The 126,959-nt window shown below is 42.3% G+C and overlaps 3 protein-coding genes across 10 annotated transcripts; 1 reads left to right on the top strand and 2 right to left on the bottom strand.

The window, feature by feature from the left end:
- Positions 1-3,285: 3,285 nt before the first annotated feature.
- Positions 3,286-20,564, bottom strand: LOC133124335 (ras-related protein Rap-2a). Its single transcript, XM_061235457.1, has 2 exons — positions 19,477-20,564; positions 3,286-5,559 (listed from the first exon to the last, which is right to left on the bottom strand). The coding sequence occupies exons 1-2, from the start codon at positions 19,788-19,790 to the stop codon at positions 5,322-5,324; spliced, it is 552 nt and encodes a 183-aa protein (XP_061091441.1). The 5' UTR covers positions 19,791-20,564; the 3' UTR covers positions 3,286-5,321.
- A 1,008-nt stretch (positions 20,565-21,572) lies between these two features.
- On the bottom strand, positions 21,573-87,983 carry mbnl2 (muscleblind-like splicing regulator 2). 8 transcript variants are annotated; one of them, XM_061235451.1, is made up of 10 exons: positions 87,791-87,983; positions 77,445-78,291; positions 46,774-46,938; positions 45,055-45,255; positions 42,353-42,607; positions 37,571-37,624; positions 36,909-37,059; positions 34,185-34,220; positions 33,132-33,184; positions 21,573-25,968 (listed from the first exon to the last, which is right to left on the bottom strand). In XM_061235451.1, exons 2-10 carry the CDS (start codon positions 77,616-77,618, stop codon positions 25,954-25,956), a joined length of 1,104 nt encoding a protein of 367 aa, XP_061091435.1. In that variant the 5' UTR covers positions 77,619-78,291; positions 87,791-87,983; the 3' UTR covers positions 21,573-25,953. The 8 variants fall into 8 exon arrangements, with proteins under 8 accessions (XP_061091435.1, XP_061091432.1, XP_061091436.1 ...); XM_061235448.1 differs by having other exon boundaries at positions 33,132-33,226; XM_061235452.1 differs by lacking the exon at positions 37,571-37,624 and having other exon boundaries at positions 33,132-33,226.
- Positions 87,984-113,737: 25,754 nt separating this feature from the next.
- On the top strand, positions 113,738-114,754 carry LOC133123445 (2-oxoglutarate receptor 1). The gene has a single exon (XM_061233910.1). It carries the CDS (start codon positions 113,738-113,740, stop codon positions 114,752-114,754), a length of 1,017 nt encoding a protein of 338 aa, XP_061089894.1.
- The last annotated feature ends 12,205 nt before the right edge of the window (positions 114,755-126,959 follow it).

Genomic DNA, 126,959 nt, shown 5'->3' on the forward strand with positions numbered 1-126,959 from the left:
TGTGGTATACAGGATATGTCCTGAGGTGAAGCAGGAATGAAGACCTGCGAAGGAACATCGGAGGACAATGACATGTCAAGGTAATGTACTGGAAGAGCCACAGAAACATCTAACTTCAAACCTGGTTCAATTTCAGGCATTATTCTTAGGATCATCCCAACTGTGACTGACAATTTTACAATATATTTGACAAATCACATACACATGACTAATTAATCAGCATGAACAAGAAATGTATCATCATTTAAATACACTCAGTGGTCACTTTATTAGGTAGACCTGTACACAAGCATGCAAATATTTAGTCAGCCAACCATGTGGCAGCAAATAAATGCATAAAAGCATGGTCAAGAGAGAGATGTTTTTCAGACCAAATGTCAGAATGGGGAAGAAATGTGTGAACCATGGAATGATTGTTAGTGCCAGAAAGGGTGTCTCAGATCCCTGGGTTTAAGTATCTTAGAAAATGCTGATCTCCTGGGATTTTCATGCACAACAGTCTCTACAATTTGTAGAGAATCCTGCTAAAAACTATAACCATCCAGTGAGCAGCAGTACTGCAGGCAAAAATGTTCTGTTAATGAGTGAGGTCAGAGGAGAAGTGCCAAACTGGTTGAAGCTGACAAAAAAGTGACAATAGCACACAAAAAAACAAGCTTTACAACAGTGGTATGCAGAAGAGCATATCTGAACACTCTTGAAGTGGATGGGCTAACTTGTCAAACCTCTGAGTGGATAGGCTACAGCAGTAGAAGACTTAAAAAGTATTTTTAAAAAGTCTAATAAATACCTAATAAAGTCCTCACTGAGTGAATATACTGTTTGTCATCATACACTTTTTTCTGTTCCTGTCCTGTTTTCAATATTTGTACAGTTCGGGCTCCAGGAACTAAGGGTCCTGCTCTAGAGGTTATGCTCAGCAACATCATTGTCATGTAAAGTACATGTTAGCATGCTAACACAGATACATTCAGGGATCTTATGTAAACTACTCAATGCTATCCACATGTCACAGGAACCATGTCCAACAGTCTCGCCTTCACTATTGTGCTATTGTCTGGGAGGCTATTTCCTCCTTATCACACCCATACTGCCACACCATTGCCAAAGACATCATCAATCTAAAGACACAATGCTGCCAATCCTGGCAGGAGTAACCAATATTTGCATTGAGCTTACTCAAAAAATGATTTAATCTCTGCAGGTAAGAAATATTGATAAGCCTTTCTTGTGGTGTTGATATAATAGTGACTGCAGGTCTTTGGTTGCATTCCTCGGGTGAAATGAGCTGGGAAATGAGGTTCCACACTTAGGAGGGGCAGGAAACCACAGAGGAAGACCAATGGGCTTGTACATGGGACACATTAAGGAACAAATAAATCAGGAGCTGGACTCAGCGGGAGGAATGGCTGGACAGCTGTGCTCATATGAACGCAGGTGCGCAGAGCCAGCACATAACCAGACAATTCAAAGACATGAATAGAAAAGAAAGGATGATGCATCACTGTGGGATCCCCAGGACAGGGTTATGAATCATCTTGTGCAGTTAAGGCGATTAGAAATATACTCAGTGCACCGTGACTCCAGAACCTCTGGTGAAAAAAGTCTCATTGGAGTCTTTTTTTCATAATTACCGCAGGCTTTTTGGGATAATTGCAGATACATGATGAAGGCCAGTGTGATACTAAATGAAATCCTCCCAGACTGCTGACTAATAAATGTTTAAGTCAAATGGCCATTCTTATAATGATTAAACCAACAAATATGTACATAGTTGCAAAAGTACATTGTATACACAGATTACTATGGCACCATTTAGTGCAAAACCTCCATCCTTCCAGTTGCAGTGTGTGAATAGATCATTCCCCCCACCCCTCCTGCAAGAACGTTTTGACTGGTTGACTGTAGAATGTTCATGCACCATGGCTATACCACTTACATAGAGAACAGCAGGGGTAAGTAGGGCTGTACTGAGCCTATCTGGTGTATTGATACCTATGACATACGCAAAAACTGCAAACCCCACCTTCTGGTCCTCTTGGTTGGCTCAGTTGCACCTAGCATTGAGCACAGGAAAGTACTTGAATCCAAAACAATTACATATTTGACCCAGGTCTGTAATAGTGATGTTAAAGCTACTGGGCCCTGCTCTTGTCAGCAGCAACTACTATAATTGACAGCTCAGGAGCTCCTATCAATTGGTATATTTTAACTCTTGTAAATACACAATATTAAATACATCTATGATTTGAAAAATTCCATGATAAAAGATGAAGAACCTGTGACGCACACCCACTTGATGATGTCAGGGCCAACTGTGACTTGATATAAAGCCGGGAGATATAGTACTCCAGAGAGTGGTAGGGTCTAGTCAACCGGGTGTTCTCTGCCTCTTCAACCACTTGATGACTCCTTATGCTGAATGGGAGCCAGGGGCCAGCCCTGCAGTAACTGAATAAGATATGCAGTTGCCTGCCCTGCTGAAAAAAAAACAGCTCAAACTAGGTTTTGAAACAGCTTAATGGTTGGCCAGTTCAGACCAGCTCCCAGCTTGGCCTGATTTGACTAGCTCAAGCTATGTTTTGAAGGAGCTGGTAGCTGGTTGACCAGCTACTGTACCAGCGCAGACAAGCTACCAGCACTAACTTGTTGACCAGCTCATACCCAGCTAGCCCAGAATTATGACCAACTTGGCCATGCCGTATGATCTGCTCATACCCAGCTAGACCAGTTTATGACCAACTCAATTTTCAAGCTGGTCAAGCCGGCATAGCTGGATTTTACAGAAGTGTGATGCAATAACTGCAATTTAGTCAGTTGAACAGGAGAATGAAAAGAAGTAGTGAGTAGGTGCATGCGTTTCAGAAAACATCCTAATCTGGGTCAACGTGAACGTGAGAGCAAACGTAAGTACAGCAATAATATACTGCACTTATTTTTATAATTTGACCAATCATTCTGGTTTCCAGAACAGAGCGACGCCCTTTCAGTTTGTGAAGTCAGTGATTAACATCTCATTATTGCTGCACCCATTGTTAGTTGAGGAAGACATTATTCTCCCGTCACCTGCCTCCAATTAACAAAAAGTTGCAATCGAAGAGTTTGACTAACTTGTCATGGTTTAATTGTGATAGGTTGTTCCAAGCTGGAGAATAAAGGGCAAATAACAGGACACAATACTGAAAATAATTGGGTAACAAATCCACAGTAATCGTTTTCCTGCGTTTCCTGGATTAAAATCTTTACACCCGCTTTTCTTCCTAGGAAAAGAAAACCAAGACTATATTTCACTCTTTCATTTTTATTATTGTTATTGTTATCATCATCATCATGTCACTGCTATTCAACCTTGACAGAGCAGGGAGGTGCCATTCATTTTCCACCCCTCTTGATGTCAAACATTTTGAAGTCATAGAAAGTGCAGCATTATTTATCTAAAGGAGAATGTTGCTGAACTGCACGCTGAATTTGGGCTACACCCTGGGAACTGAGTCCGGATGTGGATGAGTTATGTATTTGGTCCCAACTCAAAAAAAAATTGCTTTGTAATCTTCCCCTGAAGTTCGGTTTCTTCAAGAACAGAACAGTGTTTATGAAGCAAAGCAAGTAATAAAAAATAAAATAAATCACAATTAATGAAAAGCAGACACTCACAAGCTGCCCGTAGTTGAAGCTGTTAAAACTCTCCTTGGGGACCAAAGGGCGATTCCTCTCAACACTTCATCAGAAACCACTGTGGGTTTACTGTGCTGCTCAGTATTCAAAATGGCTCAGGTAAAAATAAAACACACTGCATTTGAAATGTTTAGTCCTTTCCCCAGAAAAAGTGGGGTAAAAAGAATACCTTGAAGCAATCATGTCACTTCACAAGATATTTCTTACTGTCCTGGTGTCATACTATAACCATTTCACCATTCACGTGTGTGTGGGAATGGGGTATGTCTTTGATGATCAATGAAAATGGCAACTGGATAGGTCTATTCACATCGCAATACAGACAATACAGTTTACAAAGTGTCCAGTTCCTGAAGTCTAACCCAGGATGAACCGTGTTCTGCTCACAAACCTTGACCGCTTAAAAACCACTGCAAACAATGATCCTTTGTTATTTGCTAGCCACGCACACAGCTGACAATCCCACTTGCTGAATCAGAGTATTTTGAAGCGCTTAAGCCTTCCATACAGAATATTTACACAGGTCTGCAGCTAGGTTACCATTTATTATGGTTTGTTTCACTACCAGATCTACCAGTACAATCAGACAATTGTGAATAGAAAGAGAAGTGAGGCCTAATGAAATTTTTGGCGATGAGAGTGGACAGTGCACTAAGCAGCCCTGACTCTCTTGTGCCTGGATACCAAATGATTGCAGACAAAATGGCTGCTGGGAATTCAGAAAATCCTACAGAAATGGCAGCACACAAAAACCTACTCATATTGGAATACTGAATCCTTGTTCTATTGGAAACAAAACTGTCTTTCACAATTTGGTTGTCAGACAAACCTAAAATAGTGGAAATCATGGGTTACATGGGGAAAAATAAAATAAAGTGTCGGTTTCACACACTGATTACATGGGATCTCCACAGAGGGTAGGTCACAGCACACCGTGATGAGAGGTTCAGTCAAGATGTCTCTTCTCACCCCCTTTGGGGTGTTGGTTCTGCTGCATCTTTAGTTGTTTTGGTGAAGAAAAAGAGAAAAGAATCCCCTTGGCTTCTCCTTCCCAGCTCAGGAGAAACCTGGTACACAAACAATGACTCATCAATGTTTAAAACAAGTGGATGAGGGGATAATCTCTTATGCTCAGGGCAGTGGCATACATATCTACTGCTCTGTCAGGGGACCTTCAGAAGAAACACTCTCACACTGGCCGTCACAACCAAAGAACTGGGTCAGGTGAACATAAAAGGGAAAATGTAAAAACAACTGAAGGAACACAACCAAATCAAACCTCAAGAACAAAACAAGAACCTGCTCCCTGACATCTTGAAGCAATCACAATGTATTTCTTTGCACCCCCAGTGAACTTGCCCAAGAGCTGGAAACGGGGAAACGTAAGGCGTGTGGACAGAAAAATCCAGTTCGGCAAGAACTTCTGCCATTATCTATCAGGACCCCTCTCTTGGGAGTTTAATCACATGATTATCAATATTAAAGCACTGCTTAGGACAAGTTACATGTATCAAATGGTAAATGGCGTCACGGATTCCACCCTCGTGTTTATTTTTGTGTTAGTTTGTTTCTTTGCTTGGTGTCTGAACGTGTTTGTGACCCTCGTGTGCGGTTTCCTGCTCCTCAGCCCCTCCCCGGCTTTGGGGCTATTGTATATTGCAGGAGGAGCAGCAGGGGTCATCCTTGTCTGGCTGGGCGGCGTAGTCCATCTGTCGCACGATCTCGGCGAACAGTTCGTCCACCATGGTTTTGCTCTTGGCCGACGTCTCCATGAAGGGGCAGCCCCACTCCTCGGCCAGAGCCTGCCCCTCCCCTGATGACACCTCCCGCTCGCTCTCCAAGTCCACTTTATTCCCCACCAGGATCACGGGCACCTTCTCGTACCTGAGAACACACACAAACACACATACACCCATTAGGAAAGACAACCGTGGCTGTATCCTTTAAATCAGAACCAGTGTTCTTGCAGCCGGATGGCAGTGGAAAAGACAAGTTGTGTTGATGGGATGAGGTAAGAAACCAATAGAAAGATGACAAAGGGCTAAGTTCTGGCTATGTTTAAACCACTTCCCTAGATTCAATATCAAACCTGGATGCAGCTTTAACATAATAAATCTGACCAGGCCATGGCTGAACTTTCTCCTGAGAGTTCACAGCAGTGGAGATACATCAGGTCTGCCTGAATAAAGGATCACTATCAATTGATTGCACAAGCACAAACACACTGTGTCTATTAAGGCTGAACTTTTTACTTCAACAGAATTGGTTCTGCGGTTTTCCCTTCGTCTGGGCACACACTAAAGATGAAAGTTCCCATATGGAATCACTGAGCAGGCCGATATGAAGACGGTTAATCATGCTCTGTGTGTTCTGCCTTTCAACCGACCTCTGCTTCTTATTAGAGCCAGTTACGGAAACCAGCCGTTTTACCTGTAGCCCTATCTGTCCATTCAACAGCCTCAACTGAACTCTTTCCATTACTTGCAGCTGACAAAAATGCATGACCAGATGCCTCTAGGCTGTTCTGGATCGCACCAACGAAAATCCAAAAAGACAGTCACGGAACCAGCAGAATGAATAATTAAAGGCAGCATATGGGATGCAGAAACTTTCCGTTCTGGAAGCTCGACTCACGATACGGTCACCGGCTGCTATCCTATAGTCGCCACCGTTGCTGATGACTCAAGCACTCATGGGGAGACACTGAGAATGAGGTGGGCTGTGATGCACAGAGGCCCTCCAGGAGACGACTGCAGCAGCAGCAGCGTGACTATGCTACGTGCTGTAGAGCCCTCTGCCGTGACTGTACGCTGCTGCTGAGCCAAAATGACAACTCCACCCAGCACTTTCAGCAAATTGCCCTGTGTCTTGTGAAACAGTTAATCCACCACCACTTTGGGCTTAAAAAAATTACCTTGTCACAGCTGGTCAGATGAAAAGGCTACCATGTTTATCACATAGATACTGGAATCAACATGAGACAATATGGACTCCTACATGTTTGACACCTTCATAGAATCATATTATGTATTTTTGTGCATTTACAAAGCTTGGGGCTCTGAATGTAATACAGGCAGTAGCTACCGCGCATTCATTATTTTACAATATACTCGTTGTCCACATATTGATCGGGCAGGATTCCTGAAAAATTAGACGCTTTGGCAATATTTTAGTCAATAACCCCATTAGTTTCTGGCCCGGTTTTACACCCAGCTGAGTCATCAGAGAAAAGATATGTCTGTACAAAAATGCCAAAATGGAGGAAATTAGAAAGGATCAGTTCTGCATTAGCCTTATTGAGGTCGCAGTTACTCACCTCTGACATGCGGACTTCAATGCGTACACCTCAGGGCATCTCAGTAAATTAAAAACAGGACCCAGAGCTCTCAGAGAAGCTGCTGATACCAATATAATGCGGCCACACTCACCTAATCAACTAATAACCCTATTTACCCAAATGCGGGATTTCACAGGAGAAAACAATGCACTTGTTTTTGTTTTCACGGATTACAATGGAAGATCTCCCTGCGAGGTGGAAAAATGCTCGACGGTGTCATAGGCCATGATCTGAACACAAATAACCATGATCTGAATGCAAATAACCACACATTACAACCACGCAATGGAATGCAGAAGAGTATCTCTGAACACAATGAACAATGCGTCAAACCTCTTAAGTGGATAAGTTACAGCAGGTTACTTTTACCTGCCTAATAAAGTTCTCATAGTGTATTTGTACCATTAATATATTGAGACCTAGAACAAAAATACAGTTTTAAGTCAGTGAGGCAAAACATGAAGCCTATATGCTGTAATCCAAGGTGTCAGAAGCAAAGGTCACTGGAAGATTTGACTGTTTATTATTTTGGCAGAAAAGCTCAGCTCCAGCGAAATAAGAAATGAAGCACATCCAGAATGAAGCACAACCTCTGGTCTCAGAGTGGAGTTTAAGCATTGAGGAGAACCACAGGGATTATAAAACGGCACACTCCTGACACTTGGAAGAGAACAGCAGTAGACGTCCGCTTTGCTTAGAAAGATCCTCAGACTGAGCTTTGCTCTTCCCCTGAATCACCTTCTATATGTGTAACCACGTTCTTAATTTAATCCCATTTTCACTTTTATACTTGAAACTGTGTCAGTGTGGATTATTGTGTCTGCGGAAGACTGTTTCAATAGGGGGTTTATCATAATACCTCAGAATTTGTGCTGAAAAAGGAGTTGGCATAAAACTTGTTTCGGGATTCAGCAAATATTGGCAGTTTTTAGAAGAATTTGGGTTTTGGCAAATCCATAAGAGTCTATAAAATGAATCAAATTTTTTAATTCAGCCTGCTGCTGATATGAAGTCTACATTTTTGAAAAGCTAGTATGAGCAGCACCAGTAAAAATATTTTTTGCCTGCCGCCAGTGATTGTACCACAATAGGTAACACAAAACTGTGCCATTATTTTGTAGTGCAATTGGTGATTGGACCAAAGTGACATTTGTATTACAAGGCGGTCCTGCCTCAGAAAGCAGGGCGACAAAAACAAAGCACAAAATCGTTCTATTCCTAAGCAACAGCATCCAAAAAAAATTCTGGCCGTTTGACTAGCCTGCTGATGTTTGCAATAGTATTTACCATTATTCTATTGAAATTATGATGAAAATGGCACAGAACTCTTACAAACAAACTGTAATGAAGTGAACTGATCACAAAATGTTACTGTACTTTACGGCTACAAATCAGCAGGATTTATGTGCAACTCATGCAATAACTAATGCAGCTAATATGTGAATGTCTCTTTTACAGAAGACCCCCAATTGAGACAACTGCTAACTGTTAGTTAGGCACAATTTCTTGAACCAAGGCCAATTTTGTTTTTTCCACTGACAAATCATTGCCTGATAAGTAAGTTGGCAAGTAGGCAGCATCAGCAATTACATCACATGAAATGGTAACATGCATGGTACCATGTCAATGAATTCATTATTATTATCGCCAATGTGTGCCTAGATTTGAATGAGCTTTAATATTTGGACTTGGGATTTAGTCAGTGGCAAAATTTAAATGCATCATAAATGCAAATTTCCCCACAGTACAAACTGTGAATGAGAAAATGAGTTCTGACAAGAAATCGTCTCTGACAACTGGGTTCGCTTCAGATCAAAATGATTATGCTTTTAAAAATCTATCAAAACTGGCATTACAAAATTGAAAACATTAACAATAACATCTTGGACCATGATGTAGACTAGAAGTATTAAAATAATAAATAATTACCATGAATGTGTCCTAGGGAGCTGGCTTTCAAGTGTGAAGTATTGAACATGAGTTTGCAGCATGTAGGACTCTGTCTGAAGACCTTCACATGAACACACGCACACTCCAGACACACAGCAGTCGGCTTTCAAAGAAGCGCTTCAGCCGTAATGCTATGGGCTCACATTTCCCTGCCCTATTCCCATGGCTGTCAATTTGAACACCAACTGCCTCTGTACACTTACGGCTCCTCCATTTCTTGCCTTACATAACTAGACTTTGCCTAGAAATCTGACACGGGCAATTCCACAAAGTCACAGAGACTTCCCCCACATGTGGAATTCAATGGATTAAACCCAAACATTAACACCCTGACAATACAGCAAGCCCGTTCCTTTAAACTGCTTTGTGGCAATGGTACCAAAAAAAGTTGACAATTAGAGAGTCCTATATCTGGTAAAATATAATTACAGTAGAGATCTGAACAGCTATCGGTGTGTGGCATGCCCAGTCACAGTGCATTTTGGGAAATAATAACAACCCCCACCCGAGTGGCTCTATTCTTGTCCCCCCTCTCTGTTGGGGGGTGTGACCACACCGTGTGTTTACATGCTGCTACACCACTCCAGGAGCCAGACGAGAGGCCGCATCTCTAGCTCACTTGTCCATGTCAAGTCCAGGAGTCAGGGGAGAGGTAATGTGTATACGTGTGGGGCACCTGTTTATAGTGTGGTGTGTGCTAGTGTGTGTGTGCATGAGCGTATGACGTGTTTCCATGCCAGCTTGACAGAGATCTGTTCTGCATGTGTACTCGGGGTGTAACTATACATCAATTCAGATCTGTTCAAAGGGCAATGATCTGATACAACTGATAAAAAAACCATAATGAATCATAACATAATACCTTTAATGTCCATAATCTTATGGCAGTTTGCTCTCTGACATCAAAGCACCACAGTAGTGGGGGCATAATTACACATCTTGGCAATGTATTTGTTTCTTATAATGTGACCATACCAATGTTATGCTATTAAAGTTTTTGGGTAGCAAGTGGCTCATTTAAGACTCATCTTGTAAAGTTTGATTGGAATTTCTTATTTCAAGCCCAAGATACAGAGTTATGATGGTTGCATTACGGCAGAGTTCCGTTGACCGGAATCCGGAGGATTCATCGGCATCATTCCAGGGCGGTATGTGGGTCTAATGAAAGTGGTAAGTGGGAGCCATAATTGGGTTGTCACTCACTTGCTATCTGGGTAGACACTGAAACATGTCTACCTGTTGGCTCCACAGCCACAAGATCGCCGTGGTCCCTGCACCCAGCGTTACAGTGCTGACTGAGGCACTTTCCGTCAGGAGAGTTCCTCCTTGCTGCAGCAGACGCTGAGCGGGCCTGTTTTTTGGGACCTGTGGGATTTATGAAGTGCGAAAGCGTAAGGGGGAGGGACGCGCCACGCCAGGGACTTGCCACCCGGTGCCAACAAAGGAGCGGGTCTAAATATAGGCATAATAACAGGGGGAAACCTGCAATTCCACAGGGGCGTGTGTGTAAGTGTGTATGTGAGAGAGAGGATGGCTGTGCGGTAAGCTCCCGGGCGGTTATCGGGGCCAAAGGTGTGGCCTTCAGACATTGGGAAGGCATGACTGAAACAGCCGAAAGTCTGAAGGTGGCGGTGAAGAAACGAGAAGCATTGGCATGCTCTAATGCTTCCAGCATTACAGCGGCCATTGAAATGCTGCATATACAGCTATGTGTTGGTGCTACATGTCCTCCCAAAGGTGCACACCCACACACACGGTCTTTGGAGCACACTCCCTGCAATACCGAGCACTACTCTCCCAAACACATCTGCGTGTGAGGTATGACTCAGCCCCCGATACAGAGGAAGCATGGAGAGTAATAGAGGCCACACTGCTGTCCTTTTAGTCTGAACTTCATCAAGCACCAGGGCAGCCACAGGATAAGAAAGATATGGAAGCCCCCCAATGCAGTGTGTTCCTGTTGTTTAAGGAGTGGTCTCTCACCAAAAAGCACAGCCGCGCTCTCTTAGCCCTAGGGGAGATTACAGGGTACACTTGCTTGTCATGCCCTCTTTAATAAAGAACATCTGTTCCAGGGCTCAGTGGATTATGGTAAACAGCACAAAAGAATGTTCATTCAAAACAGATTCCGTGCTGTTCAGCAGATCTGTGACAGTAAACTTTCAAAGATGTTGTTTAGATGTTCCTTAAAATAGTCCAGTTTGTGGTCAGAGTCTGAGGCTTCTGTGTGAACTTGCAATGCAGTATACTGGATCTCAGAGGTCCGTACCTCCACCGGCTGGCTACAGCGAGGGAGGGGTGAGGTCACCGGGGTTGGATGTGTTGGGGGCCGGGGGGCGGACACGCTCCAGACGGAGTTTGGGATGAATCGGACCTCCGGAGAGAGAGGGGCTCCCTCAGACCCTTGGACCCGTCCTTCCGAAAAGACCTCCTCCACCAGCGCTCTGCCAAACGAGCTAGGAAGTGCAGGTCCCAGGGCTATTACAAAGACTGGATGATAAAACCAGACAGCAGCGGCTGAGAATCTGCTCTCCTCTTCCTCTTAAACAGCACCCTCCGCTTCTTTCATGCGGACCCAAGGTGGCGGGAGGAAACGGTCCCCTTCTTCCTGTTTCCTGTCAACATCCCTGATCCAATTCTCAGCTTGGGGGAGGGGAGGGAGGAGTCATACTGCAAATATGGCACCTCCATTCTAATGTAGGTCACTGTCTGCAGGGACACACACGTCCTCTCAAAACAGTAGAAAGATTTCTCAGTAAAACATACAAGTACATCTAACACTAATAAAATGCACTCACATTTCACATCAAGGTTCAGTCTTGAGGACTGAAGTGGAGGAGGCCCGCTTTACTCGTTTCTGTAAAAAGATAACTAGCTAATGTTGTGACATTGATTTACATTCGCATGAAAACATTTATGTGACATTCAGATAACATGACTTCTAAGAGATGACTCACCGCTTTTCAACAATGTTAGAATCAACCTTTCGCTGAACCAGAAAACACGCTCAGTCCCCCCGTCCTGGGCTTCACGCAAAAGTGATGTTATGTTGGGCTTTTGAAAAGCAAGGGAGAGAGGTCCTTATTGATGAGATCTGAATATCTTGTGAATTAGGGTATGCTTTGGAAGGGCTGGCACAGATTACAGCGAGTTTGGGGAGAGGGGGACGCAGAAAGAGCAGCTAAGATTAGAAGCATGTTCTAATTTGCGGGGGTGGTGGGGGGGACGTTTAAAAATAGCATCTGTCGGGCAGGGCACAGCACGTCAGCCGATCTTAGGCGCTCCCTGGGTGATGTCTCTGTCCTCTCTCACACGTCCCGTTACATCCGGGAACAGAGACCCCTCTGTGGGTGGGAGAGCACACAGACACACGGAGGCCAGGAAACAACTCCACACACCTCAGTGCTTGTGTCACTTAGTCACCGTGTGTCACCTATGGGGCAGCCTGTAGCCTAGTGGCTAAGGTGCTTCATTGGGACCTGTAAAGTTGGTAGTTCAAGCCTCGGTGTAGCCACAATAAGACAAATGCATCTGTTGGGCCCTAGAGGAAGGCCATTAACCCAACATTTCTCCAGGGGGATTACATCAACTGACTGAAATGCAATATGGTGCTCTCTCTTTTGCATTCAGCCTTTGGTTGTTTTTAGGGGATGCCATTGCATGGCAGAGAGTACATAACAGCCCAAGTGCGGACTTCTGCTCCACAGTGCTGACATTTGTAGATAAACAGGTCTTCCCTACCATTTCACTGATGGCCCAAAGGCTGGAGCCTCTCTCTCTGGTTCCACCACACCACACTCTTCTCTGAACCCATCAATACTGGGGCATCCACAGGGTCAAGCTTCATAAAGAGCTAACATTTCTTTCTGGTATGCAATGTTTGGCTGAAATACCCCCTGGGAACTATGGATGAGGAAATTTAATGATTGCAAAGGTCCCCAATCCTTGTCATCCAGAGCGACAGGGGGGTGCTTTTTGGGGATCTGACTTACTGTGAGATTTTACACAGAGAAGAAACAACAGCAGCCCCTGTAGATCTCCGGGATGAAGGTATTGTTTACAACAATAAAATGCATTAATTTCTAGTCGTTACTAATCCAGGTACGTCTACAGGTATTCATTTATGATAAGCAGGCATTTTGGTTCTACTGCATGATCAGCATTGGGTGAAAGAACATTGTAATTATACAAATGTTCTCTCTTACATTCCATATACCTTTCTTCTCCCTTTCAAATCACCTTTAACACCATCGCATAACCAAACACATTCTCAGGGAACGTTAACCCCTACTGTAAACTGCCATGCAATCATAACAACTACTCTGTAATTATGGCTCTGCACACACTTTCCACTTTGAGTTATTTTTAGTGCACATTTCAGTTATCAGCATTGCTACGCTGTTACCCCCCAAAGAATCTGAAGTTGTTAACTTTCTGTAACACTGAAGGATGGCTTGGCAAAACAAACTCTTGAGATACAAAGAAAAGCTGACTTTGCAGGGTCAATTTCTGAGGAAATAAATGTGAAACAAACAATGAAGGGAAACACACTTAATGTAACCTGCTATTTTCTCAGACAGTGAAAAGGCCACATTCAAGAGATATTAGATAACTGAAATGGAACCCTGAGAGCCAAAAAGGAACAAGAATGGTATTCTTTCAATTAATTAAAAATTCCCAATTGGTTGAGCTTCACAGCGGTCAGTCAAATCTTTAGCATTTGACATTTGAGTATTCCTAAAGGGAAGGCCAAAGAACCGCAGACAAGGTCAACCACTTTATTCATCCATTGCCTGATTGTGGGGACAGTTAGGAAAAAAAAAAAAGAAAAAAGAAATCTCACCCCCCCCCCCACAACCTGCTCGACATCCTGGGACTTGCCCACACTATCTGCCTATATACCAACAGCGTTCTGATCAAGAACACCAGTGAATAAAGGACTAGACTCAGCAGACCTTTACGGCTTATAATTTTCCTATTGCAGAGCACATTCTCAATTCTGAATGTTGACCCAATTCTGAAAGCAAGTTTAGGCTTAATGGCAAAGCTCTTGGCAGTGCACCGACATCCTAAGAACAGTTGCCTGTGACTCTGGCCTTGGAGAGCTGAAAGGTCTACAGGTTTTTGTTGTTACTTAATTGCCCAGTTACTGTAAACCAGTCACAAACAGATAACTCACCTCACCTGCTTTATTGTATCTAAACTGGTTGCTGATTTTCAAGTGAAAACAAATCAGCAGACTGCATGGCTCTCCATGACCAGGGCTACAGACCTGAGATAGAGGAACTACAGAATGCAGTCTCAGCACTTCCATATAAAATACAACTGCAATTTAAGAATTACCCGGATGTACTTTAAAAAAAAAACCTGGATTCACCGACAAGTAGCTGTTAAACATACTGTCTGTGCTCAATGAAGCGCAGTACAGTGAAAATGGGGATGAAACACGGTGTTCAATTCCTTGGGAACAGTGGCAGATTTGCTTCCACTCCGCGTTAATGAGAAAAGCCCACCAGCAGCTGTGTGCAGTCTTAGGCGAGGTGAGCAGGGGTTGGCGAGATGAGGCCAGGCCGCGGGTTTCACCTGGTGTTGCCCGTGGTAACATGAGCTTAGTGCCCCGGTGGCATGAGGCCTGCCCCTGTGCTGCAAGGCCAGCCCTGGAGCCAAACATCTGGACAACACCTGGAGTAGAAGAGGGGCTCGGCCAATCAGACGGCTCCGCTGCCGCTCGGAGCTCATACCTTTCTCCTTATTCACTTCTCATGGGGCGGCAGGACTTCATCCCTGCGGTTTACAACTCAAACCGTCCTCACATGCTACATCAATTACTTTCCCCTCCTTCAGAAACCGCAGCAAATGAAAACCTTGCGCTGACCTGAAAAGACATTTTCCAGACTGCTTTTCAAAGAAGACTTCATAACCGTTATGTCAAAGTTAAGAGAAGACGACAAATTAAGCCGTTTGGAAATGTCCGGTCTGTACACTTGATTCACCCGTGAAAAAGACAGAAATGGATCGAGAACATGTTCAGTTGTGTAAATAGCGATGTGCAGTCACACAAGTTTGCATTCCTGTTTGTAAAATGTGGCTATAACACGCAGAGCCATGTTTTCTTTCCAGTCTGTAGTTATTTTCGAGGGATGTTCAGTTTTTTCAGTTAAGTGGATGGGTCAGTCCAACTGGGACCATGACTGCACTGGAAGGTGACCAAGTTTTGCTGGGGAATGCAAGCACCAGTGGCCATGAGAAAAGAGAAAATGCTGCTCTCTCAGCCTATCTCACATAATGCCCAAGGTTTCCTTTGCCTGCTAAACATGCCCCATCCCCCAGATTTCCTTTCTACTTCATCCCACGAGCAGGAACCAAGGGAATGGACTGGGTAAAAAGATCTATTCTGCTGGTATGCTCAGCCTTTCATAGCCTGAGTGAGCAAAACACACCCAGGTAACATACCGCCTATCCAAGTCAGATATGTCCCTACAGTATGTGAACAATATAATAGATATAGAACAGTTCAAGCCATTCAGAATTCCCACTGGAAGGAAACAAAGCAAGCTTTCTTTACAGAACTCACAGACTTCAAAGTAAATAATTCAAACACTGGCAATTTTTTCCCTGAAATTCAAAACTGCATTGGGAAGAACGGGCTTGCATCCAGCCCTTCTGATTTTTTTGACTGGGGTGTTCAGCACAGTGGGGAACAGGTTCTCTGAACAGCTGTGCGGGAATTAAGAACTCTCTCTTGAGTGAATGTGCAGAATGGGATAGTGTGGAACTCGATTCTGAAAAATGTTGCTAACCACGATAATAAAAGATTCAAGAATATCTTTGCAAAGCCAAAGATGTTGAAGCCACTTTTTAATTGGCCCCTTAATACGTCTATGTTGGATTTTTTGTGCTTCCTTGTGACTTTTAAAACATTCATGTGAACTTTTCAGTACTGTCCAGGTACAACTCTTTTTGAAGGTTAGAAGAGGCATAGAAGACCAGAACAGTTTGAACAGCAATTAGAGGACACCAGACTCGAGGCGAACATTGCGGCTTGAATCCCAGGTGGCGCAAGGCCCTGCTATACGAGGTATGCATGGGTAACAAGGCAAATTAACAGAGTTGCTTGGGGGGAAAAGGCTTAATGAAAATTGCAACCGCTATACGCAACAACGAAGCGTGGCCTCCAACACAGAGTGGGCTCCAAAACGTAGAGACACTAAAGAGTGGTCTTCATCAGATCAGTTGCGTCTCCGACCGCTGAGCTGATCAGACACGCGTAGCAGGGGAAGCAGCCTGAAGCCTGATCACGCCCTAGAGCTATTACTGTCGCCGATGTGATATGCGGGAAAAAAAGCCCACTTTGGGAAACAACAGGGAGACATATTTATTGCTTCCCTTATTACGTTTGTTATCCCAGAACGTTTCTCTGAAAGGACCTGACATTCTGCTGTCCAGCGGGTCTGCGGTGCTCGCTGACGGTTGCAGGAGTAACGCCGATGTGCCGGTGTCGAGCCGCATGCTTTAGTTCATTATACACTTTAGTGTCTATTTATTCAATCATTTAGGCATCCAAACAGACGGCAAGAAAATCACATTATGCAACGTTGGTAGGCTTTTCTTAGGGTAGGCTACTGTAGTATGTGAGAACAATCCACTTCTATAGCATAGGCCTACTGCTTTGGATGAAAAACATGAGATCGGATGACCAAAATTCCAGTGTGGCTTTGTGAACTCGAATGAGATCCTTATGTGCCTTCAGCTTCAAATGGAAAGTAACTCTATTGGGTTTTACAGTGAGAGCACATTTGAGCAACCAGCAGAAAGCAGCGTCTTTGTAGCGGTGGAAACAAAGCCATGTCATGGTATGCAAATGTGAATACATTTGAATGTATTATTTTTCATGCACTACTTGCATTGTCCCTAGAAGGCCACCCTAGTAAGGACTAAACACTATCGGCATAGGATTCCTTTGGTTGACATGGTGGAATTAGCACAACACATTAACAGAGTGGTACTTCCATTCTAGGGTGACCATTTAGGTCACAACCCACTACACGTCTTTCCTTTTCCTGCTAACATTTGACCCCAGCACTGTCACTACCGCTTCCCTGCCATAGGGACAACAACATATCAATGTTCTCACCACCTTTAAATCTCTGAACCCAATTTCTGTGTTCTAGTGTACCTGGCAACTTACAACTTACAAGGCCATCTTACAACTGGAAAACCTTAAATATCCTGGAAGTTAATGGGCATATTGAAAAGCTATGAATAAGCACAGAATTCTGGACCAAGCCAACATTTTCTAATTGGTTTGGCATCGATATCTCGAAAACTGTGGGAGGCGTAGGCAGTCAAGAAACTGCTGGAATAATAATAATAAACTTGAATTTCGAGTAACAGTAGTGTACTGCTTCGCAATCATACTAATACACTTGAATTTCGAATAACAGTAGTTATTCTGTTGCTTCGCAATCACACTAATAATCACGTTAGATTTGCCCATTTTCTCTACAAAACAGGGTCTGATGTGGGTGGTGCTACAGGGCTTGACCTGAAGATTTCCATGCTGTCAATCACAAAAGGGCCTGCTTTGCTAGTGTGTGCTAAATCTGCTGTCTAGAACTGTGAGCAATCCTTCACCCCTGTGGCAGGACTAAAGCACTCCTTAGACGCAATAATTGTACTGTCTGAGCATACTTTCCCTTAGTCATCTCTATTAGAATTTCTCTTGAGTTTGGGTGGTGGCATTACTCCACATTATAAATAATGTGAACAGTAGATCCTTTCTCACACTGTCATAGTAATTATGATAAACATTGTGCTAATGACAATAACTACAGTGTTAGTGTACAGGATAGCAGTGTCCAATATGTTTATGGAGAATAAATTCACTTTAATAGTGGGGTGTAAGAGGCCAATGGGTGACAGATGCCGGCCTGTCAAAAATACATCATACCCTTGTCCCCTCTCTCAATTACAGCCATTATATTGAATAAAGAAATTCCATTTTGAAAATGCCACATTAAATTATATCATAACAGGAAGCCTATTTAAGACACTGGAAAATCAATCAAGTACTGTGCTATGCTTCAGAAAACGGGCAATGTAAGCATTTTCAGGAAAATCAGATGGTCTCTTAGCAAAAAGCGTGCTTATTTCACGCTGAATTTACCTGTTTGAGTAACCTTCAATGCAGCTTCAAGCTCTATGGCCCATTCCCTTGTGTAAACGGCTTTCTGTAAATTGTGCCTAGAGCTGGTGAATATTGGTGTCATTTAATTCTGTGCAGCTTGCAACTAAAAATATAAGGACCCAGCTCTACAGGAATGATAGTTTATGGGAAGGTTTTCATGTCACAACTGCAATGCAACTTAAATATTGAATGACAGCAGTTTGGGGGTGTTAAACACTCAGTCCCACACTACGTGAGGGGTAGAAATCTGCAAGAGTTGCATGAATCTATGACTAATAAAGTTGATACAAATGTAATATAAATAATATAACATAAAGCCCCCCCCCCCCCCCCCCCCAGTGTTTTTTTGGGGAAATGCAATGTGTTTTTACATAATGCCATTGATATTAATCTCCAATGCAAAATCACGTTCAGCACTGCAACTTCATCAAAATGTAATCAAGACTTCAACAGTTTCAAATCCCAAATGTTTAAGGAAAGTGGTATTAATTTCTGCTTACCAATATACACTAATAAAATAGGGTATGCCACAGTAGCTTTAAATGGGCAGTACCAGCACCAAGCCACCAGCCTCCACCTCCATGTGAGGGCTGGAAATATGGACACATTTATACAAGAACCCCAATATAAGCCAGCTCACATCCTGAAAGCTCTTGATGCCTACTTAGTGGCTGTTGTCTCAATATCAGAAGCTTGGGGGCTTCGAACAGCATTTTAAATATAAGAAATTAAACAAAACAATTATTTTTAAAAAGTAGGTATGTGATTTATTAAATTAATGACGAGTGAGAACTCATAATTACCAGTAGGCCTAATACATGTGTATACATAACTATTTCCATATTAAGCCCAAGTCATTTCATCTTGCAGGTTACTCTACATTCCAAGGCACAGTAATTGACTACAGGGATCCACATCATAAAGTACCATCAAGTACAGCAACATGGCATATGGGTTGTCTAGACATAGCCTAACCTTTCAAATTATTTACACGGCTGACAGATACAACTGGAAATGACGGCATGTTTACTGGATACATTAAACTGGTGACCAGTCTTTGGTGACATAATAATGACTACTTGCATGGCATTTTGTGAGTTTAAAAACTTGCACTACGTTTCTGTTGTGATACAGTACATTTTAATTGTCACAGGGTTAGGCTACTAATTGAGCCACTGAAGAGGTGACCATAACGAAACGTTGATCATGGTAGCCCAAATGGCATGTCCAGTGTGCAAAACACGTTTACAAAAACACATTACAACAATGAATCATTAAATATGAAAATATACAACTTTGCCTTGGCGTTGAATTGTCATTAGCCTACCTTTTCACTCTAATGATCTGATCCCTCATAGGCTTGATATCCTGGAAGCTCTGCTGGTTGACAAGGCTGTAGACCAATATGAACCCCTGGCCGTTTTTGATGTAGAGGTCCCTCATGGAAGCAAACTGCTCGGTGCCAGCCGTGTCGAGGATCTCCAGTACCGAAGGCGAAGAATCAACCTCAATTTCTTTGCGATAAAAATCCTCGATTGTCGGGTCGTATTTCTCTATAAAGGTCCCTGTCACAAATTGCACTGTGAGTGCGGACTTTCCAACCCCACCGCTCCCGAGAACCACGACTTTATATTCGCGCATTTCTAGCTATCTAAATTAATTCCGCGAATGCAAGTGAATTGCGAATACCACCAACTAGACTTACGTCGACATTGGAGGGAAATAAATAACCCTCGACTTAACACCGCAAATTAGCAATGGTGTTCCATCTCTGAATGGGCACAAATATCCTCAACTAACAAGCTATCCCTTTAGCTATAGGAAATAGCTAAACAGCCAGAACACAAAGAGTCGCCGCCTGAAAATTGGCTTCATTGCAGAAATTCCTCCAGGCAGAAGAGACACTGATGAGTGGTATTTGCTAGTCAGACGATTGCAATGTCCAAATCTGCACCAATGCAAAACAAAAAGGTTTGTAATGAACAACTTGTGCTTTCTCATTTGCTTCGCTCACCATTCTAGCTCGCTAGCCTCAGCATGATAAAAACAAAACTTGCTCCTGTGAAAACCGTCCTGAGGAAAAAAAACAGGACACACCGAAATTATTTTTTTCTTTAAAAAGATTGGCTTTACCTTAGCCGAACAAGACTGGTCAAATAAAACGTGTCTTTAAAGTTAATAAAAACAAGTCCATTCTGCGTTTCTTTTCCATCCTCTCTCCGTGGCTTACTCTCTCACCAATACATTCACGTCCGCCATACTCTCGGGTGGAGACCCACGGCCGCGTAACCAACCAGGCTCCTTTCGGCTTCCGTACCAAGAACGATGGGTCTTTCCCCACATGACGGATGTGCACAGAGCCCAATGACCGGCTCCATTCACCACAAACCTCGCCCACGGTTCTGTTCCTCTCACAGAAAGACGGCCAGGCAAAACTCATTGGGTTGTATTTCCGTCATTCTGTTTATTCCCGGGATTCGATGGCTGCGGTAGTGACATCTGCGGAGCATACAGCCAATGGCAGCTGAAGCTTGGAGATGTGTTTCCAAGTGGAGAAAAAATGCGCCGGATGCTGTTGCTATGGCAACACGAACAGCTGCGCGAGTGCTACCTGAAATAATGGAGCAGCCAGGATGCCCTGTGCTGAAAACTGAAATAAATGGCGCGAAAACAAAATTATGAGAATATGGCTGTATTTTTCTTGCCTTACATTACACTACACCAGTGGCGTACCGCCATATTAGTGTTTTATCACAATATCCTATTTATGCTGGATTAACAGATGCCCCGAGAACACAGCATTAGCTGTATACGGGCAGAATGCAAGATAGCGTGTTAAATATAGACTACTGTGGCGTCCTGACATAACCCTTCGAGTTATTTGTATGCGTTAATCTCTTCAGTGGAAGTGTGCTCTTTTGGGCTACATTTTGTCTTCTGTAATGTAAAATGCACGGGGGCTTTCCATGAACTTCCACTCGCATTACATTTTACACGTTTCACGGTGATTACCGTTTGGAACAGGGAATTCGGATGGCATGGTAATTCGTATGTATACAGATGAAAAATAACTATTATAAACAATGTACTTTAAACAATGATACTACTGATACTTAAAAATGTGACATGCACTATAACCTGTTTACAATGTTATAATATGTAGCTATTAACATAAAATACACTATGGATTTGATTAGACTCTTTGATTTTCAGATACGCACACCCACACAAATAAAATATACAAGTGGTCTACTTTGTCACATGAATTCTTGAAGCAAACACCATTTAAAAGGCTACCAGCCTCCAGCAGTAGAAATATACATTCTGACGTCGTTTTCTGCTGACATTTGCTGACGTGGATGCCTGTTCTTAACGAAAGCATTGTACAATACAATTACATTAATGAAAACCAATAAAAGCCAGTTCAGAATCCTTGTATTTATTATTTTATTTGTTTTGTCTCAATAGGTTTTACACCGTTTTGCAGGAACAAAAACAATTGACTATATAACATAAAATAGCACATAATATATGCACAAATAAAACATTTAAAAATGGTTACATAAAAACAAATAAAATCCAGTAAGGGCTTATTTATTTAATATTAATTTATTAATATTATTTTTTCGCAACGTAGATGATCAACTGAAATACAGAATTAAGTGGCACAGCAGCTGCAGCCTAATGTTGGAATTATTGTGTATGGCATATAGGCTACAGTTTCATTCAGCTTTTATTGGGAAAGACAAGGAAACTAGACTGTTCCTGTCACCACTCCACCACTTTGGCCTCAATGCAAATGTCTGGAGTGAAACCATAAACGATTCTGTGTATAAATAACTGCAATTGGAAAGTCATTTCAGAAGACCAGGAACAACCCTATATTTTAGGAAGATAAAATCAAAAAGACAGTACACTAAAGGTAAGGCAAAGTTTACAGATAAGCTGGGTCTGTCCAGTTAAGCAACAGCCCAGAAAGTGCTTACATTTACCATCAAATCAATGTCAAAACCTTTTGACTGTGCATTAAACTTAAGTCCTGTAGCTGGGTGCACTACATCACAGCAAAGGACACATTGGATTTTGTCTTTCATGTGCAGACTTTTTTTTTGTACTCCTAGAAACATTCATTATATCTTAAAATCTTTTTTAATAAGCAAGCATCCTGTTTGTTTAAAAAAACAATACAAAATAAAACATGCAAGATGCTCATTGAAGATTAATATGTTAATGGTAACAAGTAGTGGATAATAACAATGAAATGTTGATGTTAACTTTGCCATACCCTACACAATATGCATTACTTAGAAATAGAACAATTATATAAGTACTGGAACAAAGTGCAATCCTAAATTCTGCTGATAAACCATCAAGCACTACTTTAACAAATAGTTTCCACTGGTTGTTAGGAAGCCAGGGTGTTCCTTGACTAACTATGAGGAGAAGAGCCGACCATTTTAACTGCTTGGCTGTCATTAAATTTTTTTTTTTTTTTTTGGTGGAATGGAGTATTATATTTCTGGTAATATATTAAATGCGATTTGGAGCTCTTCCTTTTATTTCTTAAATGAAAAAGAAATATACATTGTGATACAGAGGTGATTACATGTTACTGAAAATATTACTGTATATAATCTCGACATAAAATAGGAAATGTTCCAATATCTGTTTTACAATCTAGTGTGGTACAGTGTTCTAGGAAAAAAATGAACTTAACAATTACATCATTTACAAAAATACAGAACTTTAGTCATTGCAACTTTAGGTTGCCACAGCAACAACTTAATATTGTTATGAAATACTACCATACTACAGTGAAAAGTACATGTCTTTTTAAATTTTTCTTTTCTTTTTTTTTTTTTTGGTAAAATGTTACCTATACAATAAACATTTTTACATTATACAAGCAATTCTAAAGCCTTACTCATTCTGCAATGCATTGTCCTGTGTTAGTGACAGTTGACAAGACGGAAAGATCTGAAAGAGCTTGCCATTGGTGCAGTAAGCTCTCAGACCCCGCCTCTCATTTCAGACTGGCTCCTCATTGGCTGATCTGACAGGACTGGCCTTTTTGAAGAGCCTCCAGCAGAACAAAGAGCAGCTTAATAAATTACATTCATTTTAAAATAGAATAGGTTACAACATCATTCTATTACTAATATTTAACGGAAAAAATAAAATAAAATCAAGACAATAAAATATATGTAATCACTTTCCACATCAAAAATTACATTAAAACTGTAACTTTTGTGAAGAAAACAAAATCATATTGAATGAAAAAAAAAGAATACAAATTGTAAGACCAGTGCCTTGTTCATGCTGACATAAAGGAGTCTCATTGTGGATTGTCTGTGTTAATCAAGCATCATGACAATATATCATGATTCTGATTACATTTTTAACACATGCGCAAAAAAAGGGAAATTAAAGTCTGCATGTAATTATTAGTCTTAAACTGCACTGAAATGCACTCTCAAAGAATTACAAAACATGTTAGGTAATAATATGGTGGCTGACATACACAATGTGGTTACATGTGTGACCATGTCATATCATAAAAACAGCAGACTGTTATTTTGATACTCGATAATGAAATATTATAATGGTCATTGTACAAAACAAGTTTGATTGGTTTCGAATACATTGCAATGACAATGAATTTCAACACGAAGACAATAGACAAACGTGTTACAAACGCATCACAACACATTTCCTGTATTCTCACTCGTCATCACGTTTCCAATGTAAACTACTTCAGAACCCATGGTAAAAACGAACATTACAGTATGAAAGAATCAAACATTCTGCCCAAGTGGTATTGATTAGTTTCTGCTGAAAATTGAGTTGTGTGGCTTTGTTGGTAGTATTTCAGAAGATCAAAGAGTGTCCCTTAACAACTTGAACTGACTAAGCCATTTACTGTATGCTTTGCAGTTTTCCCCCCCAACTCGATGGAGAGCCGTTAGGAAAGTTGGTATAAGCGGATTGGTGTCTCACTGACATGGAGTCATCTTCACGAGATGCTTGTAATGTAAAACGTTTTAGGCACTTCTACAGTTTCAAATAAAACAGGATTATCGAAGAAGAGCGTGGCCGCGACTGGCGGTCACCCATAGCTTTCCTTTACAAATGCGACTGGTCGTATCTGGCCAGGATGGTCTAATGCACCTTTGATGAGCCCGAGCTCTCCGTAAAGTCGTTCCGTGTCGTGTCGTCCCCCTTGAGCTTTGCTCCCGACTGCGACCGCGCCCCAGACAGCCCTGGGACCCCGCTCGCTCCCCGCTCACTCGTGTTAAAGTCTGCCTGCAGACGGATGTGGCTTTGTGTGTGTGATTAGCCTGGCGGCCCCCTTCGTAAGCCCTTGGCACAACACTGGGGGCAGCGTTGCTACTCCCTGATGGCCGGTTTTCCAAATAAAACCCCCCCCTCCACCCCCCGCCCTCATGAAAACAACAAAGAGAAAGAGGGAAAAAACAAAACAAAGATTTTTCAGGTGGTGTTTCTGGAGTCGGAATTAGTCAGCGCTGGAGTCGAAATTAGTCAATCAGCTGGGGTCTAGTTCGAGATTCCTGCGTCCAAGCGCTGGATTTGGCTGTCACGCCGTCTAGAAAACGTGCTTGCATTTTGTTGCGACCGATTCTACTTGGCGGGATAGAGCGTGTGTGGAACATGGGCGTCACCAGGTTATGAAAGAGTGTGCGGGTGTGTATCCGTGTTGGGTGTGTATGTGTTTGTGTTGGGTGTGTGTGTGTGTGTGTGTTGGGAGTGTGTATGTGTGCATGTGTCTGTGTGTGTTGGGTGTGTATGTGTGTGTTGGCTGTATGTGTGTGTGTGTGTTGGATGTGCATGCATGTATTGGGTGTATGTGTGTGTTGGCTGTGTGTGTGTGTATGTGTGTGTGTATGCGTGTTGGCTGTATGTGTGTGTGTGTGAGAGAGTGTATGTGTGTGCGCGTGCATGCATTGGGTGTATGTGTGTATGTGTGTGTGTGTGTGAGAGAGTGTATGTGTGTGTTGGCTGTGTGTGTGTGTGTGTGTGAGAGAGTGTATGTGTGTGCGCGTGCATGCATTGGGTGTATGTGTGTGTGTGTATGTGTGTGTGTGTGTGAGAGAGTGTATGTGTGTGTTGGCTGTGTGTGTGTGTGTGTTCGGTGGGGACAGGAGCGGAAGCAGCGAGCCCCACAGTAAAGTCGACACCGTCAGAAACCCCAGCCTACCTGCTGTGACATTCATTCTTTTTAAGGAATACAAAACCAGCAGACAAAACAAAAACAAAAACAGGCACTCCCTCTGGCCTGGCTTAAAGAGCCTCATGCAGCACCTGTACTTCTGGGACAAAACCACCAGGGGCTTTCCTGTGACGCACTGCCCGTTTAAAACAATCCAGCACTTTACATTAAGCACTTTTTCCTTTTCTGACAGTGCAAATTTGGTGTTTTCCAAGGGTGAATTTTTTTGTGCAGTTTTAAAAACAAATATGGAAAGAGAAGAACCCACATTACTTAGAGCATATCTCAAAAACGATCATTAAAATGAAATCTCCAAGTTTTGTCAACATAGTGTATGTACATACTTTTTTTTTTTGATTGTGTCATTTACATGTCATTATTTTCCTAGCAATACATATACATCATTTGTATATTTTACACCAGCACTCAATGTTATAGTTAATGAGTCATCCTTAATTCTTATAGTTTTTTAGCATGCAGGTTGCTGTAGGTCTATGGAGGAAAGGTAGTATTTACAGAAGGGTGCTTTTGGGCTCCTTAGTGCAGCATCTTGACACGCTGTTCCTTTCCTGTGTGTTACTTCAGGATGATCTGTGTCGGAAAGCACACACCGGGAGAGAGACATTAGCCAGTGTCACACTTGGCGGCAGACCTGAAAGCCACTGGGGCCAATGCCGTACAAACTGACATTCTGTAACATGAGACTCGGGCTTCCAGTGCTTCTGGGCCTAGCCCTCAATTAAAAACAAGAAACCTAAGGCATAGAACACTTTGACAGAACTGTGACTTCTGAGAAAACAAAGGTAAAATGCATGAGAAACAAAAAAAAAAAAAAGATTGAAAAAAATAAAACCAGTGGTTATAACGGCTGAAAGTACTTTGGGGCCTATTCTGTCAAATAAAAATAAATCTAAAATTATTTTTAACATTTTGACATGAAACAATTGTTAAAAAGGCTTGTGGATAAAGGAAAGGGAAGGTATTCTGCCTCCTCCCTTCCCTCTAATGGAGAGCACGCAGTACTAATAAAAAGGCACACAATGTTGACACAGTAAGCTCTTGGATCCTGTCTACAAGGGAAGTAGACAGCGAGCAGCCTTGTGTGTCTGGCTGTTCTCACTCGTTAAGTTTCAATCCAAATGTGACTTAGGTCCCCATTACGTCATCATATATTGAAAAAATCGGTTTCCTTCACCCTTTATCTAATCTGCACTTTATCAATACACCAACTTTTCCACCTTGGCTAAGCGTAAACACGTTTTTGAATTTCAGGTGTTTCAACTCTGGTTTACTTATGCGCAAATTAAAAATGTGCAGAAAAACAGCTGGATGGTAACCCTACTACAGTAGTTGCACATTCTCTGCTGGCAGTGGGCATGGCTTTAGAAAGAGCGAGGGGCAGAACTGAGTTGGGACAGAGTGGTAGCAGTCACAGCGGTAAAGGACAGGGGGTTACTGGGCTTATACAGTGCCAGCTGTGATGGAGGGCATGGGCTGAGCGCGGGTTAATCTCAGTGGTGAAGTTAATAAAGCGGGTGTAGCCATGCTGCAGAGAGCCGCGGATAGCGGAGGGTTGGCGGTCGGGGAAAAGTCATGTTCTCGGAGAGCGAGAAAAGCACGGTGCTTCTCGGAGGAGCCCCGTCACAGCAGGATGATGGCTGTCGTAAGATTACACAAATTTGTGGGTTAAATTAAGCAGAGACGGCTCTCAGGAGAACTGAACCACCTGTAAGGCATTGGACAGGAAAAAGGAAAGTGATGGGAGTTTGGACAAGATGGTCAGAGGCACTGGAGAATCGGCGCGTGTTATTTTGAAACCAGAAGCCGTGACTGCCTTTCGGAGCTTGCGAGGGGATGTAATTAACTAAGATGCATAAATCAAATACTCAGTGCAGAGGAAACCCTTGCGTGATAAGCAGAGCTGATGATCGGAGGTGGTGTGATCATAATCTGCTCCCACGGTCACTTCTCACCATCATTCCTAAGCTGCAATAAACCCTGATCAAGCTATTCCATAGGCTTCAGACCCTTGTTTGGAGACCAGTGGTCAATAACACCTTAAAAGGGAGTGGGACCGACTTTCTTCCCGAGTCATTGTCCTCTGATCCTCCTTTAGGTCAGGTTCAATGTGAAGATGGAAGGAAGCAGGCACAGAATTGGGCAGGGGACCCACAATGTTACTGAAATGTTCTGTCAATAACATTGCAAAAACATTACAGCAACATTGTGAGAAGATTTTGTGTTGGCGGAGTCCTCACTGAATCAAGCGACCCTTAATGTGATGGAAAATGGATGGTCATCTATGGAGCAGTGGGCTCACAGCAGAACCAGTTCAAATCTTTTCTCAGGATTCATGCCAATTCATAATAGTAAGCACCTTCATAGAGCATACACGACGAGTGGGAGCAAATATTAGAATGTCTTAATGGTTAGTTAGTCCGCTGACAGAAACTGAATAATACAGTTTGATGATCAAAATCCGACAGCTTACCTAGGGTCACTTCTCCATGAATTGTTCAGCTACATGGCTTGCAAGCCGGGATATCAACCCTTTAACATGACACATGAACTTTCACTTTATAGACAATAGCACCACTGTGTATACATGCACTGTTAGCAATGCAGAACGTGATACGTCCTGTAGAATATGATACTTCCAGCCAACAGGGGGAGCTCTAGAGATATAACAGCAGCCCTGTGAGCTGTCAACTTCCCCAGAGGCTGGTTATAGTCCTGAAAAAGTGCAGTTGTGGATTTGAACACTTCCGTACTAGCCAAGCGTACTAGTCTAGAAGTACAGGTGTCCTGAGCTTTTGTGTTCAAATCCTCAACTACATTGTTCCAGGACTATAACCAGCGCTGTGTCCACTGTAAGGTTCCGCAATGTGGTTTGTTTGTTAGTGAAAAGCTCTATATTTCTGACAACTACATCTCACTCATGTTGGTAATAGAGTTACAATTACAATTACAATTGCTTATAATAACCCAAGGAGCAACCCACAGGCTTCCCAGAAATTCCTTCTAATTTATTTATTTTAGATGACCTAGAGTTAAAATGGAATAAAAGGTCAAACTCGCATACGAGAAGCACATTTCAAATGAGAATCTGAGCTCAAAGCCGTACTGGATTAACCTGAACGCCTTACAAAGCACACTCTGTAAAGGTCAAACATGAGAGGATTAAGGTGGGAAAGATGTGTTAACATCATTTTCTTTTCCCACTGGGGAAGAACTGTATATTCCACTTCGTTCAGCTATACAGTTTAACCAAGAATCCACAATATAATCGCAATCTTCTTCCTGGAGATACTGTAGGTAGAGTGGCAGGGCTTTATTGCGCCTACATAGTCATTTTAAATTTTCAAGTTGGAAATTAAATGTGGAAACAGCTTAATGTTCAGTTCTGCTGCAGGCATCCTCAAATGTGCTGCAGGTGGGGGAAAACTGCACAATACTGTGCAAAAGTCTTAGCAGCCTAGTTTTCTTTTGATATAAAACTGGTCTTAGATGTTTTGTTTTCTGCATTTGAGTCAAAACAAAATAAAATGAGACAAAATAACTCATTTCTTTCCCCAAAATATGAAATGTTGGAGACATTTTTGTATTTCGTTAAATAAAGTAACATATTAAGTTATAGACCACTTTTCAGATAAAAACTTGATCGAGGCCATCTGGAATTACCTGGAGTCAGAAGCAAGGGAGACAGCCAAACTCTGCAGATGAACTGTGGCAAGTTCTCCAATATGCTTGGAACTATCTACCAGCTGATTTTCTTCAGCTCCAGGACAGTGGTCCTTTAGGTAAAGGGTGGTCACAACAAACTTTGATTAATCTTTTCACCGTTTACTGCTCTTTATAGTACTGATATTTATAAACCGTTCATTTCATTATTTTTGAAAGCAACTTCGTTTTACATAATGTTTTTACATGTGCCCAAGACTTTTGCACAGTACTGTATGTACAGCCAGAGGTTGTGACACTGTCAGTCTGTTTGACTGACTGGCTGCTGTCCCACCCTCTCTGGTCCACCCAGGCATGCCAGCGCAGAAATGTAATAGGCTGTAGGCAGTCATGTGACTTGGTACATTTCACAGTAACACAGAACAGACACCCTGACCTCACGCTCTGTATTCCTCAATCACTGACACTCCCTCTGTGCACATGTACACGGCCCTAGCCGATTCACTAATTGGCATGTAATCTGACACTCACAGGCCTCTGAAGCTGTGAGCCTTCCTATGAAGAAATATAATACAGTGATTCATGCTTTTTAAGAAGCAACTTCTTAACGGCTTTCAACTTCAATTTGCTTTTAGCAGAATGTATAGACAGCTATTTGGGTGCGTGAGCCACTCCTGTTGCTAAACAGATCGTCCTTCAATAGGTTCTGATGGGCAGGTAAGTGGTGCTGTGTATAATAAACATGGAAAAGCCGATATTTCAGCAAATGTTCAGAATCCAAACCGCTATTTATTTTCCACAATGCGAATGGGAGATGGCAAGTGGAGCAGCTGACATCTGCAGTGCTGTAATTTGTGCAATAGTGAAAAAGAAAGATAGAAACAAGACCAATGCATTTAACCCTTTAATGTGTAAGATCACAAATGATGTGATTAGAATGTTCTAAACTGTTACATCAGCATTGGAATGTTGTTAACTATACATTCCAATGCTGATGTAAGAATCAACAGAGTTCTAGAACATGGCCATAGAATTTTGGGTTCTTAACCATTACATCAGCTTTAGAATGTTAACTGAACATTCTAATGCAGCAATCAATGGAGTCCTAGAACACATAGAATTTAGCAAAAAAAATAATCCAAAGAATTGAAGCAGGCGCCTGCAACCAAGGCCCTAAGGGGTATTGCTGATACTCATAAATATAAATTAAAGCAGCAAACAATACAATAAACACCTTGCTGGCTTACTCAGGTCAAAAATGTTTGTTGATTTTCAGGTCAGAACTAACACCAGCAGGAGCGGGACTGCAGAGCCCTGCTAAGAGCACATCCATCACACGTGCGGCAGCAGGCCTCGGGCTCTCTTCACTGCGGAGAACGAGGCTCCAGGGTTCAGCACGGTGACGGACGAGGCCCCTGCGTCACACAGCAATCCCGCGCAGCCTCACGCCGCCGCTGGCTGCTCAAACAGACCGCGACAGAGAATCGATCCACCTATCGATTGGCCGCGTGAGCTCAGCCCGCATCGAACTCATATCGCCGGGAATAAAATTAATCCCCTGCGGGCGTTAAAAACAAACAAAAAACGGTTATGAAAATCTTCTCGGTCGTAAACGCCAGCACGCTGCTTCACCTGGGAGAGACGGGGTGGTGGTGGAAACCGGACTTTTCAAATGTAGAGTGTGGAGAAGGATGGGTGTGTGCCTGTGCTATGCCTGTGTGACCGAACGAGAACAGCACAGGCCTTCAGCTTCTCTCACTGTACGCTGGAATTAAGTGTATGTTACACTGTTTAACACCACCGGCTTCCAGCAGGGGGTCCACATGCCTGTGTAATCACCAGGGTCCTGTGACAGGAGAGGCAGGCCAACGGGTCTGTCCATCGCATATTAATTCCTGTTCACCGCTCACAGCAGGGCTTTAATGCTGTGGTTTCAGATGTAGATACTGGGCCAGCCATTTCAGAGAGGTGGACAAATTATAACAACCAACAAGATGGCCCCCATTTGTTTAAGGTAGTGTTTAGGTCAAAGGGGAAAATACTCTTCCCATAAATCTGGGTATTATTTGACATGTTGAGTATACCTGAAAATAAACATGTAAACTTAAGTGATGTCACTGCAGCTTGGCTCTCAAAAGGCCATACATTACAGCATCGTACATCTTAAAATTGAGCAAAACTCACCACAGCTGCACTGACATTTCAGCCTAAATAACCTTGAAGTAATCTTCTTTCACAAACGTATGAGATGTGGCTGAATCGACTGGCTTTCCCCATGTGAGCAACAGGGGGCAGTCACGGCCTGCTCGCCCGCTTCTGCACGAACGTGAGGAACACGACCTGCAGTCTGCGCTGCCCTGGTGCTTACGCACACCTATGTCACAGCACTGATTCTACGGAACTGAAAATGCAGGAAAGCACTCTGGAGCTGGTAAGGGAACCCTGAGAATCTAGCTCCAAATGAGCGCGCTCCGGTGTGTATGTTCAGCATCCGAGAGACTGTTTCCCCGTAAGAACAACAAACGCTACAAATTAGCCTATGCTATACGTTAACGTTATCACACGTGGCAGTGGATTATTTCTTTATGTTTATCGATCCCTATTCAAATAAACATTAAATAGATTATGGGACTATGTGCCGGTGCCTGAAGTGTCGGTGTTTCCGGAATCTTCTCGTGAGCGGCGGAGCTGGGCTGTAATACTGCCTGCTCAGCAGGCTGCAGGACTGGTGCCCGGGGGACGTGCTCACAGCACACTGAAGCACAGATCACCGTCTGACTTCAGCCCTTTCCCTATATACCGTGCAGTATCACCGATATCCAACAGGACACGGTCATAAAGTTCCCATTCCCCTCCACGTGTCAAGCATAACTGGTAGGCTGTTCTTCTGGCAGTAAGGGGATACACAGGGAGAGTCAAGGGACTGATTGTCGCTCGCCAGTGTCAGCTATAGGTATGAAAAGCACTACGGAATGCAAAATGATGGATTGATGCTTCCCTGGATTCTGTGGCTAATAACAATGTACAATGATCTGTGGGGTGATAAAACTACCAAGATATAGGCCTTCCAATATAGAGAAATGCATATTGCCATCTTGACACTGCAACTTTTCAAAGATGAGTGCAGTGTATGAATGAAAAAGAATACACCATAATATAATATCAAAGGTATACATTTGACCATATTCTAACACATAAAACTGAATTAATCTTCAGTTGCAGTTGGGTCTTCATAAGCGCGATAGCTGGCTGGATAAATCGGCCTATACCAGCCATAGGCTGAAATGAGATAAGCGTTACAGATTCATAGTTCTGATCACACATCTGTTCTAGAGCTAAAAACTGATCCGAATGATAACAAACGATGCCAGCGATTATTAAGGGTTAGCCGCTGCATGCTTCACGGTCTACGGAAAGCGCTATTTCACAGTGGGTACGTCACGCTCCTCCCAGATGTGCTGATCTACCATGGCTAATGATAGCCTTTGTTCATTTTAGCCTCGCTCAAACAGGAAGCTCCACGCCTTTCTTCAAGATCACATGCCAAATTTAGCTCTCCTGAAGGAAGTGACCTTCCTGCCCCTCACGGCATTGATAGCTGTGCTCGCCAGGTCTGTACTGAAGGCTCCTGAGGAAAAGGGCATTCTGAACATATTTCCCATTGTCACAGGACAGGAATGCCATAGCTCTTGTGCTTGTTTCTTGCGGTTTCAAACTGAATACATATTTTCTTAATGCAGATGGGAAAAAAGACATTTGACATAAAAAAAATTAAAACATGCAAAACAAATGAGGAAATAATGCAACACAACACAACTACTATTTGCGAATGTGAGAACTCTAAATAAGTGCTTTTTCAACATCCAATAAGAAGGACATAGACGTAGAATTTAAACGAATACAGATCATTACAATGAGCATAGATCCTTTTAGAACAAAAATGATGACGCCCGGTAAAAGCTTTTAACAACACTTGATATTAACAATAAGGGTAGGAATAAAAAATTTTGATTTTGGCAAGTACATATTTAGAGCTCAGGGATTGATGAAAGAAAGCTTTAAAAGGAGCAAACCTGATTGGCTGGTGCTGTTGCTGCGTAGGGGACACTTGTGGCAGGAGTTGTTGCTGCAGAGACAGTAGCAGGCGTAGCACTGTACATCATGGGTACTTTTTCAGGAAGGGAACCATGGAAGCAATGAACAGGTAGGTGGAGCATTATGGTAACCATGGCGACAGGTTGTTGTTGTTTTTTTTGTTTTTTTTTGCATGGTGAAGATTATAGAGCGGCAAGCCATCGTTAGGTCGTACCAGCAGATGGCATGCGATCACAATGCAAAGCAAGGGAAGCGTGGGAGAAACATAACAAAGAGGAAGACAGCAGATTACAATCACAATTAAGGAAATTTACCCGCGCAATCAGTGATTCCCAGAGATGTCTGGTGTCTGTGCACCGCCTTAAATGCTGTAGGCATAATATTCTAACCTGAATGCAATATAATGAAACAAACTGAAATACATTAAGACCAAGCAATCCGCTTAAAGTTTAAAAGTGTTACTGGCCAATTGACATTGTGATTAAAGTTAATGAATTATGCTTAAAGGATTATTTGTATTTGTACTCTATTTGATTCCATTGGCTTGCAGTTATATGACAAACTACACCTCTGGGAAACTGATCAAATTTCCTAGTCCACAGTGCAAAACAAAAGGCAAAATTACCCATTATTAAGCAATTCATCTGCTGGGAATTGTAGCCTGGGGTTAAAAAAGCTTCTGCTACAGTATGCTTCTGTCTTTAGAGGGATAGCCATTGACAAAAAAATAAATACAAAAAGTATAAGTTTGAGAAGAATTAGAATGGCAATGAAAATAATAATACACACTTTGGAATCACCAGGAACAATTAAAACAAGAAACCAAGATGAAACAAGCTGAACTCGGTCATCACAGAAAAGTACACGTTCTCTTACAGGCCAGTTAAAATTCACCGGAGCCTTCGCAGCCTGAAGGGCCGTGGCAGTCGCTAAGAAAGCGGTGTTATCTTGGTGTCTTTTAAATCGACTGTAAGAGCACTACTGTCACAACGTCCCGGTTTAAGTGATATCAGAATATGAAGGGAACCTACCAATGCTGGTAGCAGGAGTCATGCACAAGACTGACCCTGTGTGATCATGCAGTGGAGTGAAGGCAGAGGTTAAAAAGGGAGAGAAGGGGGGTTAGCTGGAGATAGATTTCAGCATGCCTCACAGATTTCACCACATAATCATTATTGCACACTGGTAACATTTGTAGCCTTTATTGCGTTGTGTCTAAGCGGCCATCTTTCTTTTCTTTTCAGAAGGCTCGGCAGCGGTCAGGGACGGAATCCAATTCTCCAGCTAATTAACGGCGTGCTCAGTCCCACAAACTACAAATGTCCCGCATTCAACACAGAGCTAGTGTACAGGAAAGCAGACGCACTCTCAACCCCAGATTTAGGAAACGTGCAGTGTGGATAGGCATGCCCATGGTCCGACAGCAACAGAGGGGCTGGATTAGAGGCGGTTATACTGCAGTGAGCCAGAGCTGCTAACGGAGTTAAATGCAGGGGGGAGGGGGGCTGTTAAAGAAAATGACATCACTGGGGGGGGGGGCATGTGACCGCCATTTTGTGAGGAAGTGCTTAATTGCGAGAGCAATGTAGCATGTTGATATGTGTACAAAAAGGTAGGGAGGGGCGGTGTAATGCACGCGGGAGCGGCTGGAGGGTAATTAACGCTCACAAACAGAAACAACCGAGAGGGGAGGAGCAACATGCTACTCCGAGGGTGTGCATTTAACACAGAGGAGAAGTTAGACATTCATTCAACAGCATACATTTCTGATAACACTTAACACAGAGGATAACTTTAATAAGACTCAGCATATGTGTAAAAGCACTGAACAAAAAAATACAAAGTACACTAATCCCTATAATATAACAATATAACTTAAGCCATGTAGGTCATAGTTTTATTATACTATGCATGTCAGTTCTATCTAAAAATATCTGGTAGCAATAACACATTTGAAAGCATAATTGAAGATTAAAGGTCAAAACATTTCTAAACAGTTCTAAAAAATATATCATTGTGCAACAACCATAGGACAAGCGACATCATAAGAAAAATGAAAATGGGTGACAAAGTGAGTGATTGAAAGGTGCCTCAGTCAATATTGTTCTACATGTTGTGTGAATCTGCATGTTTGACTACCATATTGTGCACATACTGCCTTTAAACAAAAAAATGGATGATTCCTGACCCTGCGGCAACACTAGCATTCTATCACCTCCAATATTTCTGACCTGAAATTTGTCCAACTCCTTGTTTGCCTTTTACAAAGCTTCACAACATTTATCGTGGTAGTCACAGTGAGTGGGTTTTTTATATATATACATATATATATATTTTTTTAACTTTTTTTTTTTTTTTTTAAAGCACCTTGAGAGGAAGATTTGACAGCAATGTTAATTGACTTTCGAAATCTTGGAAAGATTAATGAATTAAAGCAGAATCGACAGCTAATGCCCTTCCAATGAGCAGACAAATTTAAAGAAAACCTTTGGAATTGGGACAATTCTTAATTTATCAGAATATGAATAAATAAATCCAAGCAATATATATATATTTGTTTTTTTACCTTTACTTTTTCTATTATTTACCGCAAAGGGCTTATCTAGTCCTGAAGTTCCTGGGTGGCGGCATAAGTTCGCAAAGCATCTAGGGAGCGTGACATCACATGGTTGCTCATCGTTGCTGCATTACAGGTGTCAATTTATAGTCATGAGTGAGACAGATACTGTACGTAAAAATCTACCAAAGTACATAGTAAAACATTCATATTCATATTCATATTCTACCTTACCCGTCTGAGTGAATATTCTTCAAGCGAAGAAATGGAAAACGAGCCGGGTACTGCTTCAGAAAGCAAATTAAACACGACTCATGACGTGATTTGTACAGGGAATGCAGATTGGTGCCAAGTACACTTTCTCTTTCAAACACAATTGGAGGTTAGTAAAGCTGGTATTCGATACAAATTTCTTGACTTCCGAACTTCTGTTAGGATCGCAAACAAGAAGCACAATGGCATCAATCTGCATTCCCTGTACGAGTCACTTCATTTTAACGTTTAACTCGCTTTCAGGACGACCCGACACACTGTGGTAGATTTTTACGTACAGTATCTGTCTCACTTGTGACTGCAAATCGACAAGCAACAGCGAGCAACCATGGGACGTCACACTCCCTCGATGCTTTGCGAAGACTGGACCACTACTTTCACGGTAAATAAAATGAAATGAAACCTAAATCAAAAAAAAAATGTATTGCTTGAATATATTTATTCATAGTAATGAAAAGTAAATGAAATAAGAATTATCTGAATGCCTTTAAATGAAAGACAACGTTCATAAATGAAACAAGAATGACTTGTAATAATACTTGCTGACAATAGGAATCATTATTTCACTGCACCGGGGACAAGATGTACATGGATGGGTAAATAATAACAAAATGTACATGGAAAATAAGGCACGTATTTTCGACCTGGTAAGACTTCACGTATAAAAACTGCAAACTGTTCCTAACATTACATAACAGGGCAAAGCCCTCACATTAGCATTCTTTGCCAATTATAAACTAACCCCGGGGCTTTCTTTCAGGCAGCAGAACCAGAGAGACTGGCAGTTTTTGACCCGGAGATGCCAACTCGCAGGAAATGTCAACAAACTGAACCGTGCGTTAGCAACAAACGCTAATGTGTGAGAGTGCGGAGGGGCAGGAGGGCTGGCGTGACTGACGGGGGGGGGGGGGGGCTGGGAACGTACCTGCGGGAAAGAACGCAGGCTGCTGCAGCTGTGCGTTGGCCAGAGCCTGCTGGTAGTGCAAAACACTGGGGTTGAAGAGTGTGCTGGCCCCGTTGCTCTTTTCAAGTGCTGGTCTCTTTGGTAGCGGCTGCAGGACGCCGTGGGGGAAAGCCTGCGGGAAAGGGAGGGGGCGTTAACACCGCACAGCAACACGAGCACAAACATCACACTAAATACTCAAACACATACGCCTTCCGGCTATACATTATCTATTAACATTTTGCAATGTTATATCATCAATTCGTTTCATCAAATGGACAATTAAAAAATTGAACAGAACATGTATTTGCCAAGATTTCATAAATTAAATATTCAAGTATACACAGATTAAGCTACTACAACCAGTATGACATTAAATTTAGATAATTGGTATTGTAACGTATGGGTCTACAGATATGATGTTAATATAATTTGTACTTTTACATTTAATAAAGAATCACAAATAATTCTATTTGAAACATTTTTCTTGGATTAGAAAATGTATAACTGATGGCAAATGATTTGATACACAAATACTTGATGGGTTATACTGGCTCCAAAATAAAACAACAAATTAAATTCTGTGAGTTGCTACGGTACATTAAAAAGCTACATGCAAAGCAAAAGGTGAAAGGTCAAAGTACCAGATCTACAGTTGCCTCGAGGGGTCGCTTCATTGCTTTGGCAGTCGACTGAGTCTTTAAATAGCAGGCAGCGAGCACATGATGGCAGTGGGCCAATGGGATTCAAGCGTATTAACATACAGGTAACAGCAAGCAGAGGTGCATCATGGGGACAGCATTGCATTGTGGATAGGTGAGAAGGAAAAAAAACAAAATAATCTGAATGCAGTATACCACATACAAAACAATAGGCATGCACATAAACAAAAGGTACTGTTTCAAAGGAATATCGCTAAGTTCTGAATTAGTACGAAAGCAAAAAGCATCTATTATATCTTAGTTAAAAGCATAAGAAATACAAAGACTTATAATATACAATAAACAGTGTACTGGGATTGCATATATTAGTTACATATGATTTTACACCGTTCTACAATACAAGACATACTAAAAATCAAAAAGGCTTCTTTAAATTATTAGTAGGTTACCAGAAATAAAGAATTACGAAATATCAATACCAATACCACTACATACACTGTATACACATATGAACAAGAGCACAGTTAAACTAACTTAGACTCAACAGTTAGGACCTGTAGCGCTGAAATCATGTAAAAACATAAAACCATGAAATAGCTATTGTCCGGTAAAGTGAGACCCCATGACCAACTCAATGGCGAGCAAGTACATTTCCACTGAAAGACGCTAGGAACCCCCTAGCCAAGGCATCAAAAGTATTTGCCTGTTTTTTGGTGAAATGATCGACTAATGCCATGTAAGCACTGCCACAGTTTAGCTGAGCTGTGCAGGATAAGAGCTCATGCTAAACACCATTTCTTCAACACTTGGGGTTATTCATTCGGTTAAAATGATTGTGACATCATCACAATGTCACGTGACAGTGCTTAAAAGCTGACATGTCTGTTTCTTGTCAAATGCTTTTAGTCATTTCTTCTCTAATTGTACCGCAGTAGGCCAATGCACTTGGCAGATGTCATGCCATTGCCAACCTCCATCAAGGCTTAATGGAAAACAGAACAAATTCCAACCATGTTATTTGTTTTTTCTTTCCCAATAAAGCCGTGACATTTCTAGTTCAATCATTACACTTTCAGAGAACAAAGTGGAGTCATGTTTTTAACGCCTACTGAATGCTAAGGGGTGAAAAAAAAGTCCTTCAATCCGCTTTAAAACCATGCCGCGAACAAGAAGCGACATCTTTCACAAGAAACGACTTGGCTGCCATAACCGTATGTGTCATGGGGTGCTCACACTGATCTGGTGCAATTTGATTTAAATGCTATGCATTTTTGAGTATCGTCAGTGGGTTTCAAAAACAGCCAAATCAAAATCGGTACTTAACAATGAGGACAGAATGTGGAGCTCTGTTTATTAGGAAAAAAAAAGTTACATTGCTTTTCCTTATCTTATTCAAGTTAATTCAATCCTTGGCAAGCGAGGCCTTCCAAAAACAAATGCACTTCATAGCATGTACGTGATAATGCATGCATTTTATTCCTCTGAAAAATTGATAGTTGTTTTATGAGTTATCACGGATTGTTATTGTCAATGGAACATCTAAAGAGAATAAATAAAAGTGAGCTGTACTCAATCTACAGAGTATGAATTTTTAAGAATAACTATTGCAACAATTGCTGGTAGGCACTCTTTATCTATTTTTTATTTTACATTCAAAAGAAAAACAAAGAACCTACATCTGAAGGAAAACTGGAAAAAAGAAACAAAAAATGAAAAATGCCAAAAAAAAAATAAGCGTCTCTCTCAATCTGCCCATCTGACCACGCTCCGTTTGAATGCTGTTAATAATCCCTGCCTCTCCATCTCAGTTCATGTGTGATCCTCCTGCTGCAAAATGGCTGCCATGCAGTGGGTGCTACACATTGCTGGTGTTTTTGGACTTCCCCCCCTTCACTGAATATTACCGGATACTTAAGAGACCCTGAAAAGTAATTGGTCTACTGTATATACATGCTAACCATCCTTATCATAAATGCCATTATAATTATTTATTAAAAAAAAGCATCAAATGGGAAAGTTTACATGAATCTAAATTAATGCACACAGAGGTAAGGGTTTTCTTGGGAAGGGGGGGGGAGATTGGGGCTTCACTTAAAATGGGAGAGGCAAAGACAGCAGACAACAGGTTGCAGTGGAAAAAAAACAATGATGACAAAAGCAGCAAAAACAATAACAGCACAGCGAATGAAATCTTACTGACACCTCACAGAATGCAAATTTCCGAACAGTGCCGAGAGCGAGGAGCAGGACCAAAACAACCATTTCTTTGTTCCTCTTTTCTTTTGTACGAATAGCTACTTGCCAAACTGTTTTTGGACGGCAGGTCTGAATGTGGGCTTGAAACGAGATGACGAATGCGAGAAGGTTTTTTGAGTACGTTTTGATTGATTCCGTGGAAGGCTTCCTTTAGGCTCCGAAACAAAAAGCTTTGCATGATTCAACAGGGCGAATGAGCCAAATATCGATCACAGGACCGTGTATAAACCGCCTTTCCACACAGAAAACATTACATATTTGCCTGGAGGGACATATAGCACTGGCTAAGGAAACTGAAAGTTTTATGAGCTGCCTCTAAAAGTTTGGTGGATAAGTAATTATGGTCAATGTAACAAATGATATAAATGTGCATTCTGTTTTAAATGGGTTTAAGGGTGATAACGCAACTGACGATTTGTTATTGCCAGGCTTTGCTTGCAAAACAGTGGGAGGACATTGCACCCACGGGAACGGCTTAATGACACATTGTCCTGGTTTAACTAGTGCAGAGGTCGAACCGGTTCACCGCAGGTCTAAGAAGCAGAGTACAATTACTGTTCAACAAAAATGAAATTATGACCGGTCTCTGAGTCGAGAGGAAGCGCGGTTTCCTTCAACAGCCCCCGTTGCCAGGACACCGTGGGTTAGGAGCAAGCAGCGAGGAAGCAAGCGGGCGAGGGCTTTGCCTCAGGATGAATGGATGGTGATATGGGAACGTGCGCAGGAAGCCATGCGGGCTCTAGAAAAGCCGTGTGAGTGCAAAGCGTGGGCCGTGGAAAAGGCGATCGCAGCAGATGACCGTGTAAAACAGACACAGTTTCAGGGACGCTGCACGGTGCTTGCAGGCGACTGTCTGCGAATGAACGAGCTGGAAATGAGCTGCACCACTGCCCTGCACCAATCGTCTTTCTGATTCAATCGCCAATGATTCCGTGAGCAAACACTCTCCTTGTTTGCCCAGAGAAGTGATTAGAATTGAAAGTGGATACAGCCCGGCACTTAACCAAACAATAGATGGAATAATAACAAAATTGGAAATGCACTGATCTGGACTGTTAGTTTTTCTTTTCTTTTTTTCTGTTAACACAGAAAACCTATTTTTCATCTTCAAAAGAGAGCACTTAAATGAGAATTTACTTAAATTTCCACAACTTGAGTATAATTTCATTTGAAGACATTTCAAACTACAGTGCGTTCCATCAAATATTCTATGTAACCTTGAACAGTGTGCTTTAGAATGCATTTTCATGATTCATTTATAATAAAACAGTGCTCCACATTTCATGTCGTAATTAACAAGTAATTGGTTGTAATTGAATGTAATTTGGAATAAAACAATCAAATTGGCTGGTATGCATCCTACTACTAGATATTACCTGAACATTTGAATTCCTCTGAATTTAAATGCAGTCACAAATGTAATTCGTAATGAAAACATTTAATCTGATTATGCTTTCTAAAATGTGTACACAAACTGATATAAATGTGCTTGTGTGTTACCCACCAAAACCAAATGATTGTGCAGTTGGGTTTTCCCCAGCATGTAGAGCTCAGTAGTGCTCACAAGCCAGAAATTCTAACCCATCCACTGTAGTATAAGAGTGCTCTTCCACAGGCTGTATAACAGCTCTATACCAGTGTGTTCAGGTCTACAGTGTGAGGTGAGTTGGTTTGAGAGGGTGCAGTGATAGTGTTCAGGTCTATAGTGTGAGGTGAGTTGGTTAGAGAGGGTGCAGTGATAGTGTTCAGGTCTACAGTGTGAGGTGAGTTGGTTAGAGAGGGTGCAGTGATAGTGTTCAGGTCTATAGTGTGAGGTGAGTTGGTTAGAGAGGGTGCAGTGATAGTGTTCAGGTCTATAGTGTGAGGTGAGTTGGTTAGAGAGGGTGCAGTGATAGTGTTCAGGTCTATAGTGTGAGGTGAGTTGGTTAGAGAGGGTGCAGTGATAGTGTTCAGGTCTATAGTGTGAGGTGAGTTGGTTAGAGAGGGTGCAGTGATAGTGTTCAGGTCTATAGTGTGAGGTGAGTTGGTTAGAGAGGGTGCAGTGATAGTGTTCAGGTCTATAGTGTGAGGTGAGTTGGTTAGAGAGGGTGCAGTGATAGTGTTCAGGTCTATAGTGTGAGGTGAGTTGGTTAGAGAGGGTGTAGAGTGAGTGTACAGGTCTCCAGAGTGTGTGATGAGGGGGTTAGAGGGTGTAGAGTAACTGTGTACAGGTCTCCAGAGGGTGTGATGAGGGGGTTGGGGGGTGTAGAGTAACTGTGTACAGGTCTATTGTGTGTGATGAGGGGGTTGGAGGGTGTAGAGTAACTGTGTACAGGTCTCCAGAGGGTGTGATGAGGGGGTTGGGGGGTGTAGAGTAACGGTGTACAGGTCTATTGTGTGTGATGAGGGGGTTGGAGGGTGTAGAGTAACTGTGTACAGGTCTCCAGAGTGTGTGATGAGGGGGTTAGAGGATGCACAGTTCATTTCTCTGGTAGAAAAGGTAGTGGAGGCAGTGTGGGCGGGGCTTACCATGGCTGCGGCGGCCGCCTGTGCAGCCACGGCCGTCTGATTGGCCTGGTGCTGCGCGGCTTTGATTTTGGCCTGCAGGTGTGCAGGGGGGTGGAAGTACTTGCACTTCTCGCGGGAGCAGCGGCTCTTGATGTAGTCCATGCAGACGGTGACCGTGTTGTCGCTCGTGTCTATCATGGGGCTGTCGCTGGGGTGCGCGAATCGGCAGTCCGTCTCTCCCCGAGCGCAGTTTCCCCGCTGGAACTCCCGACACACCTGTGCGCACATGCACATGCACACACACACACACACACACACACACACACACACACACACATACACACATACATACACACGCACGCGCACAGACATAGGCAAGCGCATGCACCCACAGACACAGACCCATGCACCCGCAGACAAACACCCGTACACACATGAACATACACACATGCACCGGCAAACGCACACAGACACACACGGAGACAACCCGCGAGACACACACGCGCAAGCGCATGTGAACGCAGACAGAAACACACACAGACCCACATGTGTAAACACACACACAAACATACATATGCAAGAACAAGCAACCCGTACACACATGCACACACAGACACCACAAATATTACCACAGAGGAAAAAAAAAAAAAAGAACAAAGCATGCCAGTTGTAATGAAACAGTCTCACATTATCAAAAGAATGTTTTATTTGCACAGGTCTTTGAACTTCACCTCTGTATTACTGTACATAGTAAATATCTGAAGTGCATTCAACAGCAACACATGAAACAAAACTAAAACCCTCAGTAAAAAGGAAACACAAACCATCCAATTTCTTTCAACTCAGCAGTTTAATAATCTCATCTCAGTTTCATCAACTCATCTTCGCAGCTCAGATCATCTTCAGACGCTACACTGAGGTTTTATAGTGAGGTCCTTAGTTAATCAGCTTCTATGGATACTGAAGAAACCAAAGCTTATGAGAACAGAAAAACCAAGCAGTTCTGTCATCAAAGTGCAATGAAATAAGCTTAGTCAACGATTTTAGGAAGCATTCCGGACTGTTCCGAGGATGACAGGAAATGGCCATTTGGCCAGCGACACTGGCTGAGATGCTGAGGCAGCGAGAACCACAGAACTGGTGTGGGAAGAACACACTCAGAACTGGAGCGGTCACGCTGTGTCCAGTGTGGGATGAACACATTCGTCAAGCCGAGACCCGTCCCCTGTCATTGCCAAGCGTCACTGCGGACGAGCAACGAGATGAGGCCTCATCTTTGTAGCTATTTCAAACATCTCACGGCTGTCGTCATAATCGTAATGACCTCGCCGGTCAATTATGCTGTGGTTCACGTGACAAACATACGTCGATGCTATCAACAACTTCCAACACGCATCAGTTAGGCCATGAAAAGCACTCATGCTGACTGCAGTGATGTTCGGTTTCTATGTGGATGGCATGCATACGTGAGAGAGTCCGCGTCGAATGTGTGAACCGCCTGTAGCTCTTAACTCTGGTTCTGGAGCACGATGTAGACAAAGGGCTTTTGTTTCATGTGGCTTTTTAAATAGCTTCACAGTTTTGTGTCAAATGGTAGCCTAATTGCACAGTGCGCAAATAATGGCCTTGTATCTTCCAGTTATCAAATAAATTTTAGGAAAGAGACCAAGCAAGAGAGTAGCAAGAGCATAAACCTGCCAGATTAGCAGAAACACAAATGAGCATGTGAAAATACAAGCTCAACCAAAATGAAACGAAGAGCTCAGCTGGAACAAGAACCAATGTACACAACAGACACTTTGAGCTTTTGTGTGAAAGTGAAAACTTTGGTTAATGGCCCAGGAATTTAACAGCCAGGCGCTTGGTGGAGGCTGGCATCCAGTGCCATTTCTCACTTACGGAGGTAGGCAACACCTCTTTCTCAATCTAGGCCACTGAAGCCACCAAGCATATGGATTTACACAGATGTGCAAGAAAGCAATTCAAATTTGAGGTTATGATAAAAGCCTAGGAGAAGTGAAATGCATTTATTAAAGTACATGAGATAAACCTTTATTTAGCTACAAATACCACTAGAATCACCATGAACCTGCACTGAATCCACAGATCTCCCTGTTCAGGCTGTGGAATATGTATAACCTCTCTCCATCTTCACAAACTCAATGGGGTCCAACTCAAAGTGCCCCACTGAGGTTCTACTGTCCCTGGCAGTGCTAAGGGCTAAACGTTAGCAGCACTTGCTCTACGCTACCATTACCAAGGGGCACATGTACTACTGTTTTTTAGTTTTTTACAAAAAATTAGGAGCACATTAATGCAGCCCAATAAGTAGATATGCATGTAAATAAGTTTTACAGTTCAGGAGAAAATCCTCTTAGAATGGAAGCACTGTCCAGGCCTATCTCAGTGGGACATTGGAAAAACCTCTTCCCTGTTAGGAGGGTGACCTTGTGCATTACATTAGTTCTTTAGCCAGCACATTGTCATCGAGACTAACCAGGGACCAATCCCCCCAGGAGCAATGTTGGGTTAAAAACCTTGTTCAGGGGCCCCCAACAGCTAGAACGATGAAACTGTCGCGACCTTCCCTTCGCCCCAGTCAAGCACCTTAGCCACTAGGGCTGCCCTGTGTAGTGTGTCTTTGCTACCCAGCTACTACTGTGACAGGTGAACTGGGCGGCGTCTGAGTGAAGGTGCGGTTAAGGCGGAGAGGGACCGGTCACCTCCAGCTTATCGGTTCGCAGTAGCTTCTGTGTGGAGGAGGAGCCCTGCACTGTGACAGGGGGGCTCCCGGGAACGATGACCGGGGTGCTGGGGAGCATCTCTGTGGGAACCAGCCCCATTCCGTGGGTCATAGGGGTGAGATAAGGAGCGTAGCTAATTCCATGGTTCGTCCCCAGGCCTTGGGACACAGGAAACGTGGGCTGCGGACAGAACACGAGAAACAGCAGATCAAATCAGTTTACAGAACCTCTCAGTCAACAGCACCTGCAGAACAAGCGTGTTAGTATGAGGTGATCCTGTACACAGTAGCAAGACAAATTATGTTATGCTATTTGTATGGCATTTTTGCATGAAATCTTATGTGGCAGTTCTTGCTGTAAGATGGCTACCTTTAACTAGTAGTAGCAGGAAAATACCAGGTTAGCTACTATGTTGGAACAGCTACAAGACCCACTATGTTGTCATCATGTACTGTTGGCTGATTCACCTTTTGAACTGGGAAAACCCTGGCAATATAATTTTCCATATGAAAAGGGCATATATTGGACCTGTTGCCTTTGTGAAGCAATGAGACAACTGTGAGAAGTAAAATCCCAAACGGCCAATGCCTGAATGGGCATAAAAGCCATGTTGCAAAAGGTCATGAAACCAACTATTTTCATGGCATAAGTGGCACAAGAAAGGGTTCATCTTTGCTCCTGCTTGTTTCAGTTAAAATGTTCCCTTCCTCTACTGTATATGATCTGATCCGATAAATCAGAGCGTATAGCAGTATGAGGTGATTTATAGGATTCATACAGATGAATATGTTCAAAGCCTTGTTTGAAGTCCCTGCAAATAATGTTAAAATGGCTAATTCAGGAACTGAGTGTCTTAGTCCAGTCAATAAACATGCAGCCTCACTTCCCTGCTAATTCCCCTGGACTGTTAGCACTTTGTTCCGGAAAATTCCTGGGGAATAATTTATATATAACCACAAAGGATTAATCTGTTTTAATGTAAACAACTGAAATCGTCACTCTCAGAAGAGAACATTCAAGACCTCAAAATATTTTTTTCAAGACTTTCTACTTTGCTTTCCACGTCCAGACCACTAGGCCTGCGCAAAGCGCCCTGTGTATGATTAGGCCAGGGAGGAGAAGATAAATGGTCATGTATCGGACTGCACTGTGTGCCGTTACTGCATTCCTTTACAATGTGAAGCTGAACAGCTGCCTTTCTGAACCCAGCCCCAGCTGCTGACACAGAGCCCTGTGATGCTGAAGCCAGACAGATCCTGCCTTCACTAGCCCTCTCCTCCCAGAAGACGGGAGAAGGGCAGTGGTCGGTCCGACTGTGGGGCTTTGACTGTTCCTCATGCCGGAGTCAGCGCTTCTTTTGCAGTTCAATAATAAAACAGAGGAGCTTGTTAATATTCATGAGCGTGCGCGGGGCGGCTGACAGCCCACTCATCTCCCATACTGCACTGCTCCGTCTCTCTCAGGCCATGCTGACCTGTGGGCCGCTCGGTCTCCCAGCTTCAATCCCAGCCAATCCCGGGGCGTCCAGAGACGCTCACATTCCCAGCCCAGGCTCAGCCACACCAGGAAAAACAAACAGGTTTTTCTCCCCACCCCTTTTTCTTCTAACCCTTTCGATAATTAGTGTCTACAGATCGGGAGAGGTGGTCAGCAGAAACCCGTGGGGGTGAGCCTGGTTTTTGGAGAGAGGGTACTCACCATGGGCTGCATGGTCGTGCCCGGGATCATGAACTGCATCTGCTGGGCCAGCATGGCGGCGGCCGTCTTCTGCTGGATGAGATTGTTGCGCCCGTTTATCTCCAGCTGGGTTTTTAAGTGTGCTGGCGGGTGAAGGTATTTGCAGTTTTCTCTTGTACACCGACCCTGGAGTGAGAGAGAGAGAGGGGGGGGGGGGGGGGGAAGCAGACGGTGAGGGTTAGGTTTTGACACGGACAAATACAGCGTACGGTCGGGCTGCCAGACCCTAGGGTGGTGGCCAGGGAAGGTCGACGCCGTGGGCCGGAGCACTGAGAGGTGTGCAGGAGAAATGTAAAATAGCGAAAGGACCTCGGGTAGCTCTGGCGGCGGGAGAGAAAAGGGCCTGCGCGGTCGCCGGCGGTTACAGGGCCTGCACGGTCGCCGGCGGTTACAGGGCCTGGTGGCGCGACCCGACGCCCTCCAAACGTCCGCTCCAGACGGCTCGCGCTACGTGGCGCTCAGATTCCAGGCTGCTGGGTTTAAAGCCACTAATCCGACACGGATCTGGCTTTCGCCACGGATCGGCGGCGCAGACGGGAAGGAGAGGCGGAGAGCGTCTGTGCGTGCGAGGTGGCGGGGCTGTCTGCCTGCCTGAAGGATTCCAGCGTGTCACACCTCGCCAGCTAAAGGAGACCAGCACCAGCGCTGTAATCAAATTACACCCATTATTCTACAGTCGCAGGCCTGTGCAAATCTCCCACCAGCTAAAGACTGCACACGCTCTCCAAAGCAAATACAACCGCTTCACATTCAGAAATGGCCTTTGCATGATCACTCACATTTATCTGGTCACATCTGATATTATAGCACACACTGCACAATTACCCTTATTGCAAGTTAAGGCTATTAAAGACAGGCTAAGACAGAAGTTAGAGCAGTACTAGCTTCTGCGTATACAGTTCTTTAGGGGGAATTTTTGAAGGGCGGGTCATTTTGACTGATGTTTTGACATGAAATGAGGAGGGGGACGTCATATGAAGCTAGTGTGTGAAAAGGATATTGAGGGGAATGGAAAATAGACAGGCATTTGATCAACATATACATCCACTAGTACACAATGATGAAAAAGTCCCGTTTTTCCAGAAGTAGATGGGAAAAAACTTTGGTATTAAAATTATTATTTCTTCTCTTGGAATACTTACATTAAGTGCTGATCGTATGGTTATGAAGAACTGACTTCACTGAGGAGAAAGTGAATTTTCATTTCAGCTTGTTTTTAATTTCACCATGCTGTAACCCTGTTTAGAGTAGAGGCGTTGAATCCTTTCAATAAAGTTGAAGCTCCATCTTGTAGTTCGGCTTGCAATTATTTCGCTTGGGAAGCATAACATTGTGCAAGACATGCACTGTGTTCCTTTTTTTCTGTTTTATTAAGAGAGATGGTGGCTGCCCTGATTTCCTATTACCAGCCCCCATCCAGACAGTCCTGACAACTTCATAAAAGAGTTTTGGAATTGCACTTTATTTTCTTCCGTTCCTATTCGGTAATATTACAAAATGACATGATTGATATTGCACTCTCTTATGTTCCGCTTATTTTGTCACTTTCTTTTACAGAATAATATCTGACATTTTACAATGGCATATCAGCTGCTATTTCCACACTGCAGCCACAGGCCACGCACGGCCGTCAGAGACAGCCAACACGGGTCACACTGCCACCCCCGCTGAGTGAGTCCCTCCCTCCTTTGGGCGACGCAAACCTGACAGTGGCAGAGTGGGTTTGCACGGGCACAGGGCAGATTGGACCCAAGATGGTGGTGCGCGCTCCACAAGCGCAGTGTGCCACCCAGCAGCCCGGGGCACCTTTCATTTTGAATGAAACCTGTGGTTCCCGACGACCACTGGCTGGCACATCTAGCCAACTGTTGACACCTCTCAGAACTGTTGAGTGGATGTGTCAGCACCCTGTCCCCTGCGGCCGCGGAATCCAGGTAGACCGTGACCGCAAACGGTGCGCTCGCTCATCCGTTCTTCTGAAACACCTGCCGGAGCAACATGCGCACACACACGGTTTCTTTGAACAGCTTACGATCTTTCCCGTAATTCATTTTTTAAAGAGCTGACTCGCTTGTTTTTCTATCACGGGTGTGCTCGTCTTGAATGGGTTCTCCTGCCAATGCTCGCCTGAAGACTCTAGAGAGCGAGACCAGTGACGCTGGGGGTTTTGCCAGAACAATCAAAAAAGTGCATTACTGCGATGTGAAAATGTGCATCCATTAATCCATTGGGCACGGCTCACCACGGCTCCCGCAAGAATGGTAAATGGTAAAAGTTTGGCATTTACATGGCACCTTTATCCAAAGCGCTGTACAATTGGTGCTTCTCATTCACCCATTCATACACACACCAACGGCGATTGGGTGCCATGCAAGGCACCAACCAGCCTGTCAAGAGCATTTAGGGGTTAGGTGTCAGGGACACTTCGACACAGCCCAGGGTGGGATTGAACCGGCAACCCTCCGACTGCAAGACGACTGCTCTAACTGCCTGAGCCAATGTCGCCCTAGAATGGGGTTCTGCAGCTTTACAGCTAAGCGTCTAAACCTGTCAGCAACAGGAGTTCCTCACACAGCGCAGCCCAAAGCGCCGCTGTCACTGAAACGATGAGCTGTGGGGGTGTCGAGGTGAGATTAAAAACAAACCGCTACAGGATTCATGGGAAAACAAGGGCAACACTCGCAGCTTCCATGTTTGCATTTCTGTTCGTTTTGCGTGTGCTGCACTTTCATGTTTTGACGCACAGCGGCGAATGACTGACAGTGGAGATGGCGCCGCGGGGACACATCGCAGGTCATGTGACACAGACGCGGTAAGCGATAGCGTCCGGGAGACGCGTCTACGGGAGGGGAATTATCAGCGCCGCGCAACGCGACCTTACAGCAGCCGGGATTATCTTCTGAAAGGTAATCACGAGACCCTGCCGATAAGACAGAAATGTTTGAGCGCTCTCACATTAAGCCCTGTGCATATTTGCAGGGCTTACCTGAGTTTTTGAAATGACTGAAGTGGCAAGGTTAAGCTGGGCAAGGGTGAAAAAAATAGCGTACAATGTTTATGTTTGAGACTAATTTCATACGGCCCTGTGTATTTTGGCAATGCTTCGCTTTGTGCTGTGTACAAATATCCTGTGCGTTTAATGACATTATCCTACAGCTAAAGCAAAGCTCCCTGTTTGGGTCAGGGGAGCAATCCGCTGCCTGTACCGGTTTGCTGGCCTGTCATTCACCCAGCAGGGGACCCTCTCAGTCTAAATCCGTGTAAAGGTCCACAAGCCGCTGGCCTTTGTGGCTCTCTGGGGATTGGCTCTTCACGCTCGTTCCGCTGTAGTTTTCCATCCGCAGTCTGGCTCATCTAGCCCTATAGTCAGGGAAGCGCACTGCACACCATGAATGTTGGCATGACCACATACTCTCCGTGTGGTCAGGGAAGCGCACTGCACACCATGAATGTTGGCATGACCACATACTCTCCGTGTGGTCAGGGAAGTGCACTGCACTCCACCAATATCTTCCGGTAATGATGTCATCACTTCACCAATCTTAATTTTTCTTTTAATTAATGCAAAGAATCTTTCTGTTTTTTTTGTGTGTAGACCAATTTATCCTGCCTTATGATCTAAGCACTTTAAATCCAACAACCGAGGAAGGGCAAACGCAAGTTATAATGGAACATGTTTAATGGAAAAACAATTATCAGGAACACGACGGGGGAAAAAAAAGTTCGAAAGCAGTATCTAAATGTGTGAAGCCCACCAAGCACTTTACCTGACTATTTTTTAAATCAAAGAATAGCCCCTATATGTATTTTCAATATAAGAAAATTTAAAGAACAGAGTATGGCTCTGGTAGTGTATGAATGCATTAGTCACGATGACACACTAGCCAGCCAGCCACGAGCACTTAAAAGTAATTACAGTACAAAGTCGCTCCGCAGGGCTGCATCTCCATTACAGAGTGCGGACAGACTCGGGCCGGCAGTAAAGCAGCATTATGACGACTGCAGGAGAACCCTCACACTCGGGGGTGGAAGGAGTCGTTTCATGGGACTCTACGGGAGCGTGTTCTTTTCTCCATCACAGCCCTTACCGCTGCACACTTCTCAAAGTAAAGCCATTTACGAATTACAACTCTTTGCAGAGCCTCAACCCACGGGCACACATTGTCTGGGATGTCAGTGGGAAATACAGTAGAATTTGCATTTTGAAATAAAGCAAGCAGGTTATTTTGGCTGAAGTGCCCTTGAAGTTTGAGCCTCAAAAATGCTATTCAGTTCACACTGTTTTTGTTAGGATGCAAGAGAAGTCTGAACTAAAACTGAACTTTGCAACCAAGAAAAAAACAATAACAATTAGCTCTAATCTATTTTTTATTTACACCTTTTGAGCCGCAACAACTGGTTCATCAAAGTTCATCACACAAACGACAGAGGGGAAACTTACCTTCCAGGAACCTCTGTTTGGATAAACATTTTGTGACCGTCTACGACCCTTCAACTTCTCAAAGCAAATATAAGGTGTGACAAGGTCAAAAGGGGAAGGGAGGGGGGGGGGGTGGGGGTTGGAGTATTGGTTCCTCAACTGCAGTGACTGGCTGCAGCCCAAAAATGAGCTGAAGATGCTGAATGGTTAATAATATTAGTGCGGTTAGTGGAACCTGCAGCAAGCTGGTCCTGCGTTTAAATACACAGGTATGGCTTTAAAAAAGCCGGCTGAAAGAGGCTTAGGGAAGTGCTGAGTGGCCGGAAAAGGGTGCTGAGCTGAACAGCGCGGGGGATCTCTCCACGCGGGCTTCCCTGGGCTCTTTGTTACTGAACGGTTGAACCTCCAGCCCATTCACAGCTGTCCATCTGGACAAGCGCTCTCTGTCCCGCTGACCGACTCACTGCGCCTCGGTCATGCCTAAACGCAGCCCGTAAGTGTAGGAGTACTGTAACGTCCCCATAGAGGCTCTCAGTAAAATGTCATGTACTGCTGAATTAATAACAGTAAATGTGCTCTACATATTTCATTTAAATCCTGGACAAGAAATTAATGAATGTAACTAATTTCATGAACAGAAAAGGATTATACCGATTTAACCCATTTTAGGATTTCCCCTCGATTCCCACCAATAACCAATGTGAATTTAACCTTTTCAGGTATTAGCAGTTGTCTCCAAACAAACTGCTAATATCTAATTTATTGCGCTCATTATGATTGCCAAGCAAATAATTTTTTCTTTTTGGTGTTGAAAATGGTGACAATGGTGAGAGCTACAGTTGGTTTTCATGTGCTCTTGCATTTGCATGCCCCCTCTGCTAATCGCTAGCCTAGCCCTGAAGTACTATGATTCGTACCCAAACTTGACACATGCATGCTGAAATTGTAAGTCTAATCAATAGCAGTGTAGACTTTTAGAGTGCTAAGAGCTTAGGAGATTGCCAATTGTGTTTGCAAGTTCTTACAACTACTGTGCAACATGGGTATAATATTTCAGCAAGGAGAAAGTCATACCATCCCTCTTATGGTGACGTCCCGCTCGGCAGCGAGCTAACCGCTGCAGCTACGTTTTAAGCAGACTGAAATCTTGAATAATGACTAATAGAAGTCAATAACAATGAAAAAGATCAATCTAGTTAGTCAGGGTGCAAGAAAAACTATGGAGAAATATGGAATTTCAAAATCATCATTAAATATTTGTTCATGTAATATTTCCTTACACTAGCTTAATAGCAAGCAGATCCAGGCAGCAGCATCCTACAGAGTATCCAGGAGGCTGAAAGTAGAGGGCTTGTCCCGTTGGCTGCCTGCTGCACAGCCAGCTCACAGTGTAAACACTCCAGAAGCCTGCATCTCCTTAATCAGCTGCTCATTGTATGGAAGGTGCAGCTCTGTCTGGCTATGGGTGCACACACAGAGGGCACTTGTGTGGGGGAAGAATGGCGTTTCAGTCTTGTTTGGCCTCTGCTGCAGATGGAACATTTGCATTTGCTTCAAGGGGGCCCACTGTTTCAGGGCCCGCAGAGATGTGTTCATTATCAACACAAATCCTACCTTGGGGGTCATAGGCATGACGCATCTATACTTATCTCTCGCTCTCGTCACCACGCAAGTGAAAAGTCCCTGCCATCCATTCTAAATAAGACTGGATTACAGAAGTAGGCTCCATTACTTGAGTACTGCAGTAGGCTTCATTGCAGGTTCCAGTTCAGAAGAACCAGACGCTCTAGGAATGGGCATGGTTCATCGATTAACCAGTCAACTGAAAAAAAAAACATTCAATCCCGCATTATAGAGGTAGCTAGGATTATTATTATTTTTCCAAAATTTTCCATTATTTTTTTAAGACTTCTGGATTTTGATTGGAGTTTCATTGTTTTGGCTCTGGTCCAACCTATTGGAGCATGTATAGCCTATTGCGGGAGTTCTAAAAATAGATTTTTAATCGGTTAATCGATTAAACGTTGGCAAATTACCAAACCATGAAAAATACTGAAAACGCCCATCCCTAATATGCTCAGTGCATTTGTATAACAGACCGATTTTATGACATAACGGTGACAAAGCAAACAAGCACATTAGAGGACCACTGCTAAAATGCATAAAAACACATGGGTGCTAGGATGAGTGTCGATATTGAAATGTTAAACAGCTCTAAATGAAAGGACCATTTCTGAAGAACTGCAAATACCAGACATTTGCACAAGGAGCCTGGATGTAATGTTCTCTCAATAAGTAGTAAAAGGTGAAATGACCACTTTAAGGTCCGTTTAGGCCTTGAGAATCCTCATGTGAAATATCTCAGCGCTATAAAGCTACCCTCTTCCCTCCGTATCCTTCTCGGGAGTTAAGGCTGGTAATTATACCACTGAATCTATTTTTCCCCCCTTTAAGAAAAGTTTAACAATAGCTGTAATCATGGCACACTGTTTCAGTTCCACCCACACACCAGACGGGTTGAGAGTCCCTCCAGTGATATTAAAAGCTCCAAAAAATAAACCTCAGTCCTGCCAGTCCATGCAAGAAAAGCAAATCAGACCCTTAAAGATGTCCACTGAATGTCTGCTAAATGATCACTTACCCAACTTATCTCCTGTCTCCCGTATAAAAATTTAAAAAAGCCAAGCTCGAAAGCCCACTGCTTTCATTCATTAGTGACATCAACGTCAATCATTACGCACACGGTTATTTTTCCAGTTAGCACACATACACACAGCAAACGCTCCTAAAACAGGAGCACTGTAGAGCCATGTAGACCTCCGCTCCATTCCATCCACCGACTCCGCACACACGTGCTTGTACTACTGACTCTACCTGCCAATGAATGTGCTTCTCGCAGATCTACTACACCACATGCTGAGGAGAAACGCTCACGATGCAGATGGAGAGCAATCGCCATTAAACCACGGGACCAGGCAGGTTTGGTTTGAAGAAAGCCTCAGACTCAGACCCGGAATCACAGGTGACCGGACCGCAGTCTAAATACAGGTTCTGCTGGACCGGTTCAGACGCGAATGTGAAACTGTATAACAGAGAACCAGAACTGCCCCAGCAGAGCGCTAGGTGGCTCATTTAAATGTACAAAATGTGGAAAAGGCCGCATACTCTTAATTATACCCACTGGATTGCAAAGCACTCAGATCAGCGTGAAGCTTGGAAAGATTGTTACAGGACCTATTCCTGCATCAGCAGTGATATGGTAGCATATTCCTACTTGTAAAAAACAAGATTTACTAAGAGATTGCAAAAGGCTTCTCATCCTCTTCCTGAAAGAAAAGCAGTCGCCATAAGGTCGCAATATTTATGTTAGATTGCAATGGGTCAAAATCACTATAAGGATACGATTTTCAGGGATTGTGTGAATCGATAACTTTCCTTTAGACACGCAGTTCTCTTCGTGCATATGTATACCTTGGGGTGAACGCACTAGAAGGGAAGAATGTAAATGATGCCATTTGAGGATTGAGTCTAACTCACTAAAGCATGCCTTAATTGCGGCTGCCCTTCTTAAGTCAGGATTTTAAGAAGTCCTTTAAGTAGGTGGTAATTTTCTGAGTGCTGATACAGCCTTCGCGCCTTCAATAAAAGGTATGGTAATAAGGAGTTCTCTCCCAAACACGGTAGCAATCATTGGGGCCTGGAAAGGACACAAAGGCAAAGCAGAATAAAGTCTGTTGTCCGAGAATGAACCCTCTTTCAATTAAGTGAACAGCAAATCGTGAAACAATAGGACTACATGTTGTACAGCTGCACGGCAATCACACTACTGGAGGATATAGGAGAACTTGAGCCATGTACCCAAAGATCAAATTCCCTGCCAACTATGGTGAACTTCCTCTCAACTCTAGATTTCTTTGCATCCCCTTCTTTTCAAAGTAGGCTGCAGGAATTTCACAACCCTCCGCCAGAGGTGCCGGATGAGATTATGGGTGCAGGACTTCTACTGACCAACCCATCAGCAAGCAATTGAAGTAAACTGCAGTTATGAATTACTGAACACAGGATATGTGCTCGTCAGTTAAGTACATAATTCATAATCATGCGTTCAGAAACTCGACAGCCTTCTCTCATCATCATCAGCCCACTCGCTAATTTTCCAGGGATCGTTCCACTTGCCACTTGTTCTTTGCTCATTTGGACGACCACCTGTGTCTTTTGCCCGCATTATGTTGTAAGAATATTTTTCTTTGGTATGCCACCAAGCCATCTTTTCTCCACATCCTCGACAGCTCCTTTTGTTCGGCCTAATGAAAGGATTGGTGAAACTTCTCTCCAGTGGTGGTGTATCGCTACGCTGTGATATGGTGCTGTATGTACTTTGTTGGCCATTACCTCCATTTCCTGATCTGGCAGTGTAAGTTTTAATTTTCTTGTGGTTGTATCACTACTTCTGCCTGGTGCATAATCCACACTTGTAAACTAGTAAGCATAGCATATTTATTCAGACCCTTTTTACGGGTGCCTCAAACTGGAAAATTGCAGATGAGGGTGTTCCATTCCTTTGATTGCATAATTATGGCCAGTCTTAGTAAATCGGTTGTTAATGTGTCAGCGCATGTGACAGCAACAGGGCTGTAATATAGTGAGTGTTTCTGAGCTGTAACATCTCCTCAGTAAATCTGGCCCTCTGTGTTAATGTCATTGCGCCGATAAACCCAGAAAGCAGAAATTCCTCTTTTTGCTGTGCTTGAAATTTGAGGTTGGAACACTCCAAAAATACAGCAGGATGGGTTCAGTGTCCTTTCTGTATGGTGATGTCTGGTGAATGGACATGCATTTCTGCTAAGGAAATGTCAAGTCAGAGCGGTCTATTGTAAACCCATTCATTGTGCCCCCTTCCCCTCCAAGCCATCTTCACATTAGTAGAACTAATGCAAAACTAATTAGTAAAACTAATGTACAAAACTCAGTATATTAGTTCTCAACAGGGAGCATGAATCATTGAGACTCACAAGCACCTGGCAGTACAGCTCTTCTGTTCAGAGCTGCTGACAGACGAATCAAGAGAAAGATCTCAGGAAGAGCTCCCTTTGTTCTTTTCTCCTATAGTGCGAGTACAATGCACACAAACACACGTTTACCCACTGAATTCGAGGGACACTTGTTTCAATGTTGTCCCTGCGGTAATTAAGCATGCGCCTGTTTCACCGACCAGTAATCCTACAGATGGGCTTCCAGCACAACTGCTGACAGGCTTGCGATTAATATTCAGGAAAGCCGGCGTCTCCTAAGCCTGGCTTTCCACTGCAGAGAGAGAGAGAGCTAATTCCACCAGCCCCTCCCCCCCGATCTGATCATCTGCAGAGATTTCCTGCAGCAGAGACGTTCTCTCCTTGGCTCGGTCGCTGAATGCCTCTCTGTGCGACCGGCGTCGCCCGGCGTACGGCCGGTGCTAAGCACTGCGGCATCACGGCGGCTGCGGTCTGCGTACGATACAACGTGACCCCTGCGAGATCCCGCCACCTTTCTGTGTGGAGTTTGCATGTTCTCCCCGTACCTGTGTGGGTTTCCTCCGTGTGCTTGGTTTTCCCCCACAATCCAAAGAAATGCAGGTTAGGCTACAGGGGCGGGAATTTACAGGGCACTGCTGGTACTCAGTCAACCTACCCGAGATAATACGTTTTCACACCACAACAGGGACAGCACAGGGAGGGGAAGCCCCACTCACACCAAAGGCCAGGACTGTGGCAGCAGAGGACAGGACTGTGGCAGTAGAGGACAGGACTGTGGCAGTAGTGGACAGGACTGTGGCAGTAGAGGACAGGACTGTGGCAGTAGTGGACAGGCGTGTGGCGCTGCAACCCTTGCCGGTTATCACCTCCCTCCATCTCTGACCCTAGGGTGAAAGTGAGGCCAGCGTGTTGTGCATTGGTGAGACGACGGCAGTATAGTTCAGTTCTCTTTCCAGGCAGTCGGGGTGACTGTGCAGTGAGGGCCCAACACTTTAACACAGTATCTTAGCCCGCCCGGCTGCCGCCAACCTGATCTAATCTGCAAATGGCTGGGACATGAAAGGGGGTTTGTGAGGCTTTGCGCGTCATGGCCTTTCACACATTTTCCTAAATGGTGGCTGTGGTGATGATGTGACATGTTTATTTTCTTTCCCTCAACAGCCCACAATTTAATGGTTGTTCTCTCCCCCTCCACTTCAGCTGAAGAACAAAATGGCTGCCGTACCGCACCTAGGTGGGTGATACCCATTGGTGGGTGGGGGAGACGAGTTTCCCCCACAGCACTGAAATGAACAAGCGGCAGCACAGGAAGGCACAGTGCCGGCTCATGAGCATACCTACCAATTCATATTTCCCCCTTAATCAAAACACTGAGCTCTGTGTAAGATGGGCAAGTCCCGGAGTCTCCCGCTAACTTCAAAGACACTTTAAACACACAGGCTGCCTTGAAATCACTGGCCGCAGAGTGAACCAAGATTACCCTCGCAAGCTGTTTAAACACTTCATCGCGTTCAGATTAAATGGGTCACGGAATCAGCCAGATAGTAGTTAGGGGTCACCCCTGGCTATGTGTTTTCAGGACTTACTAGAACCACGCAAACAGTAGAGCCTTCTAAAGCATGCATGGATGGAAAATTCTCAGAAATCTGCGGTCAGAAGGATCTTGCACCAAACGAGCCTCTATGCAGCTCAGGGGTACCCTTTTGGGTAAAACATTCACATTGAAATGCAGAAGCATTTAGTTTGGAAGAAAGAGAGTTATACTTGATGTATCAATGGAACAAGTCTGTGCCCCTTTGAGGTGGTACAATCTGCCAATCAAAGAAGAGAGATGAGAAGGCAGATTGCACCCTCTGCGAATCAAAGGAGAGAGATAAGAAGGCAGCAGTCGCAATAATGGATGCTAATGACATTGCCTGTAGCAACATACATTATTGCACATATCAAAACATTAATAAAGGTGACTGTAATCATAAAATCCTTAGCGTCCACTTTAGAAATGCATTTGATTAAAGGTTGAGCGGAACTGGGCACAAATGATCAAACTAAATAATACGGTACTTTAGGTTTACGTGACCAGACGCATTCAGATCAAACTGGACAGACGGATGGTAGGAACAATTTCTTCCTGTCAGAAAAGGCAATAGAAGTACGTTATCCAAATTCAGAATCAAACAATCATTGGTATAACCAATAAATATCTCTCCTTTTGTGTGCAACACAACAACAGCTGTGTTAAACTGCCTGTGTTAAACAGAACAGCCATCGTACACAGTTGGTGGAGGGGGAAAAAAAATACAAAATGCAAAATACTGGAACACAAGATATAGGCATGTCTATCCAGACAACGCACGTGGTTGATCAGTAACTCACGGGAGGCGTTCTGGAGCGAGAGGTGCACACAGCTGTGGAATACACCGAGGGCTGCTGTTGTCAGCAGGTGTGAAGGAGCAGTGGGAGGAGGGGGGTGGTGAAGGGGGAGAATGGCAGGAGCTGCTGACAGACTGGGGCATGCCTAGTGACCGCCCTCCAGGTGACGGCCCACTGTGACGCCGCCTCTGCCCCGCTCTCGGTCTCCGCTTCTTCTACAGCCAAACGCTCTGCTCTCAAGGTTTCTGAAAGAAGCACTTTTAACCTTTTCACCAAGGCCTATGTTTTTCCTAAACATCAGAAGATGCAGCTCACTAAACTCTAGAAATGACTCTAGCGACACAAAAGGGTTTACTGGTGTGTGGACAGCCTGATGGCATCGGTCTGATAACGGGCTCTAATGTTCCACTGACAGATGGTATTTTTTATTTCTTACTTTTACGGAGCAGGGGTAGGCAAATCTACCATTGCCAGGGCTAATTTAGTGCAAAAAACTGATCCAATATGAGGCTCGTGGGACGGGTATCCAGCTACAGAAATAGCCTTCAGTACAGTTATGTGCCCCATGGTCCACGATTACACCCTGACCGTATCATTGGCCAGGGCGATGGCTAATGGGCCTTAACCAATCACGCTGAGAGAGAGGGTTGAGTCAGCGGGGTTTTCTCAGCTTCACCAGCCAATAGAAACTCCTCTGGTTGTCTGGACTCCTCCCCCTCCAGTGCAGTGGCTGGACTTAATGGCCGGTGTGTGCTAGCGCTCCCTCAAACTGAAGGGCTACTGCAGCGATGGACCACGCCCTGAACCGCCATTATAACAAATGGTGAGAATAGGAAGATGGAACTGTCATTAAAAGCCTGGATGAAATTGCGACACAAGCTACAGTGCAGTGCACAGTACATTAGCGAGCGCGGACCGCAGTATTAACCCTGCTGCAGCACGACATGGACAAGCATGCTAGTCATGAGGAAATGACAGAGAGCAGCTAAAGCGGGGACTGCAGTGTTTGCTGTGTGGAGGGATGCGCTCAAGGAAGCCAAACACATTGCATTAATGATTAACCACAAAAACGTAATGACTGAGTGAAAAAAAGCCCAGCTTTCAGAATACCCATAAAACAAAAACAAAACACTACGGTCTACAGGGCAGCCGTCGTAGCATTCTCAAATTAAACTGAAGCTGCCCAAGGGCAAAGTAAATTATGCAAAACAGAGAATTCATTGACGGTTCCCAGTTTAGCGTGATTTAGTTTTCCGTTCCCTCTTCAAATACGCTGAATCCTGTTAACTTTCAGTCAAATAACTGAACATCGATGCTTAAATATTTTATTTCCCAATGTCAATAGCCTTCCTTAAATCTGCAATGTAATGTAGCCGTGGAAGACGTGCCTCACTCCAATTATTAAAAATATATTAGGGCAGCATACTGCAGAACTGCACCGGCTGACTTTCACAATAAATCTTGTCTTAATTTTTCTTCGTTGGAGGATCCCACATGATCACCCCACCTGCTTGTGGCCTTACCTCAGGACATACGCAGTTCCAGCCCCGGCTCATCCCGCCAGCTGAAGCTACAGCTGCACTGCTCCATGGTTACAGGACCCTGATGAACTCTGAACGAGAACAAACTGCACTGCTGGCTATAAGCAGAGGGTGCGGATTAATTATGGATCACGTTACCTCGCATACACGGAGGCCGACGCGTAGGCCTGTAAAATTCACAGGCAGGCTGGCTGCTTTTTTTTTTTTTTTTTACCTGCTTGTTAATGCCAGAACTGCACTGGCCATGGCCACCCACTGCATTCTCAGCCCTAGAATTTCTGCAGGCAATGCAACCTTGACGCATCTTTTTCAGGAGTTGATGTAACCAAAAGCACAAAAGCTCAACAGCACGAGCTCATGATAATGTGCCTGCCGAATATAGCTCTATATACATCTATAAGACACAATGGCTACCACTGCATTATGCTCTGCATGTCAGCAACCTTCAGCAGTCATGTTCAAGCATTGTAGCTCTCGACTAATTTAATTCAGTGAAGACTTTACACAATAGCAAGGCTTTCAGCACTAGGAAATATACTTACATCATCTCAGATTAATCTGCTGGATATTTAGCTTTCAAAGACCTCATGACAGTCATGTAAGTGTATGGGCAGAATGGGGAAAAACTTGCACTAAAGATCAGCGAGTAGAGCAACAAAAATAAGCAGCCAACAGTAATATTGGACATGCCAATTTGTTTCACTCCACCTAATAAAGTCTGTGCACCTGGACAACTGCTTGTAATATCTTACAGCCCTCAACCTTGTGTTCATGTATGCAAAACTATGTGATAAAGTTGCACGGCTGTTTCCAAGGGTTGGGAGAGAAAATTTGAATATTCCAGTAGAGTATTAACCATCTGGAGCCCAAATTGATGAGATGATTTGGCATTCAAAGATGCGCCGTTTTGAAAAGAGTCTTGCTGATTTCTCAATGCCGGTTCCTGAAGGTTGAGAAATCTTAGTATATATAAACCAATGCCCCAAAATGTAGCGGAGAGCGACTTGTACCAAAGTATGGAATCCAGTGGAAGGCAGTTTGTGATAAAATCTCTGGCGGATCAGTTTCTTTGTTTTGACTTATGCTGTGATTGTTTAGATTTTCTGGGAATCTTGCCATCACAAGCTATTTTTTAATTCTCAGAGTTTGTTTTACAATTTCCTTTTTTGTTTGTACAGCCGAGACGATGCTATTTTAATCACGTGCTGCGATTAGCTTTAAAATTTTGCATCCAGCCAGCTACCAAGCAATCTTCTTTTAGTTTTACTTTTGGAATGTTAGTTTACAGATGAGATTAAATGAAGGAAGCTTGCCTTCTGTGTTGAAAGCAGATCTAGCAATGGCAAAGCATTTCTGAATGCATGGGAAAAACCAAAGATCAGAAAGCATCGTTTCTGTTCAACAGCCACTGAAATGAGGCCTCCATGAGCCATTTTCTGTACGTATACATGCCCTGAGCTGGCCTGTAGCTTCTACTCAAGCACAAGGCCAGCTAGGTATCCCCAGGCCCTGGGATGCACAGTTCAGGGGAGAGGCTGTGGTGCAGTCCATCGAGGAGCAGATACGAATGCCCCATGTGGTAGCAAGATCAATTTCCATATTCTGAATCTTTCTATACAGTGAGCCCATCTGTAACCTCCTCTGCTTCTAAATAAAAAATGCTTTTAATAAAAACTTCAGAGCTTTGTTGGAAGCTTGAAACATGAAGGGGCTAATGCTGCTTTTGCACCCATGTCTGCATGATGGTCAGATGCACTCTTACATTCACCCATTGGTTTCCTACCAAAGACATATAAAATAATTAAACGCTGCATTCTTTAAGTATTGACCTACTATTTTGTATTGTAATTTTGAATTATGGAGAGAAACACTGAAAAGCTTAAAATACTTTACAATTGAGTAATAATGCAATATAGACCTGTACACAAGCTTGTTACTGCAAGTATCTAATCAGCCAATCATATGGCAGCAACTCAATGTACAAAAGCATGCAGGTTCAGTTGTTATTCAGAGCAAACATCAGAATGGGGAAGGAATGTGATATAAGTGATTTTGACCATGGAATTGCTGCCAGACGAGTGGTTTGAGTATCTCAGAACCTGCTGATCTCCGGGGACTGTCACACACAACAGTCTCTAGTTTACAGAGAATGGTGCGAAAAACAAAAAACATCCAGTGAGTAGCAGTTCAGTTGGCACAAGCATCTTGTTAATGAGAGAGGTCAGAGGAGAATGGCCAGACTGGTTCAAGCTGAGAGGAAGGCGAGTAACTCAAATAACCACGTGTTACAATAGTGGCACACAGGAGAGAATCTCTGAAAACCTTGAAGTGGATGGGCTACAGCAGCAGAAGACTAATAAGTCAAGAAAATAACAGCCTACCTAATAAAGTAGTCACTGAGTCTATTTTCTAAGTTCTTAATTATTTCTGCAGATGACGATGAATCTATATGAAGTACAAGTAGAAACACTGTCCTACCACTACAAAGCCCAGTTCCCCAACAACAGTGTATTTTCAGAACCTCAAGGTCACTACTGGATTAGCATAAATACATTTTGTGGCGTTTTCCTGACGTCAGTCCTGCCTTTTTCAATAGCAGAGACAAAGACAAAATGGGTCCTCTGCTAAGGTAGCCTGCCTGCCGCCTCCCTCCATCAGCCTGAAGTGGCAGCGAAGGACAGGAAGTGAGTAATAGGTGATGTGCGATGACTCATGCATCCTGCACAATAGGGTACCTTCGCTTTCACACTGCGAGCGGACAGAGACATTAGCGTCGGGACAGAGAAAGCATCATTTCAGTAATGATAATGTCATCAAGCTCAAATAACGCCCAGGCGAGCTGCGGAGGGGGAAGGGAGGGGGGCTGAAGACAGAGCGCCCCTAAACGGGAGGGAAAAGCGCCTCTGCGTTCTCCACATGGGGCCCCAGATTCTCTTAGTCTTCCTGCTCCAACTCTCACTTTTGCTTGCCCAAACCCCCCCTCCTTCGCGTCTGTAATGGTATATGAGGTGCCAATTAGTGTCACCACCTGTCGCGATGGTTCAGCGGTGCAGGCATCTGTTGGGTGTGAAATTGGCCTCCGCACTGCTGGAAACCATTTCATTTTCGTCCCTGAACTCGGTCAACCCCCCCCCAACCCCCTTAACCCCCACTCCCCCAACCGCCTTATGGCAGCCCCGACCTCCACAGTGCGGCCGCTCCCTCAGAAAGGGGAAAGGCAGGCCCTCCACTGCCCCTTGCTCTCCGGGTATGCGCAAAAGCACAGAAACTAAGTCCATAAAAATACACTTTATTAATATTATCCCTCCGTCTTCTAACTAGGCAGGGAAGGGGAGGGGTATTTCACTGTGAATGAAGGCACAAATTATAAACTCCAAATGAAAGCAGTAGTGCTGAGAGTTAATCCCTACATTAGAGAATTATATTAACATAACAGGATTTGCAGTGGCCCTGTATGGAAACCCATTTGTGATTTCACAGTGAAATATTAATCACGCTTCCCTTCGCACTAATGAATGTCAAAATTCCTCTTGAATATAGATTTGCGCAATGATAACGGCAAATATTAAAGTAGTTTACAATGGTAATTACAATCTAATAAGCAATGGATGAAATACAAAAAAAGCACTATGCACCATTAAAACACAAGGTCTTGGTTCCTTTCATACATTAATATGCAGAGAAAGTTTAAGACGAGATTTATTGTGCGAGAAACGCAAGCCCATTAAACCGCGGCGCTATTTTAGTGACGTATCCGGTGGCAGCTTTGTGCATAAATCTCGGGCTGTCTGCAGACATCGGGAGGCTAAATTAGACGAATCCCGATGCAACAGCATGTGCTGTGCTGGTCACCCCACCCACACGCTGAATGTTAAACGAGACGACTGCATGCCACACTGACTGCCACACCGCGTTCACATTCGCTTTCCTCCCGCACGTTCCTTAAAAGTAGGTTGATTGGATTAAGAAAGAAATTGAGGATATTGCATGCACTATTAATAGAGTGTCATTAGCCTTTTTATAGCTCACCGGATGAGCAGAAAACCCTTTAATATTGTCATAGGGAACACCAGTGACCGAAACAAAAAAGTACAGAGTTTATTCTTCGCCGGGGAAAAATGGTGCAAATCTAGTGTATTTTTTCAATAAACATTTCAAAAGAAAGAGGCAGGGAAGAGCTCAGTGAGGCTGGCAGTCTTTCAAAGGCAGCGGGTTCAGAATACCCCCCTCCCGTAACAGCTCTGCTCTCAATCAGTGCAGCAGTTCATACAGATTAAGATTCCCATCAGCACATGGCTTTAAAGACTATTCTAAAATATTCAAAGGTGAATCATATTTATTAGCCGTGAGCTGAAATAAACAGCCTAGCGTTGCCGTCGTGTTGTAAATTAGCGCGTTGCCTGTGGTTTCGCGGAGCGTATACGTGGAGAGGTGATAGGCAGACGTGTCAGACCGTGCTGTGAGCCGGCCTGAGCCACTGCAGCCGGGAAGCGTTTGCGCCGTATCAGGGATTTAAAGGTTAACGACTAATTAGGCAAGGCCTCTTATTTCAAAGGCAATTAAAAAGCCCCTCTGCTCATTAAAGCGTTTCTGTGTCTCCCCCCACCCTACAGTGCTGGATAAAGCGGGCTCTGGTGGTGCTAGTGGCAGAGAGCGTTGAGGTCCCGCATTACCATATTACGCAGCTCCGCCCACAAACTGCTCTCCCAGGTTTCAACATTGTTCTACATTTTTAGGCGAGAAAAAAAACAAAAAATCCTTGAAGGGAACTGCTGCTGTTAATGACACTTTTCAGTGTCATGTTCATGTTATGAAATAATTTTTTTATTTTAAAAAATTAATATTGCAATTAATGTCACTCCAGTCTGAAATGGAATGATTGAGGGGGGAGAGGAGCTTCTTTTTCCTAATTAACATGCATCGCTGATGGATGGGGGTTCATGGCCTGCTGATAAAGGCACAATATATCATATCCCTTAGAAACAGGGCTATGACATCCATTTCAACCAGCATGTAATTTAAAGCAAACAAATGAACATTGACTGCATTATTTCAGAGTTGAAGCTGAACAGATGTGTATAGATAAAAATAATATGCAAAATTGTTTGCTACAAATTCTTGACAAATATGCATCCAATATTCAAATTTTATGTTGTATTGCTTACATTAGGGAAATGGTGTTTAACTCATGAAATACTGACTGTCCAACTAGCAACTGGGAGCAATTTTAGCAAATGATAAATTGCTAGCGCATTTCACTAGCGCAGTATGGATAGCTAGCCGGGCAATTACGTATCTGTTTAGAGAAAGCCGAATGCTCAACTCAGTCTGTACAAGCAGCGCAGAGAATGGACAGCAACATTTTTGACAGCAACATTTGTTTTTTGAAAAAAGTTTTTTTTTTTCATTGACAAAAAAACCCCCCAAAAGAAGCCCGCTCCGTGTAATGGCCGGTGGGCACTTCAGCGGTGGCCACGGGCGCGAGATGGTGGAGCCGGTGTTTATTCCGGCGTATTCCGTGGGCTGGGGAGAGAGGCGTGAAGTGGACAGCCAGCGGCAGATCAGGAGCGGCGCTCACGCAATCAGCGCAGGGAATGATCAACTGGAGGGCCCTCTCAGAGCCTGTGTGGGCCCGGGTCACTGCTACCCGCGCTGCAGCCGCCAGTCTTACGCAACCAGCCGCGTTTCTAACACAGACGCAGGAACTACCAGCATCTGCAAAGTGTCACAAAAGATACGAATACCTCCTTTTTTTTTTCTTTCTACAATTCTATATACCGACAAATGTAAGCCAAACTGAATCTTTTCAACAATATTTATAATCAAAAGAAAATTCTTACTTCGTCAAAGTGGACTAATAGGATTTGGCCCACAATAGGATGTGTGAAAGAGCAGTGTGCTGAATGAGAGTTAAACTGCATATGGTGCGTTCACCCTAATTCTTCCTGACAAATTTGACAGTGCATGTCTGAATGTGCTGTGGGCATGCGAGGGGACCCGGAGTTCCAGCTGTCTGCTGTAGCCGTCGCTTCGCTGTGACTAATCAGCCGCCCTGCTGTGTGGAGAGGCCCAATTAGGTCAAATAAAGGAGGCGAGGAGTAACGGGCTCTGAAGAGATGCCTCCCCCCCTCTGCTCGCACATCAGGAACAGCTGGAGAGGGGTGTGGGTGAATGAGGAGCGGGCGCGTTCAGGGCTCGCCCTGCCCCTCCCCGAGCCTGCCCCCCCTGGGGGACGGGTCCACAGGAAGCTGCGCCTTCCCCGAAAAAAAACACGGCACATCTGGTTTACGCGGCCGGGCTGGGAGAGCCGCCGCCCCTCCCCTCCCGAGGGCCTGTCCTCGCTGCGCGCCGGGGCGCCAGGTCGGAACGCCGGGTCCCTCGTGCCAACCAACCGGGGTCAGAGGCGACCCGCTGGAAAAAGGTGGGGGTCGGTACAGTGCAAATATCAGTGCTACCAAGGGCTTTCCTGAATGGAGGAATCTTCGCCGTGCGGCAAAGCCAAATCTGTGAGCGTCAAAGTGGGAAAAAGGGAAAACAATCGCCTGATGAACAATGCAGCGCTCTGAACATCAGTGTAAAGCAATAAAGCAATGAGGGAGAGAAAAGGAGAGACAGAGAAACATGACCGCAAGACGGCACACTCATGGGCTCTGAGGGTCTACGTTGGCACCCACTACTCAGAAGCAGAAAGCAAAAGCATACAGTGTACGGGAAGCGAACTCCTAAATCAAAGTTGGAGTTGGAGAAACATTGAGCCGTTTGCTCAACACAGTTTGTGGACTTGTATGATTTAAATGAGCAAATCTCTGAAAATGGTGTGGTGGAGCAGGTCACACCATATACTAAAGCTAGGCCTGGACAATATGGTCTGAAATGGATAAAGATTTTTTTTTTTTTTTTTTTTTTTTTCTGAATGACAATATTCGATTACTCAATACTGTCTTATGCAAAAATACAAAAATATTGTATTGGGTCAGTGGGGAGCAGGGGTAGCAAAATGAACCCTGTTGAAATGATTGGGAGGACCAAAGACCCTTATCATAACAAACTCTGGCTGCCAGCCTGCATCTATCTCATCGGTCTACTCGGCGGCAAGAGAGCACAGTCATGGTTTGGGGGTCTGTGCTAAGCCTGAGAAAGAGTGAAATCACATGGCCGGAGTTACGTTTGGTGTGTCTACCGGGGGGGAGGGGGGGTGAAGGCTCAGGAATGAGAGAGAGCTGTGGAACTCATCAAAGCACATCCCTGCCAGTAGCCCAGCTCTAAGAGCGAGTCAGCGCTTCGGTTTCCCCAGTGACCCCGGAGAGCCGGGGAGGGGGGCTGCAGCCTGCACGGGAAACATTCTCCAGCCTGTTTATCCAGCACTGGGCGCGCCAGCCTTAAGGGGGCTGCAGCGTTAAATATAGCCGCCCCAATAATCGCAGAACAAAGGCGGAGAGGTTGGTCATATTCAAGTTCACTTCCAGCATGCATCTTTTTTTGGGGGGCTTTTCCCGTTGTGTACCATATCATTATGAACGTGGCACAACAAAAAATTTAATGAAAAACTAAGCAAGTAGAAGCAACCTATTTTTACACACTTTAGTTAACACGGCTCTGAGGAACTTTGAGATTTACTACAATGTCAGAATAATTCACCTGAATAATATAGGAATAATTATCTAAAAAAGCATAAAGGAGACAAACATAATTAAAAAGTAGACCCAGGCTTTTAGATAAACCAGAAAGTTCCTCAATAAAAGAACAAAGCTACCAAAAGTTAGCACAATATTTATTCTAGTTCCAAAACTGTGACTGAGGTGAGCTTTTACATGCCAATTAAACACTGAATGCACCATGAACATTTCAGTCTGACCATCATCTGAAGGCAACACCTTCACACAGAGAGAGAAGCATTCTCACCATATTAGCAAACCACTATTGACCATTTTTTGCCGCATAAAGAAGTAAGATTCTGACCTAAACAGGGGCAGGTTTACAATTTAAGTGGCAAAATCTGCAGTTCATTTGTTATTTAACCAATTTTATATTGCTTTTAGACTTCATTACACTTTGTTGCACTGGTAATGCATGAGGTACGAGTTTCAGAAAGCATGGATCTGCTGGGTCAATTAAGAGGACATATTACAGTATTAAATTTGACCGTCCAGGTACATGTTCAGACACGGTGGGGCTACTGTTCTTGCTCTCCTCCATCACTGACACAGACTTGTTGATTTCTGCCATGTTTCCACAGGATGCACGTCATCACAAAAAGCTTTTTGTACACACACACACACACACCTGCATTTCACATTTTTAACACAGCTGCAGTGCGCCATGTCATCACCAACTAAAAGCAAAGTTACTCATCTGTCATGAAAGGCCATCTTTTTTCCCCAGCAGAACTGCTGAAAGACACAGTTAGCAATACAAGTATTTAAAAAACAAACTGAAGTATAGAGTTTCATGAGGGCGTTTATTTGTCCTGCACCATCAGACCAGAACGTGTGATGACACTGCCACGGTTATATGCAAGTGTAGCCGTTGTTGTGCTTGCTGTGACGGGCTGACGGACTTCTCTAAATTTGTTTTTACAAACAAATGTTTTTTTTACTGGGGCTGCAGGAACACTTTTGAAAAGGATTAAACTGTTGACAGAAAGACTTGGGAAACCCAGGAGAAATCAAGTAGACAGCATTTTGGGCCGTACAGCCCGGAGGCATTTCAGAACAGGACCCGGTAAGGGTCAGTCATACATAGTCAGTCCTTCTGAACGAATGGATTGTACAGGTTTTGGGGGAACATATAACAGTCCTTCAAAATATCTGGGTAGTTCAGCTTCCTGGGAAATGGGGAGAGGAGGGAAGGGGGGGGGGGGGGGGGAAGAAAAAAAACACATTCCCTAAATTCAGGATGGACAATAGAAAAAACACATGGTTTGGACTGCTGCATAGGGGTGTGTCTGAACAAACATTACCAATACGCCAAACCAAAAGCGGTACGATCAATCCCAAAAATTAACCAGGCCGCTTGGTTGTTAGCACAATGTTCCTGTCGGCTAGTTAGGAATTACAGCTCGTATTCTGGGCAGAATTACCCCCAGGCCAGAATAAAGTCCCTCCATAGCAGCAGGCTTGCAAAGCAACATGGCCCTGCTGATGGTACTGAAGATAAAATCACTTCACAAAAAACAAAAAAACCAACAATCAAGTTTCCCAGCAAAAGACCTGACGTATAGTGTGATTGAAAATGAGGAACTTTGAGAGCTGAAGGAGACGTCGTACCCAGCAGTAATAAATCATGCCAAATTTATGTGACGCTCATCTTTATTTATTTATGTACTTATTTACTTCCTTCCAAACACACTGAATGAAGTATTGCACACACCAGTGGAAACTTCTTATGGTGTTTCAAGTTCCATGAAAACCTCCTAATGGAGAAGCCTAACAAGTTACTTATATTTTAACCAGGAAAAATATATTGCACATCTATACAATCTCCCCCCCCCCCCCCCCCCTTTAAGAATGTACATTAATAATTACATGGTAAGTTTTACCAGTTCAATCAATGATAAACAAACATCCCTACAGTAATTAATGTCTGCGCTCTCCATGAATAACAACCATGTGGTTATTCATCAGAGAACTGGCTGCCTTTCCCAGACCAGTAATACAAGATTTACTGTAGCAGGCGACCTGTTGCTGACCAATATAAGCTCGATAGTGGACGAGGGCTTTTAAAAGGTCCGGGTCGTTCCTTCTCTGGCTGAGTTTATAGGCCTATAGCTGCTGCCCTGGAGGGTGTCTAGCGAACACGAGTCACGGTGGACATAACGGTTGTCAGTAACAAGCAGCACTTGAGGGGCGAGAGGGGAAACAAGAAGCCATTCAGTGGCGGGGACCATGACATAATCACATGACTCTGGCATTTGTGTACTTTCCAGCCAGTAAGCCACCCCTCCCATCACCCCCACCCTCACTTGTCACAACAATGGAGCCTCTCTCTCCGGGCCGGCTGGTGTTTCGAGGAAGAAGCCGCCAGGGTGTCCAGTCCGATCAGAACGGAGGACGTCTGAACGAAAACGCGTGGTGTGGGTGAAGCAAAAAGGAACGAGGATATCAGGTTGCTTTGCAGTTGAATCAGCACGTTGCTTTATTAGCTATGCATACTGAAATGGAATGGTTTCGCAGCAGAGAAACCTCCGTTTCCATACTTGAGAATGTCACGCTCTAACGTTAGTGCATGATGTTCCCTATCTATAATGCGTGTGCGAGGAATGGACATGTGATTTATAACTCCCGACGACCACGCAGGCTTTCTGCAATCTCCATATGAGCCTTCAAAGTATGTGCAGATGGCGGTCCTGAACCTTATGCAATATTTCAAAATTACTGATAGCTCCACATTTCTGGAGAAGCAGTGATAACTCAATGTTCTGCCTGTGTGCCATCCAGAACACACCATGAAGCTCTGTGTACTGCATCTGCCTGTACAGAGATAGCACACCACACACACATAGGATGACTTTGGGCATGCAAGAAAATTCCAAAGTAACACAAACAGGCTCAGTATTCTATGGCTTAACCAAGTGTCAATTTAGCCATCTAAGTGACCAGGGACACTTTTTTAAAGCATGAGAAACAATGCATTTAAAACGAGAATGGGAGGCGGAACAGTGGAATCTGCATTTTGTGTGAGGCTGATGGGGAAGGTGAAGGTAAATACAGAATCAGAACAAACTTTGCCACAGGGCTCAAATATTCGCTTTCTAAAGTTATTATTTTAACTTTGGACTGATGATAATGAGAAGTTGAGAGAATGAAAGATTGTACCTCATAATGTGAAATAACTTAATGGAACATTTGGCCAGAGATAATGAACAATAATTACATGTCAATTCTTCCCACTGTTCCACTGTATTAATTTTTATGCAGAGTTACGGAGATAACAAATTAACACAGTGTCGACTCATGTAGCATCAATCGTCAATGACACTAAAAATCTGTGAATTTATTAATGTCCCGGGCACCTCAGCAAGAGTTTCTGGAAGATGTACACCAGACCTAAGGCAATCAAAATGGATTCCGAAATTAGCTTGCATATTCGATTCAAACTTATGTAAAAAAACACCACATAAAATTGTTTTATTCTCTGGACTTTGCAATCACAGTATTCTGATTAATAAACCCAGGCTGTATTAACAAGAGATATGTGAACAATGAAGAAAAATAACACCTTCAGGGAATGCAAGTGAATCACACTGCTGTGTGATGTTGGTCCTTCTATTGCTGGAATGTGAAGCCCCAGCACTCTTCCTGTGTAACGCATAAAGTGCCTCACACACTGTTACTGAATGTATGTATAGAGTATTAAGAGGATATTCTGTGTAATATATGCCTGTATTATGGCTAATCTCAAAACCTGATTGTCATACACACAATTTATTTCAACATTTCTGCTACTGTTCCCTTTGTGCAATGTCTGTTTCTCTTTGAGCAATTTCAAATGCAAACCTCAAATTAAACACTGTATTTGAGTAGCAACTTGAATAGTTATTCAAAACAGATTAGGCCTAGTGGCTTTTCCTTGTTGAAGACATTCTAGATAACATCCTTGGCTCTCAGAGAATACTCAGATGACCCCTGTTCATAGGCAGTTCCAACAGATTGAAGGCATGAAGGGTTTAGCCAACCCAAGAAGGTCAGCCAATCATATTGAGATCCAATTAGGATCAGTGCAAAAATTATTACACTGCCATTATCAACCCACACACTCATAATTATTGCCACTGCTATTGTAACCGCTCCCCATCATTATTTAATGTATTTTTTATGAATTCCAGACCTTGTCCAACACTTGATGGAATTGAAGGTGACCACTACGATCAGGTTTTCTAGACCCTCGATGTTAAATGCAAAGTGTGTAATAATACAGGTGAGCCACTCTAATGTTGTAACTTGAGTGAGAGGCTGCCTTCTTCGGTGTTATAAATGTGAGTGCAGGTCATGGCTCCGAGGCAGGTCTCCCCCAGGCCCTCTCCCAGCGCCTGAAGTCTGGTGACTGCGGTCCTTCGGGGCCCTGGGACTCCAGCCCAGGAGGAAGCAGCTCTTCAATGCGGCCACTGTTCTGGATGAGCTCGTGCAGCAGCGTGTCGCTTTCCAGGGTTAATGGCCGGGCAGCCGCTCAGGCCCACAATGTCCCGCTTCTCCGTTCTCGCAGGCCACAACCGGAGCCCCGCAATATTATCCCCAGCCACATCCATGCCTCGCACCGGTGAGAAACATTAAGAGGCGCCCTAAGAAACGCTCCGGATATATAGGGTTGTAATTCATCCCTTCGTCCAACGGCATACTCTGAAACGAGAGGCTTTCCCGCCGTTGGACACCTATCCGTTGGGTGTTACGGGCCGCTGAGGCAGGCTTCCGCTCTGCCTGCCACTCGGAGCGGTTTAAAATGGGCTCCTCAGACCGGGAGAGGATTCACTACAGAAATAATCCAGGGAAGCGGGGCTGGGATGTGCTGCAGAGTGTTCAGCTCCTGGGAGGATTAAAGCAGCCACAGACAGGGCTGTTGAGGTGAGGCGGAGCTGCACCATGGTAATCCCAGAGAAAGCCCCCAGCGCACTCCATGTACAGGAGCTCTTATGGGCTATTCCCATTGTTGACAGTGTTGCAGCATCAGCAGTAGAGGGGAAAAAAAAAAAAAAGTATAGAAAATTTGAGTTGCCAATTGGGTTCTTTGGGATTATCAAAAATGCCAATGCTTCCCTTCCTGACTGGGAAGTTTGCTCCTCTTGAAATCATCAGCATATTTACTGTACATGCTAGCTGGTCATTTTGCTGGAATGACATTTTCCTATTTATTTCATGCAAGGCGATATAAAGTTTAAGAATAATTTAAAAAAACTTGCAGTTTTCAACTATCAACAAAATATGCTCAACTTTTGTAACATGTGTGTGGTCATAAATGCCCTCTGCATGCAGTCCAGAACCACCCCATCCCAGCAGGACTCCATTTCCATTTCTGCTGAAGTCTCTTCTAAAAATAAGCAGCATTTGGTGCTCTGCCACTAAAGCACTTAAAATGTGAATGGCCTATGACTCCACTCTGTTCCAATTTTAAATTCTACTTGACTCATACAGCCTATGATATGAACGTAATACCATAATGCTGCCTATGGTATAATAATGATTACGGACTGTCATACAGTTTAGCCTGTGACAATTATAGACCAAGGACATTTATTTTGGATTTAATTTGGATTCCATTTCATGTTTCCAAACATGTTTTGTATTTTAAACTATGATAAATTAGTTAAATGATTCTGCATTAGCAGTATTATTCTGCATTAAACTCTTTGCTGCTGGAAATATGCTACACCCAATTAAGTCAGTAATTTATTCAAATTCAGAACAATTTATTTTCAAGGCTCATAAAATTATACTTTCCCCCCCCCCCCAATTTGCATACTTCTGAAGTACTATGATCAGCATAGTCAGAAAGTAGAATGGGGGTCATTAGAGAATAAGCAACATCACCACACTTTAACATCAAAGGAACATGCTCACTTAAATCAAAATGATGTTTCAAAGCAGACAATGAGTGTCGAGGTTTAACTAAAGGGATGACAATCAAAAATTAGACACGTACATGTATAGAGATAGATGATGACCCATCAAATAAATCACTGAATTTGATAGAACACAGCAGCTGTAGTCAATCTCCAATATAGTCCACACAATTACCATCCATTTGTGTTTTCTGCCCTCTTTCCAACAAGTTTTAAAATAATAGCTTATGACATCTGTATGACAGCTAAAATTGTTTTGTCAGTCAAAAAAAAGTTGTCTTGCGGGCATGGCATGGGCATTATACATGGAAAACTCATTCAGAAGCAGAAGAAAACCCTTCAGTATACCTCAGTACAATGACAGTCGAAATTTTTGTGTTTGCATGAAGACATCAGGTAAACGCCTCGAATTTGGCATTTGCACATGACTTTGTCTGTCACTGAACCAAGCCATGACCTAAACTAATGCATGTAATAAAGTCCAGAGCTCGATAAGCTGCAGGCTTTGCTGCTGAACATTTTCAGCACCTTGCACTGCGCAGGCAAGCCTGTGAGGGAAGCTGCATCTGAATCATTGTTCCTGTGAGACGAGACCTGATCTACTTTCATATAACAATTTGTCACTGTCGGTGGAGAAGCATTTCCAGGCGCTTAATTAGCGAATGAAAGTGTAGGCTCATACCTGGAGAACAAGCCTGGGATATTTAAGGTGGAGTAACTGTAATTTGAGATGCTATGCAGTGTGCAGGGGGAGCAGGGTATGATTGGTAGGTGAAATACTACTTTAAAGGGATAGCTCATATTGGCCTAACGAAACTAGCTACTCCTGCCAAACAAAAAAAATGCTGTGTATACAAAGCTAAACAAAACCGAAGATGCGAAAGTGAAAACCGAACATAATGACGGGCTTGTGACAAGCATAACTTTAAGGTGTAATTATTAACAGGCTTGGATTTATGTTTATTCACTTTCAGCATCAAAATAGTGAAACAGACCTATACACTAAAAGGATAGGCCGTTATTAGCCTTTAAAAATAAACCTGACTTGGCCAGCAAACATACATACTAATATTAATGCTGTCTGCCACACAGATGATTAACACATCCAAAAGCTACTTTGTGTTCCACACATTTCCCTGTTGAAAAAATATTCAGGAGATCCTATTATTTTCGTATCTACTGCATATCTGGCAGCAGCACTGTGGTTTCAGGCTTATTAGATACCTTGGACCCTTCATGACTGAAAGCCATTTAGCCATTTAGCCAACAAATGTGTTCCATACTGTTACTGTTACTGTTACAACTAGTCCCACCCCAAATTCCCATTGAGATCCATTCAAATGCAAAGACTTTTGTAGTATCGCTTGTAGCACAACCTGAAAACAAGATTTCTAGACTCTGATTATGTTGACTGGTCACAGGCATCAGGAAGTCATGACATGCAAAGGATATGCAACCAAATACAAAACGTGACTTATTTGACATTGTTCATTTGTCTCAAACATTGAAATGGGGGACTACATATAAAAAGTAGTGTAATTACTATGTGGTGAAACCAAAATGTAGAGAAATACCCTTTAATAAAAGTTCTGAGTTGGTAATTTGACCATGTACGAATTGTTTGATTGCAAATAAAGAAAATTAAATATGAAATTAGAAAAAACGGAAAAAGACAAGGTGACCCCAAACTTATTAATGGTAGGGTATATATAAAATATTAAAGAACAAGACAAGTAGTTTGTGGTATGTTGGAAGATTTAATTCTCAGTCAGGCACCAGATACTAAAAATAGTTTCCACATGTTATGAAGCTGGCAGGTCTGAAAAGCAGGACATCAGTGTTTCCCACATATAGGTGTTACTTGGGCGGCTGGCCCAGGTAAGTCATTAGCTGCCCAAGTAAACGCAGAGATAATATTTTTGCGAATTTTCTATTTTTTTTTTTTTAATCCATCTGAGAAACAAGGCCATCTTGGATTGGTTAACTAGCGGGCAATATCCCCTCCTTCTACCTCTCCCATCCCTGTTCACGATGCAGGTGAAGGGTAGCACAGAATCGCACATACTCTGCACACTTGTCAAGTTGCTTATACGCACACTTGTCAAGTCGTTTCCCATTAAGTTGTGGGTTACTGTTTTGGGCTTGTTTTCAAATGTCTAGACACTTGTTTGGAAATGTAACGAGCAACCAGGTTTTTCACATTTCTCACTACTATTGTTCAAGGACACTAGCTAACTAGATAATTAATGTAGCTATTCCAACCCCACCCCCTGCCCGGTCCAGCAATCACAAATTCCAACAACTTTTCTAAAAGCTGCTTCTGCTTACTGTGCAATTATTCTCTGACTTCGGAATACTATGACAGAAACCGTGCTGCCCTGGTAGTGATGCAGCCCAACATGACCACGCAGCCAAAACCCAGTTAGTGCGCGGGCAGGACCCCATACACTCGGTCGTTTCATGTGTCTTGAATATCCAAATAATATCCACATAAAAATGCAAGTGTTAATGCACCCAAGACGCATTACGAAAGGTTTTAAATCCGATCGACCAAACCACTTTAGCAAAATTAGGTTGGTTAGGGACACTCATCGGCGATAACAATGAATTAAAAATGCATTCCCAACCTGTGAGAAACACTAGAACATTGCAAGTTAACCGTTTCTGGACAAGAATTGCTATTGACAAGTCCATTAAAATACATTTGACAGACATTATTAGCAGTTGAGCCTTTAATGGTGTTTTCATTGCTGGTGTTCTTGGTACATAATAGTGGCAGACACATTTTAGTACTAATATTGTTATATGCAAAGCAATGAAAAAATAATGACAGAAAACAATCATAAAATCTAGCGAATGTAGTACATTTAAGTTTTGGTGTGCCATTTATATTTATTTTCTAGGATACATGAAAATAACAGAGCATTCCATCAGAAATGAATCTGACCTCACCCTTTTAGATTTTAACACATTATTTATACATGGTAACCAGTATGAGAGTGATGATTTGATAATCAGAAAGGCTAACCATTCTGGAGCCCTCTTAGTTGACCCATATTGGATGTTGGACCCCCCCTCCATCCTAGCTAAAGACACATATCTTCTTATGTTTTTCAGTGATCTGATGATTTTAAAAAAAACTTGGTAATCTGAAGTAATATTTGACGTGAAAAAGAAAATCATAGGCAACATGAAGGTAGACCAGCGATACTCAACTCCACGTCCTGTGGGCCACAGTGTCTGCAGGCATTTTCTTCAACCGTGCGGTACACCACCTCATTTCACTAATTAGCTTATTATCTGAACCAAGCAGGTACAATAATTTGTGAAATCAGGTGCTGCAGCACAAGGTAGGAGCAAAAAAGACACTGCCGCCCGCAGGACACGGAGTAGGCCTAACGCTGAGGCAGACTATGTAAGGCATCTGTGCCTTTACGTAGGGTGGGGGTGGGGCTCCAATATGGGACAACTGAGGGCCCATGTCTCCTGAATGGTTGGTCATCCTGGTTAATGAAACCACATTCTAATACTCTTTATATAGGTTAATTAAAAGTAAATGATAAATGACTAATTTCTGAAAGAATGCTCATAACTAATGCAACTTTCAGAAAAGCAGTAATACTCCCACTCGTCATCTGCCTTTATTTCTTCCTTTGTTTTAATGCAGCATGATGAGTTTTTTTTTATGTTACTAATGGATGAGCTTCAAAGAAAAAACTGTGCATGGCATTCCTTACCTTTAGTGAGTCGAAGCAGGCAATAACTCTTCCATTTTCCACCTGGCAGCTCTTCGGCGGGTGTGCAAATTTGCATTCCTCATCACTACGTGAACACGTTCCTCTCTGAAACTGCCGGCACACTTCCAGCGTCAGCCATTTTGTGTCCCGTATTGAAGCAATGTTTAAAGCCATATCAAAAACAGGGGGAAGAGAAGCCTTGGGGTTTTTTTGGAGAAGATATTGACTGCGGTTCGGTCTTCGTTTACAAAAAAATATTCTTGGAAAGCCTCTGCGAGAAGCTAATGGGACAAAAAAAAATTGTTCAAGACTTTTGGCTCAGGTTATCGGTTTGAGAAGGTCTGAAACTGACAAGATGGCGGGTTGATACGCCAACACGGCAGCAGCATGGGGAACAGACCAAGTTATCTGTCAGCGGCTGGTCACTCATCAATCACTCTGTCCCTGGTGCAGACCTCGAGCAGGGGAAAGGGACATGCCAGGCCGTATGCTGGACAGACAGACCATCAGAGTGTCTCCGGCACTCTCAAGGCAATGGCACTCCTTAGTGGAATATTAAGACTAGTAGGACATGCAGACCGTTGCTGGTATTTATCAAGTCTCAGAACCGGTCTGCTCTTTGTGCTTCGTCAGCGGCTCCTCCTCCTGCTCTAAATCTTTCCACTTGAAGTCGGGGAGTTTTGGGAGTTGAGCGGGAATGCAATGGAGGGCCAAGTGTTGCGGTATTGAGGTATTGTATTTTCTGTCACAGCTCTGGTGAGGCCAGATTTAGAGAGACATACATGTGTGGACCAGTGAGCAGCTTCAAGTAGGGATGTTGTCGGTCAAGGCACTTTCTGTCAAAGATCTGCCAAAAGAACAGGGGGAAGGGTATTAAGAGCATTTTACAAACAATACTACACCAGCCTAGAGTCTTAAAGTACACACGAGAGAAATTAGAAAATATATATAATTCATGAACACATTTCACATATTTTATATTCTATTATGAACATATCACAGGTTAATAACTGAAGCTGACTTTATAGTATGATTTATAGTATGGGTACATTTCGATAAGCACATTGAAAAATTAGAAAAATATTTATGCTTATTTATTAGTGTTTAAACAAGACAATTTTTTTCCAAGATTTTAAAATCATCGTTTAAAAATACCCACAATCTTCCAGTACTACTTCAGGCTGGCACAGGAACTTTCCGCTATGACATGTTAATGATCAACGCTTTGAAGCATAGCCTCACAAATGAATTCAATGACTGAAGCCAGAATTTGTCAGAGACAAAGCTGCTTTTTGATGCAGCTGTCCTGACCTTCAGAACTGATACAAATGTATTTCAATCCACCACAGTTGTCCTTCATGAAAAAATAACCAAACACACAGTCCTTCCTCATTTCAGTGATGAAACTGAAAATTAAAACATGAAGTAACCATTGCTTTTAGGAAAGTCTACATGTCAGCCTGCCTGTGGAATAAAATGGGCTTGGCATGTTCAGGCTGAGATCAGTGCTGTTCAGTGAGCACAGATGTTGTGGGACTAGAAAGGCTCCACGTTACCAGTATTTATAGCTTTGGGAAGCAAACTTGATAAACTCTGCACCCATTCAATGATGTATATGCTATTAACAGACTTACATGCACTAAGTATTTTCCCATCCAGCGAGAATTTACATTCAGTTGAACATTAACAGCATGTCACATAGTTATTTGCATACATTTATTTTTTCATTCTGTCTAAAAGAATAGAACGCCGAGTATCAAAATCCTTCCCTGCATGTAACGTCAGTGATGAAGCAAGCTGTAAATATGCTTTTGTGGCGATGTGGAAAATAATTTTCAGACTTCATTAATATTAAGAACAGTTACGATTTTTTGCTTTTTTATGCCAAATATACTTTTTTAAAATATACTTTTGTATCTCAAGTGTTAATAATGAAAACATATCTGACTGATATAACAGTAACAACCAAAAGAGTAGTCATATACTTCTATGGAGATTAACCCTTCAAGGTTTAACACATCTAGAGAGCACATCTTCACAACCTCTCAAAGAAAAAAAAAAAAAAGAAAAAAAAAAATTAAGAATGTCAAAGCATTGTTGCTTATACTACAGCTGCCTGCCAATGAATGTTGGTTGCAAGTGCAGCTAAGGGGTTAAAGCTGCTGTTGGTCATTTTGTTGCATTGTACTCAAACACTCCAGTGTGCAGAATAGACGGCAGAGGATGGCACTGCCCCATATAATGAGACAGCACAATGTAGAGAGCAGGGTCAGCCTACGGAGTGACCAGAGGAATATCTGACCAAAACGCTTATTGCAGCGATTTTCTGGGCTGCAGTCCAACAGCCTGAAACTGGCCGAGACTTTAGGCGAGCGCCGGGCGTGATGATGATGCTAGCTGGTCTGAAACAGTCCAAACCTGACACGGCTCAGTTCAGATCAGACATGACATTTACAGAAGGGCCAAGACTATGAATGGGGGGTGGGGGGTGGGGAGAGGAGGACAGAGACAGGCAGCGACAGCATATTGATATACAGCGGGGTGCAAAAGTCTGGGCACCCTTGTTACAATGATAACAGATTAAATTATTGCTTTTTATTTTCATTTTTTATGGTTTAAAAATTATACAAAAGGAAAATGGCCCTGTGCAATTGTCTGGGAACCCTTTTGGATTATTCTTTGTTACTTTCTAAAAAGATGATTAGAGTTTGAGGTCAAACTGTTTGAGGTCTGTCATCTCACTCATGAGATGACAGATTCGAATTTCAGCTTTCAATCCCTGGTATTTTTATCTAGATTTATTAAACAACTTAAAACATATCACCTTTTGTATCAGAACACCCCATTTGTAGGTGAGCAAAAGTATTAGAACATGTGAATGACAGGTGTTTCTTGTTACCCAGATGTGTCCTGATAGATTGATTGGTTAAACAATAAATAGTCTTGAATAGTTCTCTTGGTTTTAGTCTTGGGTTTTGTCTGCGAAGACTGCATGTGTTAGAAAAGATAAATCAACATAAAAACCGAGAGCTTGTCTTTGGGACAAAAGCAAGCCATTTTGAAGCTTAGCAAAGAGGGGAAATCGATCAGAGCCATTGCACAAGCATTGGGGATAGCTTGTACAACAACTTTGAATGTCCTGAAAAAGAAAGAAACCTCTGCCGTACTGAGCAACAGACATCCAACAGGTCAACCATAGCAGAAAATAGCAGATGATGACAGAAATATTGTGAGAGCTGTGAAGAAAAACCCCAAATCAACCGTTCAAAGAAGACTTGGGAGCAATATACAGGCTATACCACAAGATGCAAACCACTCATCAGTAGTAAGATTACAATTGGTGAGATTACAATTTGCAAAGAGTACAGAGATGAGCCACAAAAGTTCTGATTGAAGGAAAAAACCACCCGAAACAAACAACTGAAAGAGCCTACAGTAAAAACATCAGAAAAGAAAAATGCAAGTTTGCTGATGTCAATGGGTCGCAGGCTTGATGCAGCTATTGCAAACAAGGGATATACTACCAAATATTAAGTGTTATTCATTTACTTAAATACTCTGTTCTTCTAAAGTATCCAACTGCAGTGTCTGCCTGGAGTTAACACCCATGGGTTCCACTAAACAGTTGTCCAAGGATGTCAGAATGAAGATCGTTAATTTCCACCCAAAAGGAGAAGGCTACAAAAAACATTTTAAACTACCCATTTTCACTGCCAGAAACATTATTAGAAAATTGAAGATACATGGAACAGTTGAAGTCAAGGCAAGGTCTGAAAGACCAAAAAGAATTTCAGATATAATGGCCCTGCTGAGAAATGCTCAGAAAAACCCACACATCACTGAAAAGAGATGTAAAAAGAGTAGCAAACACAGATGTAGCTGTTCAGAGGACAACTTTTGCACAGGGCCCTTTTACTTTTTTTTTGTTTTTTGTTTTTTTAAAGGTTCGCTTCTGTTCACTTAGATATTAATTGTAAAAGGCTTTTTCACCAAGGGTGCCCACATTTTTGCACACCACCGTAAACTGCATAATAAGAGAAAGAGAGAGGGAGAGAGAGAAAGAGAGAAGAGAGGGAAAAAAAAAAGAGAGAGTATTTGATAATAGCCCGCACAGAGAAAAAGCAGCCTTTGGCTTGCCTTTCTGACTGCTCGTGAAAATCTCCCGCCAATTCGGAATCCTTTCTGGGAACATCTGGAAATATTTCCATGTGTGAACTGGGAGCAGGAAAAGGCAGAGGGAGAGGAAGGAGTAGCAGTTGGGGGCAGGGCCTGAACACCAGGCTGGGGTAGAAGGAGCAGCTGCTACTGAAGCCTTCCCCTCCGGTTCGAACAGCGTGTTCCTCTGTGAAAGACTGCGCAGTGCCGTGGAGCAAGGCCGCCGTCGACTGCACTCAGAGCAAATCCCAAACTTACAAGAAAAATATCATTACATTCTTTATGTGGAGGTGTGGCAACAGAGGCATGTCCAGACTTGGAGATGAGAGTTACATTTACTGTCAGCCAGATCTCCAATGTCTGCAATTTCACAAATGTGATGAGCAATTACACCGAATGTTTTCATGCGCCCCTTCACATGCAACACTGTGGTGCCACTTGAGTGCCTCTACCGGACACAAGTTTGCCGTCGATGCACTGTCACTTGCTTCTCGTTTCCAAGGCCCCGTTTTATAAATTAGACATATGCATAGCAACAGCAGAAGTAGAGCTAAAAACGGAAACTCTATCATGGCCATTTCATAATGAACCAATCTCATTTGTTTGGTTAAAATGACACTTCAGATGATGATTTCATACCTCCACCACCCCCACAGTAAAAAGGGAGCTTTAATTGCGCTTGACAGCAGATGGAGGGTAGCAGGTTTAATGTTCAGTGAATTGAAGAGGAAAATGGAAAAACGGCAGGATTTTGCAAGTATTCAGCAAGTGTATTTCACAAAGCTGTGAACTTAACTTGCATTTTGTATGTCTGATCATCAGTTGATACAACGCTGGTTGTAAAATGGTATATTCAGAATATTGAGTAAATAAAAACATAACCTAATGCTGTGCAACCCTTACCTGACCCCATCAAAAAAAACAAAAAACAGATACAATAAAAAAATAAAAAATAAAAACATTGACCAGTGATATCTGCAGCCATGATAGGTTTGTGCTCTCCTGCCCACAAATTAAATTATATTGCAGACAATTCTTTGAAGGGGAGCACACCAGCTGAAATGGATTATTGATTATCAAATATCTGTTGATTCATTCATTCATTCATTATCCTAACCCGCATATCCTGAACAGGGTTGCAGGGGGGCTGGAGCCTATCCCAGCATACATTGGGTGAAAGGGAGGCATACACCCTGGACAGGTCGCCAGTCGATCGCAGGGCACACACACCATTCACTCACACCCACTGGCAATTTAGACTCTCCAATCAGCCTAACCTGCATGTCATTGGACTGTGGGAGGAAACCGGAGTACCCAGAGGAAACCCACGCAAACACGGGGAGAACATGCAAACTCCGCACAGAGAGGCCCCGGCCGAAGGGGATTCAAACCCAGTACCTCCTTGCTGTGAGGTGGCAGTGCTACCCAATGCACCATCCGTGCCGCCCTATATCTGTTGATAAACAATGAAATTATCATTTTAACTAGGGGGGGAATTTGAATGCTATCTTAATGAATTAGCAAATAAGTTAGTGAATTCGTATATGCTGCATAGCCCCCAAAACAGAATATGCATATTGCCTGTGCAAGGCCTTCGGCTTGCTCAAGAATACAAATATGAACCTGCCGTCTGTGTGGAAATGACTCTGCAGCTCAGAGCCATTTTTGCTAACAGTTCTTGTCGACTTAACAGGAAATTAAACAAAAGCCATGGAACAAAAAAATGACTATCAAACCTCGCTTTAATCAAGGAATATAACCATTTGTGCATTTTATGGACTGTGATCGAGAAACGATGCTCCGATAAGAAATGCCAAAGCTCCTTCTTTGCCAGTCGGATGCAACATGGTCGCACCAGAAGCACGTTCCTCCTTTGGCACAACGGCGGGGATTAACATCTACACTTAACAGACCAATTAGCATAGGAAAGAGGGTTTAATGAGTGCCCGACGGGCCCCTGGCCTCGTGGAGCCGTCGTGCAGCAGAGGACAGAAAGGAGGATGCAGAGCGGCTGCCCCGCTGTTCACCGCTCCGCACTCTGAGCCCGCTCCTGAACGGACCCGGGGAGTGGAGCGCCGTTTTGAAACGCCGCCATCGAGGCAGAGTACCGCTGTGCCCCTGCGACTGGCGCGATCCCTGGCCCTGGCTCTCCCTAAACACCGCTTTTCCACAAGCCGGACTGTCGTCCCGGACAGGGGGAGGGATGGTGCTCTCCAACGTGGAGGGTGGAGCAATTTCAGACGAGGGAGCGATCCGCCGCCACAGGAGGGGAGTGCGTGAAACCCTGCGGCCGTTCGTCTCCTGGTAGAGGAAGGCCCCTGATCCACATTAATATCTCAATTACAAAGTATTATTCTCCTTTCTTGCTTCTGAGTGCATACTCTCTTAGGCCGGATTTAATTTCCTGTCTTCCCCAAGGTGAAACAACTGTGGGAGAATCGGAACCAGAATCAGGTGTCCCATGTCAAATGAGACCTTTCCCCAATTAATATGATGTTATTTTTAGAATCTATGAAAAAGTAAACGGCTAATTCTTCTGAGAAACAGAGAAGGTTAATGGATTTATTTATTTTGCTCTGGTTAATTCAACTGGTAAGTGTTTTCAATGTAGTGCAATACAAAGGGTGCAGTAACACTTATTTATTTAGGGGTATGAGCTACATAAAACTTACAAAATAATCAATGGAATATCTCAATTGTTTACGTGAATTGTGATAGGATGCCTGCAAATTTTAATAAATGCTTCTGCAAATGCTTCAATTACAATTTAGCATGTGCACTCCACATCGGTTAAGTCTAGCTGTACTAACATTTCATGACGAGTTGAAAATGTATACCTAGATAACCTAATCCATTTCAGTTAGGTTACAAAGTGCAACGTTAATAACAATAACAATCCCCCCAATATAGTAGCTTTCCAACTGACTGCAAATTGATTCCAGGATCTTACAGAAAATGGGAACACTACCGACAAAACGTCAGAAAAGTAAAAAAAAAAGGATAAGAGGAAAGAAAGATGCAGTACAGCAGCGCTACTGTATTCCAGGACCGGACGGTTGGCGCAGTAATGCAAGTAGGAAACGATCAGGCGAAGTCCAAACACCCCTGAAGGATAAACGCGATAAGAGATAACAGATGGTACATAGGTAGGACGGCGGCAGCGACACCCTTGTTGTGACCTGCGGAGATCAGTTCCTCTTCTCCCCTCTCCCCCGATGGCGGCCGGCGGGGACAGGAAGCCGCTGTCGGGTGGCTCTGCTCCATGAAGCGCGGCGGCGCGGAGGACGCCAGCGCCCGCCTGGCTGCCGATAAACGGACAGCGGAGCCGGCGAGCGCCCCGCCGCAGGCCTGCGCTAATCAGGGTGACATATTTGACTGATTAATGCCGCTAACCTTGAGTCGGCTCCATCCTCGGGTTTATAAAATTTTAATTTCGTCCGCTGTATCGACTGCACTATATTTGTCACTGGGCAAGCCTTTCAGGCAGATGAGACAAATGCTAGTGGAGGGGGGTGGGGGGTGGGGGTAGGCAATATCGGAGATGACAACAAGCGAATATATTTGAAAGGAGCGTGCGCGTGCAAATCCCTCCCGTGTGGGGGGGTTTCCGAAAGGGAAGCGCAAAGCCGACGTGACGACAGTGGGTGCCCGTTTCCACGGAGACCTCCAGTAAAGCCTGGGAGACCCTCTGACCAATGGGGTGCCGGGGAGAGCTTGCTGCTGGGCTGTGTGCATCGGAGCTGCTCATGACAGCTGAGTATAGATTTTGTGCCGTCATCTTATTTCACAGAGAACAGAGGGGGTTCCAAATCGCGAAAGTGGTTTCACCTCCGAATATCGAGCTCACCTCATCAGAACGGTTTTTCATCTTCCCTTTTATGAAAGTATCCTAATCCGACAGGAATATGCTTTTACAGTGATATGATAACAGGCTCAGATGACTTGCATTGACATTGAAATGCGCAGGACATTCTAATACACTACCAAGGAGGAAGCACTGCATATTCAATTTGTCCCTATCACATTTATATGAACTAAAGGAAATAACATTTTCCACAACTGGAAAAACCATCAATTCTACATCATTTTTTTCATTCCCCAACTGATATTTCAGCCGATTTTCTTGTGAACAGTAAATTATGAGCATATGACTCACCCTCAGACCAGACGGCACTGAAAAAGGCAGCACAACCAATAAGGTTATGGGCAAGTTCCATTTGTAAAATGCAAATAATGTAACCTTTTCCACTGTGTCTAAGCCCTTTATGCCATACCAAGAATCCATTAAATACTTGACAGGTTTATGTACGCAGAATAGCTCAGAAACATTCTGCACAGTCCAACGAGAAAACATAATGGAAATATGACCTCATCAGAAGCTGTATTACATTACTTCTAAAGGTCTTCATGTTGTGTATACAACGGAAACCATGTTAAAAAAAAAAGCGTTCTCTCTCATGAGACTGCAATGTAAAAAGCCATTTTGGAAAAGTTCCATTTGAAACTTCAAAAACATGTGGTTTCAGATTAACTTGTACATTTCAGGCCAGCAAACTTCAATTTTTTTATTTAGACAATACAAAGGGTTTTTTTGTTTGTTTTCTACTGGTGCAAGGAGGAATGACAGCCAGAGGTAACTGCAGAGAGGTTACTAGAATAAGCAGGTTACATACCACAGCCCTGCATGGCCACATTTTACTGAGTCAGCAGAAGACCATGCTCCACATTCTAATAGCCTTAACTAGGAACTGAACTGCGGTGACCTGAATTATCTTGATGTTGCTAATGCTGCATCTCTCAATGCGATCATCCACTGCTTATCTTGAGAACAATTCTACCCACCAGGAATGCCAAACGCTCTCCCTCTGCTCAGTATTGCGTTGTGCTTGTAATTTCCCACAGTCTTTAGAATGTGGGACCCATGTGCAATGTAACTAAGACGTCGCACTCGCAACACACTGCTGGATGGCAAGATCTGGCTGTTGACTGAGAGCTGGCGACTTTCCTGTGCAGAATATACTGTATCCCTGACACTCGCTCAGTATTTTTATTAACGTCTCCATTGTTCTTTGCAGCAAATGGACTGATCCGACTTATGAATCAAAACCCATCCATTCCAAGGCCAAATCAACGAATAATGCTTTAGTTAGGAAAAATAAATGTATCTACTTGTGAAAATTCACATATTCAGGCAAAAACGTTTGAGAACTATACATAAGTAAGTCCTTGAATCTTCAGCTCATTTAACCATTAACTGCAAAGTCATGACAAGGTATTAGGATATGGGCACAATGATTCAGCTTTTTTCCAGAGGAAAAAAATAAGAAGAAAACTTCATTACCAACTACTGAAATATGAATAACCACAAAACCAGCCTATACAAACATGGCTGATGAGCCACCTTTTCATGCCCAAGCCAATGCGGTCCTGAATCGATTTGGGGAGTTAACTGGCATCTGCAAGGCCTTAATAATGAGGCATTAAAATTAGGCCTTGCTGGGCAGTTTTAAACAGGAAGGGCAGAGACAGTTTTCCATTTGAAATCCACCCTTTTCCTCCCTACATGTTTGTTAACCGTTTGACACGAATCGGGTATTTCTTGGACATTACTTTCCAAGAGACACCGCTCTTAATGTCCTACTCCATTGTGCGCTATGGACAGATACGCAGTAACATAACACTTTACTAAGTACTTCAGAACCATTACGAACAGTCTGGGCCCTCATTAAATTTGCAGAAAATCTCTGGCAATTACAGAACCTGCCATTAACGCTGCATATCCTGTGCTAGGAAGGGGGGGGGGCAAATACCGTCCCTGTGAAAGGAGGATTGGTTTAACAGAAGACTCCCAGAACCTTGAACCTTTACACAAATAAGTATGCTGGGGTTTAGGCTGAAAACAGATGTAGATAAGACACGTTCCTCTGGAAAAGCAAGAGAAAACGGAGAGAAATTCTCTCTCACGCTCACGCTCCTTTCACACAACGGCAGAAAGAGTAGCTCGAGTGCAAATGGATACGGGAGTATCTGCAGCAGTTGCGTGCTGAAAGAGCAGTTTCTAGGTTTACACTACCGGCAGCCACCCCCCGCCAGCTCCCCCCACCTCTTTCCTCCCCGCATGGTATGCACCATAATGCAGCAAACTCCTTTTTAAACAAGTGCTACAAAGAACAGGGAAACAACCCTCCCACCTCAGTTGCTTGAGTCCTCGAGCTCTTTGCAGCCTCTCTGCACTGCCGCATAGGAAGCATCTGCTGTGGCGGTCTCGCTCCTCCCGATTAGGTGCTATCCCGAGATAATGAGCATGTGAATTGTTGTCATTCCCGGCTCGGCACCGTGTGCTCAGGGCCCATGACTAGACAGGGATTTCTCTTTCAGCGAAGAGTGTCTGCTGAACTCTGAGGCTGAAACATTTCCAGTCAACCCCCCACCAACCCTCTCCTTCTCACCCTCCCCCTGCTTGGCCCGCCCAGCAGGGCCCGGGCCAATGACAGCTCGAGCTTGAGATCTGCTGCTTCGCGATTGGTCGCAGTGCAGGGACTGACTGCCGACTTCACAGCCTCTGGGGACAGCCCTATGAAGGCTAATCTTAAAGGCATTTCTCCGTTTTCATACCCATCTCAATAGTTACAGTTGTTACTTTGGTTTATGTAAAGATATGCCATTTTCATATATTATATCTACTATGAATCAACAGTATGAACTTCTATGGGAAATGTGAAGGAATACTGGTAGACTGGTTTGTTGGGACTTTGAGCTTTCTGAATAAATATAAAATCATTAACTAATTTTGTCTTGAATAGAAACAAGATAGATGGCACAGATGATAGCACAGCATACTGCTTATATAAAAAATAAATCTGTGAAGACACAAATTGCTGTACAGTTTTGGGGAAAATGTTTTTTAATTCTGCTGCATCACTATCCAAATGTTAACAGAATACCAGTCTTAACAATTGGTGACACTTCATGTGAAAGAGAACGGCAGTACTGTTATTGAAATAGTCTTTTACTTTGTCAAAAGCAAAAAAAAATAAAAAACATTTAGCCTACCATGCAGCCTTGCAGAATTTGCTGAAGTAAACTAGAATTTTATGATGTCTATGGGGGCAGTCAAGTTAAACCTAAATTACTTCAATATACACTCACTAAGCACTTTATTACGAACACTCTAATAATACTGGGTAGGGCCTCCCTTTGCTTTCAAAACAGCCTCAATTCTTCATGGAATGGATTCCACAAGATGTTGAAAACCTTAATTTGAGATTCTGTTCCATGTTGACATGATTGCATCACGCAACTTATGCAGATTTGTCAGCTGCACATTCATGCTGTGAATCTCCCGCTCTACCACATCCCAAAGGTGCTCTATTGAATATCAGATCCAGTGACTGGGAAGGCCACTGATGAACACTGAACTCATTGTTAAGTTCATGAAACCAGTTTGAGATGACTGTAGCTTTGTGACATGGTGCATTATCATGCTGGATGTAGCCATTAGAAGATGGATACATTGAGGCTAAAGGGGGATGCACATGTTCGGCAACAATACTCAAATAGGCTGTGGCATTCAAGTGATGATTGATTGGTATTAACAGGTCCAAAGTGTGCCAAGAAAACATTCCATTACACCATCGCCACGATCCTGGTGCTCCTAATAAAGTGCTTAGTGAGTCTATATACAACTGCGTGTGTGTCAGTCACATCTATGGGAGCATCCGCTAGCAAATAGCCAAACGGCAAATGACACTGCAGCAACAACTTGAATAGTAATAGCATGGTTTATGGCTCCAAGTGAAATGGCTTTTAATCTGTGCAAGGTTCATACACCCTCAAGGAAACAGCCCTTCACACCCTTTCAGTCATTCTTTTACAGCCTGCACTTGACTTCAGTGACCAGCAGCAGGACTCTCTTCCCATTTCTAATGGCAGGAAACATGAAGTGAGGGACACTGCAGCTGTACAGAACCGATGAGTCAGAGGCAGATTCATGACTTTCCATGCAAGGCAAGAGAGCAGTTGTTCTCTCAGGGATCCGGCTGCCATTTTCAGAAACTAGCCCAATTAGCAGTAGCAGTCAGGTGATTGACAGCTGGCAACAAGTTAGAGCAAACTTAGAGACCATCCATCATCTTTGTCTAAAGGCATTTGAACCCACGAGTCGCATGTAACCATTAAGCACTTAAGGTCACGGTTTCATTTTTGTCAATGCGGTTTTTAATGTTCATATGTGGAACTAGAAATGGTCTTTTTGAGTATTGGCAGTGCTGAAGAGATGCCATAATTTGAAGTTCAAAGTTGAACTCCAATAATGTCAACACGTTGTAAGGAATGGAATTAAACGGATTTCATCTTGAAGAAGTTCATTCCAAAACTGAGATAATAGTCCGCAATACAAGCTCATAATTATAAGGAACTAGCTCATAATGATAAAAGCTCATAATTATAAGGAACTAGCCAAAAATGGACATAAAAACTGGCTAGCCGAAAGGAATGGCTCAAGGTAAATTTTATTAACATTTACAAATCCAATAAAAGCCTGCAGCCTCAAAAAACAAAAGCGATCTACGGTAAATATATCCTTAAAAGGCACCTGCACTGAAAAAAGGAACATCCAAGCCTCAAAACTGGATGGAAAACATGGATCAATCCATGAATAATAATGGCTATGTAGCTAGATATTATATAGCCTGACCTAATAGTTTACTGCTCATCCAATAGTAGATATGCAAAGGAGGACCGAGGCTGTCTCCTCCATATCATTTACTTATGAGGCACTCAGCACCAGTGTGTTTCTGCAGATTCACCGGTTTCAGAAATAACAACTTTTCCAACTGTAATTTTATGACACAGCCCCAAAGTGGGATATAATTAACATACTAATCAAGCAGTAATTTCATCACTAAAGCAATGGCCGATTGCCCATACCTTGGTAGCCATTACATTCAATTGTGTTTCAGTAGTAAAATACAGCTTGATAACTTCCAAATATTAAACAGTCTGTTAATCGTATATGATCACTGACATGTATATATAGGCAGAAAAATATATTTTGAGCAGTGCACAGAATGGCTGCAGCTCATTGCCCATGCTGCAGTACCTTGTGTATCTGCTCTAAGCCTGCCCAGTTTGCAGACTTTGAAGAATAAATCAAACACAAAGGATCATTTTACTGCTAATCATACCATCAGGATGTGTTAGAATCATCCCGTATTCTGACATTTTTTAACAGAAATACTGACCATAATATACAAATATCTTCTACTGACCCCAACCAAATAATTCTTTCCCCTTTGACTGCATTTTGAATATGTATTTCACTGACAATTTGCAAAGAAAATGTGTGCATTGTAGGCGACATCGGCCAAAACTGCTTGCTGAGAGAATGAAAGGAAGACCATATTCATGTAATTTGGTAGAATACATTATCATATCCATGCACATACTTCTGTAGATTACCAATGCAGCATTGATACTTAAACTAATAAACATAATAAAATAATATAATTAAACACATTATAAAAACATTAAGTCACACACCTTTGTAGCATTTATAAAAATGGTTGAGGGAATTTGCATTGGTCAAGGTAAAGACACAAAATATTTGAATCATTATAACAGAACAGGCCCTGAAACAAGCATGCAACTCAATTATACAACACCTTATACTCAACTGTAACATAATGCCTCCTTTTCAATGCTTTGAAAAAAAATTACATGGAAACAAGTAAAATCAATGACTGGTTGCTGACTGTAATTTAATTTTGACTCAGAGTTATGTTTCCATTTGAATTCCTCCCTGTGACCCTAGGCTCCTATATTACACAAAATATTAATTACACAATCACACACTGAATGGTATAAGCGCTGTCTAATAGCAATCTAGGACAAACCCTGAATAAGACTCCAAGGACAGGACTCAAATGCCACCTCGTCTACAGATTAACCCTCGTAGCATCCACTTAATGCTTCAAAATGGTTTTAAAGACAAGAACTAAGGACAGCACAGATCTAGATCAGATACTCTGATGAAATTCCGATGTAATCTGTGGTATAGATTATATTTAAACAATAGAAAGCCTTTTCATTCTTCTGGCCCCAAGGGAGGTCAAATAGATTGGAAAAATACCAAGAATATGTTTGTACAAAAGGATCAAGACAAACATAGGTAGTGCATTTTAGAGCAATTAGCAACAGGTAACCATGTCCCGTGAAAAACAGCTAATGGAATTAGAAATCTATTTAGGTCACACATGCATTAAAGATTACTGAGATTTTCTAAATCATCTTAGTAGCTGTCCTCTTCCATATTCGTTTCTAATATTAGTAATTCTTCAGCGATGCAAAGAAGTCAGCCGACGAACAGTCACTACGTGACAACACAAAAACGCTGCAGCTAACGTCAGCTACCGAGGAACGAGCCATGGTGAAATGTGCCATGTTTTTAATTTAATATAACGTTAGCTTCATAACTTGCATTCTCATATTGCGGTTAGTATGAGGTGGCTAACTTGGCTAACGTTACAGGAGACGAGGCTGTCCTCCTCAGATTAAGCATTTGGCACCGTGTGTTTACTGTAACACCGTACGCAGAGTCTACAATTATTTTGATTATTTTGCTGTAGTACAAATCGAACAATGGACTCGTTACAAATCCCAACCTCTGTCAAATAACATGCAAGTCGTGCTAAATTACACGTGCCGAATGTGGATAACGTGAACAGCTCCCAACAATGTTACTAGACCAACAGCCACTGTTGAGCCAACTTAGCCCTCTCCTGTACGATAACTATGTTAGCCACGTTAGCTACTGTAGCGCTGAGCTACTTTACTACTTTTTCCTGGGAGCGGCCAAGTAGCGTGCTAGGTAGATATATAACATGGATAATTTTAGCCTACGTTAGCTTATAAAATTGGCATATTTCCAAGAGCTGTTAAATGTCATTCAAGTGTAGAATCAACTAACTCAGCTAGCCTAGCTATATACCAGTTAAATAGCTAGGTATTCTAGCTATAACCAATTTGACCACAAATGTGCAACCTGTGGAAATAGGAAAAACTTAGCTAGCTAGCTACCGTATGTTAGAATTTACAACAACGTTAGCTAATTCGCGGGCTAACAACCCCCTCGTTATTCGTTGACCAACTTAGCTCGCTGGCTACTAGCTAAACTTTTTTTTCTTCAAACTTTCAGTTGACTAACGACCGTGTATTTTCAGCATATGCGATGTAAAATAGCCAGCGTTAGCGGCTAGCTATATTGTAACGCGAATGCTGACGACGGCTACCTGGTTAGCATGTGTGCTAATGTAGATGATTGTCACGAAAACAGCAGGTTGCAAGTATTACCGTGCTCCGGGTAAATAAGACATTGCATTTATTAAACTTCCTTGGAGGATAACTAACTATTCCTCAGAACACTTGTTAACTATAATAACACCCAAGTAGATAGCTAGCCAACGTTATAACGCCGTGTACTTGCCTCATCACCGTGACCTGCTCCTAGCCTCGCGCTGCCAGATGCCAACAAACGGCCCACGGAACTAAAAACAAGACTTTAAGTGGACATGTGAAAATGAACGAGGATCTTATTAAGGCTCAGTGTTATGTGATCTAATTAAAAAGCAAACATTCTTGTCGGAGAGAATATAAAAAAAAAACACCAATGGAAAACAAAAGGCGGCTTTCTCTCTCTTTCCTCTTAGTTTGCGCGAGACATGCAACAAGCCTTTCTGACAGCTCGCAGTAAAAGTAGACTTGCTGGAAGGGGTAGCAGGTAGCAAGCTAGTTACACATATTAATATCTCCTTTTTGCCTTTTTGCACTTTTTTTTTATTATGTAGTCATTCTGTAATGTATATTAAAACGACGAAATACTTATTTTAGTATATTTTTACAACACAACTAAGTTACAGGCTATCTTGAATAAATACATCCACACCACCCCATTACAGTCATATATTGGTATATTCCAAATGAATGTCAGGAGCCCTGGGAAGGGCAAGGGTCTGCTTGTTACCAAGGAAACACCAGCGAGACTCCTTTACCAGTTGTTTCTTTCTGCCTCCCACAGCCGATCCAGAATCAGCTTTCCAATCAAATCTTAAATTCCTTTTTTAAAATAACAGTAAAAAGTTGACACTGATCCAAGATGCTCTCTTGGGCAGCAAACATCAGATTCCATAACTGAATGAACTGAATGTTCACTGACTGAAATTTCTGGCTTGAACAAGAGACCAGAGGCCCCTTTAAATGTTGACATTATTATTATTATTATTATTATTATTATTATTATTATTATTATTATTTTTATTTTTATTTTTATTTTTATTATTATAGGGTGGCACGGATGGTGCAGTGGGGTCCCCCAAAAATGTTCTAAAATCCTTACTGTATGGGGTGTATTATCTCTATCACTGTAAACCTTAAACAGAATGGTGTATTTTGATTGCCATTCTGCTGCAGAACCTCATGACTCAGGAGGCAAATTTATTGGAAGGAAAGGATCGCCCCATGTGAAACTCTTTAGAGGGTCTGCATACCTTTCTGGACAGTGTTTTTCCATATTTACCATATACTGTATATGTAGTAAATGCAAGTAAATTTGGGTGATATTTAAGGGCAAAATGGATATTTGCACTTATCCAAAGTGATGTAAAATAAGTGCATAAAGTAGCAGCTATTGCCACAAACATCAAATCCGGAACCCATGGTAAAGCCTTGGCTAAGTCAGTAAGCTATGGCTAAGTCTTTAGCTGGATGTGAGGCATAAATACAAGTTATGGTAAAAGAATTATAACATTGAGATAAAGATACAAGTGTTACGTGAAAGAGCTACTTGAAGTGTTAACGTTAGTTGAGGTACAGTCTGAGGAGATGTGACTTCTGACCATGGAAATTAGGCAATGACTGAGCGGGTCATAGAGGAATGGGGAGTTTGTTTCACCACTGGGGAGCTAGGGTGAAGACGCACGATGAGTGAGAACCATTCACATAGAAGGCAGGAAGTGCAAGTCACCCTCCTGCAGCAGAGCAGTCCAGCTGGTGTGTAATGCTGAATTATGTCCTATACATAGGTAGGAAGGGGCTGTCCTGTTGGCTGCAGTGTAGGCCTGAGTCAAGACTTTGAACCTGACCCTGACTCAGCAACCTCAGCAGGGGGCCATTATGTCATGAATAAATTAATTTTGCCTCTCACTGTTCTCTTTCCCCATATGCTTACAGTATGACTGCTGTTGCCCATTATGCATGTCATACTTTAGCCTACGTTATTAGCCCCAGTAGGGTATTGTGCTACTCTGTCATCAGTAGAAATGTGTCCTGATGTTGTTTGTTTGTTTGTTTATTTTCAACCCTAATATATGTTTTGAATTTCAGGAAGAGTTTTTCAGCATTGTGTGATGTCACGGACCACACCACTCTCAATAGGATTTGGATTGATGTCATCACACGTTCATCACACATCACGCAGCATGTAGGGTGTCCCATTTCCTCCCATTACATCTCTATGCTCATTTCTCCATCCTTCATGTATTTATTAATTCATTTAACCAGTATGTGTCTTAAGTAAATCAGTAATCTTTGTGAAATAGATGAGAAAATGTAGACAAGGATATGTAATGAGAAAATGTGGATAAAGTGTTGAGACAGAGCTTCTATATAATCTGTCTTGGTAGAGGAGATATAGCCAGCTTTTATGTAATCATGTGCGTATTGCAACCCTGCTGAAGTAGAATGTGGTATGGTATTCTACTGTTGCCTTGGGAGAGAATTTTGATATTTACACCACACCTACAAGATTTATAGTGCTCCCTGCATGATCTCTGCTTGAGGCTGCCGCAGTATCATGAGAGATTTTGAAAGTTGATGTAGAATGTGAAAAGGAGGAACACCGCATCCTATAGGCCTTCTTAGTAACTAACCCTGCCTCCTTCTCAGAGCTCTCCCTCAGTGCTCAGCACCAAACCGTGTTTGTTTGCTGCTCTGCAGTCCCTGCTGGGAACAGCTAGTCTGCAAATAGATGCACACACCTCTGTGATGATGGCTGTCCTGTGGTGGCTTCCATTCACTGCCAGGCCCTTGTGTGACTCATTGCATAGCATTTCTATAAATTAACAAGCACGTTTTCCTCTGCTCTGGCATAAACTGCTTTTTATACATTACATTACAATTTATATCCAGCCACTGTAAAGCAAGTTAAGTACATAATTGTCCTGTATGCAGGTCTGCTAATATTTTTTGCACACAACAAATCAAATTATTCACCCAAAATATGGTTGGACATGACTTTTTCCAGGGGGTGAGATCTCTGACAAACCAGAAATATCTTGAGGTTGAAAAGGTTTCCTAAAAATAAATTAGGTACATGTTATTGATAGAACCCATCCACTTATTTATTGAAGCAACAGTTCTGCATTTAACACCATGCAACCTCATATCATGCCAAATACACAAGAGATGAACATCAACCCATTTTTCATTACAGTAAGTTGTGCCAGTAGGATTAATGTTCTTGTAATATGACCTTATCCAGGATTGTACAACATGATATTGTACAGCATGATATTTTCTTTGGCAATTCAGATACCTTGGTAAAAAAGGAAACTGTTGCACAATCTTCTGGTTTTGTATTCAGTTACTCAACCACATAGACTGGGTGAAGCCTGTGGAGGAAAAGGATATTTTGGAATATACCACTCTCAGATGTGAGTGTTTACCAATTGGATGTCCAATTTGTACATCGCAAATGTTAAGTTGTGTTGATGCTGCAGTGAAATTAATTTTGACTTGAGAAAACATACGTCAGCCAACCCACGCATTCTAATTTTTTCACCACTTCTGGCTTGCAGAGATCAGTGAAGAAAATAAACAGCATTATTCTGCAAACGAAGAGAACGGACCTTCTGGGTGCTGCCCACACAGGGCATGGTCCTTTAGGTAACCACACTATGTATGTGCTGCCACCTGCTCTAGGCTGTGGTATAACCCTGTGCGGAGAAACTGTCGATGTGCCTCCCTGACCTCTCAGTAGACATGCACAGTATCACAGTATTAGAAAAAACCTCCACACTGGTGGGGAAGGCCCACCCACCGCTGAGATTCTCCTGCACAGCATATGCCCTTGTCTCTCACACTGTTGCTGTCGTTCCCCAGGAGAACATTTTTTTTGTTATTGTTTTTTTTCCTGTGGGAGTCTTAGAGTGGGAGTGCAGGGTATCAACAACAAATCTCCTCTAGTTCATGATTGTATAACTGATAAACATATAGATTTTATGTGTCTGACTGAGACATGGCAATGGTCTAAAGAATATTTAAATTTGAATCAGACGACTCCACTGGGGTACTCTTTTATTGATAAAGCCTGCACTACTGGCCGAGGCGGCAGTGTTGCTGTGTTCAGTCTGATCTAAAAGCAAATGTAATTAAAGTACGAATTGTCTTGTCTTTTGAATGTATCGCTTTTAAACTGTCCGGTTCTCAACAACAACCTCTGATTGTCGTAATAATATATCGACCTGCCAAGATCTCAACTTTCTTCCTTTCTGAGCTCTCTTTGCTATTGACCAGTGTCCATGCTATGTCTCTTAATGTACTTCTGTTGGGTGATCTTATTATTCACATTGACTCATCCTGCCGTAATGTCACTACCCATTTTATGTCTCTGCTGGATTGTCAAACAACATGTTAGCTTCCCCACTCACAACACAGGTCACATACTGGACCTGGTCTGCTCCTCTATTACCAGTAAAGAGTTCCCCATTGCTTTTGCAAGTTATTATGTTTGAAATTTCTGTCCCACTGTCTTTTGAAAAATGTAAACGCACCATCTCCATCAGAAATGTGAAAAACATTTACTAAAATATGTACAGCATTATTACCAATTAACTGGTTGCATCACATCCTGATCAGGGCACAGTTGCTTTATCTTTGAGTAAGTTGCTGAACCCTAGTGTTGCTGAACCCTAGTTGATTCAGTAAACATCTGAGCATATGAATTCATAATATGTAAAATGTTACAGTAGCTATTTAAGTTACCCATGACACCTTTGCAGCATGTAGTACATATAGTGCTTATTGTTAAGTTATTTGCAAGCTAATTCTCCAGAAGAGACAAACAAAAGTCTTCCAGTATGCCTACCTTAGCTGTTATGATTCATTCCAAGTTTCTTAATCACGTAGGTTTTAGTTCCAACTGGGCTCAGGTAATCATGGTTGATTGAGCGGCTGCTTGACTACTGATCTTTGTTTGTCATCTCTTGAGAATAATCAGACATAAACTGTGGGTGGATTAAATGTATTATCGATGGCATGGTCATAGTTCTCTTGAACTTATGCAAATATCATCTTACGTAAATATATTTCATAGTCCAATAAAGAAAAAAATGTGATACTTGAAAGATTCAGGGTGTGAATCATTTTAGGTGATAGTGTGGTGGAGCAAAATATGTCAAATGTCACCAAACAAAATGCCTCATCGATGTGTTCTGGCCTATTCTATAATGGGCCAGTTTTGCAGACATGATTGAGCCTGACTAATCCTAGACTAAATTCAATTCTGATTGGAGATTCTCCATACAAAACTCAATTCTGTCCAGAACTCATCTTAAAATGTATCTGTGAAACCAACCCTATGTGTTTTATAGGAAAGCAGGATACTTGCATACAGTATCACAGTGAAAATCATTCATATGTCCTTATACAGAGCATCCTTATTAAACAAGCTTTGATTCAGGATACAACACTTGATAACTTTTCACAGATTTTATCAAATCAAAGTTATAATTGAATTCTGTAAGAATGATGATTTCCAAAATGACTCTAGTAAAAAGAAATTATTAACCAGGGCTAAATCATCCTCAAGAATTGATGATTCATGCCTACAGCATTGCATTCCAATGACTTGCAAACAAACATTCATCACTGACGTCAATGCCTGCACAAACTGTCTAGAAAACGTCGCTTCTATAATAACTGGAAAATCACTGCATGCCTTGTTGAAAAATTAAACTTGTCATTTGTCTTTTACAGCTCACTGCAAGTTAGGGGCAACTGCTGTATAGGGATCTTTGAGGTTTAGTGTCACAGACTCAACCCATCATCCTTGACAACTGTCTGCACAATAAATTTGCAATGCTGAATAATGGTGCTTTTTATGACGATGGGAAATAGCACAGTCTAACCAAGGATAGGAAAGCCTGCAATCTGCCAGGATAATGAATGTTGTCTGGTTGACTTCCCTTACAGATTTGTGCAGACTACAGGATGTAAAAGGAGCAGGTTCGGCTGTAAGTTGTGTTCATCTCATCGGGCATTTGCTGCAATGATTAGGAGCTTCCGTTTCGGTAGGTGCCTTTAAAATGGAGGCTCAGCAGTAGCTGGAGCTGTGATTAACATTATCCTAGAAAAGGCCACAGAAATGAGAAGTGAAAAAGTTCTGTGCTTTCAGAGAAGAGGGGATTCATTGACGTGTCACCATCTGCAGCCAATGAACTTAATCATCCACTTGGAGAGATATGGGCTTCTATCTTCCAGGAACCAGGAGCAAATCTAACTTTCAATGATGTCATCGTAGTCGAGGCCCGGCATTTCCATATGTATAGCTGGCCCATTTGGAAGCCTGTGGATGACAGTCAGAAAACAAATAAGACTACTGTTCAAGTCCAAACTCTTGAACCTACTGGCAATCAGTTGCTTTCTTCTGGAAAGGAATCAGATTTTAATGAACTTTAGCATGCCACTGTGGTTCTACATATGACAGAAAGACATACAGTTCTCAGACTAGAACTGTGTCAGCTGGATCTGCTGACCTGGCCCTACATTGCTGTACTCGGTTGATGTTGATGCTTAGCTTTTGACTCCTGCTGACACATCAGATGACAAAATCACCTCGGAATATAATGAGAGGCTGAACCACTTGAACAATGGTTGCAGGTTGTTGCCTCATAAAGCCATCTAGTGGCCACAACCAAGTGTAAAATGAAGGGGAAAACTCCATCTTCAATTGAAGAATTTTGCCGAAATGTAGATACGGAAAAACTGTTTTGCTTTTATAGGCGGCACCTCTGAACAGAAACTTGCAAAGGGCACAGTTATGCAGCTCACCTTAGATTAAAGTGTGACAAATAGAGATATGGCCGACCTCACCACCTGGTAAAGCAGTGCAGTGATGAGGTTTGGTCGAGAATATTCTTCAGAAATGATGCCAAACTGTTGTGATCAGTGAATATACTGTAATCCAAAGCTCCAAAGCTACCATTTGTGCTGACATTGCAATTATGCCTAATAAACAATCCTGCGTTAATAAAAGCGTGAAGAATCAGTTCACCTGGAACTGCATTACGGTAATGGTAATTTAGACAAGCTCGTAGTATTGGTGATCGCACAGCCTGTATTTAGTGCTAATGATTTCAGATTGAATCACAAACACCCCCGTGAGCCTCAGCTATTGAACAAACTGCAGACGGGGTGCTGAACAGAATGCAAATCTGTGCCACAATTTATATAATAATCTGCTTTTATATTCTCTTTATGCTCCCAGGTAAAGATGGCTAAAATGGAGCTAGCTGAAAATAAATTTTAGTCATTTTAGTCTAATTCCTGGTCCATATATAAAACTAAAAACTAAATATATTTTAGGTGGACCTAGCCTAAAAGCAATACATTAACCAATTAATTGAACAATCAGTCAATCAGCCAGGCAGCCAGCCAGCCAATCAGTCAGTCAGCCAAGAAATATATAAAAATTAGACCATTATTCTCTGACCCTTAACAGATTGAGCTGATTGACTGGGAAGCTAGCACATCTACATACTAAGCACAAAAAACTATGAACCTGTCAAGTTGTATTATAATGATTGGTGGTCACAAAAATATTGCAAAACAATTTAGGCAAGGCAATAATGGGCCATATTCATTAATTAAACTAAAGAAAATGTGTCACATATTGAATCTTATATGAATTTATATGATATGCCCACCCCTCTGTTTGTTAAAGTGCTTTATAAAGCAGCCTCCCTAATATGTGTCTGTGTTTTGTACAGAAATGGTTGGAGCCAAGCAGTGGCATTGCTAGATTTAAGGCTCTATTAGGGCACAGGACCCCAGTACTTGCATCCTTGAAAATTAAGTTTAAATCTATTCCAAGTACAACAGGGACAGCATCTTTATCACGGATGACAGTGATAGTGGATTTTGGAGGGACTAATCCACGCTATAAAATACAAATTGCCACATTAATCTAGACATGTTTTTAAACATAATGTAAAAACATATAATTTTTCATGATCATTTTACTGGGGCACAGAAAAATATTTCAAGGGTACATAACCCAGTAAATGTGATCTGGCAACACCCCTGGAACCAAGACAGTTCCTATCCTGAAACCAGTGTAGTTACTGTGGAGCACAGAATTTTCCAGGCAGCAGTCTTATCAGGAGCAGTGGGATGTCACCATTCATATTTTGCTCTCCCATCCCAAGTCACATGCTTTAGCTCCTAAATGTGAGTTCTATCAGGGAAATGTTACTTTTATTGATTCATCTCCATGGGGCGCTGATGAATGTCATTGGAACAGAACCTCTCCTTTCCGGAAAGTTCCAGAAACCTGACCTCTCGCTCCTTTCAATGGTTAAGCTTCCTTCATCTGGACCATTTTCTAACCCCACTGTTTTAAAAGCACATCTGTTTTTAAAGCTTGCACGTGATTAATTTTTCCATGTTAGTACATATTAGTCATTGTGAACTTTGAAATATTGTTGGCAGCATGTGCACTGCGCCAGAGGGTCAGGTTAGATGTTTTCATTGATTGTGAATTCTATATTCAGCTGGCATCAACTTTTATGATATTGGACTGAATCTGTGTCTATGTATGTGAGACATAGTGACAGAGAGAAAACATCGATGGGTACCTTTGTATCTACCTATTGAAGATCAGTATCAAAATAAAGGTGTTGTTTTTGCTAGGTGCACCGTAGCGCAAACACATTTGCATAATGCAGAAGTTGTATGTATATTCACCTGGTCTCAAATAGCTACTGATGCTAGTTCACCTATTGATGAGATCACAGTAAAATTAGCTTCATATTGGTGCAGAAGAACTATGGCTGCCATGTGCACATACATCTGAACAAAATCACACACTTATTTAGCTAGTTAAATAATTAACAGCATGAGTTGAAGGATATTGCTGTCCTTTCTCACCTCTGGTCTACATTACATGAACAATCAACAGCAGCGTGGCATGATTTTTATGTTGATGTGGTTATAATTGAATACAGTTCGGCAGGTCCAACTCCAGGGTGGGGTATCATAGTTGCACCCTTAAGCAAGGTAATATTTTGGAAAAGCTTCATCAGCCAAGCGAATACAAAATAATGATAACCAACAGAATTATGTTTTTCAATTCTCATTTTTAATGATGCACCACGGACCTTACAGCAGAGAACTGGAACAGACAGTGTGTTGCAGTACCATGACGGATGAAAACACTGCAGGGAATGGATGTTTTGCCAACCAGTAAAGCTCCAGCTGGGTCAATTTGATTGATAAAGGCCTCATCACCTGAGCATTAGTGTCCCTATTATCCCTCCCCAGCATTCAGTTAATCCTTGTGCCCACACTGGTAGATGAGAGGATTACTTGCAGCCAGACCTGTTGTTCCTACAGAGCAGAAACCAATGTGAAGCACTGCCAGTAAGGGCCAGACCCGGGCATTGTGGTGCAGAGCCTGAGCAGAAGGAAGGCATTGGCTTCTGTATTAATAGGCACATTGCTAAAATGTAAATAAGAAATATTTTCAGTTAGTGAGTGATTTACTTCAGACATAATATTATAATCCTGAGGAATTTATATTTCCATTTCTGCTGTATTTGGATAAGAACCTGAGAGACTACTTTGCTGTAATTTGTATGCATTTTGTAGAAGCTGCTGTTTGCTGTTAGCCGTTGACGAAAGCATACAAATTGCAAGGCACAACTCCTTATAAGTTATTATGAGTTGCTGGGAGTAGGTAGCTCTTACATCTACCCCTCAAAACCGTGGGCCCTCGCCTGCCTGACCATTTACTGGCAGCCAGATATGGGATTATGATGGTATTTATGGAGACAAACGCATTCCTTCCACTAAACTGAAGGTGGCATGTGAGGAATGATGAGCCCATATTGTTGCAAGGATCATAAAGAGGACGGAACCAGGATATCTGGTCGCAGGTGGGTGGGGATGCGGGTGGGTGCAAATGGTCCCAGGGGGATGCTGATTCAGGGCTTTCAGCATACTGACCATGCCACCCGCAGTAGTCACTTCAGCCAAATCTACAAAAGCTTTGAGAAAATTGAGTGAGCCTTTTAACCAATGTGAGTCACTGTATTCATTAAAGATTCCATGGCACTTTTTAAAGGAGTAGGGGTATTGCTATCCCCAGAGTCATGGTCAAATTACCAAGGGATAACAACTCACCATCTGGTAAACAAATCTTCTTCTACATGTGATACATCCATTACATTCCATACTGTATGTTTTTACTGTTCAGCACATTTAGTTTTCTCTGCTTTGACTTGACTGAATGGTTCGGCTCAGCAAGCCTTGAATTTCTCCATAAAATAAGAGAAATGGAACGTAAGCCTTTTAGTTTGACAATGTAGCTTTCACATTCTGCCCTCACACTTTCAGCTAGAATATGATTGCGTGCTGCGCATGTTTGTGAATGGAAATAAATGCATTGTGTACATTTTTTTAAACGCACTCCTTGAGAGAGAGCGAGGGACAGAGTAAGTGAGAGAGAGAGAGAGAGAGACAGAGAGTGCTGCATTGCATTACTCCACTCCTCTCTTTCAGAGACTGCAGCACTGCAGCATGGCACCATGCTGCTCCTGAATCCAGAAACTGGACACCTCTGGAGAGCCTGCAAGAGAGACCAGATACTTGCAGAGGCCTATTTCCAAGCTGTCAATCTCCTACCCTTCATCTTTTCTGTCCTCGATGTGATGTCTGTGAGATTGCACCTCTGACAACCTCTGCACCTTAACAACAGCACAGGCAACAATACGCACTCTTTTTGAACAAGCTATACATTAGTCAAGTTTATTACTGTCAAATGGCCTGCTAAACTGTATTGTGCCTCTTGTTTGATCCATAACTTATCTATACAAGAAGAAATAGTTTATAACCTATAGGACACCAACATCAGCAATCGCAGCTACAAGTAATTTCTCATTCATTCATTATCCTAACCCGCTTATCCTGAACAGGGTCGCAGGGGGGCTGGAGCCTATCCCAGCATACATTGGGCGAAAGGCAGGAATACACCCTGGACAGGTTGCCAGTCCATCGCAGGGCACACACACCATTCACTCACACACTCACACCTATGGGCAATTTAGACTCTTCAATCAGCCTAACCTGCATGTCTTTGGACTGTGGGAGGAAACCGGAGTACCTGGAGGAAACCCACGCAGACAGGGGGAGAGCATGCAAACTCTGCACAGAGAGGCCCTGGCCGAAGGGGATTTGAACCCAGGACCTCCTTGCTGTGAGGCGGCAGTGCTACCCACTGCACCATCCGTGCCGCCTCACAATTAATTTCTGATAGCCATTATTTGCATTGCTCTAAAATGCTCTAAGCAGCTTTCTAAAATGACTGAACTAAGTTGCCAATTGTATCATGTGTAATTAAAACCGAATCTGACCCATTCCATATGTACAAATTGAGGATAATAAAGGCGTCAGTGTAAAAGGAGATCGCAAATTTTTTGATGTGATGACCCCCCCCCCAAGCTAATGTATTCCCCCAAAGAATGACTGAATGAGTCTGCAATAGTTGTCTCTCAAAGACCTGTAGGGTCTGCCACTGCCTTTTGTTTTTGATTGTTGACTGAAATTGAAAACAAAAACCAACATACCCCGAGGCTGAACAGGACAAGGGCTGCAGACCCCCACACTACATCTTATGCATTCTTGTGGTGCAGCGCACCTTGAACTCTCCTGGTTCTCTTCATCACGTGATGCTCGATGTGGCCTCAAGCAGGGAGAGTGGGAGTGAGCGTTTGTGCTGCGGTGCTGAGAGTGGAATCCGCAGGTTTTCTTTCACATATTCACATTCCAAACGTGAAGCAAGTACACAATGGTTGTGGGTTTTTACTGTTCGAGCTTGATATCTTATTTTTAATTTGGTTGGAAGGAATGACTATGATATGAAATGATTCCTTCACTCACTGCACACTCATAATAATACAAAAAGATGTATTGTTGTGAATGCTACTTCCTTGACTGTTTGATAATGCGCACAGCTCCTTAATAACCGTGTACAGTGTTTGTGTACAGTAGTTTGGGCCTGTCTGCTTAGTGGTTCTGTAGCACTTGAAACCGCAGACAGAGAACTGAGCTACAGAAGAGGCACATGCTGCAGTTGAATTCTGCAGGGTGTATGCTTTCTCACAGAGCCATTGATATCGCTAATTACTCAGCATTACCGCCTTTATTACCAAACCAGCAGACTAAAACACTTTACAAACAAACTTATTATTGCGCTGCAATCAAATGCTAATTACTTTACAGCAATCTCATTTCTCAAGCTATAAACTAGAACTATGGAGTATTTGCAAAACAGTGATGAGCAGAGCCATAATCATTTAATCTCATCCAGTTTCCACATTTTGTCAAGGATTTGTCTGGGAACTCCTGCTAGAGGCAACATATTTGTTTAAATGTTGTTGCACAGATATTAATTGAAAATATATTCAAATCTGACGTAGACTTTGCATTAGACTTAATTAATTATTCTAGATACTTATAAATCACGTTGGCCAAGGTTCAGTTGCTCATTGAAGCCAATGTAGATATTGTTATATTGATATTATTAGATCCATAACTCAGATTTAATATCTAAAATATGAAGTAATGTTAACTCTAGATTATTAAATTATACATCTCATGCATATGAGAATTTAAGATTTGGATATTACCAAAACAATTTAGTATCTAATGGCCCCAGGATATCAAATCTTGAGAACCTGAGAAAATTAACTTTTGATGATGAAATAAAACCCCTTAGATATTATTTCTGCAGATTCCAAACAAGACACAATAACAACAGGACCATGCATGATAATATTTCCTTCCTTTCAGAAATCGAAATATGATGGCCATTTATAGAATATGCTGGCCTATGTTTTTTTCTGCTGCCTCTATGCTGGTAGGTATGACAAATAAACCTGACCTAGTTTTTCCTACAGCAAGGTTCTCAAACTGAGAAACCTTGCACAAAAAGGGGGAATTTGCCTCAAATGCATATTGAGAAATCCTATGATAGACAATGTTGTGAGTAACTTATTTTTTATTTTTTATTTATATATATGTGTGTGCGTGTGTGTGTGTGTGTGTGTGTGTGTGTGTGTGTGTGTGTGTGAGAACATAACTGTAGGCCTACCTATTGCTGGGGCATTGCCTCCATTGCATGACACATTAATTGGATTGACTACTGTAAATGCCCTTCCCTGGTCTCTGAGCCAAATCCATCAACTGCCTTCAACTTACCCCGAACAGCGAGTCAGTCCATATCACTCCTATACTTGTCCACTGGCTTCCAGTCCACTACAGGATTCAGTTCAAAGTCCTCCTCCTGACATATAAGGTCCCAAATGGCTGCACCTACCTCTGTGACCTCTTCACCATCTGTGAACCTGCACACTCTCTTCGCTCCCACCGTTTCCTACTGCTACTGCCCCCTACCTGCCTCAGGACAATGGCTTCTGCTCGCGTGCCCCTCATCTCTGGAACTGATGACCTAAGAACTGCTCCATCTATTAATGCTTTTAAAAGCGGGTTTAAAATTGGCACACCTTTACTGGCACACCTTCCTTTAAATATTTCATGAAACCTTTTTTTGCCATCTCACTTATAAAGTGCTCAGAGATCTGGCACTGCAAATGAGAAGCTCAATATAAATTGAACTTATTCATTAATTCATTATCCTAACCTGCTTATCCTGAACAGGATCGCAGGGGGGCTGGTGCCTATCCCAGCATACATTGGGCGAAAGGCAGGAATACACCCTGAATAGGTCGCCAGTCCATTGCAGGGCACACACACCATTCACTAACACACTCATACCCAGGGGCAATTTAGACTCTCCAATCAGCATAAACTGCATGTCTTTGGACTGTGGGAGGAAACCGGAGTACCCAGAGGAAACCCACGCAAACACGGGGAGAACATGCAAACTCCACACAGAGAGGCCCCGGCCGACGGGGATTCGAACCCAGGACCTTCTTGCTGTGAGGCGGCAGTGCTACCCACTGCACCATCCATGCCACCAAATGTAGTATTATTATTATTATTATTATTATTATTATTATTATTAGTATTATTATTATTATTATTATTATTATTATTATTATTATTATTATTATTAAATAGAGGATTATCCACAGTTCCCATGTAATTAAGGCATATCCATAATATCTCTGCCTGGCAAATGTATGGAGCTTCCCCATAATTTGCTGATATTCCACTACTTTTTGTTTATGCTGTGTATGCTTACCTGCATTTGACTGTGTTTCAATATAAATGTTGTAAAATGCCACATAGGCCAAGGACACAGAGACTGGCTGTCATTTTGTCAGCTGCGTGAAAGAGAATTCATTTTGAATTCAAGCCCTTTGGAGGCTGAAGGTAAAGGAGTGAGCCATGGTAAAGTGAATTCTGATTATCAGGTGCTAAGGAGTGATATTGTTTGGTTGATGGGTAGAGCAGCAGAGGCGTATGTTGCATCAGGAACACTGTAGGTGCTTTGGCTTCTTCCTTTGTGCTTCCAGCACCTGGGCTGCAGTGGAGGTGTATGGGTTGCTTGCCTTGAAAAGAGCTTTCCACTGTTGACTCACCAACTCCCCTCCTTCCCTGCTCTGGGGAGGGACAGGGGTGTGAGAAGATTCCAAAAAATGCTTGTGGACTGACAGCTGGCACCACAGAGGTCGGGTGCAGGCTCGTTGGGTCAGCAATGATGGAAGAATGAGGATTCATGAACCTCATAATAAGGGAGGCAACAATAAGCTGTCAATCAAAGGTCTATTTCTTACTCTCACTTCCCATCACTAGATTTGCTTCTTATTATATGCTTTTACATATGTACATGTAATCCCCTGGGTTCCAAACCTACAACCATTGCATTGTTTGTGCAACACTCCACTTCTAACTGAGCCATAGGACTACATCTCTGGCCATCACTGAGCTACATTAAAGAAGTAAGACGGTAAGATACAGAAGACACACACCTCTGCCCAGGTGGTACTGGATGTCTATGTTTGCAGGAGAGCCAAGAGCGAAGTCAAAGAAAAACATTTTTTATTTTTTTTGCATATTGCAGAGTACCCCCCTGAACAGCCTCAGTGTGATTCCAGAATTACACATCCTGAGGCTGCCAAGTGCCTGTCCCTTCTCAGCTTGGCAACATACCAACTGCACAAAGGCTATCTGTTTACAGTAGAGTCATGGCACACTTTCTCCTGTTGTATCCATGTTTCTTCAGATGATTGACATCCAACTTGTTTACCAGATTAAACAATGCAGCAAAAAGGACCAGAACAGCACAGCAACATTCACTGGCTCCTGATCCAATCCAATTATTATCATTTAGGCTGGCACTGTAGTATTACATGTCTAATGTTTAATGGAGTTTAATGGTGAAGTCATGTTTGTATGTAGTTAAAAATGTACAGTCTACATACAGTGGACTTCTAATCACATATCTTTAAAGCTACACTTTATTTATGTATCACAATATATTCTATTATTTCTATGCATTTATAAGTAAATACATAGGTAAATGAAGATATTGTGTGGGAATGGACCATATAAGTGGGAATGGACCACTTGTAATTTCATTTTAGATATAAAGCCAGCAAATTAATATCATTGTCTGATATGACTGAGTTACTTTTTATAGGGAAAGATTTTACAGTATGGAAGCCTGTAATGTTATCAGTCAAGGTACAGAACATCCCCTGCAAGAGTCACTTGTAGGGTTTCTGACATGATTACATAGTTATTCCTCCTGAAAATGCTCATCTTTGGGTATACAGCACATCCTATAATTCCCAGCAATGGCTTTAGGGATATGTATTTTATTTTCAACCAAGGAAGTCCAAAACATCAACAAAATCACATTCTGTCACCTTACTGCCCAAAAATATCCCTCAATCTCCTCAACTCACCTCTCTGATCTCACATTGTTTTACGATTTTTTATTCACACAATATATGCCTATACGGTATTTACCAGTGAAATGCAAATCGTCTTCACACCTCTAAGCAAATAGTCCCTTAGCTGATTAAATTCCATCAGCCCATTATATCAGTGAAATGGGAAACTGAAATCTAATATAATCTTGATAGAAAGCCTAGTCAAGTTATTAGAATGGTAATACAAATTGAAGAATAATATTCTTAATAATAATATTATAAAAACATTTTATGTAGTGAACATAAGGCAGTGTGTGAAGATTTGTCAGATATTATGAAGAACACAATTGAAATACAAAGTAGATAATGCACACACAGCGTAACATGTGTAATTAGAAAAGACTAAAATTGTATATATCTCATGCTTCATTTTGCGAAGAAACCTATCCAACCTATCCATTACAGGGGCATCAATCAATCAATCTTTGTAGTAAACAAATGAAAATATAAAATAAGTATATCAATATCAAAAGAAAACATAAGTATATCAATATCAATATAATATAATTCAATCATGACGAATGTTATGAAGAACACAATTAAAACACAACAAAGTATATAATTAGTGAACAGCCATTTGTCAGTAGAAAAGAATAATATTGAATATATCTTTTGCCCCATCTAGTGGTCCATTTTGATGTCTCAGAATTCAATTTCAGCCATATTAAAAGTTGTAAAGCCACTGGAATGTTTTATTTCAGGGTTCTCAAACTTCAGGCCTGGTGTGTCTGTATGGCCATTTAATGTAATTTCATTCAGCAACCAATTTAGACCTTGGAAACAAAACATTTGTGATAAAGCATTGAAACACATCAAAGACCAGCAGACACTGCAGCTCACCAGGACTTTATGAACCGCAAATGCCCTTGACCAGGAAGAATACATGAGAATGTTCTTTCAGAATAAAATTGGTCTGTAGATAGTCGTGTTTTCAGCCTTAGCTAGCCACCTGTGGTCTCCTCTACTGTCTAACCCTCAATGGCAATGTATGGCGCTTGCAGCTTTCTCTACTCCAGTCTAGCATGATGGGATACCTAGCCATCCATGGTTGCTCAATGTGAATAAATCAGCACAGAGAACAGACATATTTTGTGGGATCTCCATTATTTCTCTCCAGTAAAAGACCTCCGTTCATCATGCCAGCCATGAGCATCCATGACAAATAATGTTACAAGGTGTGTGAACATTACTGTAGGTGCTCAATGCACATCATTATGACTGATGTGTGTAATCATTATAGGGCCAATGCATTGGTTGTCTGGCGAAGTGTGGGACTTAGGGTCATATAGGACAGGTCACAGAAGACATCAGCCGGTTTGTGGCAAGTTTACCTGGTTCCTGGTGCATCCTTACGGCTTTAAGCTTTAACTTTTTTAAGCAGTGTTTTGTTATGTTCTATTTCAGGAACTACTGCTGTCTCGTTCTATGCAGTTAATGTCTGGTAGATCCTGTATTTCTGCATTAAAAGCAAACAGCAAAAAGCATTCAAGATCTTGGCAATGTGTGAACAGCTCTCTTGCTGAAGATAGATTTTTGGCTTTGAGACTGAAAACTTCTAGTCCCTTCCAGGCCTTTCTCATAATGACTGTTCTCGAATGCCCTTTCAGGTTCTTTCTTAAAACCCCTCTTTGCATCTTTAATTAGTTTGTCTAGCAATGCTGGGATGTGTTTTAAATCAATCTTATTTCCCAAGGGAATTGCTCACATGTGACAGTATGTTGCTTTATTCAAGTTTGTTTGTTTGCAGGTTGATATTATTAATAGAAAATGATGCATTGCTCATGTTTTTCTCTTTGCAAGTCAATGATGAACAGGAAAAAACTTGAAACACAGATGTACGTACTGTGAAATGCTGCTGGTTTTTCCATATAGTAGCACTTTCAAATTTGTGCCTCTAGGTGGCAAGCTTGACTTGGTCCTATAATAACAGGATGTCCTTACATTACATACACTGTTATTGCATTTGTTGAAAACATGTGTGCATATATGTACACTCAGTAATCATTTTATTATATATTTATGACGTCTTTTTTCTTAGGTAATTATGTGTTCTGTGTTTTGTTTGTTTTAACATGCTATTTGAGTTACTGTCCCCTTTCTGTTAGCTTGAACCATCCTGGCCATTCACCTCACCTTTTGGGCCATTGCCCAAAGAACTGCCTGTCACTGGGTGTTTCTTTATTTTTGCACCATCCTGTAACCTATAGAGACTGTGAGTGAAAATGCCCCTTATACACTGTAGTATACTGTGTACATGGGAATTGAGGAGGAGGAACATTATTAAACATAATGCAGGGGAAAATGAAGTTTTTCAGCAAAACACTGAATACCATAATTATGTAAAGGGGGTGAAGTGTGATTTTCTTATTTTCCAGCTGTGACTGAAAATCAAATTGATGACCTGATACTAACGTGTTACTCAATCTCTCTCATGTCCTGATATTGTGTCTCTGGGCTCTTGTCTCTGCTGTGCTATATAAGGAATATTAGGTGGTGACCAGTTATGTGTATTAGGCTATTAGCTTAATAAAATAATTGTGAGCCAAAAACGAGAAAACAAAACAATGTTAATTTCTGCTTGCATAGAAAAAGTGAAGCTTTTTCTGTTCGTCAATCAAGTATTTTCTTTTTTTGTTACATAGCACATTTGGTGCACAGGCTTAAAATGCAAGGTTCACCACAATAAAATAAAATAAATAAAGTAAGTAAGTAGCAGAATAATAATGAATGACTAATATCATCAAAATAAAAATAATATAAAATAATAATATATAAGAAAAGAAAAAGAAAAGGAGGGGGAAAAGAAGAATATTTTATTTGTATTGGAAATAAGGAGTTATAACTTGCATTTTTGTGTAATGTGTAATGACCCAGAGACAGTGGAAACGTGCCATATTTTAGCATGTGTCAACAAACATAAGCTCAGTGAAATGCTTGAGTTTGCTTTACGATAACAAAACATTCCTTGCGGGTGTGACTAAAGCAGAGAAACTTAAATCATGAGCAAACATAAAACAAGTGAACAAGGGAAGTGTACCACGGCATGCACTAAAGATCTATGCTGACGGGCTATAAAAAATCATGAATAATTTTCCTAACAGCGGGGTTTCCGGAATAACTTCTATTCAATTATTTGTTGGTTGCTATAACAGCCAGAAGGGCTAGTTCAAATGGAAGTCTAGAGGTAACAACCAAATTAACTCTCATCATAATTGCAAAGAGCCTGTGATTTGATCTGAGTCTTGACGTTTGTATCTACAGTTATCAGTGATACCACTTGTTTAACCTTCACTTACTGACCACAGAAAGATTTACACTGGCCATACAGTCAACACAGCAACTTAGTATAAAAAAGTTGCATCAAACTTAGTTTCGAGCATATATTTCAACATCTAATTGTGGGGATGGAAATTAATGTGTTGTCAGTTTTTTGTAAAATAAAGTTTTTTCTCCTTCTGAAGCCAACAGTAATCTAATCCCTGACAGACAAATGTGCTGAAGTCGATTAAGAAATCACAACTGGATTGAAAATGGTAAATTTACTGCACCATTCAGAGGGTTAGCGAATGAACCAGTGGACTATTCTTCATTGTGGCTGAAGACCAAAGCAGTGATCATGTAGTTGAAGAGATCTAGGATGTCAAAGCAGAACTGTCCTCCATGAAAGAGTGGAGGGTACAGAGTGACTGAAAATAATTTGGTGTGTTTGGTTTATCTTGTCTTTGTTATTTTGGTTTGTTACTTGCATGTTTTGTTTGTTTGTTTAATTAACTCTCTCGGCAGCCAGGCCAGTGAAAACCAGAATTGCTGATGCTCCAGCAATTATGTGTCACTTGTTGTGCGACAGTATAAAATAGTTGTATTAAGTAGTATTAAGTAGTATTAAGTACTGGGATGTATTGACATTTCTCTGAGGGCACAATGGCAGAGAATCGGCATTGTGAAAATCTTGCTTCAGCCATCTAGAGTCTGCTCTAATTTCAGGTTTTATTTGCAATTATTTTGACTTTTCAATTTACCTGCACATTTTGACCAGTACAGTCTGATTCAGAAGCAGAAAATTTGTTTAAAGTTTTCAGTCCTATTGGACCCACCAGTCACTTAATCCCTGAAGATAGTTCTGCTGTGCATTTAAAAAGAAATGGATATTGTAGTTGTTATATTCATTTGACTGCACCAGTGAGCAGCAATGACACTGAAAGGGTGTGAGGTGCCCTTTGGCTGAGGACCAGAGTACAGTGGTGTGGGAGGGCTCAGGGAGGCTGTACATGCTGTCTGGTTGGCAGCAAGTACCAGGAAACCATCCCAGTAGACGCAGATGATGCAGGGGCACGACAGAGGTTTGTGAGTGCCTCTACACTGCTGTTACACAATCAACTGGGAGTACAGAGCTGCTTCGACTGCTGTACTTTCTGCTCTGTTTCTTCTTACAGGCTTCTTACATCTTCTACCCTGCAAGTAGGTACCAGGTATTTCATTTTTATTTCTGCTTTATGAACACTGGTGGATCTGTCCTGAAGAGACCTACACAAGAAAATACTGATTACCTTTGTCAATTATGACCGGGGATTAAATATATAACAAAATACATTTTTGTTAAAGACATCACCTCTCTAAAATACCGTATTACAGACTAATTATGTCATCTCTTAGATAACATTTAGTATTGTTACATTTCATTTTAATTCGGTTTTGTATCCTGACGGAAGACATTTTCCATCTACAACTGATCAATATTGCTCATAATATTGCAGTTCGTTAGTTTGGTTGATTTTTTTTTTCTGATGTCCCAGTGAGCAATCGTGTACAGACAAAAATTCTAAACAAACAAGGTCAGCTATTTAACCTCATTCTCAAACCAAATTTTTGCATCTTCCTAGGTCACTGGCTTAACATTGAGGACAAACGATGGTCGCTGACTTATACGTCAATGAGTCTGACAACAACTGCACTCAGGTAGACTTGCTCATGAAGCGGTACTATCTGCCAATCATGTACAGCATAATATTTGCAGTGGGCCTGGTGGGCAACACCATGTCCATCATTATCTATGTGGCCAAGATGCGACCATGGAAGAGCAGCAGCATCATCACGCTCAATCTGGCCCTGACCGACCTCCTGTACGTCCTAAGCATGCCGTTCCTGGTCTATTACTACACCCACGGGGACTCCTGGACCATGGGCGAGTTTATGTGCCGCTTCGTCCGATTAGGCTTCCACATCAACCTGTACGGCAGCATCCTCTTCCTGGCCTGTCTGAGCGTCTTCCGCTACGTGGCGCTGGTTCACCCGCTCCGCTTGGGCCTGGTGCAGAGGAAGCGCTGGGGCGTCACGGCCTGCCTGCTGGTGTGGGCGGCCTCCTCCACCGAGATCGCCCCCATGCTCACCATGATCACCGTGGTGGAGAAGGCCAACCGCACGTACTGCCTGGACTTCGCTAGCAACGATCCCGACGAGGTGTGGTGGTACGGCTCGCTGCTGACCGTCCTGGGCTACGCGGTGCCGCTAGTGGTGGTGTTCCTGTGTTACCTGCGCATCGCGTGGGCGCTGTCCGAGGGCCCGCCCGCCGGTTGCCCGAGCCGCACGCGTGTGCGGCGGCTCACCGTCCTCATCCTGACGCTCTTCGTGGTGTGCTTCATGCCCTACCACGTCCTGCGGCTGTTGCGCGTGGACTCCCGGAGGAGGAAGGTCTCTTGCATGACGTGGAGGTGGGTCCATGCTGCTTACATACTCTCTCGGCCAGTGGCGGGGCTGAACACCTTCTTCAACCTGGCCCTGTACACTATGGCGGGGGACAGGTTCCAACACGCTTTCTTTGACCTTTTCTCGTGGGACTGCTGCCGCTCCAAACCCACAACGGGCTTACAAGTGGCTGTGATTGACACTCCTGCTAGCAGTAGTATATGTAATTTTGAAGGAAAGTGAAATGATCTAATTATTATATGTTTATAATAATTCGATTATATGTTTATAACCACATAATATGACAATTGAATGTGATGGACAAAGTTTTGACAACGTACATAATTAATTTATAATTTATTGTGGAAAATTTACTCGATCTTTTGCTGAATGTAAGGAACAGTGAGTGAATTAGCACAAAGTGCAAAATGGTGTGTCCATCTCAACTTAAACTACTCCTAGTACAGTTAATGAATATATACAGCTACCAGCATGCCAAAAATGCATTAAAATGTCTTATTACTCAACTCGCTTGTAAAAACTGCTCCCAATTGTAGGTTATAGATGGTCAAATAAGTGTAGCTATAAGTTTAAATAGCACATTTAGAGCTACATTCAAAGGTAATCTCAAAGTATGTGAGACCCAGGAAAAACAGTGAAATAAAGAATTGTTGGAAAGCAGTCTGACTTTTTGTATGGTTGTCACCCTGTTCCTCTAAACTAATGAGGTCACTTCCTGATGGAGGTGCTGAGAACAACACACAGAGGATATGGCATGACGCGATGGTGTGAGGTCCAGGAGCTAGATTTGCAGACATCAGAATACTGATTTAATGTAACATTAAACAAACTCATTCAATGAACAATATTCATTCTAGACAACTTCACAGAATTCACGGAACCATTTTGGAGCATTATCAAAAAAATCTTCTTTTCTTTTCAAACCAAGGGCTCCTGCTATATGTAGCAAAGGCTTGAAATGATCTGAGAAGACTAACTGATTCTCTCTCATTCCTGTAAGCATGCTGAAGTGTATCAGTGGAAACATTGCATCTGTGCCTTTGTGTTCTTGGATTCATGTTTGTATTTACATAGTGTTACTAATCATTAGGGTGGAGGAAGGAAGGCCCCATACAAAGCTATACTTATGGGAAACCTACTTTTGCATCCGCATTTGTTCCTGACATTCAATACAAAAGAGGAAAAACACACAAGCTGAAGAGAAATGACTTTCGCAAAAAAAAAAAGGATTATGTGCTTTAAAAGGTTCAAATGTTTAGTCATCCATCTGTCTTGTAAATGTGTTCTGTCTGTATTTTCCTATCTTGGCGTGTATTACTAAAGCCTGACATTCAGAAATTATACCATTCATTTCCTGAGTAGATGCTCTTTTCCAGGCAAATGTACTGCACACAGGGCTTGATTCAATCAAAAGCGCTCAGTCGCATTAAATGTATTTAAGAACACAAGAGTACATCATGACAGGAACATCCCAGTCAGCCCATTCTTATCATTCCCCTATAGTCTGAAGAATATTCAGCACTCCATCCGGTCTAGACTTGAATAACCAGAGGGTCTCTGCCTGTTTGTGTTTCATTATGCATTATGCATCATCTTGGTCAAAACCAATAATGGGTTGTTGAATTAATTCATTTTTGTATACCTTGACTATTTGCACTCTTTATGTATGTTGCTCTGCTTATTTGAATACAGTATTTATAGGTATCCCTGATCTTTCATGTTTCCAACTCCCCTCTGGTCCTATTTAGTTTAGTTATTCGAGAACTGCCATAAACCATTATGTGCATTTTAAACTGTGTGCTAAAAATGTATAGTAAGGAGAACACACTACCGAAAAAGGGCTATAATGTTTTGTAAACTGGTTCTGATTCCACTGCAAAGGCACAGAGAAAATATGAGGGGCATTAATCTGAGTTTACGGCATCATCCTCCCATGCCTGCCTTATGCAAGGGGATGGAATTCACTATTATATGTACTAGTCTTATGAAATCATTTCACTGTTCTCTGCTGGTCTCTCAGTCTGCCACAGCCTCAATTTGCAAGTATTTTTTTCTCAAAATAACTGCATGCGATCTAATCTCTCTCTTTCTCTCTCTTTCTCTCCCCACCCCTCTCTCTCTCAGTAGTATTGCACAACTTGGGTCTGAACAGCAGACATTGTGACTCATTTATCAATAATTTCGAAAATGCGATCAGAAGTACGTAGGGACGTGTCAGTCATTTGGTAGATAAGACAGCGGCTATTTTGGCATGTGCCCAACCCAAGATCAAAAAGAAAGTGAGATCATTCCTGGTGCTAGCGAACTACTATCATCAGCTTATCCAGGATTGTTCAGGCTAAATGCGCTCTGTCTGCATTCTAACGGTGGAGGTGTGTGGCAACTGGGAAAGAACGGTCCATGGGAAAGAAACGGGGCAATCCGAGGATCATGCCTACTGGTTAAGTAGGCGCACGCCTGGGTGGCATTATGGGCCATATATCTGCCGTGTTGCGCGCTGGTGTGCTGTCGATTTCACATTTTCCGGAAGATCCAGGTGCCTCCGGTTATTTCAGGACACACAGCATGCTGAAGTTGGAGGAGTGAACAGTTCATTTGCGAAAGGCTTGATAGCCTGTGTTATGATCTTACGTGGTTTTATTTTGTTTAGGAAAACTTAAGAAATGCTTGAAAGATGCGTCAGTATTTCTTAGTTATAAAATAGTGATTTTAAAGTATTGAGCTACAGGTTAAATGGGGAATGAAAACTAGCTTATAATTAATGTTTAGATAAGGTATTATTGAAATTGTTGGATGGGTTTTCAAATGGATTTCTCTTATTTCTGATATTTGTTAAAAAAATTTGGGAGTATCTAGCACGCCACACACCTGACCAGATGACTGCACCAATGCATTGATTCCGGAAATTAGGCGCTATATATTAGTCCACAATTTTAAAAGTGTCCATATTTCCACAGTCGGTGCCTGAGATTGGTGAGCGTGCGAGCAGAGAAGAGCTGAAAAACTGAGAGAAGCTGAAAAGTCATGAGCAGCCGAAAAGCAACCAGTGTTATTTTCTTTACCTTTATTATTTTTGTTTGTTGTTTTGGCCGAAATCCAGTGAGGGTGAAGGGTGAAGGCGGTGTGTTTATTTTTCTATTGGCTTGGTTCTCTCTCTCTCTCTGCTCTATGCAGTCTCATAAATAAAGGCCTGTGACATCTGGAGTTCCCGTATCAGCCTGTGTCCAGCTCTTCTGTCCTCCAGTGGTGTGTCACGGCTTGTGTCAAAGCACAAAACAAACTTTACAACCATTTTTATAATGTACGAACACAATACTAACAGTTTAGAGCACTTGTGGAATCAGTTTGGGCTGATTAACAAATTCTATCAAACCAAAAATGGGTAAATCCCACATTGTTTGTGTTAATGCATGTCTGAACGATTCGAAAATCAGACCTCTTTCTCTGAAATTAAATCTATTTCAGTGAAATTATGCAAGGACTAAGAATACAGCATAAATGAAACAAAACTGAGAATCATACCACTGCATGTTTTATTTGATGATGATGATGATGATGATGAGGATGATGATGATATAATAATTTTATTTATTATTATTATTTTCTTTATTATATTATTGCTATTATTGGAAGTGCTTTAAATAAATTCTATTCACTTTTGCACAGATTGAGATCTGATGAAGTTGGAGTAGGGTATACATGGGCACGTGAGTTCTGGACCATTTAAAGTCTCTGCAGTGCACTGGGATTGATGCCATGAGGCAGTACATTGCAATAATCAAGAAATGGAATTGGATTGATATTTCAGCATCAGGGTGGGACAGGGAGGACCTGAGCATTGCAGTATTTCTTAGGTAGAAAAAGTAGAGTTTAATGATGTTATTGATTTGGGGCTTACTAAGATGACTTTGCATTTTTCATTTTAGTGCCAGAAGACATCCAGAACTTAATTGCAAGCAGGCCACTCTCAATCTTTGCAATCAGGCCAGTTAAGGATTGTGATGTCACCTACATCAAAATGAAGGTTTGGTCAAAATGTATGCAGAATCTGTGTGAAAGGAAGCATTCAAATAATGAACCAGATACAGAGCCTTCGGGGATTCAACAACTCCCTATTTCTCATATCCAGCCAGGCTTGGATATGAATTGTTTTCTGTGAATCAGACAGGTGTAGCAACAGCCGAAACGGATGCCAACAGGCATGTTTCTAAGGAAATGTTTCTGCCGTAGAGAATTGGGGGGATTTAAGTGTCAAATGTTAGGCTCAGAATAATGATGTTAAACAAAACGGCGTTGGGGGATGTTACAGGGTCAGTAACTTTGAAAGGGCAGTTTCAGTGCTATAGAATGGCTGGACTGAAGAGGCTAAAAGAGATCATGTTGGGACTTGGAACTGTTGAGAGACAACAACTTACTCAAGAGTTTTTGGCAATAAAAAGGAGGTTAGAGAGAGGGTGGTAGTTGTTTAGTGAATGTGAGTCAAGGCCAGGCTTTTTGAGGATGGGCTGACAGCAGCAATTTTAAAGACAGAGGGAGCTGTGCCCTGGGCTAGAGAGATATTAATAAGATTGTAAGATAGGGGCAGAGGGTTGGAAGACAGGCCTTTGTGAGGACAATAGAATTGTATTGCTCTAAGGAGCAGGCAGTGGATTAAGTGGAATGAATTAGTTTAGTTATGGCTTATCCCGATTTTCTTGCCAGTTTGGAATAGCCTGTTACATTTTTATCAACGCTGATTGCTGTGAATGCTGTTATTGATTTGGGTTGTGCTCTTCTATAGAGCCTACAAAATCAATGACTGCTTCTTCTCACATCGCAATTTGCAAGCCGGGCTTTCACAGACATGAGTCAGAGGAAGACATTTTGCGTGCAACTTGAAAGGCAGACTTGTGGGTACCCAAATGAGCAGGGGTCACTGGTGCACAATAAGACGCTGTCATCCCAGCTGAATGAACCCTGGGCAATGATAGAGCAAATTGTGCATTGCCCTGCAGGGCTGCTGGCCATCGTCAGTACTGGCACGGTCTGGATTCAATAGCGAGGCCATCCATACTGTAGCACCAGACCCTTAAAAATGTTGGCCCTAAAAGAAGGATATTTTAGACTCTTACAGCAGTTTCTGATGACCACTGGTTTTACAACAGCAGGAATAGTGGCATTTTGGGGCTTGTGGTCTAAAGCAAGAAAATGTACTTCAAATATCTTCAAAGTAGCAATGTTATGTTTCCAGAGGCCAAGATAATATCAGAGTTATTTGAAGTGTATTTTCTTGCTTCAGAACATGACCCCCAAATGGTGTACCTGTCATTGTAAAGTCGGCAGGATTTTTTCCAATGATATCAGCTGGTTGGGAATCCTGTAGTTGCAAAGACAACCTTCCTCTTAAATAGTTTAATCCAATAGTGAGTAGAATGAGGTAGACTTATAAACTTAAGGTAAAAACCACAGCAGATGCCAGTCACAATTTTTCTCTTTGAGTTGATTTATTTGTTACCCTACAGAAAGAAAACAGCTCAGGCTAGGTTTTGAAACAACTAGTAGCTGGTTGACCGGGTCAGCCAAGCTCCCAGCTTGACATGGTTTGACCAGTTCAAGTCATGTTTGGAAACAGCTGGTAGCTGGTTGAACAGCTAACATCTCACACAAGATACCAGCACTAGCCGGTTGACTAGCACATAATGTTTTATGTGAAATTGTTACATAATTATGAAATACACTGATTGTATTGCATTGTTTGTTTGTTTGGTTGCTTTCAATCTCACTGAGGATTTACATGGTCAAATAAAAGGTCTATAAAATGCACAAGTCAAGCTTTTTCGTCACAGACTTAATTCTCAAGTGGTTGTATTTATTTGACATGTCGGCCCTATGTATTAATGAGCAGCTAAATAATATCTGGAAAACTGGAAGTGATAATGATGGTTTTTGCAACTTCTTGCAATAAATTTCTGTTTTAGAGTAGAGAACTATTAGAGTAGAGAAATTTGGTGATCAGTAAGAACCAGAATGATAAAAATGTCACATTTTCAAACATAAAAATGATACAGATATAGATCTCTTTTAGCTAGGATTAAAATTGCACATCTCTCAGATGGGCTTTCACTTTCATTTGCAATATAGTGTGGCAGGGCCATTGGGACGGGGTGGACTGTAATGAATTTGTGATACATACCCTCCTGGAGTATGGAGAAAAAAGTATCTTGGATGACAAAAAAATGTTGCAGTGAAAATATAAAAAGAAATACTGAATAGAGCTAAGGGATGCCAAGCTAATGTTCATGTTTGAGGACACATGGTCTGTGGAGGATACAGTAGAAGCATGCATATATAGTTTAATTCTATAGTTGCCTATTGTTTACATGGTGTCTTATATGTTATATGGGGTTTCTAGTAACTATGTATTAGCCCCCAAATAAAATACTTTTCAAGTGGGTCAAGGTGAATCCAGTGAGGATTTTTGTTCCATGCCCTTTTCCATAGAATCAAATGCAGGATGATGAAGAACACACTGATGACTTATGTAAAGATCATTTAAGCATATTTACAATGTGCAAGGGATAGACAAACTCAGAACATTTGAGCCGGTTGTGTTGAGAATGTCTCTGAAGAGGTGTGTGGTGTGTTTAAATAAAGTCCATGGTTATTAATATCAAAGAGTTGGGAAGTGGCCAGCCAGAGGCAAGTGGTCTTGCCCCTCCGTTGGGACCTTGACTGAGCCATTTAGTAAGGGTGTGTGACATCCCTGCTGGTGTTATGCAGAGACATAATGCAATATGTTGCTGATAAAAACTGGAGATAATATTACATTACATTTACATTACATCAAAACTGAATGAACCTATCATTCCACAGGCTGAAATATGAAAAAAGATTGCTTATATAATGAGCATGGCAGTAAATTAGAATACACCAAGAGAGAAAAAGTGCAGAAAATACTGAGTAAAATCACCAATTAATTTAAAATACAGATATTTTAATCAGGCGGCACGGATGGTGCAGTGGGTAGCACTGCCGCCTCACAGCAAGGAGGTCCTGGGTTCGAATCCCCGTCGGCTGGGGCCTCTCTGTGCGGAGTTTGCATGTTCTCCCCGTGTCTGCGTGGGTTTCCTCCGAGTACTCCGGTTTCCTCCCACAGTCCAAAGACATGCACGTTAGGCTGATTGGAGAGTCTAAATTGCCCGTAGGTATGAGTGTGTGAGTGAATGGTGTGTGTGCCCTGCGATAGACTGGCGACCTGTCCAGGGTGTATTCCTGCCTTTCGCCCAATGTATGCTGGGATAGGCTCCAGCCCCCCTGCGACCCTGATCAGGATAAGCGGGTTCAGATAATGGATGGATGGATGGATGGATATTTTAATCATAGTTTTGTTGTACTTTGTAATTCTCAAACTACTTCAGTTTCAGATGTATAGCCACATAGTTGTAAAACGCAATGAGACTTCTGGTGCACTTCATAACCATTTTCATAGGGGATTTGTTGTTAGGTCACACTAAATGGGTAAAAGCTGAACCAGGACACTCTCAGTGTTGCAGTAGCCTTCTTCCTGCTGATAGTATTTTGAACTGCAAGCGACAAACACACTGGAGCTTTCCTGTTTCTTTCATCGACTGAACTTCACGGAGAAGTTTAGTGCCCTTCAGGAAAGCTTCACCATGTTCCATTGTCATGTTGCTGACTCATTCACTTTGAAGCAAAACCCTTACTTTCAAAATGGCTGATGTCTAATGCCACCCAAAACACAGCAAGATCAGAGGGAAAGCTCTGTGTTAAGAACAGGAATCATCCCAACCCTTATGGCAATGCTATAAACAGCAACATGTATGAAAAAGTAAATAGTTTATCAAAATCAGATATTGCACTGGTATAATATATTTTCCAAAAGGTCCACATATTTACAATATTTTACAGCTGATATAATTGTTGGAATTGTTTAGTTAATTCATTATTCAATATAATTCAGATCAGTCTTGTTAAGAAAACACCATCATTATGGTTAACACATATATAGTCTATAGGATTACTACAATGTCTATATTTTAAGTATTGTACCTACAGTACATGAAAGAATATTTAAATGCATGACAGTGCTAAATACATTGTCCATTGCTTTCCATATTCCATATCACAGTGTCTACATACAATAATGGTACCATGGTTTAAGCAGTTAATATGATAGTTTTGTAGGGGAGTGTCGGTTTCTTTACAATCTTCTTCTCACACTGACTTCCTGACATTTACAAAATGTCTAGGTTGATTGAATCGATGTCAGCTATTTCAGGTGTGGGGAAACGTGTCTCTACCAAGCTCTGAAGAATACTGTGAAGGGGGAAGTAGGCTGGGGGTAATTAATGGGTTGCTGTAAAAGATTTTCCACTAGTTCCACCCTCACAGGTCAAACTGAAGTGTCTTCCTTGTTTGCCGACTCCATGGCTGTCATGCTTCAATAGAACAGGGACTGCTGATACTGCTGTGCTGGTAACAAAATAAATACAGTCAGTGTCTACAGGGGATTTCCACAGACGAGATGCAGTGCTTTGCTGGTTGAGAGTTTCTATAGCTGGTTCCTACACCGAAAGACCCCAAAAATGTTTCTACTCTCCCAATTTGGGATGCCCAGCAGTGCTCATAAGCCGTCTCGTTGTGGCTATGCCCTGTACCAGAGTGCTTCTCTGTTACATTCTCTGTCATTGTGTAAGAGGACTTCATACACTGCTGGCACAGGAGACTGTAGGGGTCTTATGAAACGGAAGAGACAGTTTCCATGACATGAGGACAACTCCACAGAAATCTTCTCTCCCTGGGACTGTGGCAAATGAAAAACTGGAGCAAATTCAGTATTACATTTATTCAAAAATATAACACTGAATTCCACCAAGAAGAGATCAACTCATATACTATAAGCAGAGTTGTTGTACTCTGAGCTGTTCTTGTATAAATTGGGGTAAATAATGCTATATGGGCATCCATAAATAAGAAGTTACAATGAAAAATATCATAATCTAACATTTTTAGTTTCTAATGTATGTACAGACAGTTGACATGTTGCCACAACCACTGTTTTTACATGAGCAGCAACAACGGTGACTGTATGTACTGTTGTGGTGTCTATTGTTATAGATTGACCAAAAAGGTTACATTTCTGTATAATCTTTTGATGTTTAAATCTGCAACACATGTGCCCAGTGCCCAGATGGGCATATTTTGGTTTCATGTTCTTAAACTCAATGTAGTGAGCCAATTGGTCATATCAGCTACATTCTGTATTACACAGCTTTTTAGCTGCGCTAAGTTAGTATACTGTACATATGAATGCATCGCCTCCTGTTTTCAACCTATGAATAAATGATGAATGAAATAAATAAAAGTGGTTGTACCAAAGGTTAATCTACAGTAATTAGTTGACATAATTCTCCTGACCTTGTGTTAATAAGATACTGGTTTGTCTGCTCTCCTGCAGGCATGTCAGGACCATGAGATATAGATGAGCTTCCTGTATGTTTGTATGTTTGACTCTCCACCCAATGAATAGGTGCTGCACATGTGTAACATACATTCATACATTTTAATTCCTACAATAGAGATAGAAATCACTTTCATCCTGCAAAATTGCATTCTAAATGTGAAATTAAAATGACATGACAAAACTATACACACATGTATACACACACAGAGACAAACACAAAAACACACATATAGTACATTACATTACATTACATTATTGGCATTTGGCAGACGCTCTTATCCAGAGCGACGTACAACAAAGTGCATACCATAACCAGGGATAAGTTCGCTGAAAGACCCTAGAGGTAAGTACAATTTCAATTTCAACAATTTCAATGTAGTACATACATACACTCAGTGAGTACTTTATTAGGTATTTATTTGACTTATTTTTTAGACTTAGTGTTCTTCTGCTGCTGTAACCTATGTTTGACATATTGTGTGTTCAGAGATGCTCTTCTGCATACCACTGTGGTAATGTGTGGTTATTTGAGTTAGTGTCTTCCTGTCAGCTTTGACCAGTCTCTCTTATTAACAAGACGTTTTTCCCACAGAACTGCCACTCACTGGATGTTTTTTGTTTTTCCCCCCATTCTGAGTAAACTCCAGAGATTGTTGTGCATGAAAATCCCAGGAGAAAACCACCCTGAGCTACTCAAACCACCCAGTCTGGCACCAATAATCATTCCATGTTCAAAGTCACTTAGATCACATTTTTTCCCCATTCTGATGCTTGATGTGAACATTAACTGAAGCTCCTGACCCATGTCTACATTATTGTATGCATTACACTGCTCCCACACGATTGGCTGTTTAGATAGTCGCATAAATATGTATGTGTACTTTTTATAAAGTGCTTGAAAATGTAATTATTTCAATGTCAATAACAACACAGGCAATACAATCTTGAAGGTTCACCTCTGCTGAACTGAACATAAACACACGGAAACATGGCAAAGAACAAAAGGCTCCTCCTTGTGGTTGAAGAACTTCATTCTGAAAATGAGAGAGGGAGCACTTCTGATAATAGTAATTCTGATAATAGCACATCAACAGCAGGGCATCTGTCTCCATTCTCCAGAGTGACTGAAATATACATGCATCCGTAGGAGACTGAGAAAAATATGGCACAAATTATGTAACACCACAGTGAATAATGAACCCGAATAAAACATATTTTTACAAACATGCAGCGCTTTAGCACTGCTGGTCATGGTTTCAACACGAATTCACCACCCGTTGAGGACTACTTTGCCCAAAAATCTTCAGATATACCACTGTTCCTGATGATCACAAGGTCTAATTCTAGCGCTGGCCCTGCTAGCACACCTTTGGACCATTCCAGGAAAAATCTATTTCAAATATAAAATGGCATTAACATTAGCATGGGATTTTAATGTACAGAAACTGCTCTTTTTGAGAAATTGCTCAAATATATTCCTTGAATTACAGAGGGTGCTGTTGTGTGTGAATGTTTGAATGTATTTTGGTAGTCATTTGATCCTCATGTCATCCACCAAATCTTCTTTCAGCACTTTTTAGAAACAGAACTTGACCTTGAGTTAGCAAACCTTGACAGGATTTATAAACAGGCAAATTGAAAAATAACTCAATCCATAAGATTTTCATCAGTTTGTGTTAACAGTAAGATGACATGCCACATCAAATATGTAATACATTTCTCTACTGAAAACGGTTCCTAATACCCAGGACAAATGGACATGACTGGTGATTTAAGTGGACTCAAATGACTCCAGACAGCCAGTTGAATTTGTTCTAGGCATTTATTTCTAATGTCTTCCGTAGTAGTCAATCAGCATTTGCAGATCTGACAGGAAAACCATTGATAGAATCAGCAAAGTCAAATGGTATCAAGACGTTTCTTTTTCATACATTACAATAATTTGAAAGGGAACATACAGGTTCATACATTAAAAAGGTACGACTGAACTGGCACACACCAGAGAGATTGCAATAAAGCAGACCTTCAGGTATCTTAAATGAGTTCCTGCCTAGGACACACATATTCCTGTGTGAGAAACAAAGAACTGTGATTGGTTCTTATTAAAGAACCAATTAAATTAAAGCAAAGAGGTGCCTGCCTCAGATGTGCGATACCCACTTCTTGATTGAAGAAAATAACAAAGCCTATTGAATAATGAAGGAAAGCCCTTCCAATTGTGACAAAAAGCAAGATGAGTTCTTGAACAGACATTACATTACCACACTTGTTATTCATTAGGAATTATTTGTGTTACATACATAGAACAGCAGTTGGAATTCTGCTCAAAATCACTCCTGCAGTACATAAAAGGACCGAGGATTAAGAATACACATTCTTTCCACTTCAGTCACATCGACCATTACATTTTCACACCATTTTGATAAGGCTCAGAACTATGTTTTTTATGAACTTACTTTGTGATCTCTCTGCCAAGTCATAAATGAACCAACGTTTGAAAGTGTCTGACAATAACTAAGACCTTGGAATTCATTGTTGTCCCTTGTAGGGCACACAAGTCTCTGGTCTTAATTATAGAAACCATTTATTCTACTGTTCTGAAACCTACACTACAAGGGACATTAAAAAAATGAAAGAAAAAATATATTTCGAAATGTTTTCAGGACAACAATATTTTCGTCATCCAAGACATTTGTATTATGTACAAAAAAAATCTGAAAACTTTTTTTTCTGTCGGATATCAGGAGGACAAACTGAACAATTTACAATTCTTAAATATGAAATAGCAAAAAGGTATGCTTAGGAAGCACTTCCCAGATTCAATATTACACATGCACTGACACACACACATATGCATGCACACACGTGCACACACACACACACACACACACACACACACACACACACTCACATACAGGCAGATACATACTTGTGCATGTACAGCATCAATTCTCCAATAAGACT

The sequence above is a fragment of the Conger conger genome, chromosome 3, assembly GCF_963514075.1.
Source record: "Conger conger chromosome 3, fConCon1.1, whole genome shotgun sequence".
Taxonomy (NCBI): Eukaryota; Metazoa; Chordata; class Actinopteri; order Anguilliformes; family Congridae; genus Conger; species Conger conger.

Bases quoted from the DNA above. Each gene is read 5' to 3' on its own strand.
- LOC133124335 (XM_061235457.1), bottom strand. From the start codon at position 19,790: ATGCGCGAATATAAAGTCGTGGTTCTCGGGAGCGGTGGGGTTGGAAAG. The intron at 5,560-19,476 runs GTAGGCTAATGA...GTGTGTTCTCAG, and splicing joins CAGATCATTAGAGTGAAAAG to GTACGAGAAGGTGCCCGTGA.
- mbnl2 (XM_061235448.1), bottom strand. From the start codon at position 77,618: ATGGCTTTAAACATTGCTTCAATACGGGACACAAAATGGCTGACGCTG. The intron at 46,939-77,444 runs GTAAGGAATGCC...CTCTCACTCCAG, and splicing joins CCTGCTTCGACTCACTAAAG to GGTCGGTGTACAAGAGAAAA. The intron at 45,256-46,773 runs GTGAGTACCCTC...TTCTGTCCGCAG, and splicing joins GCACGACCATGCAGCCCATG to CCCACGTTTCCTGTGTCCCA.
- LOC133123445 (XM_061233910.1), top strand. From the start codon at position 113,738: ATGGTCGCTGACTTATACGTCAATGAGTCTGACAACAACTGCACTCAG.